This window comes from Serinus canaria, chromosome 9 (genome assembly GCF_022539315.1).
Source record: "Serinus canaria isolate serCan28SL12 chromosome 9, serCan2020, whole genome shotgun sequence".
Lineage (NCBI taxonomy): Eukaryota > Metazoa > Chordata > Aves > Passeriformes > Fringillidae > Serinus > Serinus canaria.
Window position 1 is genome coordinate 1,722,215 of NC_066323.1, and position 140,138 is coordinate 1,862,352.

The window sequence follows — 140,138 nt, forward strand, 5'->3', positions numbered from 1 at the left end:
CTTGGTGTAATCCTGAAACAAAAAATGAGAGCCCTACAAGAGGACCCCTGCCATGGCTTTTCCAGAGGCCAGGACTGGGAGGTCACCACAAAACCAAGGGGACTCAGCTCTTCCCTGGCTGATCTCCTGTCAGGAGGGCAGTGCAGCAGTGCAGGAACAAGGGGAGCAGCACGTGGGGCTCTGGGACAATGGGAGGTCACAGCTGCACCTTGGGGACAGCGCTGGAGCCAGGCTCTGCCCAGGGCTGGGTGAGGAGCTCGTCCTGCTTGGCACCACCTCTCTGCAGGAATTGTTTCTAGAATGCAGAAACAGCCAAATTCTCTTGGACATAACTGGAGCTGCAGCTCTCACCCCACTCTATTTGCAAGTAAGAAACACATCCATTCCATTTATTACAAAACAGCATTTGATCACTGCTGACCAAATGACTTGGCTGGTTTACATCTTGAAAAAAACTGAATCTTCATTTGACTTAAGCCAATTAAACACTGCTCACCTATTTTATTTCCATGGGCTCGACTGCCCCTTTCTCATCATTCAACTTGAATAACCCCAAGTAAAAAAAAAAATAATAATAAAATGCTACAGAGTCCTATCTCAGGTATGAGATATCCCATCAGGTATATCAAGTATCTGCAGGTACAACAGTAGAATTTCATATTGTCAAAGTCCTTTATAAATATTTATGTATAAAAGTTCCTCAGAATCCAGTATTTCCAGATTTAATCTGTCCAATGCAGTATGTTAAGAGTCACCAGGAGTGGATGGTAGAAATCCTTAAAAGGAGTTGAGCTCCTTCAGGGTGATGAAAGTCTCCTTTGACTTCTTGTACTGCCTGGCAAACGTGGTCACCGTCTGGAGAGCTTCTGCCAGCCCCTCTCCCGTGATGGCACAGCAGGGCTGCACGTACCAGTTCCTGTCACTGCAGTACTTCTTCATCTTCAGCTTCCTGGTGATCTCCTCGGCGTTCAGGGCTCCAGGCAAATCCTGCTTGTTGGCCAGCACGACCACCGGGACGTTTTTTATGGATTCATTCTTTAAAAGGAGCTCAAATTCCCTCCTGGACTCCTCCAGGCGCCGCTTGTCAGAGCTGTCCACCACGTACAGCAGCCCGCCGGCGTCTTCCAGGAAATTGCTCCAGAGCTCTCTCATCTTCTTCTGTCCTCCAACATCCCAAAACGTCAGCGTGAAATCCTTCCTTGCTTCCATCATATCCACGTTGAAGCCAATCGTTGGCATTGTTATAAAAGCATCTTTATACCTGAGCTTGTAGAGCAGCGTGGATTTCCCCGCCGAGTCCAGCCCCAGCATCAGGATGTTGGCCCCCTTCCTCGAGGGCTTGGCGTTCTGCAGGCCCATTTATCCCAGGGAGTTCTCAGTTCCAGGGATATTCCCCCTCTTCCCTGGGGCCACTTTGGGTGGCTGCCTGTCCCTCTCCTGAGGTGAGGCACAAGCAGAGAGGGAGAAGAGGCAGCTGTGAGCTGGGAGCAGCCGGAGCTGTGCACAAACACACGCTGCTTTTATCGAGGTGATAAGGAGCCACGAGGCTTCGGGAGGCACGGAGCTCCGTGCCAAGCCTGTGGGTGGGACTGGGATGAGTAACCACGGCCCCACTGGCACAGGCACAAAGGTTACGGGCTGCCAGCTTGTTTGAACAGCCACGTTCCCAGCACCTGCAGCCTGATCCATGGATTCCCTGAGCACAGCCAGGTCCTGGCTCCCAGAGAATCCCCCTGAGCATCCACGGCCATCAGGGGGAAAAATGAGATTGATGCCTTAAGCTTTAGCTTTTATATTCTGGTATTTTATATTCAGATTCTGTGCTGCTTTAGTGTGCAGTTCTGAGCTTCATGTTAAGTGTTGGTGAGCTCTGTGCCCAGAGCAGGGAGACAAAACAATTCCTGCTCCAGCTGGGCACCAAGGACAAATGAGCCAAATCTCAGGCCAGGAGCACAAACCCCGTGGGCTGGAGAGAGAAAAACAAGCAGGGTGGGAGTGCCTGGGCTAAAGCTGGGCTGGGACAATGAACTGCAAGGTGGGAATGGAGCAGAGCTGATCCCAGGGAGAGACCCCGGGAGCGCTGGTGCATTTTGGGGCCATTTTGGGTCATCTTGGGGGCAGCCCTGGCTGGGCTCTGGTGCTGCCCAAGGTGGGTCCATGGAGGAGATCCTTGGAATCAATCCCTGCTTTATTCTGGGACTCTGCCCAGCCCCTGCTCCAGGGCAGCCTGCACAAGGCATCTAGATATGAACATACGCAGTGAGGAGGGGAGATTTAAGATTTAAGATTTGTCCATACTTAGCAAGGAACAAAATGAGCTGGAGCTGATTTACCTGTGCATCTCATCTCCCACAAACTGATCTTAGGTGGTCTCAAATGCGAGTTCCAGCCCATGGACTCAATGAAACCCCAAGAGAACTCCACTAAAACTGGGCTCTGCTCTAAGCAGCTGCCTCAGTGACTCCTCCTGCCAGGGCTGTAAGCTCAGGGAGTTTGTTTGCGTTGTTGGTGAATGAGTTTAACTGCACCCCACAAGTTAGAGCCTAAACCCAGAGCTTGTGGTCTGGTCATCCCTGAGATCCTGCAGCCTCGCATTAAAAATTCCTGTTACCTTCATTTCATCTACTCCATGCTTGCCCAGTGAAGATTTCCTTCAGGAAAATGTCAAGAAGCGAGGAAATAACCAAGTCTTGATCATTTTTTTGGCCACCACTCCAAGTAGCAGAAAAAGCAAGAGGAGATAGACAATGTAGTCAGCCATTAATGAGTTCCTATTGACTGTTCATTTTCCTGATAGTGGATGCACGTTGGGCTGCTCTGACACATCCTGAGTGCTGCAGGAGTTGCCCTTACACCCAGGAAACCATTCCTCTTTGCTTCAGAAAGTCCAGAATCAGCAAAAAGGTGTAAAGGTCTTGTAACAAGCTGCTGACTGATAGAGCAATCATTTCGATAATTACCACATTGCTTGCGTAAAATCCACCTCAGCCCTGACAGACAAGTTATAATCTGGTTTCTCTTGAGGCTAAAAGGGTTAGACCAGGAGTAATTGGGGGCAATGAGAGATGACAGTGACACACTCCCTGCTGCACGTTTTTCATAGTTAATAGCACAGCTGGATTATGTGGAGGGGTTTTCAGGAGCAGGTCAGGATGTATCAAACCAGGGAGGAAAGTGTTTGCATTTCTTTACAAATGGATGGACACGAATGAATTGAAAGATGGGGAGGCAGCAAACTGCAGAACACAGGGTTACCATGTCAAATGGACCAGAATTCCCTGATGAGATTCCCATGAAGTATGGATATCTTGAGCAAGGCAGGGATGGATGGTCTGTCCCCAGCTGTGATTTGAAGATCACTCACAGTTCTCTGCTCTGTGCGCTCCACCTGCACTGGGTGTTGATGACAACTGCTGTTATTTCCTCCATCAGCCGTCACTTCAAAGCAGGGATCCAGCACAGCCTGACTTTTTACGAGGTGATTCGTGTGGGGCTCTGCAGGTTTCCCTCCGTGCCAGAGCCCGGAGCCAGAGCCGCTCCCAGGAGGGATTCCCCGCGGTCAGAGCGCAGTTCAGAGCCCTCCTGCCGCCGGTCTGACCGGAGCGGACGGAACCTGCTCCGCCTTTGCTGTGCCCAAGGCTGGGCTGGCCCTGCCCGGCTGCGGCCAGCTCCTCTGTGCCCAGCTTGCCTTCCAGTCCCCCTGCAGAACCAGAGCCAGAAACGCGGGGCAGCTGACTGAGCCCTGACTAATCTGAGCTCCAGCTCTGCCCTGTAACCCTTTCGTAAACCGAACAGCTGAAGGTGAACCCAGCCTGTCCCGGCAGGCTATCCCAGCGCTCCACGAGGTGACGAGGCGCGATGGATGCACTAATTCGGCAGCGGATCCTCACTGGGGGCACTTCCAGCGGCCGGGCCACGAAGGGAGGCAGCTCCGCTGTGTCTGCCCGGCCTTGGCGGCTGCCGGGGAAGGCGGAGGAGCGGGCATCGCTCGGGGAGGCGGAAGAGGAGGCGGCTCCTTCCCGCTGCGGCCGCCGTGCCCGGCCCGGAGCGCCCCGAGCGGGACACGGTAACGGGGATGGGATGGGGAATGGGATGGGATGGGATGGGATGGGGAATGGGATGGGATGGGGATGGAGAGCGGGGACGAGGCCCTCGGGCAGCCCAGGGTGGAGTGGGATGCGTGCGGGGGAAGCGCGCAGAGCGAGCGAGCGCCGAGCGGCGCGGCGCTGCCGGCCGGGATGAAAAAACCCAGCAAAGGGCTGGAACGGGTGTCTGGGCTCGGCAGAGGGCGGCACAGCCCCGCTGCCATCCCCTCTGCCCGGCACGCACCTCCCCGCGCTCCGCAAGGTGACTGGGACGCGGAGCAGCGCTGGACTGGGCAGCAACGAGCGACAGAGAGGCGCTGGTAAAGCTCTTTTAAAGGTTTTTTTATCTTTAAAAATAAAAATCGTGAAGGTTTGGTACATTAGAGCATCGCAGCACGGGGTCTTGCGAAATTGCTTCTAGTTTCGATTGGTTTTAAGTTGAAGAACGTAGAATCGGTGGCTGGTTTGGGCTGGAAGGACTTCAATCATTCTCTCGTTCACCTCCTGCCCTGTGCAGGGACACCTCCCATTGTCCCGCCTGCGTCCAAGCCAGCCTTAAAGCCAGCTTTAAATAATATATTTTCCAATTATTTCTGCTGGTAGCTTTAAAAAGGATTTATTTTCCTATATACACCTATTATTATGGTATTTTAAAACCATCCTATTGGACTATTGGTTATTATAATTAGTAACCTTTAATGAATGTGAGAATTGCCCACCTTTTTCCTGCCCAAGCACGTCCACATTGCACAATCCCCTACCTGGGTGGAGATGGAGCTAAATCCCCGTGGAGCGTTCTGAGCCTTGTGTTGCATCACGTTTTTTTCAAAAGTCACCGGTTTTATCTTTTGGCACAATCTCAGCTTGGAAGAAAATGAGAGTAATGCCCTGGAAGGAGCTGTGGAGGGGAAAAAGTGCCAGCACAAAGTCTGGAAGTGGAGGAGGAGCTGGAAGGGCAGGACCTGCACCGTGACTGAGCAGAAGTGCTCAGACCTTGCTGACTCAACTCCCTCACTTTGCTACGAGCACTTGAAATAGGAGAAGGTGGGGATTTATTTCCCTGTGTGGCTGAGGTTTCCTGAAGGACCTGAATTGATGTTTACTCTCCCAGATTTTTCCTTATGTAGCAGATCAGGATTTGCCTCCAATTTTGTTGTTCAGAGTGTCACAAAACCAGGCTTTTCTTCCTATAAAAATCAAACTATTTATAATATTTTTTCTATGATGCAGCCAAGAACTGATCAAACGGATCAGTTTTCACTGATAAGCTTTAAAGTTTATCATCAAAATAAATGTTACTGATCTAAAATCAAATAATAAGCACTGATACATAACCTAGGTTATTTTCTTCCAGTATGTATTCTCCTACTGTCCACTGAAAGGTTGATGCATAAAAAAGAAGATTCCTATCAGTTAATTACTGATTTGGAGAGGAATCAGTCTGAAGTTCTTCTATTTAAATGCTTTATTTAAAATTGCTTTAATCCTTTTTAAGGCCGTTGTTAGTGGAATGTTCTCCAAATGCTTCCTTTAAAGGATGATTAGTTTAAATCAGATCCTACACAGAAACACGAGGCAGGTGGGCTCTGGAAAATCAAATTCCCCTGGACTCCACAGTGCTGTTCTGGGGGTTGGATTTATTTGTCAAATCTAAAACATTTATGAGGCCTGCGGTGATATTTTTGAAGATAAAGAGTAATTAATTGTGCTGTGAAATCAAACCTTCCATCATCCTGACTGTGTCTTTGTGTGTGCTCGTGCAGGATAAATATTATCACTGCAAACATCAGAAACCGTTTGGAATTCCCACAGTTGGGCACTGGAGTTATTTTGGCTTAAAGATGTCTAAAATAGATGATAGAGCACGTGTAGTTTTAAGGAAATAAAACTACATGAGGGTGCAGGCCTGGGGGTTTGGTTTTAAACTGAATTTCGTGAAGATTTATCCATTGGAATCTCTAATCCTGACATTGGAGCAGCAGCTTCAGCACGGATTCCACAGGGGTTTGGAAGGACCTGCTGTGGATTTGCGTGCCTCAAATCCAAAAATTATCTGGCTAATGGTAAAAACAGTCATGATTTTGGTCAAAACCAGCTTTAGTACTTCTCTTGATTTAAGGAAGTTGAATTTTACCTTCCCCCTCCCCCTCAGAACCCGAAACTGCTCAGGCCTTGAATGAAAGTGAAGCACTTGCTCATAGTTCTGCTTTCTTGCCCACGTGCTGCAGATCAGTCAGGTTTCCTGTCTCGAACAGAAAAACCAAAATTCTGAGGCTCTGAGCATCCATTTCCTGAGTGTTTGTTGGGTTTTGCACACGGTGTTGTGTCCTTGAGCTGGAGTCGGGTCAGAGGCAGCGGTGGTGCTGAGATCCCTGGATCCTGGCTGGAGATCAGGTCTGTGCAGGGGGAATCTGCAGGGTGGAAACCACGAGCTTTCAGTGCAAGCCCTGCTCAGCAAACCCTCCTGGGCAGGGGCTCCGTGCCCTGCTCTACAAACCCTCCTGGGCAGGGGCTCTGTGCCCTGCTCAGCAAACCCTGCTGGGCAGGGGCTCTGTGCCCTGCTCTGCAAACCCTCCTGGGCAGGGGCTCCATGCCCTGCTCAGCAAACCCTCCTGGGCAGGGGCTCTGTGCCCTGCTCAGCAAACCCTGCTGGGCAGGAGCTCCATGCCCTGCTCTGCAAACCCTCCTGGGCAGGAGCTCCGTGCCCTGCTCTACAAACCCTCCTGGGCAGGGGCTCTGTGCCCTTCTCTGCAAACCCTCCTGGGCAGGAGCTCCGTGCCCTGCTCTACAAACCCTCCTGGGCAGGGGCTCTGTGCCCTGCTCTGCAAACCCTCCTGGGCAGGGGCTCCGTGCCCTGCTCAGCAAACCCTGCTGGGCAGGGGCTCCGTGTCCTGCTCTGCAAACCCTCCTGGGCAGGGGCTCCGTGCCCTGCTCTGCAAACCCTGCTGGGCAGGAGCTCCGTGCCCTGCTCATCAAACCCTGCTGGGCAGGAGCTCTGTGCCCTGCTCTGCAAACCCTCCTGGGCAGGGGCTCCATGCCCTGCTCTGCAAACCCTCCTGGGCAGGAGCTCCTTGCCCTGCTCAGCAAACCCTCCTGGGCAGGGGCTCCGTGCCCTGCTCTGCAAACCCTGCTGGGCAGGAGCTCCATGCCCTGCTCTGCAAACCCTGCTGGGCAGGAGCTCTGTGCCCTGCTCTGCAAACCCTCCTGGGCAGGAGCTCCTTGCCCTGCTCAGCAAACCCTCCTGGGCAGGGGCTCCGTGCCCTGCTCTGCAAACCCTGCTGGGCAGGAGCTCCGTGCCCTGCTCATCAAACCCTGCTGGGCAGGAGCTCCATGCCCTGCTCAGCAAACCCTGCTGGGCAGGGGCTCCATGCCCTGCTCTGGAAACCCTCCTGGGCAGGAGCTCCGTGCCCTGCTCAGCAAACCCTGCTGGGCAGGGGCTCCGTGCCCTGCTCTGCAAACCCTGCTGGGCAGGAGCTCCGTGCCCTGCTCTGCAAACCCTGCTGGGCAGGGGCTCCGTGCCCTGCTCTGCAAACCCTGCTGGGCAGGGGCTCCGTGCCCTGCTCTGCAAACCCTGCTGGGCAGGGGCTCTGTGCCCTGCTCTGCAAACCCTCCTGAGCAGGAGCTCCGTGCCCTGCTCTGCAAACCCTCCTGAGCAGGAGCTCCGTGCCCTGCTCAGCAAACCCTGCTGGGCAGGGGCTCCGTGCCCTGCTCTGCAAACCCCGCTGGGCAGGGGCTCCGTGTCCTGCTGCCATCCCTGGGATCAGGGCCCTGACAGCTGGATCAGGAATGCTTGCATTGGCTGGTACCACAGCACAATGCCAGCTGGCACTTCAGCTAGCACAAGGAGAAGGGAATATTTGACTAACAGCACTCTGAATGCCACTTTCCCCTTTCTTCTTCAGCAAGGGAGATGCTCCAGGGCTTACGGGACAGATCTGAGTGGCACCAGCAGATCCCGACCATGATCCCAGTCCCGATCAGCACCTTGTGCATGAGACCTTTGAAATGGATTTTCCTGTTGCTGCTGGTGTTTTCCCTGATCACCATGTGGTACATAACCTTCTCCTCCAGGGCTGGCCTGGACACCATGAACCCTCTGTACTTCTACGAGTACGAGCCCGTGTACCGGCAGCCGCGCCCGTTCACGCTGCGCGAGCGCCACACGTGCGCCGACCTCCGCCCCTTCCTGGTCATCCTGGTGGCTTCCAGCCCCAGGGACGTGAAAGCCAGGCAAGCCATCAGGATCACGTGGGGCTCCCGGGACTCCTGGTGGGGCCAGCACATCCTGACGCTGTTCCTGCTGGGGCAGGACACGCAGAGGGAGGACAGGGCGGCGGCGCTGGCGGTGGAGGACGAGAGCATCCTCTACGGGGACATCATCCGCCAGGACTTTGTGGACACTTATGACAACCTCACCCTGAAGACCATCATGGCCTTCCAGTGGTTCTCCGAGTTCTGTTCCAGCGCCAGGTTCCTCATGAAGACCGACACCGATGTCTTCATCAACGTGCCCAACCTGGTGAGGCTCCTGCTGCAGCTGAACTCCTCGGAGAACGTTTTCACCGGGTACCCCCTCATCGACAACTTCGCCTACAGAGGCTTCGACAGGAAAAGGTTCATCTCCTACCAGGAATATCCCTTCAAGCTCTATCCTCCCTACTGCAGCGGCCTGGGATACATCCTGGATGGAAAACTGGCCCTGAGGACGTACGAGCTGATGGGCCACGTCAAACCTCTGAAATTTGAGGATGTTTATGTGGGAATTTGCTTAAATATACTCAAAGTCAACATCACTCTTCCACGAGATGCAGAACAATTCTTTCTCTATAAAATCAACTTTGATATCTGTAAGTACAGACGTTTGATTGCAGTTCATGGCCTTACATCAAGTGAGCTGATCCAGTTTTGGCAGGATTTGTCATCCAACACTTCAAAAACTTGCCTTTGATTGTGGATTTCTTTAGAAACTTCAGTTTGCTGTAAGAGTGACCACAGAGTGCTCCAGAGATGACTCTGACTGCTGGGGCAGCGTTCCTCTAGGGCATTCCAGTGCTTTTCAGCAAAACCAGGGATTCACAAAGCCTTTTCCAGGTGTGTATCCCACACCCAGAGGGTGCCTTGGAATGCTCTGTCCCATCTGCCTCTGCTGCCTTTCCATGTGCTCTGAGCAGCCCTGGGATTTCCCCCTGAATCTTCTGGAATTCCATCAAGGAAATGCCATCAAGGGAAGTTGTTCCTGCCAAGAGAGCAGATTGGAGGATGCTTCCTGAATTCCTGCCTGGATTGGTTTTATTGCTTTATTGCCACTCTCCTTTATTTGTTCTCTGCCCAGCACGGAATTAAACCCAACCCACCCCAACCTGTTTTCTGTGTAAGCCTCCTGAGACTGTTACACCTTGTTATTTAAATGTGTCACCTCACAACACTCCCAGGAGCGTTCCCAGCCTGGGGATCCCGAGGGATCTGCAGGAGCTGGTGAGAAATGCTGGAAATGTGATGCACTTTGTGTGTGCACATGAAATGGAATGACTTGGGTGTCTCTGCTGGTGTCCCCAGACCAGGGAGATGGAGTGGAGCTCACGATCAATTTGGACATTCCAGAACCACCAGGATCATCAATCCCCCCACCCCTCTGTGTGTGTGTGTGTGTGTGTGTGTGAAATGCAACCCAGGAACCCTGTAGGGAAGATGAAAAACCACTTTTGTTGTGATTTATGCCTATTTCTAAATGAGTTTTTTGGTTCCAGTTTGAAAATGCAAAAATGGAAGAAATCCCCCCATTGCTACTCTAAAGAAGACCTCCCTGTGTGTAAAGACCATTTTTTAATCACTTTATTCATATCAGCAAGGCCCAGTTTTCAGTAGTTTACACTTCTAATGGACAACGATACAGAATTTGCAATTGCATGAACAGAATTAACCTGGACACATCCACTACACGGGGGAGGGACTGCGGAGACGTCCTGGCCACGCTCCAGGGCCTCCCCTGGGGCTGGCACCACCCCACGGCCCTGGCAGAGCTCGGGGCTGTGCCCACAGCCCTGGCAGAGCTTGGAGCTGCAGGCTCAGGGGTCACCAGTGCCCCCAGCAGCCAGGGGACACTGCTGCCTTTGGCTCTGCTCCACAGCCTGGCGCTGGGCTGGGATGGCAGGATGGGCTTGTGGTTTTATAGGGATGAAAAAGTCTTGGGCACAACACTCTCCAGACAAGGATTTCGGTGTTCTGATGGAGAAAAGGTTAAAGCTTTTAAAAAATAAAGGCTATTTAATTTTCTTTTTTTTTTTTTTTTTTTTTTTTTTAGGGGAAATACAGTATTGCATAACTGAGGGAATGATGCTCTTGTATTCCTAGATCCAGGTGAAATTCCAGAATTCCAGCTGTGCTGTGGGTTTAGGAGCTGGGATTTGATTGTTCTCTGAGCAGGTACTGGGAGAACTGCCTTGTTCTGGGATTGTTTGCACATCTCAAACCCCAAACCCCTCCATCCTCCAAGGCTGCCATGTGAAAAGCTTAGGAATAAATTATTTACCACAAGAACACTGATACTACAGCACAGCTTGTATTGCTTTCTCCAAAATAAAAATGTAATGATGACTCTGCTGCCTTCAGAAAACGGGTGAAGCAGAGAGTGCTCCTGGTGAGGGAGGAATGAGAGTCCTGGGGAGGTGAAGATGGCCAGGAATTCTCCTGTCACCTGCAGGAATTTGGGGTTTTTGTGCCCCAAATGCTGACGCTGCTCACAGGTTCCAAGGCTTGGGTTTATACACAGTGATCTCTTTGTGCCACCTGAAGTTAATTGTCATTTACAGCGCCAGCAGCATTGGACAAACATCCATCCTGCTCCTGGTTTTCCTAAAAAAAACCTCATTTCCAAGTCTGGCTTGTATTTGATTCTGACTTTATTATTGCTTAAAAGGCTGTAAAATTCCTAACTGAGCTCCTGTTTCTGCTCAAAGCCATTTTAGGGAAGTTTTTAGTGTGAGCAGCCCGGCAAAAGGTGAAAAACCTCAAAAGCATGAAATAATCTGGGCATTGAAGTAGGGAAGGGCCAGATTTTATTGCATCTGCTTAGAATATTGTACTAAAAACAATTTTAAGTTGCCTCAGGAAAATCCAAATTTATCCACTGGCTCCCCTAAGCCTTGTCCAGTCAGCACTGGAAAAACAAAAGCAACAAAACTTCAGCTCCTGACGAATTGTCTGTACAGATCTTTTTCTCTGGGAGTTTCAGAAAGGCCATTTATGAAATTATTGGGCACCAGGGCTGCAGCTCTGGGCTCTGCAGGGGCCAAATTCCAGCAGAACATCCTCCCTGGAATTTTGTTCAGAGGCCTACGATCCTGCTTTGGGGGTGAAAGGCTGGTGAGGTGTTTTTTCTGGGATAGAACCACTGACTGAAAGCTTCTCTGTGTAAAACAAGTATCAGCTACATTAGCAACAAATCCAAATCATTTAAAGCAGGGCTGTCCTCTATCCTGAGACACAAAATTCCCTTTTTGTTTGTTTTTTTTTTTTGAGGCTGTGGCATTGGTGTTTCTGCAGCCAGGCTGATGCAGTGCTTTAATGGTGACTCCTGGATTCCAAAATCTTCACAATATCTTTAATTTCCCCTCTGGAAATGGTTTAACCCTGCAACAGCAGCAGCAGTGGGAGCTGAAATCCTTTATCCCAGGGGCTGCTGTGGGGCTTGTGGGAATGTCTCAGGCCAGCAGAAGGAGCCACGGTGCCACCAAGCTGGGGACAGGCTGGGACATTCCAGCCCGGCCAGGAATTCCAGGAAGGATCCGAGGGATGGGTAAACTCCAGAGCAATCTGTGCTGCAGGCTGAGGGAACCAGCAGAGCATCCCAGGGGAGGGAGAAGGGACACCCCTGGGGACAGCCCAGTTTGGGAACTGCCCAGTTCCAGAGTGCTGGGATGTCCCTGGAACAGCCCAATTCCCCAGCACTGGGAGCTGGAATGTCCCTGGGAACAGCCCAATTCCTGAGCTCTGGGACATCCCTGGGAACAACTCAAATTCCCAGCACTGGAACATCCCTGGGAGCAGCCCAATTCCCAGCACTGGGAGCTGGGGAACAGTCCCAGGACATCCCTGGGACCAGATGAATTTGGGAACAGCCCAGTTCCTGAGCACTGGGAGCTGGGACATCCCTGGGGACAGCCCAGTTTAGGAAGAACCCAGTTCCCAAGCACTGGGATGTCCCTGGGGACAGCCCAAATCCCCAGCACTGGGAGCTGGGCTATCCCTGCAACAGCCCAGTTTGGGAACAGCCCCATTTGGGAGCAGCCCCATTTGGGAGCAGCCCCATTTGGGAGCAGCCCCATTTGGGAACAGCCCAGTTTGGGAGCAGCCCCATTTGGGAGCAGCCCAATTCCCAGCACTGGCTCAGCCTCCTGGCTCAAGGTCCCTTTGTCACCTCAGGCCATCTGAAGATGCTCTTTGCAGCCCTCCCTGTGCCCTGAGGCTCCAGCTGTCCCCAAGGGGATGGAGCCACCAAAGCTGTGCCCAGGCAGCTGCCAGGCTTTGGGAGGAGAGCAGCAGGAAGGCAGGAGATTCCTGGCCACAGCACCTTCCCAGATGGAGGATGGAGTGTTAAGGCAGCAGGAGAGCCCTGCCCTGGTCAGGCTGCATTTGCAATGGGTCCAAGGAGTTCATCCTGCCAGCTCCCAGCTGGGTCACCACAGAGTTTGGCACAAATCAGCACCACTGGGAAGCTGGAAATGCTCCCATTTGGAGGGAAAGCTTCCAAATCTCCCAGCTGGGAGCACAGGTAGGCACTGCACGTGGGTGTGGGAGACCACACAAAGCCTCTCACCTCCACTGATCCTTCCTCTTCCAACCTGAAGCAGCTGAAGCTCCTTTTTCAAAGCAAGCAGAGCAAAAACCCCCGGGCTGAGCAGAGATGGTTGGCATGGATGGCTCTGGCCAGGACTCTGCCAGGGACGGGGGAGGAAGCTGAAGGTGCTGAGCCAGCTCCTGCTGCAGCTGCAGCCACCTGGGAGGCTGGCACAGGGCTGGCTGGGAGCTGCCTGAGGGACAGGGAATGATCCTGGAAGGATCCAGGCAAACCTGCAAAGCACTCCTGCCCTGCTGTGTTGGCCTGAATCCCGAGGAGTGGCTCCCTCCTGGCTGCCACCCCTGCCAGCTCCTGCTCCTGGCAGTCCAGGGCTGTGCTCAGAGCTCATGGATCCCTCAGGAATGCTCCCTGCAGCCAGGGATCCCACCCCAGCTGGATCTGTGCTGTTTTCCTGGGCATGGCCAGCATTCCAGCTCCTGCAGTGCCTGGGATGGGTCAGTGGGGATCTCTCTGCTCACACACATCCCTCTCCTTCAGAGCTGCTGGCTGCAATTCCTCCTTCCCCAGGGCAGCTGTGCCCTCCACAGGGAAGGCACAAAAGGGGACAGGGAAGGGGACAGGGAAGGCAAACTCCACTCACTGAGCTCTGCCTGGAGCTGCTGCCCCACTGCCCTGTGCCATCCCAGGCCAGACCCAGCATTCCCATGGAATCATCACCACCCAGGGCTCTGCCCTCACTGCCCGGGCACACTGCAACCGCTGCAGCAATTATTGCAATTCCTGCTCAGCTGCACCAGGGATGGAAAGGGCAGGGAGCTCCCATCCCCTGGGAGAGGAGCAGGGCAGGCTGCTGCCTGCTGGACACTTCTCAGGGGCTCTCCCCGGGGTTCAGCATCAGCACAGGGCTCCAGAAACATCTTGGAAATACCACCAGAGCCAATCAAGGGCTGAGAGGATCCCTGAACAAATTAAAGGAGGGAAGTTTGTTGGGGGAGAGGTGACCTAGGGACAAAACCAGACAAAGATGGGGATTCCTTCTCGAGCAGAAGTTTGTGCTCTTTGATTTTTGCCTTGAGGGACTCCGACCCCCTGAGCACCTCCCCAGCACAGCTCAGCCCCACCCCAGACCGCTGCAGGTGAGCTGGGGGGCCAGCAGCTGGGAAATGAGGAATACTGGCCTTTCCCAAGGAACAGGCAGGGCCAGGGAATCCATCACATCCCTGACCCAGCTCCACACCCAAACACAGGCAGCCTCCATCACCCTGAAGATTTGAGCAGATTGTCCAGGACCACGTTCTGGGGAGATCCCAAGGACTTCTGTAAGGCAGGATAAGGATCAAGGAGCCATCCAAAATCCTGCCTGCCCTGTCCCCCTGCCATGACACAGCTGGCACCAGAGGTGCAGCAAACCCAAATTGTCCTCGTTCCAACTTACAGCAGTCACAGATCCCAAAATACAATTAAATACTGAAAGTTAGATCTAAAGATACTTTTAAAATCTAGATTTAACACAACCTTTCATCTCTACAGTGCATTGATGCTGCCTGGCATTTGCATGTCATCCCAAAAGCCCGTTCAGAGGGGTCTGCCCTGGGATTAACACCACAAATCCATCTGCAGTGGTACAAGGAAGTCTTCCACAGGCTTGGCTTCCAGCTAGGTAGCTCTGAGGAACGCCCTGCTTGGCTGAGGTTCCCGACAGTCACCAGTGAAATCCAATTTCTCTCATATCCCTTTCCAAGTCCATGCCACAGAAGTAAGGTCGGGGTGATTCTCGGCGAGGGACGGACACTCTGCTGACACAGCTGAGCTCTGCTCCCATCCAGGAGGTTCAGAGCTCCCAGGGCTTTGCTGAAGTTCACCATCAGTTGGTTTGGATACACTATGGCCTAGAAGAGCTGTCCTAGAGCAATGCACAGCCTGAATAAACGTGGTAATTCAGGAGCTCTACCTACTCACATGCTTGGCAGGGTTTGTTTCGGGGGGAGGCTGAACAAAGCGAGAGCCAGCAGCGGAGCAGGCTGAGCGTTGGCTCCTCTTCCTCCTTCACATCACAAACCCTTCTCCCACCCACCCCTGGCACTGCAGGGTGCAGAGACGAGGAACAGGAGAGCAGCTCCTGAGCAGGGACACCCAGGAGGGAGAAGCAGCAGCACTGCCCTGCCCCTGCCGTGCCCCTGAGCCACCGGGGGAGGAATCAACCCAAAACCCCACACGGGATTCCTAAAGAAAAGTGAGAAGTGGGAGGTTCCAGTCGGTTCTAGGGTGCAGCGAGGGCACAGGGCAGGGACAGGGGACAAACTGGATTCTTGTGGTGGCTCAGCACGGATTTATTTGTTGTATTGCTCCTTTTGCCAAGCCACGAGCAGAGCCCAGAGAGATCCGCGGCCGCGGGAGAGCCCGCACGGCGTTCCTGGAGCTTCCTACCACGGACAAACTGTTCTGAGTCCTGAGCGGGCCCGGGGGCTCCTCACTGCTGCTCCTCTGCTTTGCTGCTATTCCTGAACTTCACCACCATGACCGTGATGTTGTCGGGGCAGCCTCTGTAGAAGGACTGCAGCACGATGCTCTTGGCGCCGAAGTGCGGCTCGTCCAGGCGCTCCTTGATGAACCGCACGGCCTCCTCGTTGCTGAAGGCGTCCCACAGCCCGTCCGAGGCCAGGATCATGAACTCTGGCTGCAGTTTGTCCAGGTCAAAGCTCAGGATGTCGGGGTCGGGGATCACCACGTTCAGGTTCTTCAGGGGGTAATCGCCCAGCGAGCGCGACATGGCCAGGATGCCCTGCACGCGCCACGAGCCGTTGAAGCTGATGAACCCACCTGGGGGGAGACACAGCGCTGAGAGCAGCTCTCTGGAACATCCAAACAAGGAGCTCTTTGGAATATCCAGCTCTCTGGAACATCCAGGCTGCTCTCTGGAACATCCAAACAAGGAGCTCTTTGGAATATCCAGCTCTCTGGAACATCCAGGCTGCTCTCTGGAATATCCAAACAAGGAGCTCTCTGGAACATCCAGGCTGCTCTTTCTCTAGAACACCCAAGGAGCTCTCTGGAACATCCAAACTGCTCTCTGGAATATCCAAACAAGGAGCTCTTTGGAATATCCAGCTCTCTGGAACATCCAAACTGCTCTCTGGAACATCCAAAGAGCTCTCTGGAATATCCAGCTCTCTGGAACATCCAAACTGCTCTCTGGAATATCCAAACAAGGAGCTCTTTGGAATATCCAGCTCTTTGGAACACCCAAGCTGCTCTCTGGAATGCCCAAGGAGCTCTCTGGAACATCCAGGCTGCTCTTTCTCTGGAACATCCAAGGAGCTCTTTGGAATGTCCAGGCAGCTCTTTGCAACACCCAAGGAGCTCTCTGGAACATCCAGGCTGCTCTCTGGAATATCCAAACAAGGAGCTCTTTGGAATATCCAGCTCTCTGGAACATCCAGGCTGTTCTTTCTTTGGAACATCCAAGGAGCTCTCTGGAACACCCAAGGAGCTCTCTGGAACATCCAGGCTGCTCTTTCTTTGGAACATCCAAGGAGTTCTTTGGAATGTCCAGGCAGCTCTTTGCAACATCCAAGGAGCTCTCTGGAACACCCAAGGAGCTCTCTGGTTCCTGCCAGACCCCCCAAAGGTTCATGCTCAGGGGTTACAGAGCTCAGAATGTGGGAGGTGAAGCCTCAGCTTTTAGCATTTATATTTTTCACATTCTGTGCTGCTTTATTGTGCAGATCTGAGCTTCATGTTAAGTGTTGGTGAGCTCTGTGCCCAGAGCAGGGAGACAAAACAATTCCTGCTCCAGCTGGGCACCAAGGACAAATGAGCCAAATCTCAGCCCAGGAGCACAAACCCCGTGGGCTGGAGAGAGAAAAACAAGCAGGGTGGGAGTGCCTGGGCTAAAGCTGGGCTGGGACAATGAACTGCAATTTGATCTGCTGCCACCTCTGCCCTGGGACATCCCAGTGGAATTCTGGGTGGAGAATAGGAGATCTGATCTGCTGGTGCCTCAGCTGGGCGCTTCCCACCCTCTCCCAGGGGGAATGTCACTTTTAGTGACACGTAACAGCTGAACCTTCCAACAACTCACCAGCTCTCTTAATCCTCTTCCTCTCCTTCAGCTGGTAGGGCTTGTGGTCGTGGGACAGGGGGATGGCATTGCCATCCTTGTCACAGAGCACGCCCCGGGAGTCGCCCACGTTGGCCACGGTCAGCTCCTTGTCGGACAGGAGGGCGATCAGACACGTGGTGCCTGCAGAACACCGGGGGGAGGCAGAGAGCCACAGGGGCTGCTTTCAGATGGCAGGAAAATCCTGGTTCTGTCATGGAATGGGCATTCCTGAGCAGCAGGAAAGGGCTGCTCCTGTCACGGAATGCCAGGAGGGTTGAGCTGGGAAGGACTTCCAAGAGTGGGGAGTCCCAGCTGGGACCCCCCGAGCACTGAGCCCACCCTAAAGTGGGAGGAGTATTTCCCATTTCCCATTTCCCATTTCCCATTTCCCATTTCCCATCTCCTTTCTAGTTCTGAGCACTGAGCCCACCTTAAAGTGGGAGGAATATTTCCCATTATTTCCCATTTCCCATTTCCCATTTCCCACTTCCCATCTCCTTTCCAGTTCCCATCTTCCCCTTCCTGCCCCCTCACCCAAAACCAGCAAACATCAGCTAAAAAAAACCCATTCTGGGGCTGGTTCCTGGCTCTGGATGCAATCCCTAAATATCAATATCTCCAGGGCTGTTTGACAGCAGGGAAAAATGAATTCCATCTCTTTTTTTGTGTGCAGTAATGAAACTCAATTTTTTTCAGGACTTCTGGGGAAGAAGGGCCATCCATTAAAGAAAAAAAAACCATTTCCCACAGGACAAATCCACCTCCAGAAGCTCCCAGCAGGCTGGAATTCCCTGGAACATTGGGATTAAATGCTAAAATGCCTTTAAACAGCCCAGATTTGCCACAGATCAGGCACTGACCACCTCCCTCGGATGTTTAGGGATGCTGTAAATCAAAGGAATGGGATTAAGAGCCAGCAAAGCTTTGTTGGGAGCAAATATTCTTGCACAAAATTACCTCAGCCTCAGCTAGTCAAGAATGCCACTTTCTAAACTAAAGGATTTACAGATTAGGAGAGGATTTGTCCCCATCTGTCACTTTTGGCCTCCTTTCACTTTTTAAAGCTTCCTTCCTCAAACCTCACCAAAAAAATCTTGCCAGCACTTGGCTATTCCCAGACAAACTCATTTTATGTGTAGCTCTGATGGATCGATTTCCTGAAGGGAAAGATTCCCAAAAAGAGAGAAAGATCCACACTGGGATGTGGAGCCCATCAAGGCTGCCTTAATTAACACAGGATGCTGCCAGCAAGGCCAAATTAACACCCAAAATTGTGCCAAACCCAGAGCATTTCAGCTCTCTCCTGGCAAATGGACAGAGCTGAACTCGACCCGCTCTGGGAAACATCCCTGGGGAGAAAGGATTTGCCTGGGGGTGCCCAGTGCTCCTTCCAAGGGGGATGGGAAGGGCTGGGAAAGCTGTGGAAGTGCTTCCCTGTCCCCACAGTCAGTGTGGGAGCCCCCCAACACCTCCTCTGGCAGCTCCCCTGGCTGGAATTCCACCTGCTCATCATTTTTGGGGAGATGAAAGCCTGGCAGGGCTCTGGGATGGCTCTGGGTGCTCCCTCCCTGCCACACAAAATTCCATCTCCTCCCCTTCCACCTCCATCACTTCGACCTGGCCAATTTGGAAGGATTGTTTCCTTCCCTCTTCATGCCCCAGCAGCAGCTCGAGCTCCTCACTCAGTTGATTCAGCTGGGAAAAAAAAAAAAGGCAAAAAAGGGGAAATTGTCACCAGCAAGGGCTGGAGCAGCCAGGATCCCCAGCAGCTGCTGCAATTCCATTTCAGTGCCCATTTTCTGTGCCCTGCTCAGTGTCAGCTCTGGTTCCAAGGGCAGGCAGAGCCATTTCTGCCCCTCTCACAAACGAGGGGCACAGTGGGAGGGTGAGGGGCTCCTCTGCTGAGTCTCCATCTCTGCTGGAGCTGGAGTTTTACAGCTGGGCTGCTGGGAGTTTCCTGAATCAGTTATTACAGAGCTTCTCATTTCCTCCTGATTTTTGCTGGGTGAGATAAATCCCCAAATATTTGTTTCAAGCGGTTTTCATCTTTGTTTTTGCCACACAAACACTGAGATTTCCATAAAGGAAAAAGCTTTCTTTTTCCTTCTGACATGAATCAGAAATTTTCCCTGCATTTTCTCCTGCCTAACAAACTCCCTTAAATGAAAATAAGTGGAGAGGAGCTGGAGAGACCAAACTGAAAGGGGGAAAAAAAATTACAATATTTTGGGAAATTCTGTGTGCGAAAAGATCAACAGAGGTGACAGAAAGCAACAAAATTTGAAGCCTGTTTTTTATGTATCATTAAAAGCAAGCCATGGGCATGAAAGAAATATTCTGCACCCTCATCTGACCTCGGGTGGCCTTTGAGGAGCCAAGCTCCTGGTGTGAGGTGTGCTCTGCAAAAGGGTTTAAAGGCTGAAAGGCATTTCTGACTGCTTGGAAAGAACATGCTAGAAAAAGTATCAGATCTGCAATCTGGGAGCTCCCTGCTCAAACAGCCCCAAAACTGCCTGGGTTTGGCTGCCCAGCCTGGGGAAAGGGTTAAAATCAGCTTTGGGAAAGGCCAAAAATTGGGAATTTGGGGAGGGGAAAAGAGCAAAATGCAGGAGATCAGTGAGCAGGGAGGTGGCAGAGGTGTCCCCTCAGCTCCTGGGGGTGCCAGCACCCAGGGGGACATTCCCAGCCAGCCTGGGACAGGAAAAACAAACAGTGCTCAAAAAGGAGGAGAAGAGCTGAGAAAAATGGGGGGAAAAGCTGAACCTGCACAAGGGGTTGGGGGAAGGGATGAACAGGAACAATTTCTGGGGCAGGAAAAGGAGAATTGGAATCGTTTCAGGAGGGACAAACGTCACAAAAACGAGGACAAAAGTTCAGGGGGTTTGGGGAAGGACTGAAAATGAGCAATTTTTGCACAGAAAAATGGGAATTCTGAGGAGGCACTTGAGGAGGAACAAACATTTTACAAAAAAAACAAGGGAAAGGCTGAAAGACTGAAAATGAACAATTTTTTGGGGCAGAAAAATGAGAATTCTGAGGAAGCACTTGAGGAGGGACAAACATTTCACGAAAACAAGGACAAAAATTCAACCTGCACAAGGTGTTTGGGGAAACGAGCCATTTTTGGGGCAGAAAAATGAGAATTCTGAGGAAGCACTTGAGGAGGGACAAACATTTCACGAAAACAAGGACAGAGGTTAAAGGGGTTTGGGGAAGGACTGAAAACGAGCCATTTTTGGGGCAGAAAAATGAGAACTGTAAGGAACCACTTCAAGAGGAGCACACATTTCATAAAAACAAGGAGAAAAGTTGAAGGGGTTTGGGGAAAGGAGTGATTTTTGGGGCAGAAAAATGAGAATCATGAGGAGCCACTTGAGGAAGAACAAACATTTCACAAAACAAGGACAGAGGTTAAGGGGGTTTGGGGAAGGACTGAAAACGAGCCATTTTGGGGGCAGAAAAATAAGAATTCTAAGGAACCACTTGAGAAGGAACAAACATTTCCCAAAACTAAGGAGAGAAGCTGAAGGGGTTTGGGGAAAGGAGTGATTTTTGGGGCAGAAGGATGAGAATTGTGAGGAAGCACTTGAGGAGGAACAAACATTTCACAAAACAAGGACAGAAGTTGAAGGGGCTTGGAGAAGGACTGAAAACGAGCCATTTTTGGGGCAGAAAAATGAGAATCATGAGGAGCCACTTGAGGAGGAACAAACATTTCCCAAAACCAAGGAGAGAAGCTGAAGGGGTTTGGGGAAAAGAGTGATTTTTGGGGCAGAAAAATGAGAATTGTGAGGAAGCACTTGAGGAAGAACAAACATTTCTCAAAACCAAGGAGAGAAGCTGAAGGGGTTTGGGGAAAAGAGTGATTTTTGGGGCAGAAAAATGAGAATTATAAGGAACCACTTGAGGAGGAACAAACATTTCTCAAAACCAAGGAGAGAAGTTGAAGGGGTTTGGGGAAAGGAGTGATTTTTGGGGCAGAAGGATGCGAATTGTGAGCAGCAGCCATACCTGCCTCATCGTAGGAGACGGTGAGCTTCTCCAGCATCTCCCTGTCGATGGAGAGGATCTGCTGCTCCAGGATGCTCTGGTAGGACAGCACGCTGTTCTCCTTGTCCCGCTCGTAGTCCTGCAGGTGCTGCTTCAGCACCTCGGGCAGCCGCGCCTTCGCGTACTCCGCCGCCGACTGCGCAGCAATTAACAGCGCCGTTAATTGGCAGCTGCAATTAACAGCTCCCTCCTGGCACCAGGGAGCCCCCACGGCTCTGCCATGGCCCAGGGCAGGGGGCAGCCACTGCACAGCTCAGGGATTCCAGTGGAATTTGATAGCGGGAAAGGGGAATCCAATCAATTGTGTTTATTCTGAATTTTTTATTCTGGATTTCTAAGCACCAACTGGCAAAGTGGAATCCAATCAATTGTGTTTATTCTGAATTTTTTATTCTAAATTTCTAAGCACCAACTGGCAAAGTGGAATCCAATCAATTGTGTTTATTCTGAATTTTTTATTCTGGATTTCTAAGCGCCAACTGGCAAAGTGGAATCCAACTCAATGCCTTTGTTCTGAATTTTTTATTCTGAAGCTGAAAGCACAAAGCGGCAGAGTGGAATCACATTTAATGTGTTCATTGTGAATTTTTATTCTAAATTTTTATTCTGAATTTTTAAGCACCAATCGGGAAAGTGGAATCAAATTCAATGTGTTTATTCTGATTTTTTATTCTAAATTTTTAGTCTAAATTTTTAAACACCAATTGGGAAAGTGGAATCAAATTTAATGTGGAATCAAATTTAATGCGATTATTCTGAATTTAAAGGACGAAGTGGCAGAGTGGAATCACATTTAATGTGTTCATTGTGAATTTTTATTCTAAATTTTTATTCTGAATTTTTAAGCGCCAATTGGCAAAGTGGAATCCAATTTAATGCCTTTGTTCTGAATTTTTTTATTCTAAATTTTTAAGCACCAATTGGCCAAGCGGAATCAAATTCAATGTGTTTTAGATTTTAAATCAGCAAGAGGCAAAGCGGAATCAAATTTAATGTGTTTATTCTAAATTTTTATTCTAAATTTTAAAGCACAAATTGGTAAAGCAAAATCGAATTCAATGTGTTTATTCTAAATTTTTATTCTAAATTTGTATTCTGAATTTTTAAGCACCAGTTGGCAAAGTGGAATCAAAATTAAACGTGTCCGTTCTGAATTTTGATCCTAAATTTGTATTGTAAATGTCAAAGCAGCAGTGGCAGAGCAGAACCAAATTTAATGTGTTTAATTTTACATTTAAAGCAGAGAGAGGAGTCCCTCCCCCTGCCCTGGGCGCACCCCCCGCCCCAGAGAAATCCCTTTAGTGCCCGGCAGAGGGAGCCACACCGGGGGCACGGCTGGGCTGGGCTGGAGTAAAGCCGGTGTAACCTCGGAGTAACCTCAGAGTGACCCCCAGAGTAACCTCGGAGTAACCTCAGAGTGACCTCAGAGTAACCTCGGAGTAACCTCAGAGTGACCCCCGAGTAACCCCCAGAGTGACCTCGGAGTAACCTCAGAGTGACCTCAGAGTAACCTCGGAGTAACCTCAGAGTGACCCCCGAGTGAACCTCAGAGTGACCTCGGAGTAACCTCGGAGTGATCCCCAGAGTAACCTCAGAGTGACCTTGGAGTAACCCCCAGAGTAACCTCGGAGTAACCTCAGAGTGACCTCGGAATAACCTCGGAGTAACCTCGGAGTAACCTCAGAGTAACCTCGGAGTGACCCCCAGAGTAACCTCGGAGTGACCTCAGAGTAACCCCCAGAGTAACCTCGGAGTGACCTCAGAGTAACCCCCAGAAGTAGTAACCTCGAGTGACCTCAGAGTAACCTCGGAGTGACCCCCAGAGTAACCTTGGAGTGACCTCAGAGTAACCCCCAGAGTAACCTTGGAGTGACCTCAGAGTAACCCCTGATTAACCTCAGAGCAACCTCGGAATAACCTTGGAGTAACCCCCTGAGTAACCTCGGAGTAACCCCAGAGTAACCCCTGCGAGCCCCCGGGAGCAGCCGCAGGGTCCCAGCCCAGGCTGCTCCTGATCCCACCCCTCTGGATCCCCCCCTGGCACAGGGAATGGGAATTCCCTTCTGCTGGCACTGCTTTAATTTGGGATTTTTTTCCCTTTCCCTCTCTCCCACGGCAGCAAGGGCTCCGTGCTACAGATTTTTGGAGAAAAAAAAAAGAGAAAATAAAAATAAATAAATAATTTAAAAAATAAAATAAATGGTAATAAAGTTGTTTTATTCCTGTATTACAGCTGTTTTATTTTTAAGCCGTTTCTGGCAACGGAAGCACCCAAACAAACTGTGATAAATGCCTCTGGAAGGGGCAGAGCCTTGGGAATGCTGCTGATCCCGGGGCTGGGGCTGAGCAGTGACCAAAGCCCCCCTGCCCCGCTCCAGGCTCCTCCTGGGGTCACATTTCCCTTTCCAAAGCCAAGCAGGGATCCAAGTGCACTCCCAGGACAGCCCTGGGCTCCAGCTCCAGGCTGATCCCGAGAGGCACCAGGGATTCCCCCTGGAAAACCAAAGCAGCTGCCCACACCAGCACGGGGCATTCAATTAATTATTAATTAATTAATAATCAACATTACATCTGAAGAGCTGTTCTTCCCCCAGGAAGGCCAGAAGGTGCGTTGTACATGGATTATTTTACCTCAAACTCAGGAATTTGTGTTTCATTTTCCTAAATTCTACTTTTCCTAATTTTCCTTAATTTTCCCTCTATTTTCCTTTAGACCACCCTGTGCAATATTAGAATCGTGCTTGGATTTATTAAATATTTGGAATCATGCTTGGATTTATTAAATAGTTAGAATCATGCTTGGATTTATTAAATATTTAGAATTGTGCTTGAATTTATGAAATATTTGGAATTGTGCTTGAATTTATGAAATATTTGGAATCGTGCTTGGATTTATGAAATATTTGGAATCATGCTTGGTTTATGAAATATTTGGAATTGTGCTTGGATTTATTAAATATTTAGAATTGTGCTTGGATTATGAATATTGAATGGCGAATTAATATTTGGAATTGTGCTTGAATTTATGAAATATTTGGAATCGTGCTTGGATTTATGAAATATTTGGAATTGTGCTTGGATTTATGAAATATTTGGAATTGTGCTTGGATTTATTAAATATTTAGAATTGTGCTTGGATTTATGAAATATTTGGAATTGTGCTTGAATTTATGAAATATTTGGAATTGTTCTTGGATTTATGAAATATTTGGAATCGTGCTTGGATTTATGAAATATTTGGAATTGTGCTTGGATTTATGAATTCCAAGTTATTTGCAGGTGCCCCCCCCAGCAAATGAGTGCGATTCCTCTGGATTTATCCATTATTTATCAATAATTCCAGCAAAGATTGGAGAAGTCACAGGACAAGTTTCCAAGCCAACAATTTCTGTTCATCCTGAACGGGCACAGACTGAAATGCAGGAAATCCCACTGAAACTTCAATAAAAACTTTCTTTTTTCTGCTCAAACAGGGTGCCCCGAGAGGCTGCGGAGTCACCAAATTTCCCACATTTGACATGGAAATATCAAACCCCACCCTGAATATTTGCTCTGACAACCACACACACACCCCCCCAAAAAATAAAAATATCAGGAATAACGAGAGCAAAGGAATTATTCCTGCAGCACAAAGAAAAGCATCAGCATCTAAATTGCCCCTGCATGTTAATTAGAGAGTCAATCATTGCCTCTTCTGGGAGAAAAATGAGGATTAGTGGGGAGATGGAAGTGGGAATGAGGCCCTGAGCAGCCTGGGAGCTGGAGCTGCTCTGAGGGGATGGGTCCCCAAAAATGGGAGATGCTCAGGCACAGAAAATCTGACCCACAGCCTCCAGGAGAGGACATCAGTGCCTGACAATATCTGAATTTACCAAAGGGCACCGTGGGGTTAATGGCACAAAGCAAAACAGGTGGGATTGAAGTGCTAAGGAAAATTTAAAAAATAGGGATGTCAGGATTTCACCTGATTTTGATGCTAATTGGGTGAACTATTAGCAGAGATGAGAAATGAAGTTCTGAACATGAAATGAAGGTCTGTTAAAAAAAATAAAAAGGTTTTAAAATGCCTGAAAAGACTTGGCCATTACCAGGTAACAGTGCAGAAAAACCCAGGCCCCAAATTACAATTTATTTCCTAAATTTTGCATTTGAAGGCCAGCCAGGAGCATTTCACCCAAGCAGGATTACCTGAAACATTTTTTTATGTCCCTGTAATCCAATCTAAGCAAAAGGGAACATTTTTTATATTGCCATTAACAGGCAGAAGGCAGAGGAAGAGCAATAACCCCAAAAATAATGGTCAGAGTGCCATAAACCCCCTGGATTTACAGAGGGGCTGAACTGCTCATTTTCCAAGCCTCTTTTGATCCAGCAAAATGCTGCATTTTGGATTTCACTGAGCTCATCAAGTTCCACACCGAAGGTAAAAAATAAAAAAAAAAATTAAAAAAATAGAAAAGGAGGTTTGCAAAATGACTCAACCTGAAATGACATTTGCAGCTCTGCACCCCTGCATCAGCACAGCCCCTGAACTGAAAGCTTCCATTAGGAATTAAAATGCCTTTTAACTACTCCAGGGGATTTCCACAGGTGCCTCTGTGCAGAAACTCTTCCAGAGAGCAGAGGGTTTTTAGAGTGAAAAACCAGTTTTACCAGAAGCCTTTCATTCTGCTCCTGGAGTTGAGGGAAAAAAATGTATTTATAGCCTATTAGACTCAATTAAAGAGCAAGAAGCATTCATCTTTCTGTGCCATTGTTCTCTCCCTCCCAGCACTCAGGGAATATTTTATTTTAGCCTAAATTCTCCCTCCTGATTTAGAGACTTCCCTTTGTGCCGAGCAGAAACCAAGAACTGGGAAGATTCAGTCTGGGTGGGTTACACAGGAGACCAAAAAATAAATGAAAAAAAAATCAGTTTTCAGCAGCTGAGAAGGTCAGCAGTGCTGTCACAAAGCTGTGTCCCCCTCCTCCTGGGAGCCCCTGGGAGTGGAATTCTGCTGAGATTCCATCCAAGCTCAGCAGGAGCACACACACAGAACTGCCAAGCACCAGCAGAGTGTCAGGGTATAAAATATTGTCATTTTGCCTTCCCCAAAAAGGCAGCAGTGCCCTGAGGAAGCAGGAGAGCTCCTGGAGCAGGAGGTGTTGTCCCTTTAAGGCTTTTCCTGCACCAGATAAATCCAGGGCTGGGAACAACCCTTAGGCTTTGGTTAAGTCTGACCTTCAAAAGCTCTCGATTAAGAAATCAAAGCTCTGGTTTTGTTCCAGCCAGAGCTGGGAGGAGAAGGAGATGAGCTGAGACCAAACCTTCTGGGGTGAGGAAGAGGAGCTGGGGAACCTCAGGGCTCATCCCAGCAGCTCTTCCAGAGGGAGCTGGGAATGGAGACAGCCCTGGGGCTGGGCCCTGTCCCTTCCACGCCCTGCACACAAAGGGTTAACAGGGAAAAGCGCAATCCCCTTTTCCTTCGGGAATTAAAACTCCAGGGGAACCAGTGCAGACCCACTGAGCTCTGCCCCAGTGTAATGATGGTGATTTTCTGAGCTCCTGCCCTCCCCTGGCTTTGAAAAACCCACTGTGCTGACCCCGGGAACAGCCAGGAAAGCTGAACCAGGAGCAAGGAACCCAGCAAGGTCTGGGATGGAAAAATGACAAATCCCTGTTCTCCCTGTGCCCAGCAGGGCCAGGGTGGCACTGCAGGGACACAGGTGTGATCCATGGAATCCCAAAACTCTTGGACAAGCCACATTGCTGGTCCCTGTAAAACTAATCCAGAATAAAGCAAAGTTCTGGGTGCTCTCCTGGAACAGCAGGCTGCCAGGAAAAGAGATTTTTGGGATCATGTGGGTGATAAGGAGCTGAAACACGGGACTGTGGCACAACTTGGAGCTTAAGAAGGCTCCTGGAATGCTGAGGTGGGTAAACAGAGGGGGAATAATGATGGATGGGGAAGGGCACTGGGGAATTGTCCATGGAAAACCCTGCCTGTGATACCTGAACCTGAAAATCCAGAGAGTCTCTGAGGGTTTATGAAAACAATTTAAAAAAGGGGGAAAAATTATTTTAAAAGGTGGTTTTTTTGTTTGTTTTTTTTTTTGTTTTTGTTTTTTTTTTTTTCTCCCCAGAGAAGGAAACTTTGCCTCTGCTGAGCTGAGAGAGGTGAGGATGTGAAGGCTCTGAGGGAAGAGGGGCCTTGGCTGCGGTGCCACAGCTCCTTTTCCTAAAAACAGGAGGAATCAGAGAAATTTCAAGGACATCAGTGACCAAGGGAAAAAAGGATGGATCTCAGGATCCCACCTTGCCACAGAGAGACTGCCCTGGAATTCAGCTGCAGCTTCTCCTCCCGAGCTGGAGGACCCAGAGACTCCCATTAAATCACCCAGCTCCTTCAGGAGGAGCAGAGAAACCTTCCAGAGAGGACAGAAGTGATGTCACAGAGTAATTACATAAAGCACTTCATTAAATGGCAGAGCCTCAAAGACAGGGACTTCATTAAATAGAAGAGCAGCCAATTCCACTCCAGAAATAGTTCCCAAAGCCTGTTCCTTTTCTGGAGGCATTTCACAACACAAACTCTGAGAGCTGCACCCCTGGGAGCAGGAGGGATGTAAATCAGGCCCAGTCAGGACAAACACCAGGGCCTGGATGTTCTTCCTTCCTCCCTCTACAAATGTACACGTGAAAGGATAAAAAATGGATTTTTGGGATCAGAACACCTCTGGTTATTGAGCCCAAAGGCAGGTGGGGAGCAGGGAATGGTCTGGAGGTGGTTTTGTTTTGTTCATGTTCCTCAAGTTCAGGAGCAGTTCATTCCAAAAGATGGGAAACAAGGAGGGAGGAGGCAGAGGTAGGAAAAAAGGAGGGAGACAGATACAGATGGGAGGGAGAGCAGTGAGTGTGATGCCTTGTGCAGGCTGGGCAGAGTCCCAGAATAAAGCAGGGATTGATTCCAAGGATCTCCTCCATGGACCCACCTTGGGCAGCACCAGAGCCCAGCCAGGGCTGCCCCCAAGATGACCCAAAATGGCCCCAAAATGCACCAGCGCTCCCGGGGTCTCTCCCTGGGATCAGCTCTGCTCCATTCCCACCTTGCAGTTCATTGTCCCAGCCCAGCTTTAGCCCAGGCACTCCCACCCTGCTTGTTTTTCTCTCTCCAGCCCACGGGGTTTGTGCTCCTGGGCTGGGATTTGGCTCATTTGTCCTTGGTGCCCAGCTGGAGCAGGAATTGTTTTGTCTCCCTGCTCTGGGCACAGAGCTCACCATCCCATAATATGGAGCTCAGACCCACACACTAAAGCAGCACAGAATGTGAGAAATATAAAAGCCAAAACCTGAGGCATCAAGTGAAAATGAAGTCAGAAAAAGGAAAGATGAAACCAGTTGTGCTCAAAGAACACCTGGAGGTGGCACTCGGTGCTCTGGGCTGGTGACAAGGTGGGGATCAGGCCCAGACTGGACTTGATGGTCTTGGAAATCTTTTCCAACCTCAGTGATTCAGTGCCAGGGAAATCTTTCCAGAAGATTGGAAATCTTTTCCTGTAGATGCCTGTATAAGTGGCCATTGAAAGGAAATTTTCCTGAAACACAGTTTAATTAAATAAGATGGTAAATGTTCATTGTGTTTCCCCAGCTGGTTAGGGCTGTTAATTGCACTTGTTATCCAGGCAGAAGGTCAGGGAGGCTCCCAGCTCTTTTCATCTCTGAATGGATGGAGAATGGGGAGCTGAGCAGGGAATTGTCCAGCTGAGGGGGAAGGGGGGAATAAACAGCGCCTGCCACCAGCTGGGACCTCCAGCACTGACACTCTGGGTGACATCAGAGTGCTGTAGCTGTAGCTTAGCAGATTTTATAGCTTTGAAAATGTATTTTTTATCTCTTCATTCCTGGCCAGGCTGCAGTGCAGCCAGGCAGGGCCATTCCAAGGGACAGCCGTGACCAGGGCTCCTCTCACGGGGACAGCACCAGCCCCTCTCCCAAGGGAGGCTGATTAAATGTCCAAGCTGTTTCTTTCCCTTCACTTGGCAATTTCCTCCTGTTTTTAAGAGCAGCCCCAGCAGGGATTAAAGGTCCATGATAGCACACTATAAAAAACTTCAAAGCAGCAACTGGAAGTGATTCTGCTCCTGCATTAGAAGCTCCTTGAAAAAGCTCCTGCTCTGAAGAGATAACAGCACAGCTTTGATTTTAAGGCTTTTGTATTGCTTGGAGTGTTTGTATATTAAAGTGACACAGCCTGGAATTTTCAGATTTCATGGCAAGCCTTGAGACAACAAAAAGCAAATACCTTTTATCGGGAGTGTGCTCACGCAGCACGGCTTAATATTTTGGCAATGTTCCCAAAAATATTCAACCTTTCACTTCTGGGAGTTTAAACAGAAATTTAAGCAAACCTGAGCCAAAGTTTCAGAAGAAAAACAAATTTGAAATGCAGAGAAAACCCAAGATATCCCAGGGGCTGGTTGGGCTTTTGTGCCGTGGCGGTGAGCAAGTCCTGAGCCAGGTCTCTGGCAGCCTCTGAGAAATAAACACCAAGTTTGTTTCTCAGCAAAACAGCTGCTGGCAAATCAATGTTTTGCTGTCACTCAGGCATTGATTTATCATCTCCCAAAATCATTCCTATTTCTCCCCAAAGTCTCTGGGCTCTTTGGTGCTGCTCCCTCACTCCATCCCTCAGGATGGGGGAACTCTCTGGGGATTCTTCCCTTGCTGCCCATCATTCCACCTGGATCATTTCCACAGCAATAATCCCCCTCCACCAGGTTTCCCATCATTTTCCAGAGGGTTTTCCCCTGTGTGTTGCTGTCACTCAGGCATTGATTTATCATCTCCCCAAATCATTCACATTTCTCCCCAAAGTCCCCGGGCTCTTTGGTGCTGCTCTCTGTCCTTCACACGCTGCTGCTCCCTCACCTCATCCCTCAGGATGGGGGAACTCTGTGCTCACTATTCCACCTGGATCATCTCCACAAAATTCATCCCACTCCACCAGATCTTCCATCATTTTCCCAGACAGTTTTCCCATATTATTTCCTTGGACAGTTGTCCAAGGCAAGGATCATGGCTGAGCCCCACTCCCAGCTGATGAATTCCCACTCTGGAATCTCCTGGACTCCAAGCCCGGCCAGGCAGCTCTGGGAACACCTCCAGAGGAAGCAGTGGGAGCATCACTCTGAGCCTGCTCTCCTCTCACCCCCTTATCCCCCAGCACTGCAGGATTACTCCTGGAATGATGTACCCAAGGTGTTATCTCTGCCTGAGCTCTGTTTACCTGCCCTGATCACTAAACCATGTCTAAGCCTCCCAGCACATCACCTCCAGGTGCAGCTGCTTTTAAATCCACCTCCACAACCCCTTCCCTCCAGGCACGGCCTGATCCCAGCTGCTGGCATAAATAAATGGAAATAAGAAATCCAGATTTATTCCCAGCAACGCTTGGAGCAAGTAAACCCTGAAGGGATGAACTGTGGTGAAACCAGAGAAGAGCAGAATGGGGGGGGGGAAATAAAATCTCAACAGCTTGAAGTGTCTCGACAGAACAGGACAAAAAATGTGAGAGGATAATTTTGGGCAGGAAAAGGTGGAATTCAACTTTCCACCCCAAAAAAAGTGGGTTTGTTTCCTGACGACCGACGGCGGGACACAAACAGGGAATGGGAAAACAACATCTGAAAGAATCGTTGAGGTTCAGAGAAATGCTGCCAACACTGAGCAAAAAAAGGGTCAAAACAGGATTTGGGAATCTTGTGGGTGGGATAGAAACTCATCTAAATTGAGACAAATAAAATACCAGCAGGAAATGCTGAGGGGGGGGGAAAAACCTGGAGTGTAGAAGAGTGAGAAACTTATTTTGGAGCCAACCTGATGGTACAGGCAAATAATGGCATTTCTGAGGGAGAGCTGGGGGAAGGAAAGGGACACAAGGGAAGCTGAGCACCAAGGAGCTTCTTAAAGGAAATGGGAATTTTGGGAGGTTAAAGGGAAGGCAAAGGAAAGGGAATTTTGGGAGAGCAAGGAAAGGGAATTTTGGGAGATTTAAGGAAAGTTAAAGGAAAGGGAATTCTGGGAGAGCAAGGAAGGGGAATTTCGGGAGATTAAAAAGGGAAATTAAAGGAAAGGGAATTTTGGGAGATTAAAGGGAAGTTTAAGGAAAAGGAATTTTGGGAGATTTAAGCAAAGTTAAAGGAAAGGGAATTTTGGTAGACAAAGGAAAGGGAATTTTGGGAGAGCAAGGAAAGGGAATTTTGGGAGACGCCTTTAAGGATGAGATTTGCAAAGAGGCCAAAAGAAATTTGAGGTGCTAAACATGAAAAGCTCCCAAGGTCCTTCTGCAGAGTCCAAACCCTTACATCAGCCTCCAGCTCCATAAAAAGCACTCTGATTTTCCCAAGGAGAAGGAATATCATGGCTCAAGATGTTCCTGCTGCTGCTCCAGCATCTGGGAGGTTTCTGCTGGGCAGTCCTGGGTGCCTGACAGGAATGAAATCCCTGCACAAACCCCTGGTTTTGGGGAGAAGCCTCCTGCCTTGGGATGAGGGCTGACAGGAGCACTGGGCTGGGCTCAGGAAGGGCTGGGAGTCCCAGGTGCCTTTTCCAGCTGCAGGAAAAGCCTGGAGCTGATCCCTGCCCAGGGGTTTGTGCCAGCTCAGCAGCTCTAAACCAGGTTATTTTGCCTTGCTTGGCTTTGGGATTGAATCTTGGCTATTTTAATTCCAGCCTCTTCTCACCCCAGTGAGAGTGAGCCTCACCTTAGGCAGCTGCTGACTCTCCTGCACCAACCCAAAAATATCCCAGGAGGAAAACCTGGGAGCAAATGATAAATTCCACTGGGAACTGGGGATAAATCCCACTGGGAATTTGGGATAAATCCCACTGGGAATTGGGGATAAATCCCACGGGGATATTGGGATAAATCCCACTGGGAATTGGGGATAAATCCCACTGGGAATTGGGGATAAATCCCACAGAGATATTGGGATAAATCCCACTGGGAACTGGGGATAAATCCCACAGGGATATTGGGATAAATCCCACTGGGAACTGGGGATAAATCCCACAGGGATATTGGGATAAATCCCACGGGGATATTGGGATAAATCCCACTGGGAATTGGAGATAAATCCCACAGAGATATTGGGATAAATCCCACTGGGAATTTGGGATAAATCCCACTGGGAATTTGGGATAAATCCCACTGGGAATTTGGGATAAATCCCACTGGGAACTGGGGATAAATCCCACAGGGATATTGGGATGAATCCCACTGGGAATTTGGGATAAATCCCACAGAGATATTGGGATAAATACCACTGGGATATTGGGATAAATCCCACAGAGATATTGGGATAAATCCCACTGGGAATTGGGGATAAATCCCACAGAGATATTGGGATGAATCCCACTGGGAATTTGGTATCCCAGAGGATAAATCCCACTGGGATTTGGGATAAATCCCCGGGATCTTGGGATAATCCCCTGGGAATTGGGGATAAATCCCACAGAGATATTGGGATAAATCCCACTGGGAATTTGGGATAAATCCCACTGGGAATTTGGGATTAATCCCACTGGGAATTGGAGACAAATCCCATAGGGAATTCAGGATAAAGCCCATGGAGAATTGGGAATAAATCCCACTGGGAATTGGGGATAAATGTGCTGCTCTGGGAGGTGCAAATCCTGCTTCAAAGGAAACATTTCATTTCATTTCCCACCTAAGAGGCTCCCCCGGAACAGAACACAGGAGCAAAAAGCCCAGGGAAATGGAAGCAGGGCCATTTCTGAACTCCTCATCCCAGTTTTGGAGCCCAAAATCTCCTTTCCCCCACACGTGGCTAAAGTATTTTCCCAAAGTGGATTTTAGTGAAGTGGGAAATCAAATTTGCAAGAGCAAGGACTGCAGGGAATCATGATAAAATGCTTGATGCTTCCTGACACTTCAGGTAATATTCTAACCTGGTTTTCTAAAGCTCTGCAATGAGCTCTGCTGCCTGGAAATCAGGTGGAAATCAGAGGGTGAATGAATCCAAACACAAAATTATGCAATGAATGTTTTCCCTGGATACAGTTAGGGCATATTGTACTTTTAAAGACCTGCAGATTCAACCACCTGAAAAACGAAATATTTAAGCCCAGCAATGAAATCAAGAAATGAAAATGGAGTTTCTCTGGGTTTCATGGATAAAAAGCTGTTTCACAAGAGAGGTTTCCTCACTCCCATCCGTGCACAGATTTTCTGGAGAGCTGCTGGGGAAACATCCTGGAGTTCTTTTCCATGAGCTTATTTTGGTCCCTGCTCCCTTTCACATGCACACGAGGAGCTACAGGCTATTTTCTGGTACCAGAATGATCTTTATCCTGCTATTTTTACTTCTCATTGCTGTGCTTTTGCCCTTGGCCTCTCTGCACAGCTTTCCCACTCCCATTCCTCCCCCAGGCCCTGTTATTTCCATCCTTTCTTACAGAATCTCCTGTTATTCTCCTTAAAAGTCCTTAAAAACTTTGAATTTAAGGCCTCAACCTTCCAGCAGAGCCCAAACGCTGCTACCCAACCTCTGGTTCTCACTGTGCTATTTTTGCACCCTGAATTTTGAATACTAAAGTGCATTTTGTAGATTTTGGGGCTGAGTATTATTGGGCTTGATGATCTTAAAGGTCTTTTCCAACCTAAAGGATTCTGTGGTTCTTTAATATATTAAATAAACTGAGAATAAATGAAACAGTGAAGCTCAGCTGGGCCTAAAAACCAAACTCTGAGTATTTAGGGAGTATGACTGAGGTGGAAAAAAACTCCTTAAAATCTTTTTAAATTGTACTTTATATGCACCAGGAGGATGTGCTTGGGAGAAAATGCCTTTTCCTGCTGATTCCTGTGGTTTTCTCTTTGGCCTTTCTCAGTGCTTACAGGAATTATTTAAAATAAAATACATAACTACAGGGTCAAGCAAAAAAGCTGTTAAAATGTTTTCACAGGTAGGTGGCCAAGAAATAATCAGATTTTCTCTTAGAAACCGAGCTAGGAACCCACTCAAACAACAACTCTTGGTGATTTAACGCCGTGGTTTTTTACAGTGAAATCACTTTTGAGAAAAATCTGTTTTTCTCTTACCAAATATTGCCCAAATGACCTGCAGCTCCTTCCTTCCTGCAAGGAGCAGCAGGCACTCAGCCTTGAAAGGCATCAAATAAATGAAATCACTTCCATGGAATTTGTCTGAGTGTGCACACAGAACAGGCCACGAGCTGGAAATCCCACTGGGAACTCAGGAGAAATCCCACTGGGAATTGGGGACTGATCCCACAGAGATATTGGGATAAATCCCACTGAGATATTGGGATAAAGCCCACTGGGAACTGGGGATTGATCCCACAGAGAATTGGGGATAAATCCCACTGGGATATTGGGATAAAGCCCACTGGGAACTGGGGATTGATCCCACAGAGATATTGGGATAAATCCCACAGAGATATTGGGATAAAGCCCACTAGGAACTGGGGATTGATCCTACAGAGATATTGGGATAAATCCCACTGGGATATTGGGATAAATCCCACGGGGATATTGGGATAAATCCCACTGGGAATTGGGGATAAATCCCACTGGGATATTGGGATAAATCCCACTGGAAATTGGTGATAAATCCTGCAGGGAATTGGGGATAAATCCCACTGGGAACTGGGGATTGATCCTACAGACATATTGGGATGACTCTCACTTGGAATTGGGGATAAATCCCACTGGGATATTGGGATGAATCCCACTGGGAACTGGGGATAAATCCCACTGGGAATTGGTAATAAATCCCATTAGGAATTGGAATAAATCCCATTAGGAATTGGGGATAAATCCCACAGGGAACTGAGGATAATCCTTCCAGGAATTTGGAATAAATCCCACAGGGATACTGGGAAAAATCCCACAGGGAACTGGGGATAAATCCCATTGGGAATTGAGGATCAATCCCACAGGGAATTCAGGATAATTCCACTTTTTGCCTACAAACAGACACCCGGTGTGGAGTTTCTAATCAAACTCCAAAGGGTGGCACCAGAAAGAAGGGAAGCAAGAGCTTCCCCTCAACACTTCCATCCCTTTTTCTGGAACCTTCCTGCGTTTTTGGGTGGTGAACAACGGCAGCAATCCCAGGGGGAAAACCAGGGGATGCAAATCCTGAAGTGTTTGCTTTGTGGGGCATTGGGAGAGGGAAGAAGAGAGGCTTTTCCCCAGTTTCCACCACTGGAATATATAAAATATATATTAAGAATATTTATTAAAATAAATATTTATTAAAATATTTTATATTTTTAAAAAATGTATTTAAATATATAATATTTAATATATAAATGCATAATAAATATATGATGCATTATATAATCTATTAAACCCATTATTGTGTATATATATATTTTATATATTCTATATTAACTATTCTAAATTATATAATATGTATGTAATGTACGTAATAGATTTTATTTATATTGTAAATATAAATTTTATTTATATTTATATATATAAAAATATAAATATATTTATTTGTATTTATATATATTTATATATATAAAAATATAAATTTATTTATTTATATATATTTATATTTATATATATTTATAAATTTTATTTATATTGTAAATATAAATTAAAGAAACAGAAATCGATCAGATGTGCTGACAGCAGGAAATGTGACCAGCTGAAATCTGCATTAATTCCCAGCACAATTCACTCCAGTGGGAGCTTTGTGTCACCAATGATTCCTCTGCAAGAAACCAACGAAAATACTAAAAAATCCTTTAGCCAAGGAATGGCCAAGCAGGAAAAAAAATTCCAAGTATTCCCATTTCCAGGCCTAAATCTCTGCAAGGCACAATCTCCGAGCAAAGCCCTCTATTTTGTACCTCAGGCATAAATAAAATACAGTTTGTGCTGCTGCCAGTGCCTTTTCTGGCTGGGGTAATGCTCAGAGCATCATTTTGGGTTTAAAAGAGAAGGTTTTGGCCTGCCTGAAGTCTGGGTGGCACCACTGGACGAGGCAGGGTGAAACTCAGAGTTTTATTGCTGGCTGGCCTCGTTCTGCAGGATTAAAGAGCTCCATCAGGTCACAGAGAGACAAACCAAGGGCAGGGAGCACTGGAATTGGTTTGCATGGAGGTTTCCTGGGAAAAAATGGAGTGGCCATGATTCAAAAATTCCTTGGGAGTGAAGGAAAATGGGAGGAAGCTCCAGAGCAATGGTGTGAACAGAACAGGGTATCTGACAGATTCCTAAACTTCAATAAATAGAGGGGAAAAAAAATCTCATTTTCCTGTACAGATCATGATGTGCTATGGATGTAATTTATGTAGATAATTTAAATATAATTTCTAAATAAAGTTCTTGGAGCATCCCACTCCTGGTGGTATCCCATGCCAGGGATCAGTGTCATCAGGATGGGCAGCATCATTTAATTAATTTTTCACCACTGCCTGCACATAGATCTAGAACTGAAGGAAAGCCAGAGCTCATAAATCAAATTAAAATCCACTGTACTGAAACCAATGAGAGAGAAAATGCTTTATAAATAGATAACAGACCTTGAAGTTCACAGACCTCTTAGCAAGGAAACAACACAAAACATTAATGATTCCAACATCCCAGCCAGGGCTTTGTTTGCAGGTTTATTCTGGGAGAAGTTTGGCCAAGGTCCCTCTTTGATGTGTCCCTCTCAGGATTGCATTTTTGGAGTGGTGTCCCAGACGAGTGGACAGGATGTTTGTGAATTCTGCACTGGAAAATGGAATTCTTGTGTCCTGGTGTGCAAAACAGGCTTTGCCTGGAAGCTGCCAGGATAAAAACTGGGATAACCTTCAGGCCATGGAAATTTCTGGTCCAGATCCCAGCCTGGGGCAGATTTTCACATCTCACTCCCACCAACACCCAGAGACAGGGAGGGCACCTTGGGCAGCAGAGCTGGACACATCAAACACAGGAATGTTGGCAGAAAATTGGAAGAACGAGTGGGAAATGATTAAAAAAACCAAGAACTGTTCAACTGCAGGTGGTCTGGGAGAAGAGAGATGGAAAAAAGGGAATGTGACCTGATAAAACACCAAGGGAAGCACCATGGCCACTTGATGTCCTTGGCCATGCAGTTTTCCCACACAAATCTGATTTAACACCAATTTTCCTGCTCAGGGACAGCCCTGCTCCTTCCCACCCCATTCCCACGGCACTGACACTGCACCCAAAAAAAGGATTGCCCTGGGATGGGTGAAATTCCCTGTTAATCATCCCTCAGGGCCACCTCTGCTGCTCCTCACCCACCAGCAGACCACAAAGGGTTTTCCAGCTTTGTCTCTTTGCCCCTCAATCCCAATATCCCCTCGTGCTCCAGGCAGACTTGCCAGCTTTTAGGAACAGCCCTCCTAATTCTGTGTTTAGCCAGCTTTTAGGAAGAGCTTTTGGGAACAGCCCTCCTAATTCTGTATGTAGCCAGCTTTTAGGAAGAGCTTTTGGGAACAGCCCTCCTAATTCTGTATTTAGCCAGCATTTAGGAAGAGCTTTTGGGAACAGCCCTCCTAATTCTGTATTTAGCCAGCTTTTAGGAAGAGCTTTTGGGAAGAGCCCTCCTAATTCTGTATTTAGCCAGCTTTTAGGAAGAGCCCCCCTAATTCTGTATTTAGCCAGCTTTTAGGAACAGCTTTTGGGAAGAGCCCTCCTAATTCTGTGTTTAGCCAGCTTTTAGGAAGAGCTTTTAGGAAGAGCCCCCCTAATTCTGTGTTTAGCCAGCTTTTAGGAAGAGCTTTTGGGAACAGCCCTCCTAATTCTGTATTTAGCCAGCAGCAAGTGTGTGCCATGGAAGCTTTTCCTTTCCATCATCACCTCTTGGTGTGGTGCTGTCCAGGAACATTTCCAAAGGGAGCTGGAATTTGGGATTGCTCCAAGGTGCTGCCATGAGTCAATCCCAAACTCCAGAGCTTTGCTGTGGGTTTTAACAAACTGTGCTGTGCCTTCATTGCAATCCATGTTCCACAGCACGGGGGGGAAAATAAAATTTAGTGAATGGATTGACAAAATTCCTTTCTTCTCCTTTTGGTGCAGCCCCAAGGGTTTGGGAGGGAATGTGCAGAAGCAGAACAGGGAATTTGCCCAAAGCACCTGACTGAGGAGAGGGCAGCCCAGTCCTGTGGGACTGAGGGAATGTTCTTTACTGAGGGGAAAGAGCAAACCACAGAATTCCTTCATGGAGTTCAGTGGGAACACAGGAGAGGGGGGGAGAGTCAGCCAGCTGATCTGCTCAGAGTGCAGATTCCTGCATGGAACATCCCTCTGGATGAATGCTTTATTTCTCTTATTTCAAGGAGAAATGAGAGAAGGAGAGACCAGCCTGGTCTCTGCTTCATGAAGACCAAGAACTGCAAAATCCACACGTAAAACAAAACTCCTGTAGGCCACAGTGACACCAAAACTGTCGAGTTTCTCCTAAACAAAGAACCTGAGATGAGAGATCTCCAGCAGTGGAGATAAATCTGTGCAGAGAGATCCTTCAGGAGGAGAGCAGCAGGTGACAAGGAAGTTCTGTCCCCAGCTGGCAGCATCAGGGGGGTGACATTGGTACCCTTGAAATAAGTGCTGACAGCTGGAAACAAAGCCCTGCACTTGGCAAAAAAAGAGATGAGGGGGAAAAAAACCTGATAAAAGCCTGGGGAGTGATGGATGAGCACCAGAAGAGAAGCATCTGGGGCAGGGAGAGCACTGCCAGGAGCTCAGAGCAGGAGGAGTGGGAACAGCCTGGCCCAGCAGGGCAGGGACAGCTCAGGAACAGCAGGAAAGGAAAACTGGGCTGGGCACAGAACCTCCCAGCCAGGGGGAAAAGGAGGATGGAAACCAGTGGTTTGCCCCAAAACCACTGGTTTGGCTCCTGGAGGTCAGCTGGAAGCCAGGAGAGCAGAATCATGGAGTCACAGAGTGCAGTGGGGGGAAAGGACCTCAAATCCCACCCCATTCCAGGGGCAGGGACCCTGCTGCTGTCCCTGCTGCTGTCCCAGCCCTGTCCAAGGGACACTGGAGGTGACCTTAAATCCCATTCCAGGGGCAGGGACCCTGCTGCTGTCCCTGCTGCTGTCCCAGCCCTGTCCAGGCTGGCCTGGGACACTTCCAGGGCTGGGCATCCCCAGCTGCTCTGTGCCAGGGCCTCACAGGGAGGGATTTTTTCCTCATCCAAACCTTTCCTTTTCCAGTTTAAAACCATTTCCCTGTCAGATGTGGGGTCTCCCTCACACCAGGGCCCGGGAGCCCTCCCAGAGTTTAAAGGGGTGGAAGATGAGCAGGAAATGATCCAAAAACACTCCAGGAAAAGACCAGGATGGCTCAAATCCATCAGAGAATCCTTAAATTTGGGGAAGATCTTTAAGGTCACCACCACCACGGTCACCAGGTCCTCAAGTGCCACATCCCCACCCTTCTGGAACCTTCCACCATTAAAGCTCTTTATTGCCAGGCTCTCCATTCCCTCTCAGCTCCCTGCTGAGGATTGCTCCTCATTCCAGGGCAGCAGCTCCAGCTCCTGCCTGGTGATCAATCTGACACCATTTTAGCTAATTCAGGTTAAGAGAAAGGAATTGCCCTCCCAGTAACTCTTAACTCACACCCCCTGCAGTGTGTGGGGACAAGGCACACCATTATTAATAATTATTATTAATAATAAAGGCTAAATAGAAAATAAAGAGGATAAAGAAACTCCTTTAAAAGGAAATGAATGAGAGGAAGTAACAACCTGCACACTTCTGAATTGTTATTCCCCTCATGAGCAGCTTTTCACAGCTTATTCAAATTCACATATTGTCCCTGCAGTGGATGCAGCATTAGAAAAATAATTACAGAAGATGACAAATGAAGTAAATTGTATCCAAACTGTGGTTATAAACCAAAAAAAGCTGTCTGCTCTGCGTTGGGTGTTTTGAGCTATTCTCAAGCAAGTTCAGAGGTTAATTCAATAAATATAATGGTGTTTGCCAGCTTCAGAACCTGGGCAACATCACCCTTCAACACCCCACAGCTCCAGAGAGCAAAGGGAAAATCCTGCAAAGGGAAAATCCTGCTCCAAGCCCTTCTGGGAGAGACTGCAGCAGTTAAAATTTAATGAGCAGGCGGCAGAAAATGGGTAAATTTGTGCTTAAACCAAAGAGCTGCTTCATTCTGAGCTCCTGGGCTCTGCTTGGGAGGTGGAAACCTTGAGGAGGAGGAGGAGGAGTCTGGGGCTAAGGAGGCTCCAGGGGCTGGTGGGGGTGGTGATGGTGGTGATGATGGTTCTGGTGATGATGGTGGTGATGGTGGTGGTGATGATGGTTCTGGTGATGATGGTGGTGCTGTTTGCAGGGGTCCCAGGACGAGGGAAGAGATGAGAATCTTGACTCCATGAAGGCTGATTTATTATTTTATGATACATGTTATGTTATGTGTTAGTATGCATTAGATTGCATTAATGTATATTGCATTATATATTCTATTATATTATATTATTAAGTATATATATTATATTATATTATCTTATATTATATTATTATATATGATTATATAGTATATTAGTAGGTATATTATGAGTTGATATGAGTATGATGTATATGTATGTTAGTATGTTAGTTATAGTATGTTAGTAGGATGTTATGATGCATATCATATCATAGCATATCATATCATATATCATATCATATCATTATATAATTATATTAGATTATATTATATTATATTATATTATATTATATTATTTATTATATTATATTATATTATTATATTATATTGATATATTAAAACTATACTAAAAGAAGAGAAGAAAGGATTTCATGAGAAGGCTGGCAAGGAATAGAAAGGAATGAGTGATAATAAAATCTTGTGAGTGACCAAAAAGTCTGAGACAGCCGGGCTGGGATTGGCCATTAATTAAAACCAACCAAATGAGAGCAATCAAAGCTGCACCTGCTGCATCCCACAGCAGCAGAGAATCATTGCTCACATTTCCTTCCTGGGGCCTCTCAGCTTCTCAGGAGGAAAGATCCTGAGGAAAGGATTTTACATAAAACATGTCTGTGCCAGGTGATGATGATGATGATGATGCCAGCTCTGGCCCATCCCAGGAATGCAGAGTGGGATCAGCCATCCCCCCCTCTGTGCCTGCAGCAGGCAGCCCCACAAGCAGCTGGATTGGGGATTTCCTCTCCACTCCCCCAAGGATGGGTGATGACAAAAGGGAAGCAGCAGCAGTGGGACTGGTGCTGACATGGGGCCAGTTTGGCTGTATGGAGCAGAGGAACTGGGATGGAATCCCTGGAATTAAGGAGAGCCAACACAAAGAGCTTGGCTGGATTCATTTGGGACTGCAGGCAGAGCCTGGTGCTGCTGCTGGCTCTCCTGGTACAGCTGGAGGCTGAATCCCAGGGAAAGCAGGGACAGAAACTGTGATTTGGGAATGGGGGGTGAGAGATTCCCTCCCAGCTCTTCCCACCCCTGTCCTCAGGAGCTTCCCCCCAGCACGGAGCCAAGATGAAATCAGCACTGTGCATTTTAACTCAATCAGCTGGAAGGATTTTCTTCCTTCTGTTAATGCAAAATCAGCATCTTTAAAGAGAAAAAACCCTACAACTGACATCTAATAGTGTGAACAGCACAGAACGAGTGTGGGGGAAGTGTGGGACACACACTGCACAGAGCAGGAACTTAACTCCACTGCTAAACCCAGGGGATTGCAGCCCTAAGAATGTTAACTCTGCTTTTCTAATTCTTCAAACATTTACAGCACCAATCAAAGGGCATTTTCCTACTCTCACCGTAACTGTGAGCACCCTCACCTCTGCAGTGGCAGAGTTTACTGAGCACACAACATGCAAGGCTGAAAAATCATTAATCAGGGGGGTTTTATTCCTGACAGAAGTGCCCAGATTGCTGCTGACATGAGACCCACACGTCAGGGTTTTCTCCCTGAATTTATAATGGCACAAACAATTCAGAAATGGATGCCAGAACCCAAATGAAAACCCCAGCAGAGAACTAAGGGTGCTGTAACAGGGTTAAGGTTTGAATTTCAGAGATAATTTTTGAATGCAAAGCCATGAACCAATCCAGAATTGAGCATTCTGGAATAGATGAGCACCACTCCTAAATGTTAATAATAAATGAATAAGCTAGAAAGCCCTGCATTTCCTGGATCAAGGAAGACAAGAACAACCTGCACCTTTTTCTACTGGACCCTGCTGCTTCTCCAGGGCTGCCTTGCAATGTTTCAAAATCAGAGCTGAGATTTTTCCCTCTCTAAAATCCCTCTGGGCACGGAGGAAGAGAAGAGCAGGAGGAGAGGGCTGGGTTGGCTCCAGGCATGGATCCAGGAGCCCCTCTTGTCACCCCTCCTGCTCGTGGCCCTTCCCTCTGCACCCTGAGATTGCTGCTGCCCCAGGGGTGACACCACCAGCCCAGGTGAAGCTGCTGCTTTGGGGTTTTCCTGCCAAAAATGTGGGATTTCTGCTGCTCTCCATGCACAAGCACCCAGAGCAGCACTAGGGGACACGGTGGCTTCAGGAGTGACCAGTTAAAATGTTTCTGACAGGGAGCTGAAGATCCCTGACCACATTAATGCCATCAAAAACCTCATTAAAGCAGGAATATTGCAGGAATTACCTCCCTGTGAACAACACAAGCTCTAACAAACCCATTCTCTGTCTCTCTGTGTTATAACCCACATATAAATAATAAATCCAGCCTCTCTAGTGCCAGGCAAGCACTACACAAACACCTTCTTGCTTTACACACACTGCAACAAAACTCCTCTCCCCAAAGCTGCCTTCTCTCTGAACTCCAGAGCAAAGCAAAACTGCTCAAAGATAAATGATGTGCAGCCCTTGCCAGGAAGGCTGGGAGGGAAATGCAGGGAAGTTCTCCCTCCTCCTGCCTGCTTTCTTGTTTCTGACACAGCAGTGGAGAGAAAAAGGAGAGGATTTGGTTTGGGAGTAGGAGCTGGGGAGGATTTTGGGGACTTGACTGGCCCTGGAAGTGGCACAGAGAAGCCAGGGTTTGTCATCCCAGGACAACATTTATTCCTAATGCTGCCAGCATCACCTGGACAAGAACAATTTGCAGCATTTTGCCCATTTTTTGGGGGTGATGCAGGAGCTGGCAGGATTTATGTCTGTGATGGGACCCAGAGGAACAGTGAGCCCTGATGGGCTTTCATCTACACAAGTTATACATTTAGCTTTTATTTTTATAAAATAAAATAAATTCTATTTGTAGCTTTTTTTTTTTGTTTTTTTTTTTTTTTTTTTGTTTAGGTTTTCAAAACCAAAAGAATGGACTTAAACACAGGTGCTGGGTACAGAAGTGACAAACCCTGTGTGCACAGAATCAGCTGCCTGGTAAATCTGCAGAAACAGGATCTGTGTTCATCAATTCTTTATCAGGGCAAGCCTGGCACCGAGGTTGATGCTGTTGCTGATCAAAATATGCACAGAAATTCCATCAGCTTCAGAATCCTGGTGCTTGGCTTTACTGTGCTGAGCTGGTCCACCACAGCAAATAATCACTGAGGGAAAGTGCAACAGTAAATGGCAATAAAAGGCAAACTGTTCACAGCCAGGCTTTGCAGCACCCTGAGCAGCTTCCACCACTCCAAACTGAAGGGGAAACTCCAGAGGCAGCCCCAAGGTGAGCTGCTGGCAGCCTCACCCTCTGCCAGGAGACTGAGAACACTTGGGAGCCCACTCAGCCTCCCAGAGCAAACAATTCCTGCACGGAATGGAATTCCCCTCACCTGGGGAATTGATGGGATGGACCTCAACCAATCCTGGACTTGTGCAGGGCAGGAAAAATGTGTGCACACACCTGGGGGCCACTCCCTGAACGGCCCCAATGCCAAGAGCTGGGGCCAAGGTGAATTCCAACAATTGCAGCTGGGGATGGTGTGGCTGGACAGTGCTCAGGAGGAAAGGGACCTGGGGGTGCTGGCTGACAGTCGGCTGAACATGAGCCAGCAGTGTGCCCAGGTGGCCAAGAGGGCCAATGGCATCCTGGCCAGTATCAGGAATGGTGTGGCCAGCAGGAGCAGGGAGATCATTCTTCCCCTGTACTCAGCACTGGTGAGGCCACACCTGGAGTGCTGTGTCCAGTTCTGGCCCCTCAGTTTAGGAGGGACATTGAGATGCTTGAGCGTGTCCAAAGGAGAGCAAGGAGGCTGGTGAGGGGCTGGGAACACAAACTGTGTGAGGAGCGACTGAGAGAGCTGGGATCGTTCAGCCTGGAGAAAAGGAGACTCAGAGGTGACCTTATCACTCTCTTCACCTTCCTGAAGGGTGGCTGTGCTGAGCTGGGGTCGGGCTCTTTCTCCGGGCAGGAACAGAGAGAACAAGAGGACACAGTCTCAAGCTGCGCCAAGGGAGATACAGGCTGGAATTAAGGAGGAAGTTTTCCACAGAAAGAGTGATCAAATACTGGAATCATCTGCCCAGGGAGGTGGTGGAGTCACCATCCCTGGATGTGTTCAAAAAAAGACTGGATGTGGCACTTGGTGCCATGACCTAGTTGAGCTGTTAGAACATGGGTTGGACTCGATGATCTTAAAGGTCCCTTCCAACCTGGAAATTCTGTGATTCTGTGAATGACCCTTCTCCCAAAGCCCTGAACTCCAGGCTCTGTCCTGCAGGGTGTGCACCCTGAGAAGCCAACACAGCTCTGCCCTGCTGATGTATATTTTATATATCTATCTAGATGTAAAATATAGTTTTCTTTCATATATAAAATAGGAATATATTTCTGTTATTGCAGGAAATTCATCCTGCAGGGTCAGTGAGCACCTTCATGTGCTCTCCTGTGTCCCCTCCAGCCCAGTGGAGCAGCACCAAAGCATTTCCCTTTCTGCCTCCTCAGCTCCTCCAAGAGAAATATTAATGGCCAAGCACGGAGGGAACACTCCAGTGACTCCTCTGCAGCTATTTCAGACTAAATAACCCTTTAAAGTGGTTTTTTTTTTCCCCACTTTAAAGTTTTTTTTCCCATATTTTCTGGGCTTTGCTTGTGTTTCTCCTCAGTGCCATTTAAAGGCTTGCACAGAAGTGGGTTTGGGCTTGGTGCAGGGCTGCCACGTGTGGGGAGAGCAGCTCTGAGGCAGGAAAATGCAGTTTCTCCCTGAAACTTTTCTTCCTGAAAACTGCAAAATGTCAGTTTTTAATTCTTTGCTGCTAAGAAAAGCCCCCTCAGAGGGGTGAATTTGCAAGGTGGATTTCATCTCTGAGTGCTCACCCTGCAGCCACCCCAGGCTCGGAGAAAAGGATGCTCAGAGCCCCAAAAATCTTGGACAGCAGCCACTTATCCAGTGTGAAAACCCAGAGAAAACACAAATAACTCACCCAACTCTGTTCAAAATCTCCCTGCAAACAGGACATTTCTGCTTCTCCCAGGGATAAAGGCAGGGGGAAACTGTCTGTGCACGGGCAGGGAGCTGGGGCTTCACTTAAGGTTGTCTTTCTTTCCTCTAATGAGCAGAAAAATTAATTAAGGAGGCCAAAGCCTCTTCCAATAATGCACAAACCACCCCTCAAGGCCCAGGGTTTGCTCCCTGCCTCCCTCTGAGAGCTCGGGGTGTTTTAACAGGGAATTTTGTATTTTAACACGGAATTTTGTATTTTAACAGAGAATTTTAACAGGGAATTTTGTATTTTAACAGGCTATTTTAACAGGGAATTTCCTATTTTAACAGGGTGTTTTAACAGGGTATTTTCTATTTTAACAGGGAATTTTGTATTTTAACAGGGAATTTTAACAGGGAATTTTCTATTTTACACAGAATTTTAACAGGGAATTTTCTATTTAACAGGGTATTTTCTATTTTAACAGGGAATTTTAACAGGGAATTTTCTATTTTAACACAGATTTTAACAGGGAATTTTCTATTTTAACAGGGAATTGTTAACAGGGACTTTTCTATTTTAACAGGGTATTTTCTATTTTAACAGGGTATTTTATATTTTAAACAGGGAATTTTCTATTTTAACAGGGAATTTTAACAGGGTATTTTCTATTTTAACAGGGAATTTTCTATTTTAACAGGGAATTTTAACAGGGAATTTTCTATTTTACCAGGGTATTTTAACACGGAATTTTAACAGGGTATTTTCTATTTTAACACAGAATTTTTACAGGATATTTTCTATTTTAACAGGGAATTTTAACAGGGAATTTTCTATTTTAACACAGAATTTTAACAGGGTATTTTCTATTTTAAGAGGGAATTTTAACAGGGAATTTTCTATTTTAACAGGGAATTTTCTATTTTAATAGGGAATTTTATATTTTAACAGGGAATTTTAACAGGGTATTTTCTATTTTAACAGGGATTTCAGTATTTTCTATTTTAACAGGGAATTTTGTATTTTAACAGGGATCTTTCTATTTTAACAGGGAATTTTGTATTTTAACAGGGAATTTTAACTCTGTGCTCCCCAGCACGAAAGAGAGTCCAAATCCCCAAGTAAATATAAAATGAATAATCTGGAGTCTGCACATTCTAAAAATAGCTCTGGTGCACATTCTGCTATGAATAATTCCTTGGTCTGGGGAAGCTGAAGAGCTTTTCAAAGCTGAGACCACGGAGGCTGCACTTGGCCAGAGACAGAGGGAGCTGGGGAATTTCTGCCCAAAAAAAGCCAGGCCTGCATGGTTTCTCCTGGATGGTTTTGCTGGCAGATAATTTGGTTTTCAGGGTAATTTTCTCCCATTGATAGAACACTTGACACATCTGTGCTCCAGGGGATCCCAAGGGGGTGTGTTCCACTCAAAACTCACAGGGATATTCCCACCTGCCAAGGCAGATCCCAAATCCAGGGAGAGAGGGAAAACCCTGGACCCAGGAGGGATTGGGGGGGTTGAGCTGAGCAGGAGGAGCTGCCAAGAGCAGAGTTTGTGCCCCAAACTCCCAAAAACCAGCAGGGATAAACACATTTCAATAAACTCCCATCCAACCAGCCAGGAAAATACAAATTCCAGAGGCAGACCTTATTCCTTTGCAGTTCTATAAACACTAAAGAATTGTTTTGGGTCATGATAGACAAAATATCTTTGAAAAATAGAGGTTAGAAATAAGAATCATATGATTAATGATATAATAAAGCCTGGGCACCTATTTGATTCAGCAAGTTAATTCAACAAGGAGTTTTCCTTGCATTTGGAGCACGGCAGTTTCTGAGGGTGAGGCTGGAGGGAAGGGTTCAAAATGTGCCAGGCAGTGCCAGCACCACTGATTTCATCTTCCTTTGGGGAAAAAAAAGCCTTTTTAAACTGAAACTCTGCTGAATTTCTCACCTGATAAACTCAACTCTCAGAAAAGTCAGGGTTTAAAAGTCAGGTTTAAATCCCAGCTAATTGCCCAAAGGTTCCTTCCTTGGGAAGCCAAGCAAGAAGAAGAGGAAAGTCCCAGAATTGTGGCTTTTAGAGCAGGACTTTCTGGCTCTAGGAACTCTCCTAAACCAGTGCAAACTGCCCTGCAGGGCTGTGTCACCCCCCAGGACCCAGGCACAGCCACCTGACCTGGGGACAGCTCCCTGCCACACCTGAGCTGCCAAAAAATCCCCCACAGGAGAGCCCAGGGAATGCTTGGCTGGAGGGATGGCCAAAAAATGAACCAAATTCAGGATTTTACTGCAGAGATCCAAGTGCCAACTCTCCAGCACTGCTGAGCCTTCAGGAACTCGGTGAGCATTAATAAATCAGATTATTCAGATTAAAGAGAGGGGAATGTTTCTATCCCAGATGCACAAAAAGGACTTTTAACACTCTGCTGTTTGCCACAGCCCTTCCACAGGAACAGGCTCCAAAAGCCATTTTCTCCTCACTTCTTCTTTCCTGCTGAAAGCCACAATTATTCCACCAGCCCCACATGCTCTGCCCTGGCAATTTGTAAATGAAAAGCTGAGTGGCCGTTCATTAAGGCTGGCTAATTAAAAGTGCTGTGTTTGTAGGAAAACTGCAGGTTTGGCTCCCTGAGCATCCCTGGAACAGGCTCAGGGCTGCAACTTTGGCTGCTTCTGGAAGTTACTCACAGCAGCTCTTGTCAAACAACTTTTCAGCCCTTTAAAAAAAAAAAAATTAAATTCCTCAACAGCCCTTAAAAAAAACAAAACAAACCCAAAGAGTAAAACAACAAAAAAACAAATAAATAAAACATAAAAAAAAAAACCCCAAACAAAACAAACCACACAAACTTAAAGCTGCCTACCAAAAACTGTGCTTGAATTTTGCATTCAGTGAGAAGTGTGACCTGAAATAAAGAAATAAATAAATGTATTTCTCTCCATTTCAGACCCAGAATTAAAGCAGTGAATTGAGACAGTGCTGGATAAATCAGGGGAAAGAAGGAAACCCAGGATGCCAAGCTGGGTTTGGGATCCTTCAGGTGAAAATGGACTGGAAGTTTTTAAAGCTTTTATCAGCTTTAAAACTCTTTAAAGTTTCCCAGGTTTTCAAACTCTCAGCTGCCCGGTTTTTGGGTGAGAAAAGGCTGAATTGAGCAGCGACAGGAGGTGCTGAGCAGAGGCTGGCAGGGGAGGCTCCCAGGAATGTCTGGGCTGAAGGCAAACACAAACCAGCCCGGGGAGAAGGCAGGAGGGGCTGGGCTCTGTTTGCTCACCTGGGCAGCTCCTGCAGCCTCCTGCCCTGCCAGGAACCAGGTTAAACTCCAGCAGCTCCAGCAGGGTGAAATTCTAACCCTCTCCATCAGTGGCAGGCAGGTGATGATGAGAGGCAGCTCTTTAGGCAGAGCTTTGAGCCTGGTTTAAGATTTACTCCTCACTTTCCAACCTTCCTGCTTTACACAGGGGTTTTTACACATTTACAGGACATGATTTATTTTTTAAGCTGTTGGTGATCCTCCTGGGAATGCAAGGCTCAGAGCTTTTAGGACAAGGATTTTTCCAGAATGATTTTTTTTTTTTTTTTTTTTTTTCCCAATTATTTCCATATTCTCCTGCAGAGTTTACCAAAAAGCAAAGCCATGGAGGGAGAAGGGTTGATGTCAACCACTTGTAAAATTACAAAAAGGACAAAAAAACTTTTGATAATACATAAAATGGGATTAATCTCATTATTCTAATTATTGAATATTAATGTTAGCTGGGAGTATTTCTGCCCAGCCAGTAAATTCCTTCAGTAGGAATGTGGAAATACAAACAGAACAATTCAGCAGGGATGGGGGTGGCAGCAGGAATTGTGGATTTTCCTTCATCAGCAGGGTAGAGCAGAGCCTGATCCCAGCTCCCCAATTCCATGGATCCCCTTGGCAGCACCCAGGGGTGCTCACCAGCCAAGGAAAGGGAAAAGAAGGGGAGAAAAGGGGAGGAAATTCGATTTGATGTTTGACTTTTCCAGGAGCAGACATCAATGGGATGGCTGCTTTCACATGAGGGCAGCTGTAAATTCAGCAGTCTGGCTGAGGTGGTGCCAAACAGGTCAGGAAGCACAAAAATCCCATTTGGAATTGCAAACATTTTACACTGAAAAATGCAAATAAATGGGATGGTGGGAATGTGGGAAGTAAAAGCCACAAGGCCAAGAGAACAAATTGGATAAAAAAGTCCCCATTGCAGGGCACAAGTAGTTATTGAGTTAAAAATACAAATAATTGAATTGTCATTTCTTAACCAGACAGTTTAGCCTTAAAAACCTTCTAGAGAGAGAGATACAGGTCATTTTTAGTTTGGTAAAGTCCTGTAAGCCTCACCATTTGTGAGATTAGGATAGAAATGAAAAATAATAAACATCGAGAAATCTCACACATTTAATCCCAACCTTAACCAAAAACAAAAACCAAAAAACAACAACAACAATAAAAAAAACCCCAACCAAACAAACAAATTAAAAAAAACCAAAAAACCAAAAAACAAAAACAATAACAAACCCCCAAAAAACCCCAAAAACAGAAACAAAAAAAAAAAAACCAATTAAAAAACAACCCCCAAAAACCAATTAAAAAACAACCCCCAAATGCCCAGGGGTGTAATGAGAGCAGCACAGGACAGAGTCCCCCTGCCAACAAGGGCCACCAAGATGAATTCCCTGCTGTCCTCCCCCACCCCTGGGCCAGAGCAGTTTTAGGGCAGGTGTGTGCGAGCCCAGCCCATTCCTGAGTGCTCTCAGTGCCACAAAAGCTCTTCTGTCAGCACTGGGGGTGCCAGAGAAAAGGCTTTGCCAGAACAATTCCCTTCTCTGAGCACACCAGGGCAGGCAGAAAGGCAGATTTGGGGGTTTTTTTTCAGTGTTTTGTTGTCCTGCACACACAGCTCATTGTTCTTTGCTTCCCCTCCCCTCCCAAGGGCTGGGGAGGTGCCTGGGGCTGTGCTCAGCCATGGAATTGTCTGGAATTCCATCAGAGGAGCAGGGATCCCCACAGCTGAGGAGATCTCTGGTGGGAGAACACCCAGAGCCACAGCAGGACAATCCTCACTCTCCTCCCCCGGCAGGAACAGATCACAGATGTGCAGGGAATTCTACAAACAGCCACAAAAAAAAGGGATTTATTCATGCAGAAATACACAGGAAAAAATGTAACCACACTTTGTACCTCGTCCTTCACCTCTGCTCCACCCTTGTGGGACCAAGTGCTGAGCCAGGAAATCTGTCCAGGGACACAAGAGCAGCTTTTCCAGCAGAGGAATAAATCAGGGCTCCAAAGGCACAGGGGGCAGGGCTGGGTGGGATATTGGGAATTGGGAATCCTTCCCTGGCAGGGTGGGGATGGGATGGGATGGGATGGAATCCCAGAGCAGCTCTGGCTGCCCCTGGATCCCTGGCAGTGCCCAAGGCCAGGCTGGACAGGGCTGGAGCACCTGGGACAGGGGAAGGTGTCCCTGCCATGGCTGGGGTGGGATTTAATTAAACAGTTATTAAAACTTCCCTTCTTAATAAAACAGTTTGTTCTCTGCTGTGGAGAAAAAACTTTCCCCTCCAAATTCTGCTGTGTGAGCATCACCTCTGGTTTCAAATCAAATGCCAGATTTTATTTTAATCAACCTCCAAAGAGTTTTGTTGGTGGGGCAGATGAGGCAGACAAACCAACCCTCCTGCCCTCTGCCACCTCTGGCAGGATGAGCAGCACATTCCTCTGAAAGATGGGCAGGAAAGACAACAAGTGATGTCACTTCTGTCACTTGTTCTTCATTGATTTGGAGTGAGTTTGGGGCATGTGAAGCTTTTCTTGCCCCTGGGTGAGTCCTGGCACTGGGACAAAACCACAGATCTGGGTCTGACCCAACCAGGGTTGCCCTGGGAGCCTGATCCAGGAATTCCTCCTGTGGGGTGAGCCCTGCAGGGAATCTCAGCTCACAGCACAGCAAAAAGCACTGGAAAAGCCCTTGGCAAACTTGGGTCCTCCTCAGGACCTGAACTCTTTTGAACTCCCTCTCACACACATGAATAAAGCACAAATTATGATCTCCTCCACGGAAGTTATTTACAAATAGAATCATCTTAATTGTATTGTCTTTGAAACAATGGATATTTAAAAAGGATTTAATTATTTCCTTAATTATGTAGTTACTTGAGTCATTTAGCTATTATGGAATTATTTTAATAATTATGATAATATTTCCCTTCTGTTGCATTCTGCCTGATTTTAGCCATAATTTTCATCAGAGCAATCAGGAGCCTTTAATACCATGATATATAATATATAATATATAATATATATAGTATATTATATAGATTTAAAAATATATAAAATATCTATTTTTTCCTCCTTTTTTCCCTTTCCTTTTTCCATAATTTTTTTACACTCTACTTCAGCAAACTGCACTGTCCACACAGAGCTGGGGAGGAGCTCCAGGGGCTCTCTCTGCTGGTTTCCCCTGACAGAGCAGCCCACAAACCCCCCCAGAGCACAGAATTTTTGGTCTGGAGAGGCAGCACCAGCCCACCTGCACAAACCAACCTCATTTCCAGCCTGCCCTGCTGGGTTTTTATCAGGACAGCACCCAGGGGAACTGTGGAATTAGGAATGCCATCCCCCTTTTTTTGTTTTTAGCACAGAGGGGGAAGCAAAATCCACGGAGAATTAACTGAGGGAGAGAGAGGAAAGTTCAGCTGAAGTGTTTGGAGTGGCCAGAGGAAGCAGGAGGAGGAGCAGGGCAGGACTGGGCTGAATCCTGCCCTGGAGGGTTCTGGGGAGCTGGGTGTGGCTGCAGAGGAATTCAGGGCAGGTAAATGAAACGTCAGCCTCGTGGAACCTCTGGAATCCTGCTGGAAACACAGCGAGGTTACAGGAGCTGCTCTGGGTGAGCTTGGGGAGAAAAGAGCCCCTGGCAGTACAGCCAAAGCAGGAGGCTGGAGATAGATGGGGCAGGATTCCTGGGACAGCTGGAGATGGGGCAGGATTCCTGGGACACCTGGAGATGGGGCAGCATTCCTGGGACACCTGGAGATGGGGCAGGATTCCTGGGACACCTGGAGATGGGGCAGGATTCCTGGGGACAGCTGGAGATGGGGCAGGATTCCTGGGACAGCTGGAGATGGGGCAGGATTCCTGGGACACCTGGAGATGGGGCAGGATTCCTGGGGACAGCTGGAGATGGGACAGGATTCCTGGGACAGCTGGAGATGGGCAGCATTCCTGGGACACCTGGAGATGGGGCAGGATTCCTGGGACAGCTGGAGATGGGGCAGGATTCCTGGGGACACCTGGAGATGGGACAGGATTCCTGGGACACCTGGAGATGGGGCAGGATTCCTGGGACAGCTGGACCAGAAGAATTCCTGGGGACACCTGGAATAGCAGAATTCCTGGTGGCACCTGGACCAGCAGAATTCCTGGGGACACCTGGAACAGAATTCCTGGGGACACCTGGAACAGAATTCCTGGTGACACCTGGAACAGCAGAATTCCTGGTGACACCTGGAATAGCAGAATTCCTGGTGACACCTGGAACAGAATTCCTGGTGACACCTGGAACAGAATTCCTGGTGGCACCTGGAACAGAATTCCTGGTGACACCTGGAAGAGCAGAATTCCTGGTGGCACCTGGAATATCCTGAGCTGGGCTCACCCTCTGCACTCAGGGATTTTCCACCTCTCCTGCACTGAGATGCTTTTCCACCATTTTCCTTCTTTTTAAAGCAACTCCAACCCATTCCCCCTAAAGATCCCCCACAACCCACGCTGAAGTTTTTCTATTCCAAACTTCAGTTTTAACTCCAGAATTCAGACAAATAAACTTGTTTTTTTTCTTTTCCTGCTCTCCAACACTCCTGCTGCAGCTTTTCTCCACAGCAGGGACAGCAAGGACCATCTCCTGCAGAGCATTTATTCCTCTGCACAGAACCCTGCCTCGGGAGGAATCCCTCTTTAATTTCATGCATATTTCAGAATACCAAGTGGGTTTTATGCACCACAAGGAATATTTTCTCCCTGGTGAGGCAGCCCAAGGGAAGGTTATCTGTGACCATCCCTGGGATGTGCTGTCACCCACTCAGGACACTGGGGGTGCTCCCAGAATTTGGGAATTTTCTCCCTATTGCCATCAGAGGACGAGGGCTCCACAAAACCACGAAGGTTTTTTATGTAGGAGGAAGCAAAAAGGAGATGGGGAATAACATCCCATTAATTCTGCCAGGAAAAGCAAGGAGAAGAGCTCATCCCAAAGAGATCCTGCTGCAGACACCTCCTGGGAGAGCAATTCTGCTGTTTTATTTGCACTGCACTGCTGAGGGCTGCAGGAAACTGCAAATCCTGTCAAAATGTTATCAGATCACACAGGGGTTCTTTCACTTGGCTTTCATTTCTATATCTATATTAAAAAAAGATTCATTTGCAGGCACTCTTGCCCTGGTAGGAAATTCCTCCATTTTGCATCACCCAAAAAGGGTTTCCATGGGTCTTGGAAGGAGATGTTTGTTTGCAGCACAGCTGCTCAGCTGATTAAAGAAAAACTGAATTCGAAATTCAAAATCCAAAATTCAAAATTCAAAATCCAAAATTCACAATTCAAAATTCAAAATTCAAAATTAAATAAAAAGTTTCATCTGCATGACTTCTACAGAGTGCTTCAGAAACATAAAATAATAATAATAATAATAATAATAATAATAATAATAATAATAATAATAATAATAATAATAATAATAATAAGTAATAGTAATAATAAAACAATGAACTAAACCAGTATGAATTTTAAGTTCAGAAACTTAAAATAGTAATAACAAGATGGTTTTGGTACAGTAAGTAAGAATCAAATTGAGACTCAGCCTGCAGTTCTTAGAGGTTAGCAGCCTTTACACTTCAGCAGAATTTTCTGTTCTACCTTTCTTCAATGTGGAAATTATTGCAGGTTTTTCAAAAATTCACTTTTCAAAAAGGAAATGTGCACTGCAATCAATATTTGCCACAGGATGGTCACCACCTCAAAACAACCCTAGCATTACATGAAATGTTCTTTATTTCCCTGTTATTTATTGGGACTGAGGAAGATCAAATATTCAGAGTATGACAGTGAAATGAGCATGAAATGAGCATAAAGTGAATATAAAATGAGTATAAAATGAATATGATCACATCCACGTTTTAAAAATTAAACTGCATTATTTCTCTGAAGAGAATTCATCTCTTGAGACAGGATTAATTCCAGATGGGGGCTAATAAATCCAACAGTAAGAAATAATTCTGAATGGAATTTACCAGTCTGGGTTTGAAGCACGAACAGGGGAGTTTGCAAAGCACTGGCCAATAGATAAATAAATAAATAAATAAATAAATAAATCCCAAAATGGTTTGAAAGGCTGGTGTTTACAGCAGCTACTGAAAATATGGCTCAGGGAGGGGAGTTCTGGGATCCCCACCCCATTCTGGAGGCAGGACCAGCACACATGGCCAAAGCTCAGCCTCTCCCTGTCAATCCCGTTCTGCACCTGGAACAATCCAAAATACCAATCCAAAATACCAAAATACCAATCCAAAATACCAAAATACCAATCCAAAATACCAAACCCTCAGCCCCTCCTGACTGACAGACCTGAACACCAGCACTGCCCACAGATTCCTCATCTCCTGCTTGGGACTTCAGCTATTTTGGCTCTGATAAATTCAAACTGCTGCAGGTGATAAATTCAAAATGCAACTTTTCAGTGGGACCTCTTTAGCTGGGGAAATATCGCAGTATTTCCTTGGAGGATTTTTAGTTTTTGCCACAGAAATCTCTGCTTTTTCTCCCACAGGGCACCAGGCTTTGTTTAGTTTTGTTTAGCTGGATTTCCCCTGTATTTTCCCCGTGTTTTTGTTTTGCTGGACTGACACCCAGGAGTTCAGCAGGCTCTGGACAGGTCCCAGGGCGTTCCCTGACATCAGGAATTGTTGTCATTCCACTCGAGCTCTGTCAGCCCAGCAAGGGCTGCAAACACCAGCTGGGAGAAGCAGGAGAGGACAGGCAGCAGTGCTGGACATCCCAAAAACAAATCAGGGATGAAGTGGATGCAGCTGCAGGCTCAGCCTCTCTTTGCCCCTTCTCAGCTCTGCTCACATCCTGGTTCCTCTCGGGGTTTTTTGGGTCTCCAGGTTCTGTTTCCACCTCCTCCAGATCAATGCCCTGCAAGGAGAGCAGCACCAGGATCACATCCAGGCAGCCATGCATTATTCAGCCCAGATAAAGCTCCACTTTTTTCCCTGGATGGGAAAATTTGAAAAATTGATGAATTTCAATTTTAGGGCAAAGTTTCAAGCAACCTTTCCAAAAAGGGAGGAGGAAGTTACTCCAAGGAGCTCTCCCAGCTCCTGCTGCCTTGGCACAGCCAGGATGGGAGGATCAGCATCCCTTACAGTCAGTTTAACAATAAATAAATAAATTAAAAATCACCAATCCTCCAACAGCTTGGGTTAGGCAGGATCCTAAAGATCACCTCATTCCACTGAGATTAACTGCTCAGGACATTTCTGGAACAATCCAGAGGTAAGAACTGGTTTAATTTCAAGGATGACCCCTCTCAGCTGTTCCTAAACCTCTGCTAAATGTATTTTCAGGGTAGAAATCCAAGAAAAGGAGCATTTTGGAGCCTGAGCTGCTGCTGCTCACATCCACACCGTGAGCCACAAATGCTTCTCCCCACACTCCATTCATGAAATTCCAATGCAGGAATTTCTGTGCAAATTCCTGCATTGCTGACTGTGATGAAATCCAGAGATGGTGCCTTGCAAACCTCCCTGCTCCTGCTTCAAATCCATCCAAATCCAGATTGTTTAATTCCATTTAGAACTCGGTGTTTTGAGACATCAGGGTTTAAAAAGCTGCATGTAAAATAAGAAAACCTGATCCCCACAGAATGAGAAATTAGGACTGAAATCTCTCACACAGAGCAGAATTTAACCCAGATATTCTGATCTTTACCAAAATTCAGTGAATAAATGAATTGATAAGGGAAAGGGGAGAGGAAAAAGGGGAGGGAGGGAGGGGAGGGAGGGGAGGGGTAGGGGAGGGGAGGGGAGGGAGTGGGAGGGGAGTTGGGAGGGGAGTTGGGAAGGGAGGGAAGGGAAGGGAAGGGAAGGGGAAGGGAAGGGAAGGTGAAGGGAAGGGAAGGGAAGGACAGGAAGGAAAGGAAAGGAAGGACAAGGAAAGGCAGGAACGGAAAGGCACGGACCACCAGGAAAGGCAAAGGAAAGGACCGGCAAAGGAAGACGGAAAGGAACACGGAACGGGAACGGGACACGCCGGACAAGGCCCGAAAGGGAAAGGGCAAAGGGAAAGGGAACGGCAAAGGGAAAGGGAAAGGGAAAGGAAAAGTACACAAACTCCAGCTTGGGCAGCTCAAAAGCCTGGAGTGCTTTGATACATCCCAAGAGATTCCCTAAATTTACCTGGAGTATTTTTCTACCCATCCCATGCAGTGCTGCAGCCTGACCCTTGTGATACAACACAAAAAAGGAAAGAAGTTGCTTAAAAAAAAAAACCCCAAAAAGTTGTTTAAAAGTAAAACTATTAACAAAACCTCATTTCTGAAAGCCTGAGAGTAGACTCTGTCATTCTAAAGACAATGTTTGCTCACTCAGGGGGCTCCCAGGGATATGGATGCTGATCCCCTGGGTGGGTGCAGGAGGGCAGGGCTCAGTGAGAGCTGCACATTCTCAGCTGCACCTCGCTGCTCCCAGGACAGGCTGTGCCACCTGCAGAGACAGCAGAGCCCAGAGAGCTTTGCTGGAGTGTTTTGATGCATTCCCCTCCCCTGAACGCTTTCCTGGCAGGCTCTTGAACCCTGACATTTCAATAATGCCATCCCTGGCTGCAACAGCTTAATGAGAGCAGGAAAAAAGGCACCTCTGATGTGTTTTCAAACTGATTATTGGGAACTGAGCTCCTCTGGCAGCCCAGGGCTGAGTGGGAGCTCATTCCTGCCACTAATTACTTCTCCCTAGAAAATATTTACATATTTGCTGCTTTTGACCATTCATTATCTCTCTCTTTTTTCTTTTTTCCCCCCCCAACATGTCACCAATTCTTGCTGTACAAAAATAATCCTGCAGGTTCTTTCCTGTGGTGTGGAGCTGTCTGAGCTTGGGGCAATAACAAAAATCCTCTTCAGCTTCCTTCATTTGATTTCCTCTCCTCACGTGGCTGTGCAGAGGGAGGATAAAACACAGGCAACCTCAGCCACCGTGTAATTAATTTAATTTCTCTTTATTGCTCCCAACTCGTCCCTGGTCACCTTGCAAGGCCCCTCCCTGCTAAGAGCAGCTTTTGGCAGTACACAACTTTAATTCAAGGCAGATCAGGAGGCTTTAAATCCTTTATTGAGGTAACTTTGAAAGTGAAAACCAAAAAACCACTGAACTTGATCTTCTGGGGCGCTTTCAGCAGGAGAATAAACCCTGTCATGTTCCCTAATTTAACTTCTTTCTCCTCATTTCAATCAGAGCACTCTGGCCATGCCCACATCCCCACTCTCTGAGGAGTTGGGCTCTTGGATCAAAAGCTTCCAGGAGAGTTTTAGTTTTTCCAGGGCATGTTTTTAAGTCTCAAGAGCAGAAAATGAGAGAGAAGAAAGCGAGCAGCCCCAGGAGCCCACCCTGCAGCACCTGCAGCCCTCCAGGCAAAGGCAGCACTTTCATCTCTTGCACATTCTCCTTTGTGCTGCTCCAGAGAGGCCAAATTATTCCAAATGCTCAAATCCTGCCTGCAGGGAAGGCTCCTGTGGCCAGGAGAGGAACAGCAGGGCCTGCCCAGGAACAGGGGAGCACAGGGGGATGCAGCCAGAGGGAAGGGCTCAGCTCCTGGGGTCACTGCACTTTGGGGTCACTTCATTTTGGGGTCAATTCATTTTGGGGTGAATTCACTTTGGGGGTGAATTCACTTTGGGGTGAATTCAGTTTGGTATTAATTCAGTTTGGGGTGACTTCACTTTGGGGTTAATTCACTCCTGGGGTCAATTCACTTTGGGGTTAATTCACTTTGGGGTGAATTCACTCCTGGGGTTAATTCACTTTGGGGTGAATTGAGTTTAGGGTTAATTCACTCCTGGGATTAATTCTTTCACTCCTGGGATTAATTCATTCACTCCTGGGTCTCCTGAAACCACCACACCTCCAGAAAGGAGAAGACTTTTCTTGTTTCACTGTTGTTTTCCAAACTTTCCCTCAAAGCTCCCTTTGGGCTGCTGACACCTTCGGTTATTTCTGGATAAATGAAGAAACCAGGCTCTTTTTGTGCTGTCTCAAAATGCCATAAATTCCCTAAACAAGAGGAAGGCAGGGATGAGAAAGCCCCACTTCCCCACCCCTGCCTGGCTTTTGGATCACTTTTTGAACTGCTTCAAACCAAAATTCACCTAGAACATGCCAACAGCTCAGGGTTTGGCCAGGTTCAAACCAGGATTTCTGATTTTGGCGTGAAAACCCCCCAGGTCCACGATCTGGAGTGAGAATTGGTGCTGCCCTGTCTTAGGTGCCATTAATTTCTTAATAATCCCATTAAAGCAAGAGCCTGGGGGCTGCAGAGCCCAGCAGGAAGGTGCTGGTGTCACATTAAATAACAGAAGGCACACAGGGGAATCCAACAACAACCAAAAAAAGGAGCAGATGCCTCTGGGAGAAAAGAAGAGAGAGACCACAACTTTCTATTTTCAGTTGTGTTCCTGGCCTGGGTGAGAGCAGCCGAGAGACACAAGCAGAAATGTGAGCCTGTAAAATGAGCTGCAAACACCTGTTCACAGAGGTGAACCAGGCTTTTGTCACCCACTTTTGAGAGACTCTGAATCAGAGGCCCAGCGAGGTCAATTAAAGCCACTGAGACAGAAAAAAACCCCAGTTTTCAATTTTTAAAAAAGCCTCAATTGAACGGTGTTTGCCACTGGGATTGTGTTTAGCTCTCCTAAATTCAGGTGCTGGGAAACTCAGCAACAAAACATTCCAGTAAAAATATCTCTTTTCTAGAGTAGGTTTGAGGTTCCAGCCTCTCCTGTTACCCACCCACACCATCCTCCCTCCCAGCCAGCTTCTTCCTGAATAACATGGACAGCACTGGGCCAAAAAAGCTTTTAAAAACTGCACTTGGGACAACTCCTCCCAACCTGCAGCTGGAAACTCTTCCCTGGCCTCTCCTGCTGGGCCTCCTGGGGCTCTGCAGTTCAGCTCTCAGGGCAGAGTTTGCAGGGACACTTCAGAGCACACAGAATACCTTAAAAATCTAATTAAAATGGTAATTAACACCAAGAGGTTCAAATGGCTTGGGATATTGAAAATCATCACAGCTGGAAGAGTGAATGTTTGCATGGACACTTCAGAGCTCACAGACTGCAGCTCAGGCAGCTCAGAACCCTGCAGTGCTCCAGTACATCCCAAGAGATTCCCCAAATTTATTTGGGATATTTTTCTACTCATCACATGCAGTGCTGCAGCCTGGCCCTTGTGATACAACACAAAAGGGCAAATAAGTTGATTTTTTTTAAAGAAAAGTTGCTTAAAAGTAAAACCTGAGAATACACTCTATCACCTTAAAAAAATCTAATTAAAATGTTTACTAACTCCAAGAGGTTCAAATGGCTTGGGATATTGAAAATCATCACAGCTGGAAGAGTGAATGTTTGCATGGACACTTCAGAGCACACAGACTCCAGCTCAGGCAGCTCAGAACCCTGCAGTGCTCCAGTACATCCCAAGAGATTCCCTAAATTCATTTGGGATATTTTTCTACCCATCACATGCAGTGCTGCAGCCTGGCCCTTGTGATACAACACAAAAAGGCAAAGAAATTGCTTTTTTTTAAAGAAAAGTCGTTTAAAAGTAAAACTATTAACAAAAATTCATTTCTGAAAGCTTGAGAATACACTCTGTCACCTTAAAAAAAATCTAATTAAAATGTTTACTAACTCCAAGAGGTTGACATGGCCTGGGATACTGGAATTCATCACAGCTAGAAGAATGAATGTTAGGTTACCTATTTTTTTTTTTTTTTGTTTAAAAATAAAACTATGGACGAAATTTATTTCTCCAAGCCTGAGAATATAGACTATCACCCTAAAATGGCAATTAATTAGAATTATAGATGTGAACAGCACGTGTTTGCCTCTGAAGGTTAAAGAAAAAGTTATTGAAGTGGGAACCAGCTCCTACCAGGACTTTCTCCTCAAAGCAGGAAAAGAATGTGTGTTTGTTATAAAGAACTGATTATTTTGCCATCATTCTCTGTGAAGATGTGGTTACCCTGAGCAGAATTATCTCCAGTTCTTGTCCATGATTCCAGTTATAGTCTGAGGAGAAGGTTCCTGATCTCACCACAGTATTTGGCTTCTTATTTAGCTTTTACTTACAGTAATGATATCCACAAAAAGAGAAAAAAAAAGGAAAAAAAGCCCAAGCTCACTCACACAACTAAACACTGGTAGTAAATACCCTTCTGCCTCAATGCAAAATAAAAATAATGTGAATTTATCAGGGTACGTAACAGCTAAAAAAGAATTCGGGTTGATGATTTAAATGTTTGTCAGTTTAAACCATCACAGAAGTGCTTATTTAAAGCACTGATTGAAATAATTCCATCCCGGAGGCAGGAGATTGCTCCTGCCCTCAGAGTTAAAAATAATATCCCCATTAACCTCAGCAACACTTCCCTAATTGCCAGGGATTACAAATCTTCCCTGCACACTCATCCCCTGAGATTCCCCCATTGCTTCACTCCCAGCCACTCCTGAGCCTCTGAAAAAGCCAAACCCAGGGATGGGTTTAGATACAGCACCAAGAATTCCCGAGGGTGTGTCCCCCCAAAATCTCTGCAGGTGGAGCAGCTCCATGTCAGTGTTTGTGGGGGCTCTCCTCTGCTGGCTGATGCCAACTGGCACCAGCACGGAGCAGCAGCTGCTCCCACACTCTGTCCCCTCTGTCCTGAGCAGCAGCTCAGGCTGGAATTTGTGCCAGCAAGGCAGAAACAAAGAGGGCAAAGTTTAGTGCCCAGAACCCCCGGGGTAACAGCACTGGAAGGGCTTCTTGGAGAGCCACAAAGGAGAGCTGCCAAAACATGGGGCTGGCTGCTTCCCCAGCCTGCACTCAGGGAAACCAGGATCATCCTGCCCCGGGAATCAACACCCTGCACCTAATAAAACCAGGATCATCCTGCCCCAGGAATCAACATCCTGCACTCAGGGAAACCAGGATCATCCTGGCACAGGAATGAAAATCCTGCACCTAATAAAACCAGGATCATCCTGGCACAGGAATCAACATCCTGCACCTAATAAAACCAGGATCATCCTGGCACAGGAATGAAAATCCTGCACCAAATAAAACCAGGATCATACTGGCACAGGAATGAACATCCTGCACCAAATAAAACCAGGATCATCCTGGCACAGGAATCAACATCCTGCACCAAATAAAACCAGGATCATCCTGGCACAGGAATGAAAATCCTGCACCAAATAAAACCAGGATCATCCTGGCACAGAAGTCAAAATCCTGCACTCAGGAAAACCAGGATCATCCTGCCCCAGGAATCACCTCACACACTAATCCAGCACCAAATAAAACCAGGAATATCCTGACCATGGGAATCACCTAAAACAAATCCAGCTCCAAATAAAACCAGGATCATCCTGAACCAGGAATCACCTCACACACTAATCCAGCACCAAATAAAACCAGGATTCATCCTGACAGAGGAATCACCTAAACCAAATCCAGCACCAAATAAAACCAGAATTATCCTGACCATGGGAATTACCTAAACCAAATCCAGCACAAGATAAAACCAGGATCATCCTGGCACAGGAATCACCTCACACAAATCCAGCACCAAATAAAACCAGGATCATCCTGCCAGAGGAATCACCTCTCACACTAATCCAGCCCCTCAGGTGTTGGATGGATTCCAGCAGTTTGGCATCTCCCCCCAAGGTGCACATCCCTGAGTTAACTCCACTCTGTGGAACTGGGATTGTCTCCTTCCCAGGGCTGCTGCTTCTCTCCTCCTTGGGAGCTGGACACTGGTTTTTCCTACTTCTCCTGCTCTAATTCCCCTTTTCTTCCATGCCAACAAAGAGCCAAACTTCAGGTGTGATTTCCCTTTGTTCACCAACCTTCAGCCAGGATTCCCCTTTCCTTCCACACCACTAAAGGGCCAAACTTCAGCTGTGGTTCCCCTTTTCTCCCACAATGAACTGCCAAACTTCAGATAATTAGGAACAAATATCCAATGAAAAATTAGGGTTTTTTATGGGATTATCCAGACTGCTGCCCAACTTCCCTGCTTCCCAGCAGAAATAAAACCACAGGAACCACATCACATATATCCCACGTTAAAAAAACCCCAGCACAAAAAGCACCTTCTACATCCTACCCAATGTCTTAGACATCTCCAAAACCACTTGAGCAATAAAAAAAATGCTACAAAATCAGAAAAAACCAATTCACTCTGCAAAGCACGAAAGCAGATGAAAGCTCAGGGGTATAAACATCAAGAACACTAAAGAGACAAGCATGTTCCTTCTCCCCTTCCTCCTACTCCCACACTTCATTCCTGAAAGCACACAGCTTTGGACAGAGATTTTATTTCATGCCAACCACAATCAGATATTTCAATACCTCAGTGTTTGTCTGGAGGGAGCACACATTCCAGGGAAAATGCAGTGCATGCACAGATTACCTGAAATAAATCATATTCCCATTTAAAATCAGGTTTAAAGAAGTGGCACAGCACAGAGCTGTATTATGGACCACGCACTTTTCCCTCTGAAGAAATGTTTCACACCCTCCAGCAGTTTTTTTTTTTGGGAGGAGAATGAAAAAGTAAAGAGATTTATTACATTAAAAAGCATATTGATTGAAAGCAGCACTGTATGACAGCTTCAGCTATTATAACAGAACTTAATAAAATCAAATGTTTACCCCTGAAGGGGATTCAGAGGAAAAAAAAATAAAAAAGGCTTTATCAACACTTCTGACAATGAGCAAATCTGCAAGGGATAACATTTTGGTGCTGAAAGTAAAATGCAAATAAGAGCTCATTTCTCCAGGGGAGCTTTGAGGTTTGCCCACACGAGGAGCCGGGGCTGATTGCAGTGTGAAAACACCTCCTGTGATTGTGTGGCTGGAGATGTCAGCTGCTCCCACAGCTGGGGAGCAGGCAGGGTCACAGATGATGAGAGCAGGAGATGTTCCAGCATCACAGGCAGTTTGTAGGAGCAGCAGGACAGTCCTTTGTGCTGCCACGCTGCTCTCAGGGCTTGGTGATGGGCTCAACCCAAAGAACGACACTCCTTCCTCCCTGCCCTTGTCCCCTCTGCTCATCCCTCCTTCCCTTTGTCCCCTCTGCTCATCCCTCCATCCCTTTGTCCCCTCTGCTCATCCTCCTTCCCTTTGTCCCCTCTGCTCATCCTCCATCCCTTTGTCCCCTCTGCTCATCCCTCCATCCCTTTGTCCCCTCTGCTCATCCCTCTTCCCTTTGTCCCCTCTGCTCATCCCTCTTCCCTTGTCCACTCTGCTCATCCCTCCTTCCCTTTGTCCACTCTGCTCATCCCTCCTTCCCTTTGTCCCCTCTGCTCATCCCTCCTTCCCTTTGTCCCCTCTGCTCATCCCTCCATCCCTTTGTCCCCTCTGCTCATCCTCCTTCCCTTTGTCCCCTCTGCTCATCCTCCATCCCTTTGTCCCCTCTGCTCATCCCTCCTTCCCTTTGTCCCCTCTGCTCATCCCTCCTTCCCTTTGTCCCCTCTGCTCATCCTCCTTCCCTTTGTCCCCTCTGCTCATCCTTCCTTCCCTTTGTCCCTCTGCTCATCCCTCCTTCCCTTTGTCCCCTCTGCTCATCCCTCCATCCCTCTGTCCACTCTGCTCATCCCTCCATCCCTTTGTCCCCTCTGCTCATCCCTCCATCCCTCTGTCCACTCTGCTCATCCCTCCATCCCTTTGTCCCCTCTGCTCATCCTCCTTCCCTTTGTCCCCTCTGCTCATCCTCTTCCCTATGTCCCCTCTGCTCATCCCTCCATCCCTTTGTCCACTCTGCTCATCCCTCCTTCCCTTTGTCCCCTCTGCTCATCCCTCCATCCCTTTGTCCCCTCTGCTCATCCCTCTTCCCTTTGTCCCCTCTGCTCATCCCTCCATCCCTTTGTCCACTCTGCTCATCCCTCCATCCCTATGTCCCTCTGCTCATCCTCCTTCCCTTTGTCCCCTCTGCTCATCCTCCTTCCCTTTGTCCCCTCTACTCATCCTCCATCCCTTGTCCCCTCTGCTCATCCTTCCTTCCCTTTGTCCCCTCTGCTCATCCTCCTTCCCTTTGTCCCCTCTGCTCATCCTTCCCTCCCCTTGACCCCTTTGCTCATCCCTTCTTCCTTCCCCTTGTCCACTTTGCTCATCTCTCCCTCCCTTCTGTCCACTCTGCTCATCCTTCCTTCCCCCTGCCCCCTTTTCTCCCCTCTTTCCCCTTCTCCCCTTTTCTCCCCTCTCCTTCCCCCTGTTCCCTTTTCTCACCCCTTCCCCCTTCTCCCTCTTTCCCCCTGTCCACTCTGCTCCTCTCCCAAGATCCCAGCTCACTGTATCCACCACCAGCTGCTTTTCTGGGGTGGCTTTCCCACAGGAGCAGAAGGAAAGGTGGATTTCTCCTCCATCCACATTATTTGATGGCAAACCACTCCAGAGCTGAGAGCCTGCTCTTAACAACAGCTTTCTGTTATTTCTGGTTTTTAGTGGGACCAAAATATTTCCCTTGATGCTTCCTGGATCAGGCCTGATCTGGTCCAAGCTGTATTTGCCATATAAACACTGATTTCACGGCATAAATGAGCAGTTATTTCAACCAAAATTCACCATTCCCACCAGTCTTACTTACCCTGAGGATTTGTCACTACTCTGGCACCTGCAAACCTTTCTTCTCTCCTAAACTGCAATGAAATTTGCATTTTTTCAAAGCTATGTTGCTTTCAAATGAAACCACTTCTGGCACGAGCTTTAAACTGCTTTAATAAAACCACCAGTGTTTAACATTGAAGTGTTAAACACCAGCTGAAAAACAGGAGTAAAAGCAGATAAAACAGCCCAAAAAAGGAAAAAAAAATCTGCAGCTTGTTACAACTCCTGATTTTACACACAAATGACAACAGCATGGACATTTTTGCCAGGATGAAAACTTCTTTTTGGGATTGCCTCACCTGCAGCCTTTGCTGTTTCCTGAGCTTCTGGGGGAAGTGAAACTCTACAGCTCATAAAGAAATGGGGTCATTAAAAGCTGGTGAGCATCTCCTGCCTGGGGGAACTCCTGGGCTGGGGCTGAGCCAGAGGAACTGGTCTGGCCAGCTGGGCTGGGATCTGGTGAACCTGAGCTCCAGGAGGAGCAGCCAGAGGGAACCTGGAGTTCCAAACTCTGTTTTAAAGCACGTCCCAGGAAGGGGTGGAATGGGCACGGCATCCCCTGAGGGTTTGTGGCATGAGGGACAGAATGTGGCCCCAGGACCAGCAGGGATGAGGAATGGGGCTGAGGAGTCTGTGTGGGGCACAGAGCAGGGCTGCAGTAGGGCCCAAAGGGGGCTGACTTCACTTAAACTTGGAGAATTTACCAAATATTGTAGTGAAAAATTGGAGCAAGAGGCGTGTGACTTTCTGTGCCTAATTAGAGCAGCTGCTGCCCTTAAATTAGGTCTGGGAAGTCTCCCTGCAAGGGCAGAGACTGGAAGCAGGAGGAGCACAGGAGCATTTTGTTCCTTTTTTCCCAGGGTTTCTGTGCTGTGCTCTGAGGGAAGGGCAAGACCTGAACCTTGAGACCTGAGAAAAATGAGTGCCTGGTACCTCTGCATTGCCTTTCCTGCACTGGTTTGGGGTGGAAGGGACCCTAAATCCCACCTTATCCCATGGGCAGGGACACCTCCCACTAGACCAGGATGCTCCAAACCCTTGGGACACTTCCAGGGCTGGATCCCAAAACCTGGCTGATCTCAGAGCACAGCCAGGCTCATCTCTGAGCAGATCAATATGCCCAAAGGCTGCTGGGGCTGAGGAAAGCTGGACTCTTCACTTCAGAGCAGGCAATACCTGCGTGCTGAGGAAGACACAAAACCCCAGAGGAAGAGGGGCAGGGCTGAAAAGTCCTGAGAAAATGAAGAAAAAAATTGAGAAGTGCCAAAAGCAGCGCATGGGAATCCTGCCATGAGCATGGGACGTGGCCACAGTGCCAAAACTGCTGCAGGAAACTGCAGCCACCAGCAGAAACCAGCCAGCAGCAAAACACAGCAACCACGAGCCAGGAGATTGTTTCAGAAGTGAAACTGCCAGAAGCCAAATCACAGCTTTAAGGCACAATTTACACCGTAAATATTTGGGTTTCCAGCAAAAAGGGAGGGAGGAGAAATCCCACTGTGCTCCAAAAGAGCTGCTGGAAACACCACACTGGAGGCAGAGCAATCTGCTGGTTTAATTAACCCACATGACAGAGGACGTGAAATTTTTGTTTCTCTCACACTGTTAAACACAAAAGTATCCAAACTCCTGAGCTAGGGAACAGAAATGATTCAAATCCCACTGCTCCAAGATTGTTTCCTCCCCATGCACAGCAATTCCCAACAGGAACACGTCCTGTGGAGGAGTCTTGAGTTCCTCAAGTTCATGGGGGAAAACTTCAATGACTTTCATAATCTGAAAGCATCTCATAATCAAAATGGATTTCATTAAAGCAGTGGCAATCTGCTGGCAGCCTGAGAGCCCAGACAGGGAAACACCCATTAAAACAAAGCTGGCAAAACACATTAAAAATTAATGGACTTCTTGATTTCTATCAAAATTGAAAAAAGGCTCAATCCTACACCCAATGATACAGCCCTGAATGTCAGCAATTAAAGTTCCTCCTTCCAATTACAGCTTTTTACAGCATTTTAATCAATTTTTGTACAGCAAATGAGCGTAGAGTTTAACCCTGGATCAAATCAGCGTGGTGCTGTAGGGTGAAAAATCACAATCCTGGAGCATGAGATGCAAGAATAAAACTTAGATAAAGTGAATAACATGACAGGAATGTTCCTGTAGATCATTTCTGACTTGTGTTTTAGGCCACTGGAGGGGAATTCATAAGCAGATTTGGGACTTGCCTATCAACATGACCTCACCTATGTAAATATTTATTCAAACATCTGGGCACATTGCAGTGGATTCTAGATTAGAAACCCAAGGAAATTACTATAAAAGGAAAACCATGCTGGCAGTTTTCTGTTTAAAAACTGCAAACCCTCCAAGACTGCTCCTTACAACTGGGCTGTAACATCCAGAGAAACTCCAAAGCCTGTGTTTGATTTATTCCTACCTTTTATAAAATCCCAGGCCATCAATCCTGAATGGCCTTGACTCAAAAGCCTGAGAGGTAAATTTTCACTGCTGAGATTGCTTAAGTAGTTCAGCATCACAGGGATGGGGCTGGAATGAGAATTAGCAGATTAAAAAAAACCACCAAAAAAATGAACTAAAATGGTGAAATTGGCAGCTTTCTCTGCTTTCAGCACAGCACAAACACCTTCTGCTGTCAGGATCAGAGAGCTGGAATGCACAGCAGGTTTATTCCAACACAGCTGGCACCATGCCCTCTCCTCCAGGCCTCACCTCAGCCTCACACCAGGCTCCTCAGGACTCTCCACCATTATCTTCTGCCCTTTCCCTTTTTTTTCCTTTTTTTCTTTTTGTGTCTTTCTCAGTTAATCAGTAACCAGAGACTCCTGCCAGCACTTGGTGCTGCTGATATCAAGGTCCTGAGCCCCACGGAGCCACTTCCACACCGTTCTCTCCTTCCCCATTCCAGCCTTTCCCTGCACTGGGAATAAAAATTAAAAATAAAAAGGTGTATTTTCCATCTTCAAACACTGGCTAAGCAGCTCCAGAGCCCAATTATTCCAGGCAGAGAAAAGCTCTTACCCACAGCTACACATCACGAGGGACAAGTCTTGCCATGTCCCCGTTCAGGAGGTGGAGGGAAATAAAAAGAGACATTTTTTTATGAGACAGTTACTGAGCTGTAATTTCCCACATCCGTTTACAACTGCAAACAAGCCCAGGCAGAGGAAGGTACTATCTATTACCATAATTATTTTTAAAACCTTCACCCCACAGGGTTAGGAAAAACCCATGATTTACAGCAGAGCCATAACTATAAAACTGCAGATGGGAGCTGAGCTATTTTGCCCTTGTCTAATGCTGAGATCTCATTAAAGTGCGTGCTTAAACCTTAAATATTTGAGAGTAAATGGTAGTTAAAATAGGGAAATCACTCTCATTAAGCAGCCAGCCTTTCCTCTGCTCAGCTTTCCAGCTCATCATTTGTTATTTGGTCATTTGTGCAGTTTGACACTGCTTCATCCTCCAGCCTGGACAGCCCCAAAATTCCTAAATAAAGGGAAAAAAAAGCACTCAAGCCATTTTAAACCTTAAAAAGAAGCTGATGAGAGAACAGAAATGTTTTTCTTTTGTGAGTTCAATCACCTTGAAGGATGATCCTTTGGCCAAAGTCATTCAGTGAGACAACAGGCAGCAACTTTTCTTTATTCTTTCTAAATCTAGGAGGACGAAAGGAAGATCTAGAAAGGTCTTATTTGACCTCCACCTGCTCTGCACTATTATTATTATTACTATTTGTTATTATTATTATTGCTGTTGTTGTTTTGTTGTTGTTATTGTTATTTTTATTATCATCCATCATCATTGTCATCATCATCATCATCATCATTACCATTATATCTCCAAGACACTAACCTTTAATAAAAAAAGTTTCTCCAAGAAACGAACCTTTAATAAAAGCTTGCACTACACACCCCACATCCAATTTTCTCTCTGAAATGTTCTTGCCTTTCAGCAGTTACTGCAGCAAACCAGAGCATTAATAATGATTTTTGCTTACTCCCTTCTCAAGCCACCCACAAAATCCAAAGCCATGTCTGCCAACCTATCCAGGCTAAAACTGGAAGCTGGAAGAGGAAATGACATAAGAGAAAAGTGGAATTTATGCAAAATGTTGGTGATATGAAAGCTCAGAAATCTTCATAAATTAGCAGTGCACAGTAATTGAAGCTGCTTGAATCATGCTCCTCCATCCTTCCACTTCAATGGGATATGGCAGGAAGTAATTGATGGAGACAGGCTCCCTTGCATATAGCTGGAAATAATTCATCTGGCATCTCATTCCTGGTATTGGCTGTTGGGAAAAACAAATTTCTCCCCATACAGAACAGTTTGTTTCACGAGTAACCCCAGGGATCAGCTGTTCTTTATTCCTGAAATATACATAAAGAAATTTAATGGGAGCCCATATGGAAAATTTAACCTTCACAAAGGCTTCACCAAGCGCGTAGATGAAGTGTTTCACAGAGCATTTGATGTTTCTAAAAAATGAAAATAAATGAAGACATACAAACCCCCCATTGAAACAGAGACTTAGAATGTAGTATTATGTACTATGGATTAAATATGAGCATAAATTTTTATTTCTTCTCTCTCGTTTTCTACTCAAAATTACAAAACCTGCTTAGAATAAAACCCGTTCCTCATTATTTCTTTTTTTTTCCTGTATGCACAGCGCACAGCTCATGTTCTTCTGAACAGTTTTACCTAAAATGTAAAACTCAAAACTAATTAGGTCCTCAACTTATTTTTGTAGGAGGAAAGGCCATGAAGAACACTTCGGATTCCATTATGAATAACAGATGCGAGACGGGTACATTTATAAACCACTAAATTTAGAAAGATCTGGGGAGAGTTCTGCTGAACCTTTCAAAAATGAAAAACCTGCCTGTACTTTGCCACTGAATCCATCCGAGCAAGTTCTGAGGAAGCAGAATACAAAAGGCCAACGAGTTTTCCACGGATCCAGCATTGCCGCGTGCCATGGATGGAATTGCAAGATGCCCAACAAAGCAGGCAACATCCAGGGGCACGTTAGCTAAATGCCAACATTCCCTGCGTTAGCTGGGGGTCATTCAATACCCTCAGCTTGCCAACTCGTGCAGGGCAAGCTACAAAATTAATGAAAGAAATCAGATCCCCTTCTCAGGCCGGGTCCCAGCTCGGAGCGCTCGGTTGGAAAGCAGCGCTCGGGCCCTGCCCCGATTGTTGGGGCCGCTCGGGTCCCGCAAGGAAGCTCAGCTCGCACTAAGGGACAGGAGAGCCAGATGGCCCCAGGGAACTGCTCGGGGCTCTTGTTCCTCCGAAAAAGCTGGGAAGGAACACACGGACAGTGCCACCCGTGCTCCTCCGTGCCCAGGGAACTGGCCCGAGAACGCCAGGAGGAGCTGGCACCGCTGTGCCCACCTGAAATCACACAGAATACCCCAAAACAGGGCTCGGTGTTTTTTATGAAGCCAATCCTCAATACCCAAAGAGTTGGCGTTAATTTAAAGGGGGCCAAAGAGCCGACACTGCGAGGACAGCCCAGGTCCCTTGCCGAGGCTGGCAGCGGCTCCCGATGCCGAGCCCAGGGCCTGGATTTTCCAGGAGCCCTTCCAGGTTTAGCAGGGCAGCAGCTGCCACCCCTGTGCCCCGTGAGTGCCTGGGCACTGCCAGAGCTTTTCCAGGAAGGATTTGGACTCTTGGATCCGGGGGAGCAGCTGGAGGAACACCCTCCCTGACAGCAAATTCCCACCATTTCTCCCATCCCCCCGGCGGGTTCCCTCACGCCCGGCCGGAGCTGCTGTGCCACACAAGGACGAACTCCTCGTCCTTGCCCACAGTTACGAAACGCGTGCCTTGTGCCACACCAAAAGCTGCGTGGCAGCACCACATCCTAAAGGCAGAGGAAGAAGCTGCAGTTCCAACATTTATCATCCGCAAACCACGGAATATCCCGATCTGGCGTGCCCGGCAGAGCGGCGAGGTCGCCCAGCAGCGAGCGCCACGATGCCGGCTTGGCTGCCTTCCCTGCAGGGCAGGCACAGCGCGCTTTAATGCCATGAACTCCCAAACACAATGCCCAAACACCGCGCTCGGCTCCCTGCTCAGGGAATTACCCACAGCACATTTCCCACACACACGCTTTAGCATCCTCCAGCAGCGCTCCTGTTTCACCTCTGCCGATGAGCCCGGCTCTGTCCGGGGGAGAAGCCAGCCCGCTGCCAAAATCACATCACACCACACTTGGCTGTAACAAAAGATGACTCCGGGGAGTTTGTGCTCATCATCGTTATTCCAAGCACGTCAGAGCCACCTCCAGCAGCCTTTCCTTCAATTAAACCTCTACTACTGCAAAGGGCAAAGGGGGTACGGACACATTTGCGCCGTGCTGAGCGCGGAAGGGGTAAGGAGGGATAAAGGGAAGGGAGGATTACACAGCCCTTTTTTCGAGACATCCACCGCCCTCCAAAAAACAAGGAAATCCCCTCCCCACAATGTACAAGACAGCCACACAAACCTGGTGGGTGAGAACACATCCACGCCTTGCCTTGGACCATCCTCCCTCCCGCACCCCCCCCTTTTTTTTTTTTTTTTTTTTTTTTTTTGGTGTTGTTGAATTATTGGTTTTTTCCAGCTGAGCACTTGCCTCTCCTCCGTGCCCATCAAATATCCCGAAGATGGAGGGGTGAGTCTTGTTCACCAGGTCGGTGATTACTTCGAACCTGTCCTCCATGTGATCCCTGCGGCCTTGGATGGAGTAGACAGCCACGTTGTGGCTCTTGAACTCCCAGGTCTTGGAGAACTCAGCGTCCAGCACGTCTAAACCCCCGAGCCTGTCATTCTGCATGATCTCGGCCACCTTGCCCTTCACCATCTTCACCGCATCCCTGCTGGACTTAACAATGGTTTTCACCTCATCCGTGTGGAAGAAATAACTCCACAGGGCCAGGCTGATGCACAGCAAGAACAGGGTCTCCGGTCTGAGCAAGAAGTAACGCATGATCCGACCCAGCAGAGACAGCAAAGTCATTGTATCCTCTATCATTTATTATCGCGACCGTGTCTCCCCACAGCATGCAGCGGGGCGGCTCCGAGCCCGGGGCCGCTCGCTCAGTGCATGCTCGGCCGGCCGGGCAGCGCCGAGCCCCGCGCTCCGTTCTGCTCCGCTCCTCTCCGCTCCTCTCCGCTCGCTGCGGCTCCGCTCCCGCTGCTCCCGGCGGCCGCGCCCCGGCCCCGCGGCGCCCCGTCCGTGCCGCGGGGGCGCGGGCCCGCCGATGGATGCGCCGAGCGCTGCGCCGCCGGATGCCTCCTGAACGCCGCTGCGCGCCGCGGCTCGGTCGGGAGGTGGCTGCCGGGGCCGCCCGCGGTACCTGCGTCCCGTGTCCCCCGCGCCCGCCGCCGGCCCGCCCTCCTTCCACCCGGGCGGAGCGTCCCGGCCGCCGCCCCCGCCGCGCCGCTAAACTACAAATCCCGGCAGCCCCCGCGGGAGCGCGCCGGTGCGGGTGGAGTGTGGGGCATGCTGGGAGTTGTAGGCTGGGAGCGGCTGGGGAAAGAGCCGGGAAAATGGAAAAAATTATGTAATCCAAGTGATTTGAATCGAAATCAAAATTTTTTACAATTAAAAAATTCAAAATTATTTAATCAAAGTGATTTTAATAAAAATAAATTTATTTAAAATAAATTTTAAAAAATTAAAATTATTTAAAAGCGTAATTAAACATTATTTAATCAAAGTTATTTAATCAAAGTGTTCTTAGAGCAGCCTGGGATAGCGGGAAGTGTCCCTGCCCATGGGATGAGATGCCCTTAAAGTCCCTTCCAACACAAACCATCCTGGGGTTCTTCTAAAGGATGAAATTGACCCTGGCGTGTTCCCCAGTTCCCTTCACAAGCTCGCAGTCAAAACGGAAACAGAGCAGGATTTTGTCAATTATTAAACTTAGAGTAGAGTTTGCCAGGGTAGCATTTTGTTGGGAAAAACCCCAAAGCATCTCTCTTCTTTCTCTGCCCCCTTTGTGTAAATTGCCATTTTGCTGCGCTGACAGCACTGAAAACCAGAGCTGTGTGCGTGTGAGCAGAATAACAGATGACATAAATATTTATATTTAAATAGAAACAATTCAAGGCCGTGCCTGAGCTGTTTGCTGCCAGCTGTGGGGCACAAAACACAAAATCCATCAAGCAGCCTCAGAGAGCCAGCTCGAGAATCCAACGCCACAAACACAAAGTGAATGATCCATCCCCAAACCCCCAAACTGAAATTCTGACTGGAAAAGTGTAAATTTCAGCCGGGAGCATCCCAGGTTTTCCAGCAGCTCCCACTCCCTCTGGGCTGTTGTTGCTGTGCTGTAAATTCTTTGTTTTGCCACTTGTTCCAAAGCTCAGCTGAAATAAATGACAGAGCCCCCAGCCTGCTCCACCCAAAATTCTAATTTCAGCCTTTCTGTGTCCCATTCTCACAGAAACAGCAAAATTAAGGACAAATATTAATTACAACCCTGATGCTGCTTTAAATGTGAGAGTGCAAACCCCTCTGTTAGCATTTTATCCAAAATTTTACATTTCAGGCCTGGAAAAACCTCTCCCCTTTCTCTGCCCCTCTGTCACCACGTGCTTGAGCTGAGCCACAGATTTTTGTTTTACCCAAAATGCCAAAATCTGAGCTGGGGAATGAGGATGCAGCTCCTGTAGCTAATGAGGCTGAGTAATTAACTGAAAGTACTTGATGAATGCTCCAGGAAAACCGAGGCTGTGTCCTGAGCAGAGGTAAATAAGAAGCCCCAAGGAAATTACATTTTTGATCCTACAGAAATGTGCAGCTGATAAAAAGCTGTGTAGCCAAAGATTCTAATGATATTATTGATATGAATGATATTTACTGAGCTTTTAAATTTCTATTAGTTTTATATTAGGGAAAGATAAAATAAATGTGAAATAAGGAGGGTGCTGCTCACTGCCACCAACCAATTCATTATTTGTCATTGCACTGAAATATAAATGTGTCATTGTCTATTAGCTACAGACTGTGTAGCTAATAATTCTAATAATATCATTAATATCACTATCTCTATGATGGCTTTGTAAATTATATTAATTTTATACTTAGGGAGAGATAAAATAAATGCAAAATAAGGAGGATGCTGCTCTCTCCCACCAATTAATTTGTTATTTATTTGTCATTTTACTGAAACATAAATGTGTCACAGTCTATTAGCTACAGACTATGTAGCTAATAATTCTAATAATATCATTAATATCACTATTGTGGCTTTTAAATTTCTATTAGTTTTATGTTAGGGGAAGATAAAATAAATGAAAAATAGGAAGAATGCTGCTCTTTCCTACCAACCAATTCACAATTTATTTGTCACTTTGCTGCAATATAAATGTGTCACTGTCTATTAGCTACAAGCTAATAATATTGTTAATATATTATATTAACAATATTATTAATATATAATTGTTAATATATATTCTATAATATTATTATATCACCATCTCTATTATGGCTTTTAAATTCTATTAATTTTATACTTAAGGAGAGATAAAATAAATGTAAAATAAGGAGGATGCTGCTTTCTCTCACCAATCAATTCATTATTTATTTGCCATTTTACTGCAATATCAATGGGACTCCTGTGAAGTTGTGTTTCCCTGTTGGCAGTTTGGAATTGTGGAGGGAAATGAGGAGGTCCCAGAACCCACAAATTTTTAAAATATAGTAATATATATATATAAAGCAAAATAGAAGTTTTAAAGCAGTGGCTCGTTCTTAACTTTCTTTTACTTAAGTTTAAATAGTATTTTATAATTAGTTGGAAAAGTCTGCATTGCAGACTTCAAATAATTAATTATTAAGTTAAAAGTAGAAATAATTTGTGCCATTTCTTAATGAGAGTTTAACCTTAGCAGACCTAAGTTATTGCTCAAACACTGCAGAACTCCCAGCCCATAAAACTGCCAGAGAGATGAGATAATAAACATCCAAACACAAATTACATCTCAAACGCTTCAGTCCCAACCCTAACACAAACCAAACAAGGAGATAAAAATGCAATAATTACTGAGCCAGCCCAGTGGCTGGAGCCGAAGAATTCCCAATTTCAGGGCTCGTTCTGCTGCCCTGCAGCTCTTCCCAGGGCAGGAGCAGAACCCCAGCAGCACCCAGAGGTTCCTTTAAAAACCAGCAATAAACCCTCGGCAATGCTCGGGGAAACGGCTGCTGTTCAATTTTACCTTTTGGTCACTTGTGAGGGGAATGAGGAGAGATTTCTGAGCCAGGTTTGTGAACGAAGTGGAGAAGGATCCGCTTGGAAAGCTGGGAAAGCATTCCTTGCTCAACAGCTCCTCCTCCTGCTGGCCCCAAGTGTGAGAGCATCGGGACATCAATTGTTCTCCTGTTTTGGCTGCAGAACCAAATCATCTCCTCCTGCACACGGCAGTTCTTTGTCTGCTCAGCGCTCCAGCACACCGGAGTTGTGGGTTATAAACAGAATAAACCTGGGAATTATCTTCCCAATTTCCCCGAGCAGCATTCGGCTTTTCTAGGCAATTTTTGTGGTACCCAGAATGAAAATAGAGAGCGAGATAACGGAGAAACTCTCACTGTTTGCTAGTCTGAACAACACCAACATGTTTATCTTTGTCACTTCTTGCTTGTGTTCAGTAAAACATTCCTGCCCCTCAAACTCCCCCCCAGCCCAGAGAACTCCAGGACACACCAGGAGTATGGAAATGGGAGCTCAGCAGTCTGGAATGGCTCTGCAAACTGGCAGAGATCTCACAAACCTTCCTCAGGTCTGGGCATCAATTGATAAGAAGCAGCAGCAAAGCAATCTTCATTTTCTTCTTCATTAATTTTTACTCTGTTTAGCAGCTGTTTGGTGGCTGTGGTGCAGACTGTTTAATTTGCATTAAGCAAAGGGCTGCAAAACTGATTTATGCATTTGAATGCCTCACCTTCTCACTCTGAGGCACTTTTGGATGCAGAACATGACAGGCTTAAATTCAGGATTAAATCCTTAGGCCGGGCTTGTCCCTAAGCTGAGGTGAGAGGGGAGCTGAGGTTACAGGTGCCTTTTTTGGTGACTTCTCTGAGACTAAAATTAGCTGTGCCCTCAGCTGGCTGCAGAGTGTAAAATCCAGATTTCACTCAGTGCCTTGGCTATTCCAGAGCTTCATTCCAGCCCTGACGCCTTCCCCTGACCAAATTCTTGATAAAACCCATCAAGTGAAGCCTTTTGAGGCATGATTGAGATCAGTCAGCTCTGGGTTAGTTTAGATTTCCTCGGGCGAGGCAGAAGAATGAGCACCAGAGCCCAGCCAGGGCTGCCCCCAAGATGACCCAAAATGGCCCCAAAATGCACCAGCGCTCCCGGGGTCTCTCCCTGGGATCAGCTCTGCTCCATTCCCACCTTGCAGTTCATTGTCCCAGCCCAGCTTTAGCCCAGGCACTCCCACCCTGCTTGTTTTTCTCTCTCCAGCCCACGGGGTTTGTGCTCCTGGGCTGGGATTTGGCTCATTTGTCCTTGGTGCCCAGCTGGAGCAGGAATTGTTTTGTCTCCCTGCTCTGGGCACAGAGCTCACCATCCCATAATACGGAGCTCAGACCCACACACTAAAGCAGCACAGAATTTGAAACATAGAAAAACTAAAACCTGAGGCATCAGCAGCATGGCTTCTCCTGGGCAATATGTTGGCTGAGATGGGAATTTTGCTTTGCCCAAAATAGCTGCCTGGGCTGGAGCCTTCAGCTGTCAGCAGCGTCTCTCCTCCTCCCCACGTGGTGAGATCTCCATCCACAGCACCATCTGCTTCCTCAGGATGCAGATTTGCTGCATTGGAGCTGGGATTGAATGGGGGGAATTGTCTGACTGCCGTTTAATTTTGTGACTTTGCTTGAATTTCCACTTCCCACATCACTCCTCGGTCTCCTGAGGCACCAGAAGCTGCCACCAGATGTGGGAATGAGCTTCAAACATCTCTGGGCTTCCCCGCTGCTGCTTCCAGCTCCTTTCTGCACGTGGAAAAAGCTGGTGGGAGCAAGATGATCCTAAATCCACTTTTCCTCCCTGCCAGCCTCAGTGCTCTCAGCATTCCCAGCTCCCAGAACATTCCCAGTTCCTCTTTGGGAAGGGGGGAGTGACTGGCAGCTCCTTCAGCTGCTGGAAAAGGGGCAGAAACAGGAGGAGCAGTGGAAGGGCTGGGATGGAATTCCATGGATCCCTCTGCTGTTTATCTGCTGGATGAAGGGATTTATTTATAGCTCGTGACTTCTCCAAAAACATTGTTCTGTGCTGACCTTCCTGCTCCAATTGGAAGTCAGGAGAGCAGCTCTGCCAAGAAAATGAAACTTTAAAATACAGAGGGAAATCTTGTTGTGTTGTGAGTCCACTGTTAATGCTGTGCCTCGTGATTTTTTTTTTGCTTTATTATCAGTTCTGGTCGCTGTGGAGAGCTGGGATTCTCCAGAAAATCCAGGAAACCTGGGATGTGGAGAGAAAATCACCTCAGGTTCGCTTAATAAGGGAGGTGAGGACATGCAAGGAGCAACCTGATCATCTGCTGACAGCAGCAGCTCCTGATCCCGGGGCTCTGGCTCCCAGCAGCCCATTCCCAATCCATGAGTAATGCCCCACAAATAAGGAGCAGGGATTTGCACTTTTCCTGGCTGGCAGAATCAGTCATTGCTTCCTAAAAAGTGTTTTAACAAAGCCTGGGTGTGGCACTGAGTGCCAGGGTTTGGTTGAGGTGTTGGGGCTGGGTTGGACTCGATGATCGTGGAGGTCTCTTCCAACCCAGTGATCCTGGGAATTCTGGGAATTCTGTGAAAAAGGCCACAGAAAGCCACCTCTCACTGTGCCAGGCTGCTCCAAGCCCCATCCAGCCTGGCCTTGGGCACTGCCAGGCATCCAGGGACAGCCCCAGCCTCTCTGGCAATTCCAGAGCCTCCCCACCCTCACAGGGAAGGATTTTTTCCAACTTCTGAGCGTAAGAAATGTGCCAGAGGACAGGCAGCTCACCTGGGCAGAAACACCTTCATGAGAGAATTCCTGCTGGGCTTGGGAAGCCAAGCTGGGAGCGCTGGGCACAGGGAGCAGCTCCTCCTTTCTGCTCCTGGCTGCCATGGGAAAAGCCAAGGAGCCAAGGAAGGATTTCCCAGCTTGGCTGAGCACTGAGGAGCAGCACTCAGTGTGGAACAAACACGAGCTGCTGTGGACTGGCAACGGAACAGGAGCTGGATCAGGCTCTTCTGTCAGCCAAAATTTGGGCTCTGCTGGTTCTGTTCCCAAGCAGGAGCAACAGGAATTAATCCCTGACTTGGTGGATGTGAGGACAGGAGAGCACAACACAGCACAGAGTGTGGGATCTGGGGGCTGCCTGCAGATTCACCCATCTCTCCTCCCTTGTTTTTCTTTGTCTGGAGCTGAAAATTCTTAGAGGTCCGGACTCACAGAAGCCTTTGGAAGTGGAGAGAGGTGGATCTGCAGCCTGAGAAGGGAGACCCCACTCCTTCAGTGCCTTTGGAAGTGGAGAGAGGTGGATCTGCAGCCTGAGAAGGGAGACCCCACTCCTTCAGTGCCTTTCCAAGTGTTCCCTTCAGCAAGAGTTGCTTCAGTCACACGTGGAACAGCAGAACCACGGGGGAAAAATCCCAAATGTTGGAAATTAAAGAGAAATGAGTACAAGAGAAGAGAAATGAATGCATAAGAGAAATAAGAGAAATGAAGACTATAAGAGAAATGAATACAACCCCTAATGCACCAATATCCTGTTCCTCTAGTAGTTATTACCTATTATTTGTAAGAATTTAGGGTCTTTTTCTTTATCTTCCCCAGTTTCTCCCTCTTGGGAAGCATCTGCAGCGCTGGGGTGGAGGGAGAAGATGAAATGCAGGAGCTGCAGCTGCAGCAGAGGCAGTAAATGTTGCCTTGTGTGACCTCCAGCTCTGAGTCACCACCAAGAGCTCCCTCCCAACCAGTCTGGAGTCAGGAGTGGGGAAGATGGGAGGAAATTCAAGTGTCCTTGTGCAGGGAATTTGATGGCAGCTCAGAAAGGCCTCTGACCCCAATCAAAGGGGTCCTTAACTGTCTGAGGAGTCTCACAGGCACAAATATCGAGGCAGAAGGGACAATAAATAAAAAAAAAGTCAGACAGAACCTCTCTGCAGGAGCAAGAAAGCCTCATCTTAAATGAAAATAGATTTTAAACGTTGGCTAAGTTATATTGGGGTGGAATAATGCAGGTTTGAAAAAGCTGCCACTTCTCAAGCTGCTCCATTTCTTCCTTAAGGTTCACTTGTTCCTCTCTGGTTCCAGGAGACATTTAATGGAGTGCTGGGCTGAAAATGGCTTTTCCCAAAGAGCCAGGTTCTGCTGAGCAATCTGAAATTGAAAGGGTTTTCACTGGGACCCTGCTCTGGAAATATTTCAGCACAGAAATAGCCCCAGTGCCCTTCAGCCTGTGTCCCTCCTCCCCACAATTCTGGATTCCTGGGAATGTGGGGGATCACTGGGGCTGCTTGGGGGGGATGTGGGATTTGTACAGCCCAGTGCATTAATAAAAAATGGGGAAATCCAATGTAATCATTCTTTCCACACTCCTTTCAATCCTAGCTCTTCTCTCAGAGTGTATTTTGACAGCAATTTGCTCCATTATTTAATCCCATTCATAGCTGTGTGTTTAAAGGATAAATAGTGTCATCTCCCCCTCCAGCTCTCTTTGGGTGTGTTTGACTCCACCAAAGCTGTAAAAGAACGTGGTGTGAAGGTGTCCATCCCTTGGGTTTTTCCTCAGTGCCAGAATTCCAGAGGCTGCAATCCTTCCTCTGCCTTCCCACTGCTCCCACATAGCTCCTTAACCCCACTCTGCCTCCTGGCAGCCTCGGGATTTAGCTTTAAAATAGGCCTGGGATTATTCTTTAATTTAGATCTTTACCATCTCACACATTTAATCCCACCCTGGCAAAAAAAGAATTTAAGACTTGTCACCTGGGAGAGTTCCACTGGAGAGGAAATAAAACAAAGAAATAAATTCTGGCAGCTGCAGATCCCTGTCCTGAGCTGAAGTTATCCATCCCTTGATCACTAGGGCTGCACTTTCCAGGAAATCTCCACCCCTCTCTGGTGATTTAATGAGTCTGGGAGATCAGATTTACATTCAGAGGAGTGGCAACACCTCACTTTTTTTTTTTTCCCAGGAGTGAAAATGTCCTCGTTTCAGATGGGGTGAGGAGATGGGATGAGAGCCTTTCATGATTCTGAAAGGAATTGCTCTTTTAGGCCAGCCTGTTATTAATCATAAAGATGGATATGTACAAAAGAAGATATTTTTACATCTGCACTAAAATTCTGAAAATTCCACAGTGACAAATGGCTCTTAATAAGAGGAGGATATAAAGGGGAGAAAGAAAAGAGGAATGTTAAAAACGATCCCTGGGGCAGCTCTGAGGGGGCCGAGGCAGAACAAAGATTAAAACTGCAAAATTCCAGTTCTAATCCATTAATTTACCAAATAACTGCATCATATTTAACAAAGCATCCACTTTTTTTAGGTGTGTGGAGAGAAACAACTCCCCTCTGGGAGTGCTTGATTCCACTGCAAAGAAATCTGCACCACAGAAACCTCTGCTTTGCAAAGTGGGAAAGAGTTTCCAGAAGACAGCAATAAAACCTGGGAAACTTCACACCAAGCAGGATTTGATGGGAATAAATTACTGACCAGGAAAAATTCCCCCACAGAAGAAATACCCACGATTACCCTGGAAAGAAATTCCTGTTTCTTTCTCTGGACCACAGTCCCACAGCAAAACTAGGACATGTGTAAAAGAAATATCTAAATAAAGAGGATTCATATGCAGGGAAAGGTCTGAACCTCTGTCAAAATAATGGGAATAAAGCAGCAGCAGCACTGATGGTGTTGGCAGGGCAGAAATGCAGATTTGCTTTCTGTGAGAAAATACATCAAGATTAAGAAAATTCTACAAGAAAAATCAAGGATTTCTTAATCAAGATCAAGAAAAATGTGCCTCAAAATCTCTTTCTCAATGAATCAATTTTGTCAGCCAGAAGTAAAAGAGAAGGTGGATCCACTTTTCTGAGAGGTGTTGCCACCAAGTCTGGCCAGAGCTGACTGGAAGAAGCTGAAGGTTCCAGATTTGTGGGGCCAGGAGAGCAAGAAATAGAAAATAATTTGGCAAAAGATGAATTTCTGTGTGTTTTAGCCTCCCCCATGGGCTGATTCCTCAGGGGAAGAGAAACTCCTGGCAACCTCCCCATTATCATCCATCCCCTACTCCCCATTTTCCTTCTACAGCTCCGTGGGATTTTCTTCTTCCTCACAGTTATGGAGCACCAGGGATCCAAACAGAATTTGAAAAGTGGGGAGACACAGGAAAATTTACTTTAAATAGGTTTAAGAATAGTTTCCCTCTGATGACAGGGAGAAACACTCTTTGGAGGCAGGTTTGAGATAAATACAGCCTGGTGTGGCCACTTTGGGGTCTGAAAAAATCACTGAGCTGATTCAAAAATCACTGAATATTTTCCTAAAAAGCCCAAATTTCAATTCCCTGCCTTTCCTCCTAAACCCAGCTCCCTGGACCTCACCCTGTGCTGATTTATCTCCCAGAGGCATCTCCTGCACAGCCCAGGGGGATCCTCAGCTCCTGCCCGTGGTTGTTGGCACAGCTGGGAGAGGGAAGGGAGCACACCCCGTTATTATTTTATATTTATGTTATCACTAATTATTAACTCCAAAATGTCCCTTTGATGATTCCCTGCTGGAATGTTCCTTGGCACATTCCAGGCCCTGTGCAGCATTCCCTGTGGTCCCAGCATGAGCTGGAGGGAGGTTTGTGCTGCAGGGATTTCAAATTCCAACCTGCTCTCTCCAGAGCACTTCCAGTCTCTGCTGCAGCTGGGCTGGGTTTGGGAGCAGCTTTGGGGTTCCCTCAGTGCTGGGGATGGAATCAGGGAGCTGAATCCCTGGAGAAGGGATGGAGCATTCCTGGGGATGGAATCAGGCAGCTGAATCCTCCTGGAGAAGGGATGGAGCATTCCTGGGGATGGAATCAGGCAGCTGAATCCTCCTGGAGAAGGGATGGAGCATTCCTGGGGATGGAATCAGGCAGCTGAATCCTCCTGGAGAAGGGATGGAGCATTCCTGGGGATGGAATCAGGCAGCTGAATCCTCCTGGAGAAGGGATGGAGCATTCCTGGGGATGGAATCAGGCAGACTGGAGATCCTGATCTCCTGGAGATACGGGGATGGCAGCATTTCTGGGATGAATCGGCAGCTGATCCCTGGAGGGAGCATTCTGGGAGGATCAGGCAGCTGAATCCTCCTGGAGAAGGGATGGAGCATTCCTGGGGATGGGATCCTCCTGGAGAAGGGATGGAGCATTCCTGGGGATGGAATCAGGCAGCTGAATCCTCCTGGAGAAGGGATGGAGCATTCCTGGGGATGGGATCCTCCTGGAGAAGGGATGAACATTTCTGGAGTGTGTTTATTCCCACTGTTCACAATTTCCAAGCAGAATGAGGAGAGGAGAGGGAACAAGAGGCAATGGCAGGGAGAGGGAATGTGAGATCCCTGAGCACTGGAAAATCCCTGATCCCCATCCTGGGCTGTCACTTTTAGCAGGGTGTTCTGAAGGAATTTTCTGCAGATTAATGACAGGAAGAAGAATCTTTGAGTATTCCAGTTCATTATTTGAATAATCTGGTTGGGAATCACAAAACAGAATCCCAGACTGGTTTGGGTTGAAGGGACCTTAAAGCTCATCCCGTTCCATCCCCTGCCAGGGGCAGGGACACCTCCCACTATCCCAGGCTGTTCCAACCTGGCCTTGAACACTCCCAAATGCACTTTATTCTCTTTAAAATCCTGATAATAAAATCTTCCACAGCGTTTGACAGACCTGTGCTTGTGAAGACTACAAAAATTTCCTCTACAGGAGTAAAACTGTTATAAAAATGCTGCTAGTTCTCTACTAGAAGCAAATAAAATTTATTTCTCACTTCTTCAGTCAGTTCTTGTACAATGTGTGCCGAAGATCTGCAAGGGTGATATCACTCCTGATTTTAAAAAAGGAGAAAAATATTTACTTTACTCCTGATTTAAAGTAAAAATACAGAATAATCCTAGAAATTAGAGAATAGCATGGTCAGAACTTGAAGAATTCCCAGTCTCAAGAATTCCCAGTTTAATCAGCTCTCAATCCCATCTCTGCCAGTCCCTCATGGCTTTGTGCCATTCTGGATTTCAGCCTGTTTTAGGCAGCTTTTCCTTCCCAGGTGATTTGTTTTGCCCCTGGAAGCACAGCAGGTGTCAGGTGAGGGATGCTCCAGCCTGGGCAGCACGGGGGATGAACTGAGGGGGATAAAGATTGGTGCCAGCTCAGAGCCCAGCTGAGCAGGTGTTGCCTTTTCTCCAAGCTGGAAATGAAACTTGAGATAATTTTAGAAAGGAGGTAATAGGAAAGGGGATCTTTATTTAAAAGCCTTCGGGGCAGTTCTGGGTTTCAGAGCTGCCCTAATTCCCTGGCCAGCTTTTATGGGACACTCATTTGTGACACTGTCACTGTCACCCTCGAGCTGAAATAGGCTGTGCCCCATCCTCTGGGCCAATTCCTTGCATATTCCATGCACATTCCTGTGCTCCTGCAGATCCCAGCTCCGTGCTCTCCCTTGGTTAATGACCTGCCTTGGTGCAGAGCTGAGGAAGCTCCTGGACAGGTCTGGCAGGTGTGGGGAGCTGTGGGAAATGGGGTGACTCTGGCAGGCAGCAATGTCCTAATTAAACTCTGGGATTTGCATCCCAAACAGCAGCAAGTCAGCGCCAGCAGTGCAGCCCAGATAGACTCCTGATCCAGCCCCAGAAATTCCTTATCCAGTTTCTGTGGGGTGTCCTTGTCTGAGGCTGCAATGCAGGATGGAACCAGAGGTGTGCATCCAGCTGTTTAATCCAGGTGGAGCAGTGCCCTTTATCCCTTCCATGGCCCATCCCTCATAACTCTGGGGGCACATCCTCTGGTATGGGGCTAACAGGGACATCCTCTGGTAGGGGCTAACAGGGACATCCTCTGGAAATGGGGCTAACAGGGACATCCTCTGGTATGGGGTGAACAGGGACATCCTCTGGAAATGGGGCTAACAGGGACATCCTCTGGATATGGGGCTAACAGGGACATCCTCTGGAAATGGGGCTAACAGGGACATCCTCTGGTATGGGGCTAACAGGGACATCCTCTGGAAATGGGGCAGCTGGGGCAGTTCTCTCTGCTCTTGGGGCAGTTTTCTTTCTCTCTCCCACAGCCAACCCTCCCTCCAGGAGATCTCTGCTGTCCATGGGCCATTCATTATTAATTATCTGCTGTCCATGGCCAGGGAGTGTCCCTGCAGGGCTGATCAAATCCCACCATCCCATGGGAGATGCTCTGCCCAGGGGAGGAGCCAAGCATTCCTCCCTGGATCCAATCTGAGGTGCTGGGAACAGCCCAGCAGCCTTTGCCCCCTGCATTCCCAGAGGAGCAGCTTTCTGCTGCCCTGCATTCCCAGAGGGAGAGCAGGCCCAGCTCCAGCAGCCCTGGAGCTGCAGAGGAAAACTCCCCCCTTGTGCACTTCACCCCTCTGATGCCTTGTGCAGGCTGCCCTGGAGCAGGGGCTGGGCAGAGTCCCAGAACAAAGCAGGGGTTGATTCCAAGGATCTCCTCCATGGACCCACCTTGGGCAGCACCAGAGCCCAGCCAGGGCTGCCCCCAAGATGACCCAAAATGGCCCCAAAATGCACCAGCGCTCCCGGGGTCTCTCCCTGGGATCAGCTCTGCTCCATTCCCACCTTGCAGTTCATTGTCCCAGCCCAGCTTTAGCCCAGGCACTCCCACCCTGCTTGTTTTTCTCTCTCCAGCCCACGGGGTTTGTGCTCCTGGGCTGGGATTTGGCTCATTTGTCCTTGGTGCCCAGCTGGAGCAGGAATTGTTTTGTCTCCCTGCTCTGGGCACAGAGCTCACCATCCCATAATACGGAGCTCAGACCCACACACTAAAGCAGCACAGAACCTGAAACATGGAAAAGCCAAACCTGAGGCATCGCTTCCACCCCAACCATCCCAGGATTCTGTGAGAAGCACAGTCAGATGCTGCTGGCTTAGCTAGAGTAGCAGGGCCTAAACCATATTTTATTTTTCCTTTTCTAATATCTCCACCTGCCTGCAGCATCCTGCCCCAGCCCTCCAGACTCCACAGAAATCCACGGCTGGGAAAGCCTGGTTGGAAGCAGGAACTCCTGAGGGAGAAGGGCTGGACTTGGAGAATTTGGCTGAAAGGTTGAAAATGGAGCATTTTGGCTGCTGCTGCCTGGGGCAGTCCTTCCCCATTGCTGCATTTTCTAGGGGAAAGGGCCAGTTCTTAAACAAAAACTTGATTTCGTTGGGAAAGACGAGGGGGAAAAGCAGAAGGTGGAGGGAGCAGGGCAGGGTTGGCTGGCAGCTGAGCTGGGGCTGTGCTTGGGACGGGAGGGAGGGAAGGTGAGGCTCAGACATGGCTTGTGGCACATCATCCCCATGATTCATGTTTGGAAACGATCTGGCTGCAGGCAGATAGTTTAGAACACCATCCATTATGCAGATTCCTGCCTCGTTTACCTGCCCAATTAGATCATTAAAATGCCTCCAGCTCTTGTGGCCTGCTCTCATTTCACAGCTTTCCTGAGGAAAACTCACCCTCTTTTCCTTACAGAAGCCTCATCCCCAAATCCCCTCCACGCCGGGGTTTCTGGATGAGGTTTGGGAGAAGCAGAGATTTGGAGCTGTTTGAGAATGATTCCCATCAGAGGTTGCAAAAGCAGGTGGTGCCTTCACTGCAGACCTTCCTGTGCCACATTTTTGTGGCTGCTTCACCCCGTAATTCTGAGCAGACGTGGAATTGGCCCTTGGAGGAGCTGAAAGCCCCACGGGGGCCGAGGTGTTTTGGGAGGTTGGAGATCAGGGAAGGCATGAACTGTAAATATTTTTTTGCCTGGTGTGCTCCTCCCTGCAGAGTCCTGGAGCTTGGGCTCGGTCCAAGAGCCAGGTGCCGTGTCCTGAGCGTGGTGCAGGCAGAGCATAAATTATTGCACAAACCAGAGAGCTGCTGTGGCCAGGGGAGATTTCAGCAGGCGAGGAGGAGGGCGGGGAGCAGAGGACACGCTCTGTAATTGAGGAGCAGACTGCTGGGCTCTGCCTCTCCATCTGCTCCCTGCGAGGCTCCAGAGCATCCCAGCTGTGTGGGGCACAGGTGAGTTCTGCTTCTTGCATCCCCAGCTTTGGCTCAGAGCGATGCATTTGGTGGGAAGAGGCTCAGGTGTCCCCTGGTTTAGTAAAAACCGTGTGGAAGGGCAGAAATGGGCTGGGTAATGAGGATATTGCCACAAGTAATTGTTGATATTTCGAACTGCAAAGGCTTTTGTTTCACTCACCTGGCAGGAGGAAAAGAGGTGGGGGAGAAATGGAAGGAAAATGTCTCTAAAACCTCTGGGAAGTGGATTTTTTAGGGTAAAATCCCACTCTGATTGGATCTCTGGAGTTACTTGTATCTTCTTTCTGAGGGATAAATTTCCTTCCACAGATTTTGACGCCACCAGGAGTTCTTTACTTCCCAATTAAAAAATGGGAAATCAGAGTTTTTGGTTTGTTTCCTCTTATTCACCAAAGGACAGGAAGTGTCAATAACTGAAGTAGCCCTGTTTTCCCTTTTCCTCTCCAGTTCTGTGTCCTGCTGGTGCCATAATGCAACACTCAGTAACCACTAGCATTGATTCCTTTCTTCTTAAAAAGAAATCTGTGTTTATTGTTATTTTACATCATTATGTATTATATACAATATAATATATTATATTATACATTACAGATTATTATTATTATTATTATTATTATTATTATTATTATTATTATTATTATTATTATTATTATTATTATTATTATTATTATTATTACTAGTAATGGTAGTAGTAGTTATAGTATATCAGTATTATTAGTATTATTATTCCATTCTGGCAACAGATCAGTTCACTCCCTGCTGCAGAAAAAGCTGGAGAACCTGGGTGTAGTTTCCTTTTCTTGGAATTCTGTTTGTGTGGAGCTCTCCATGCTCTCAGTTTGCACCTGGAGCTTCCAGCAGTGACTGGAGCACGAGACATAAAATGAAATCTGCAGTGGTAGGAATCAGCCTCGTGGCAAATTCTGTGTAGAAATCCACAGGTGAGGAGGAGGAGGAGGAGGAGGAAGGAGAGAGGGTTTAAAGGGAGTTTTAATTAAGCTGCTCCAACAGAGCCTTGAGTAACCCAGTGCAAGGTGAAATTCTGGCAGAGCTTGGCCTGGGGAATGGAATTGCCACAGCTCATGGATGAAATGAGCTCTCAGGGAGCCTCCTTGGTGAGGCTGATGCTGTGTGAGGTTCCATTTCCATGATCCCCCACCCTCAGGAGCAATGTCAGGTTCCCCTGTCCAGGTTCCCATTTCCATGATCCCCCACCCTTCAGGAGCAATGTCAGGTTCCCATTTCCAGCTTCCCATTTCCATGATCCCCCACCCTTCAGGAGCAATGTCAGGTTCCCATTTCCACGTTCCCATTTCCATGATCCCCCACCCTTCAGGAGCAATGTCAGGTTCCCCTGTCCAGGTTCCCATTTCCATGATCCCCCACCCTTCAGGAGCAATGTCAGGTTCCCATTTCCATGATCCCCCACCCTCAGGAGCAATGTCAGGTTCCCCTGTCCAGGTTCCCATTTCCATGATCCCCCACCCTTCAGGAGCAATGTCAGTTCCCATTTCCATGATCCCCCCCCTTTCACCCCACAGGAGCGCTGGGATCGGGGATGGATGTGAAGAGCACCCCGAGTTACCTGTACTGGCTCTTCTGCCAGTTTGAGCTGATCACCTGCAGTTACCTGATGGAGCCCTGGGAGAAGGTGCTCTTCTACTCCTTCAACCTGGCCATGCTGGGGCTGCTGCTCTACACCACCTACCTGTGCCTGGCCTGCCACGCCAGCTCGGCCTTCCAGCTCCTCTGCAGCTTCCTGGGAAACCCACGGGAAAATGCTCTTTCTGTGGTGAAGTAAAACCTCAGCCTGCCTCTGGCATCAAGTGTTTCCTTATCCCATTTTTGTCCAGGAGCAGCAAACTCTGCTTTATTCTCTCCTCGTGTTTTGCTCTGACAGGAAATTCTTTTTGCTCCAATCGATCTCTGGTTTTGCTATTTGATTCTTCAAAAGTTTCAGTTTTAATGACCCACTGGAATTACAGAGCTGGGACTGGGACAGGAACAACCCCCATGAAGAATTTGTTATTCCAGGGGGAAGGAACAACCCCCCTGAGTTTCTGATATCCCAGGGGAAAGGAACAATCCCACCAAAGATTTTGTTATTCCAGGGAGAAGGAACAACCCCAGCAAAGATTTTGTTATTCCAGGGAGAAGGAACAACCCCCCTGAAGTTCCTGTTATTCCTGGGGAAAGGAACAACCCCACCAAAGATTTTGTTATTCCAGGGGGAAGGAACAAGCCCCCTGAATTTCTGTTATCCCAGGAGAAAGGAACAGCCCTCATGAAGAATTTGTTATCCCAGGGACAGGAACAACCCCCCTGAAGATTTTGTCATCCCAGGGAAAGCTGCTTGGATATGGGAAGTTTTCATCTGGAGAAATGACACAGTGTGAATTTGTTCTTGCCTGCCAGAAGAGATGTGCACACAAAAATCCTGGACCAGCGGGAGCTGCTTCCCTGAGCTTGCTGTGTTTTTATGGAATGATTTCAGGACTTATTCAGTCTCCTTGATTGTTTTACACAATGAATTACTTGGCTGGCTTGTTGTCATGATGCAAACAATGCCACTGATTCATTAAAAATGTGAGGATGTGCTGCTGTGAAAATTTCTGATGAAAATCGCAGATTCTTGGGCTTTACAAAAACATAACTTTTGGTTTGCTTTAGAAGATGAGTAAATCACGTGCATCATGTAGAGAATATAACACTGCAGATTCACTTGTGGCAGGGTTTCAGTTGAAAATAAACCCCTTAAAATTTAAAAAATACAATGTCTCCCTTTTTCCTGACCCTTTACTCCCTCCTTTTCACCTTTCACACTCTCCCTGTGGAGCAGTTCCTGAACCCCAAACTCCTGAGCTGCAAAGAACCTGCTGGATTTGGCTGGGACTGCTTTTGTTCCAAATCCCAACACTTTTTAGCCTTCAAACCATCAGATTCCTGAGTGCCAGCTCCCTGCAGTGGGCAGGAGCTGCACTGGGATGAGCTTGGCAATGAGAATCGGGGTTTGGAATCCTCAGGGGATGAAGGGAGCAGAGCAGGACACACAGGGTGACACAAATCCACATTTTCCACCCACGCTGAGGTGAGTTTTGGGATTTTTCCCAAGCTCCTGGGATGTCCTCTCCTTCCAGAGGATGGGTTGTAGCTGTAGGTGGCAATCCAGGGAATTAGGGAATGGGGCTTGGTCACAGGAGGCGACAAAACAAAGTGAAGACATTAATTATGTCATTTGTCACCTCAGCTGCTTTCCCAGTTTATAATTATGGGGAAATAAGGCAGGAGATGAAAATAATTTCTCTGGGAAAATGAGGACAGCTGTGCTCAAACTCCCAGGTCTTTTAACAATGCCCAAATATCTCTAAGTTTGTAAAAAAAAAATCTATTCAATACTTTCAAATTTGGATCCAAGAGGATGTTTTGTTCAAGTAATGGTTGAAGGAGTAATTAGTGTAGATTTGCTTTCATGCTTAGTCTGCATATTATGTTTACTGATATTTATCAGTATAATTTGTATTTACTGATGTTTAGGAACAAGAGGGAGCACACAATATTTTCATTATATCAGTCATTAGATTATTTATGGAGACAGTGAATTTTCCCCAGCCCCAGTCCCTAATGCAGAGAAATACAGGCAGTAATTTGCATTGCAGGTGCAAAATCTGTATTTCTCAAGACTGTGAAAATAAATATTGCTCAAGCAGTGCCTGGGAGTGAGCCCAGGGCAGGAGCAGGTCACCCTCAGTCCCAGCAGGACTCCACAAGGCCATCCTGAGCATTTCTGGGCACTCAGGAATCCCAGAGCAGGCTGGAGGAGCAGGAACTTCGCCCTGCTTGTGTCACTGCTGCCCTTCCCACGTGGGCTTTGGGGCTGCCTCTTCTGCCATACCTGGGGTAGGATTGGGATGGGATTGGGTGTAGGATTATAGATCCCAGCTGGGCTGGGGGAACGGGACAGAGCCAGGAAAGCACCAAAATCCTGCAGAGGAAACAAGGGGCCAAGTGGCAGCTGGAGCTCCTCAGAGTTCCTGATTCGTTTTCCTCATCCCCCCCTTTTCCCTGCCTGTCCCAAGCCTCCAGGATTTCAAATGTTTCATCCCATTTCAGTTCCCAGCACTGCCTGGGCAGGTTCCTGCTGGAAGCACTGGGAGCCTGCGGGGTCTGGATTTGTCAGGTCAGGCTGAGCTGGGATCAGGATCAGGCACAGCTGGAGCTGGGCCAGGGAGGTGCAGGGGGGAGAGCAGGGAAAGCTTCTTCCCCCAGAGGGTGCTGGGCACTGCCCAGGCTCCCCAGGGAATGGCCCAAGGCTGCTGGAGCTCCAGGAGGGTTTGGACACCACTCCAGGGATGCCCAGGCTGGGATGGCTGGGGTGGAACAGGCTCTTTCCACATTTCTCCAGATTTTTCCAACCAGCTCCACAGGCTGCTCTGAGTGGCCACAGCGCTGAGTTTTTCCCACCTGATGCTCAATGTTCCAAACCTAAAGGAATGAATGGATGCGTGGCTGGAGCAGGAAGTGTTCCAAGAGGAATGGGAAATGGAACATTCCCTGCACACCCTTCCCTGAGCACGCCAAGGTCAGCTGTGTCTGTCTGGGGGAAGTTTCTGTCCTGGCAGAAAGGAATGCAAGGTCACATCCAGCACCTTTCAGATCCCTGCCACGTGAAAAGGAAATATTCAAATTGCACAACTTAACCCACACTGGTTCAGCAAGAGTGGAAACTAAAGAACAAAATAAGAGCCAGCTGCTAAAATCCAACTGCTCGTGCTGCTCACCAGGAAACCTTTGATGTTTCCAGCCAGAGCATCCTGCTGCATTCCCAGCATCCTCCTTAGGAGTGATTTCATTGTAGCACTTTCACACCTTATCTCCCATTAATCTTTCATTTTATCGATCCAAAGAGTTTACACTTCCCAAAGGCACTAGAGATGGTTGTGTCCATGTGGAATTTTGGCCCCTCTGCTGCTGATCACTTCAGGAGTTTTCAGAAGCTTTCTAAGAGAATTCCTTACTCCTGGTTACTGTCACTGTTTTGCACTCCAGCAGCTGCACTTGGCTTTATTTCCAGCCACGTGTAATTGCAGTTCTTATCTCTGCTCTTCATTACCTGACCTGAAAATCCTGCTTGGAGAATGAACCTGTCAGCACTTCCTGGCCTCTGCATCCCACAGGACATTTCCATCTTGCAGGGATTGCTCAGAGCAGGGGGGAGTTTCCAGCAGCTCTGTTTGCTTTTCCAGAGCTGACCTGAAATTCCTCTGTCCTGCCTGGCTGAAAGTTTCTGCTTCACTTCCCAGCTCAGCTGAAACTGCTTCATGCAACAGTTGAGTTCCAGTCTCCCCGAGAGAGGAAACTCCTCTTTCCTCTGCTGCTGACATTTCCAGTACAGAGCAGAGATATTATATGAAACAGGATTTACTTTGCTATTTTTCCAGGTCTTTTTTCCAGGGATCAAGGTGTGAAGCACCATCCTCAGAGCACAAACTCCCAGCAGGGTGTGCAAACAGCACCAAATATTTCACAGCTTCAGCAGTTTCCTTCCATCTCACAGATCTCACAGGTCAGAGATGAGTTTAAAATCGGCTTTCAAGGCTGTTCAGTCCCTGCTGGGAATCTGTGTCATCCAAAGTGCTTTCATTTTAGGAAGCTGAATATTTAAATTGCACAAAACCCCTTTGGTTTCTTGCTTTACCATCAGGCTTTGGTTTTGTCACGGAACTGCAACTCTGACAAGTTTAAAACTTCATTTTCTCTTTCTGACTTGGCTTAACCAGGTTCCCATCTTGGATTGAGGAGGCCATACATATTCTGACAGCACCAAGATTCTTTGTTCCGTGAATATGTCCTGGAATGAGCTCCAGGAATCATTCCCAAATGCCTCTGGATCTCCCATTCCCACCACTCCTTCGAGGAGCAGCTGAAACAAACGGCCCTGAGTTGGGATCAGTCAGCACAAGGAGCAGTTTGCTGACATTAAATCCTCCCACACCAAATTCACAGCAATTTTTGTCTCATTCTCCTTCAGCTTGGTGCTATTCTGAATTCAAACATCAAGAACTGCACGGGCATCAAGAGTTTTTCCTGAGTTTTCAGCCCCCTTTTCCTGGAGCAGGGAGCAGCTCCCGGGGCCGTGCAGGAACAGTGACACCAGGTGGGCTCTCACGTTCAGCACAGGCACATCCTCATTTTCCATGGATACCGGGAAGAGTTGGGATTGGATCCATCTCTGTCAGTCCCAGGGTGGAAACAGAGCCAGACTCTTCCCACTGCCATTCCAGTGGAATGATTCCAAATCCCCAAAAATCCAACAGAAGGAATCTGTACCCTTGTCTAACCTTTCATGGAAAACCCCCTGACACAATATTCCTCTGGAATTCCCTATTTTAAGCCACTTCCAGGAGCAGGAGACTGAAATAACACTGATTTTTGTGGAAGTCCCCACCAGATCAGTGGCTCAACTCCTCAGCTTGCAAGCTCCCAAAATTGGCCCAGGAGCTGTCCCTGGAGTGCAGCCAAGCCCGAGGTTAGAAATGTTTTCCCATCAACATTTCACCTCAGCAGTTTCCATCTGGGAAAATCTGGGACCCCTGGAGTTACATCAGGCCATCCACTAACAGATTTTTAAAGCAGTTAAAGGTGAAATCATCACCTTAAGCTTTTCATCATCAACACACAGCACTTTTATCTAGGGAAAAATAAACCAAAAATGAGTGTTTGCACACCCCAATCCCTTTTTTCTGATCATTTCCCCCTCAGTTATCCAGCTTTTGTGCTGTAAGCTCTGACTTATACAACACTTTTTTTTTCCCACCATTTTCTCTGAGCAAAACGTAATTCCAAGGTTCTGCACAGCTTCTCCCACGACTTCCAACTCAAAATCCATCAACATCTGGCTGGAAATGCATCACTGAGCAGGTCTGGCTTAAAACCCTGAAGGATTTCTGTTGTATAAAAGGAGCTTTTTGTGGCTTAAGTCAGAGATTTTCAGGAAGAGCTGCAGGGCAGGAGGCAGCTTTGATCCATGACAATGAATACTTTGCTAACTCTGGTGGCAGTGAAAATATTGGCAAATATTTAATTTGTTGGACACTCCCTAAACCCCTCTGAGCTCCCAGAGGGGCACTGGACACCTGGGAACCTACAAGGAGACCCAACTTTGGCTGTGGGGAGCTGCTCCAGCCAAAGACATCCCACAAACCCAGGCAATGCTTGGATTCAAGGCTTCAGCAGCACAAGATCTGCTGGAAGATCCAGGAAAGCTTCTCCAGGCTGGCAGCAGAGCAAGGAAGGGGGGAAAGGAAGAGGGAAATCTCCAGGGATAAACAGCACAGCAATATCCAACATTCCTGGGAGAGTCCAGCAAGGAAAACAGGCAGGAGGAAAAGGATTGATGAAAACAGCAGAGTTTAAACCCAGATTTTATTACCCCCCATCACCTGCCACCAACAGGGAGTTCATTATTCTGTTCTCCTTGGAATTGCAGAGTGCCACTGGATTTGAAAATGAACTAAAAAAATGATGAATCAAAGTATCTCGAGAGGTTTTTAATCCTTTAGAGCTGGTTTATTAATTAATTGCTGTGCATGTTGCTTTTAATCCACTGACCCAGGCATGGGCTACAGTTCAATACTCATCACACTCCACAGGATTTTCCAATCTTTCTGACCAAGGGCTTTGCAGGGAAGTTTTCTTTGTGTAAAGGAGCAGAAATTAGGCTTGAGCTTCCCCAAATATGGACATAGGGAATAATCTACCAGTATCATAAAAGGCTTCAAACCATTGTGTCAAAAAATGGGGAAAACCTTCCCCATGGGAGAAATTAAAGCTGTAACAGTAGGTAGGGACTCTACCTAAAATCCAGGAAACTGGAATAAAATCTTTCCCTCTGGACATCCTTCCTTATTTTCTCCACTGCAGAAATTACATGGAAAGATCCCTCAGGGATGGGAGGAACATGTGGAATTTATATTGCAATGCTTCCACCAGAAATTGAACTTTAATTGCTGATTCTCTGGAATATCATCCATAAAATATGAATTCCAGGCCATTATTTGGGGTGCAGTGGGGGTTTTGTCCCTTTTCCTGGCCTTGTGATGGGTAATTGTGGTCTGGGGAGTTTTTGCTCCCCAGGAAATATTTATTGGATGTAAGGCACTGTCCTTACTCTGTCAGCATCTCTGCTCCCTCCCCTCCAGTGGCGTCCTGGGAAATGTGGAGATCTTCCAGCATCTCAGCCAGGCTGATCCGTGGAGCTCCATCATCATCTGTGTCACTCTCCACTGGAATATCTGCATCTAAAAACACACAGAAACCCCCCCAAAAAAACAGCTAAGCAGAGAAAACAAAGCTCAAACCACCAGAGCAACCCCAAGGGAAAATGGGGGGAAAAAAATCAAATCAAAAACACCAAAACAAGCAACACCCCACAAAACCAAAAATTCCTCTCAAAAATTCAACAGTCCCCTCATGGAAATAAATTGAATTCTGTATCAAATCCTTCACCCAGCAGAGATTTTGGGTGCAGGAGGAAAGTTCTCTTTCACTGAAAGGCAAGGAAACAAAACCCATCAGGTGCAACACATCTGTGTTTACAGCATTTCTCCAGGCAGGAAGAGTTTGGAGAATGGAAATAGAGAATTCCAGTCAAATTGTTTTGCCTCAAACATGATTTAAACATGATTTAATTACACCCAGTGAAGGAGCTAGAAAGGCCTTACTTCTGTAAATGTTGACATTTTTCCTTATGGTCTCATCCTCCTCCAGATCTTCCAGGAAGTCCTGGTATTGTCTGTAAAAGATGTGGGATGTGTTTACTCCCTGCTCCTTTGGATTGATGGGAATTCATGCAACAAAGTCAAATCACAGAAACAAACCCCAGCAGGGCTGAGAGCATCCCCAGCTCACCGCTCTTTCACCCTCACCTATTAATTCCCAACTCATTTATCTCTAACTTTCTCCTTGTTTCCTCTCAGCTGGAGGGCATTTAGGAGCTGCTTTGGCACTGAACAAGGAGAGCAGATACTGAACCTTTCATCATCTGTGTCTGAGGCTTCCCTGTCCCTCTCCAGCTCCTTCAGCTTCCAGTTCCTGCGGCGCTGCCGCCTGGAGCGGTCGTAGCTCTTCTTGATCAGCACCTGCAGGGAAAAGCAGCTCCTTTGTCCACTTCCCAAAATCCCAAATCAGCACCCAATCCACATCTGGGCATCTAGAGCCAGCTGGACTGGCACTCAGCAGTGTTATGTTGGATTTACAGGGAGTTGGTTGGTTCAAATGTCTCCAAACACTTGGGAAATGGTCCTGAAGGGACAGGCACACACTGGAGTTACCATTCAGCACCCAGGGATTGGTAATTGGAATAAAAACAACAATTAATGTATTAGCTAACCATGGCAATTGGAAAAAAAACCCAACAATAAATGTATAATTTAACCATCAGTCAAATATTTAAGGAAATACTCCTTGAAAATCAGATGCTGCTCAAATGTCACTGTTCATGTCCTCTCTTCCTTCAGGCACTGCTCACTACCAAATCACACTCCCTCCTGGCTTGGGTAATGGAGGAACTTTGCACAGAGAAAGGGATTTTCTTACCACGTCAGGAATGTGCTGGGGGTTCATCTTGTTGGCAAACTCATCATTTAGGTTGCAGTTGGCCAAGTCGAAGCTAAAAGAGAAACAGGGGTTTTATTCTGCTTTATAAAAAGCCAACCTCAGTGCACCATGTTTGTGCTAAAGGGCAGCTCAGTGCAAGGAGCAGCTCCTAAGGAACAGAAATATTTCCAGAGGAAGGGAAACAAATAAAAATCCACATTCATGTGCAGCTCTCCTAAGTCTGAGCAGCTGCAGTTCCCAAATCCTGCTCTGTTGGCACTTCCCAACCTCTGGAGTCCCAACTGCAGCATCCACTGAGGTTCTGCTGGGCTCACAACATTCATGTTTAAACCTTTCTAAGCATCACCTAATTTGCCTCATCTTACAAAAAACTGGCATTTGTATCACTATGTATGATATTCATTAGCAAACAAATAACTAATTGGGGTTTTAAAAATCCTTCCCATTTGTTTGTGGCTAAGTTGTGGTTCCAAGCTGCACTCTGAAGGCAATCAGCTCTCTTATTTCTAACAATTTTTACATGAAAACTCCTTCTAGAAAAGAGATTTCCTGGACTAGGACCAGGATGAGTCCAGCCCTTCTGTTGCTTTCATTTAGAAATCAGAACAGTTCAACACTTTCTTGACAGCACATGAATTCAGTCATTAAATAATCATTCAGTAAAAGTTTCAGAAAAGAAGAACAGACCCCAAGACCAGGTCTCCAGGGTTCAGGATGTGCCCCAGGTGAGTGCAGCAGAAATATTGGTGATCTGTGTCCAGCTCCGAGGTTTTCCTGACCCAGGCTTCAGCCAGAGTGTGCTGTGGGAATGGAAAATCAAACATTCCTTAACCAAACCCAGCTGAACCCAAACACCTGCACTGATTTAAACTCCACTGGTCATTAAACTTGTGTTTCTGCATCACACATCCAATGCAGCCCTTGCTCCTCCTCATTTCTCATTGCATAAAAGGAAATGGACATGGCAACTCCCAGGAATTCCCAAAGGCTGTTTCTATGAATAAACACATATTAGCTTTTAACTGAGAAGATCCATTAACTCTGATTAAAAAGAAATGCTTCAACAAAACCAATTCAGTCATTAAAGCTGCAAAGTTAATATTTCAATACCCAGTAACAAGCAGAGTTTCAACTCTGCAAGCAGAATTCCTGGCAGTGGAATTCACCTCCTGCCCGTGCCATTTCCAAACCTAATGGTCCCAAGGAAAGCTTCTGCCAGTGGCAAGATCCAGAAGAGCCCAGTCTGACTGTGCCAGGCAGACCCAGATCATGAATTCAGCTGAGCAGAAGGCCCAAAACATGAATTAAAGAGAGATATTCTCACCTTGTTGGACCGAGCCCCTGCCCCAGCACCTTTTCTCTTCTCATGGACCCTGTTGATGTCCATGATGATGAACTCCTCCAGCTGCTTGGGGTGGAACAGGCTGTTGAAGGGGTGGCGCCAGTAGGTGCTCCCATCGATTTCAGCAACTGCAACATGATCAGGGAGAGAATTCCTTGTGAAAAAAGAACCATTAACCACATTAAGGCACCTGCCAGACACGTTTTGTTCATCTCTGTAATTATTTAGGACATGACCCACACTGCTGCAGGAGCAGCTGATCCGTGACAGACTTTACTCAAAGGAATTATTCCTGGATCCATCCTTTCAGAGGGATTCTGCTGCCCAAGCTCACCAGCACAGACCCAGCAAAGCACAGAATTTCTGGTACTGAAGTGGCTGAAAAGTTAATCCAGATGCCATGTGATTGTAGGGGAATAAAGCTGACACAGGCAAATGCTCAGAACACCCAGGAGCTCAAAGTGAGCCTGCACATTCTGCCCAGGATCCCATGGGAATCAAACCTGGAGAGCTCTCAGCTCACTACCAAATTTCTACTGTACAGACAAATTTAACAACAGTAAGATCCAAAGATCCAGGATTTTGTGGGAACAAACCCACAGTAATTGTGCCAGCAGAACAATCAGGGCTGGGGCAAACCCCACACTCACTCTGCAGAGTCCTGGGGTCGATGAGGTGGATGGTGCTGGTCACTCTGATGCACACACAGATCTGGCTCATGTTCCCCAGACTCTGGGCCAGCTTGGGTGACAGACACACAACGTTGTCCTGCAAACCAACACAATCAACTGACATTCCCATTCCCTCCATTTTCAACCAATTCTTCTAAAATAAAATTTTAAACTCTGTGTTTTTATTTTTCTAGCCCCAGTAACTTCTGCACTTCCTGTGTGGATCCCTCCCTACCCCCCAAACCCTCCAACCTCCAAATCCCAACTCTGTCCACAACACCCTGAGGTGTTAAAGGAAGCTACCTTGCATATGGGAACAATTTCCACAGAGAAAGTGCTTTTGTAGTTGTAGACATTGCTGCGAATGTCGTGGGAGATCAAACGCTGGGATGATTTGGATCTGCAAAACACAAAAATAAAGTTTTCAGGAAACAGAGACGTCACCTGGAACAGGAGATCCTTGGAACAAAGTGTCTGTGTCACAAATAGAAATACTGAGGAAACAGAGGTTAATTTTACCATGGCTAGGTGGAAAACATGGGACTTTTGTAGAAGGGATTTTGTCTGTTTTGATTAAAATACAGATTCCTTACACTTGCACTTACAAAATTCTTTTAAAATGAAGGATTTAAGATAGGTCCCCAAAGTTCTGGGTGCTCAAGGCAATGGACAGGGGAGCTGTACCTGGATGGAACTGTAGACTGAAGGAACTCCACCATCTTCTGGGCATTTTGCTTGGAAGAGTAATAGAAATCCAGGCCATCTGAAAAGCAAGGAAACAAATCTTTTTTTAATCTAGTTTATCAAATATAATGCATAAGCTTTTCTCTACACAGCTCCCAGCACACCCACATGAAAACATCCATCACAAATCCAGGTCATTCTGCCTCCAGAGCCACTCACCGTGGATTTCTTTGATCCTTAGTGTGTTTTGATGGAGCCTGTGCTTCAAAATCAGCTGCTCCAAATAGTAAAAAGTCTTCTTGTGCACAGTCTAAAGCCAAACAAACACAGAAGCACCAAGGTTATTTAAGGAGCATTAAGTACAAAGCAGGATCTCTGAAGAATAAACATTTATATGAAGAGATCACTTAGAGAAAGAACATTCAAGTAAACAAAAAGATTTCAGAGTGCTCTACTTCTACCAAATTATTTAAAGCTTCCATTTCTCATTTTTGGGTAAGTGGTTGCTAGAGAGATCTATTTGCTTTAAAGAAGAGTTAAATATTTGTCCCACTGCTCCCAAAGTGCCTTAAAATACAGGAGGGTATTTAGTTACCCACACAAGATCCTCCTGCCAGCATCATTTCAAAGAACGTTAACACTGGACAGCAGAAAGTTTTTCTAAACTGAGTTAGAAAAAATCCAACGACCTTGAACACAAACCATATCCCTGTGGCCAAGTATGAGTACATTTCTGTCTGAGAAACCCAGAAAACCACCCAATTCTTTGCCTGATTGTTCTGCCAGGACCAAATAAAAATTCAGTTTGCCTCTACCTTCTGCCTGACTTGCACCACAGCTTTCCAGAAATCCTTGGCTTCAATCCTGTGACAGTCTTCACACATCTGAGACTGAACAACGTACTCCACCACAAACACCTGCTGCAGAACTGCCCCATTGATCACCTGCAAAACCAAAGTGCTCAAGGTTTAAGCTCTGCTTGGGTCACACATAACTGCAGTATTTCCCCATCTTTACTGGGACAGACAATAACTTTCTCCATTCTGATAATTGGCACTTTAGCGACAAAATTTAGGCAGGATGAAATCTAATAATAAGGAAAATTATAATTAAAAAATCCTGTTGTTTGTCATGAAAACTTTTTAAAAGCCACAAGGAGAAGGTTGTGCTCCAGTTACCTCTTTCTGAACAGTCAACTTGAGCTTGATCCTCTTGGAATGTGGTTCTGTCCAAATGAATCCTGCATCGATCAGCCGGACCTGCCCGTGGGGAAGGACAAGAGCTCAGTAAAACCAAGCCTAACTTCACAAACACAAACAGCCTGTAGTGAAGAAGTGAATAATCTTAGTTAAAAATATATATATTAATATCCCAAATCCAATGAATAGTGCTTAGCTAGAACATGGAGGATGACTGACATAAAATCAAGATGCTCAATCTCAGGTCCTTCCCTCTAATAATATTCTGAACCTAAGGGATGCTTTATTCAACTGAAACATGTGAATTTGAATTAATCTATATACAGACCTCTGCAAACCTTTTTCATAGCATCACAAACCAGTGAGAACAAATATTGCATAAATAATTTCTGAAATGTGCAAAAAACCCTGAAATTGAGGTACATTAAAACCACACGTGTCCCTCGGTTCTTTCTGCTCAGCTCCCACCTCTGCAGTGACAATTGTGACCAGGCTGTGAAATCCCAGCAGGATCAGTTCTCACCTTGCTCAGGGAAGCTTTGATTTTCTTCAGACACAGAGCCAGCAGCTCTCTCGATTCCAGGGCACACTGGATCCAGGTTCCTGGAGGCTGCAGGTACCTGGGATGCAGGGAGCATTTTACAGCACGTGAAAGCTGCTTGAGCACCTTAAATCACTCCAAGGACAAGCAGCTACTTCCAAAGCTTTCAGTTTAGTAACACCAATGCAGCTGCAACTTTTAGGATCATAGAAAATCATGGCAAAGTGGCTAAGGTGACTGCGCTCATTTCCCCAGCACTGCCAAAGCCACCAATAAACCACAACTCCAAATGCCACATCCACAGGGCTTTTAGGATGGGGATATCACCAATGCCCTGGGCAGCTGTGTCAGGCTGCCCATCCCTTTCCATGAAGGATTTTTCCCAATATCCAAACTAACCCTTCCCTGGCTGTAAGGGAGTTGTGCGGAGCCAAAGATTCCCCCTGAGCCTCTTTTTCTCCAGGCTGAGCCCCCCCAGCTCCTCCTCACCAAACCTGCGCCCTTTTGCCTCCCTAAACCCCGAGACTGATGCATTCTAAGTGCCTTCCAAGGGCATTTAGCCGCCATCCCCAGCGGTTTCGCGGCTCCTCACCTCTCGCACTGCTTGCAGAAGTGCACCGTAGCCTGCTTGGGGATGCCCTCGGTGATGTCCACCTGGGCCCGCAGGCAGCCCACGCACATGTTGGCCGGGTTGGGCGGGATGGGGACTCCACACTCGCAGCACAGGCTGGGACACAAGGACAGAGAGAAGCACGGTTAGTCACGGTCACGGTCACAGGCAGCGCGAACCCCGCTCCCCCCGCCACCGCTCACATGTGTCCCTGCGCCGGGGCCGCGGCCGCCGGCAGGTACTCCATGGCTGCGGAACACGCGGCGCTTTCCGGCCGGCAGAGGAAGGGGAGGAGACGGCGGGGCGAGCCCAGCCCGGCCCGGGGAGGGTGGAGCGAGGGGGACACGGAGAGGCAGGCGGGATCCGTGAGGGAACGGGGAAAGGGCCGTGTGGGGTCATGGAGAGGCAGGCGGGAGCCGTGACGGGACGGGGAAAGGGCCGGGAGAGAGCCATGGAGAGGCAGGCGGGAGCCGTGAGGGGACGGGGAAAGGGCCAGGAGGGAGACATGGAGAGGCAGGCGGGAGCCGTGAGGGGACGGGGAAAGGGCCAGGAGGGAGACATGGAGAGGCAGGCGGAGACCGTGAGGGGACGGGGAAAGGGCCGTGAGGGGTCATGGAGAGGCAGGCGGGGACCGTGAGGGGGCCATGGGGGAGCCCTGAGGGAGCGCGGAAAGGGCCGTGAGGGGCCATGGAGAGGCGGGGGAAGCGGTGAGGGAGCCGTGAGGGGACCATGGCGGAACTGTGAGGGAACGTGGAAAGGGCTGTTAGGGGGCCGTGGAGAGGCGGGAGGGAGCTCTGAGAGAACCGTGAGGGGACCGTGATGGAGGCGGCACGGAGAAGCGGGAGAGAACCGTGAGGGAGCCATGGAGGAGCCCTGAGGGAGCCATGGAGCGGGCGGGAACCGTGAGGGACGTACGCTGTTACAATTCATTTATTAGGAATTAAATTATATTTTCATTAACCAGAAGCAGCCTGTAGTGTCCGTGCGGTTTATATTCCGTTTATGATGTACCATAAGCACCCTATGGAAAGGAGGAACCGCTGTGGCAGGGGGTTAGAATTAAATGACCTTTAAGGTCGTTTCCAACCCAGAGCATTCTGTCATTTGATGATTCTGTGACACCGAGGTTTGTTTGTGGATCAGCATTTGTTTCCTGCAGGTTGTGCTGAAGAAAAATAAAGCTGAATTGCATCAACACGTTGTGTGGGATTTATTTAATGTGGTAACATCGTGATGGAAATGAAGAGTTCTTTCACTCAAGGACTGAAAATCACAGCTTGTCGAGCTGTCTGCCGTGTTTTTAATTCCTTAGCACATTTTTCTTTGGTGTGCTGCTTGTGTTCACACAGTTTCTCACTTCTGCTCCTTTGAAATTAAGTTTCTTTGCAGACCTCTCTGGAGACTCTCTATGGGCCATATTATTAAAGCAATGAAAGGAAACAGCACAATAAAAAAACCAAATGATTCCCTGCTCTGAAGTTTTGTTTTCGAACCTCTGCTGCACAGGGGGTGTAACATAGTTTTTATTTTGAAGCCCTGATGAATCACTCGATCTTTGATTTAGGAAATAAAACACTTCCAGGCTGGCATTGGGAGAGGGGTAGGACAAAGCCTGTCCTTTATGGAAGCCACATCTTTGGAGTCACTGGGAGGAGAACTGGATCCTGATAATGCTGGAAAAGTTTCAGTTGCAGATTTATTTTCTTGACTTAATTTTGGTGCTAATACACCAAATCCCACCTCAGGTCAAGGCACAGCCTCAGTGAATATCAAAACTTTGTAGTTCTTTGTAGTCATCAAGGTACTTTGTGTTGCCTCTGCAAGCTCTGGTTGTCCCCTGGCTTCCATGGAAAGTTGTGTTTTAAACTGTGTTACAGCCACTTCTGAAGGATTTTATATTTTTGCACAAAATGAAGTAAAAAGCAAAGCAGGCTGAATCTCACCCCTAGTGAAAGCCATATCAGTTTGTACTGATTTCTTACGTGTTTTTCAGTGAGTATTAAATGTTATATTGATTTTATATGGGGGCTTTCTGCCTCTACTGCCATATTCTTTCACAGTATTTAAAGAGTCTGTGCAGTAGGCAAGGACAGTGAGCACACCATTTAAATATATGTTAAAAGTTTATAAACATTTAAAACCAGGTTTCAATACAGATTTATTCTCAGACTTTTTTTGCAGGTGGCTGGGCCTTGAAGAGAGTCCTTGTAGGTGTTTTTGGAAAAGCTCAAGTGCCAAGGCCAGAAAACCCAGGAGACTTTGTGCCAGCGACAGCAGCTCCCAGCAGCTTCATTTTCAGTAGGAATGTCCAAAAGAATGGTAAATTCATGGGGAATATCCCTGTGATTAATTGAACAGACACCTGAGGTCACTATTCCCTCACATTCTCTGGATCCAGGAAAGGAGGTGCCCGAGGAGCTCTTGGACCTCTCCTGCTCTGAGCTTCCCAAAGAGGGATTCTTCTGGGCTGCTCTTTTTATTACCTGTGCTCATTTCAGTATAAAACTCCAGGAATTTAAGAACTGAACCAAAAAGCGTTTTACACTTTTTTCCTATTCGTTCCCATATAAATTGGGGATTCAGAGCAGTGGAACTGCTCTGAACTGTGGGATTTCAGTAACAGCATCCAGATGGAAGCAATAGCTGTAAAACACCTTTCTGATCTTTACTGATGCCCACTTTAGTTTTGAGGAGGATCCTGGAGACACCCAGTCTGTATTTCTTTACAAATCTATTCTAGAATTCTTTACAAATGTATTTCTCGCAAGCGTTCCCACATTCCCAAGAATTTTGCTCCTCTTCCTATTGCAGGAAGCCACGATTTAGAGGAATGGAGCAGTTTCCATTCTGACAACAGAAGAATTGTCAGGATTCAGAGAGGCGAATGAAAGGCAGGGCTTTTTACAGGAGCTGTTTCAGCCGCCACAGACATTCTTGGGCAGGAACAGATTGGGCCTGGCCTGTGTGTGGGGTGGCAGGTCCCAGGTTTATTCCAAGCCAGGATCCAGCTCCCAGTTTCTAATCAGACATCTCCAAGCAGTCTATTCCTTTGGAAAGCCGGGCTCTCCTTGCTTTTCATGGGTTGCAGCTGGGAAGTTGCAAAGTGATGATTTCAGCAAGGGCTGCTTCTTGAGCGTGTCCTGTGGTCTGAACAGGGGAATAACATTCCCTGATTCCCCTGGGGCTCGGCACTTCCAGGGCTGCTCACCGCCTTTACCTGCACTACATTTACTGGGATAATGCTCCACTTATTTTCCAGTTCTTGCCTTTTTCTTCAGTTCTTGTGAGGAACCCAATTAGCAAACCAATTTACAGTGTGAGCCACGAGCATTATCACTGCTGAACTTCAAGGCAGGAACAAAAGGAGCCAGAAGAGCTCCTTTAAAATAGCTTTGTGACAGGGATGGGGATATTGTGACATTCCACTCCCAGCTGATGGCGGTGAAACTGTGTTGCATCACCAGCTTTAATGAGCGTTGTCGCAGCACAAATACCCGTGGGTTGACTTTCTTCTCATGTGTGTATGAAACTTCCACGTCAAACTCCTTGGATGCAGTTCAGGGATACCTCTGGAAGTGCTGCCCTGTGTCAGAGAGGGGGATGACTCCCAGCCCTGCTGAGGCAGCTGGGAAGAGCTGGATGCTCAGAGGCAGAGCTGCTGGCTTTGTGCAGTCCGGGGAACAAACAGCACCCTCTGCTTCCTAAATCCCTGGAACCTTTCAAAAACTCCTGTTGTGCCTGTCAGGGGCTTACAAGCAGCGGGATTTTTTTTTTTTTGTAGCCTTTATAAACCAAAATAACCCAAACTGTATTGAGCTGCTCAAACAATGAGACATCCCAGATTAATGAAAGTAGATTTAGATTAGATATGAGGGAGAAATTATTCCCTGTCAGGCCCTGGCACAGGGTGCCCAGAGCAGCTGTGGCTGCCCCTGGATCCCTGGGAGTGTCCAAACCCAGGTTGGGTATTGGGGCTTGGAGCAGCCTGGGACAGTGGAAGGGATGGGATTTCATTTCCCTTCCCACTCAAACCATTCTGGGATTCTGTGATTCTGTGGAACTGTGATAACTCAAACATCGTGGCTTATCCTTCCTTGATAACCACAGGCAGCCACGGCCAAGGTTTCACTTTAAGGCAGAGCATGGACAGGAGCCAGGAGGTGTTGCTTTAGTGTGTTTATTACCAGGCTGCACTAAGCATGAACTCAGACTAAGAAATGTTTTAAAAAGGTAAATATTTGCTCATCAGAACACGAGAGGGATCTGAGGATGATTGTACAGGAGCTGTTTGCTTTCCACTTGCCTTTGGTGATCTTCCGTGTGCCAGCTAAAACATCTCATCCCATGAAAGGAATCCTGGTGAGAGGTGGGGTGAGCTGAGAGCTGCTGGGAAAGGACAAGTGTGGGCATCAGGAGAGGTTCAAGTTGGATATCAGGAAGAAGTCCTTCACTGGAGGAGTGGTTAAGCACTGGAATGGACTGCCCAGGGTCGTGGTGGAGTCACATCCCTGGAAGTGTTCAAACAGCACTTTGGGATATGGTTGAGTGGGTTAAAGGTTGGTCTTGATGATCTTGGAGATCTTTTCCACCTCAATGATTCTGTAATTTTGTGATCAGGAAAATGAGTGTATTTTTCACTCTGAGTTCTCTGATGAGAGAGCATGAGAAGAGCGATACGCAGGTGAAAATATTTCATGCATTATTCCTGCTCAGAAGCTGCACGTAAAAATTACAGAGAGAGCTGACATTTCCAGATTCCCTTCTGTGACTTTCCTTGCCTCACTCTGTCTGGCTGGAGACAAAACCAGGGAAAATGCCAAAAATACAGTTCAGTGGATGAAGATTGCTTAAACAGTCAGGGAAGGAACACATGGAAAAAGGAGGAGTGGGAGTAGGACAGGGTTTCATCAGAGCACTGGGACATTTTAGCATTAAGCATCTTCCCAGTAGCAACCTAAGATGTGCTGAAATCAATGAAATTTGCTAAATGAAATGACAATTAACTCCTTCTTCTTAACTATTCATCATTTCTTTTTGCTTGCTCCAGTCCTCTCTGATGACATTTGCTAGTTACAATTATCCAGCCAGATAAACTCCCGGGGGGAGATGTCGCAATTGTCGTGGGATGGATCCTTCCCCACCGCTCCCACCTGCTGGCACAGGCACGACACGGAGTGCTGACACATCCCTGGGAAAAGGTGTTGGTGCAGGTGCTGCTCAGCCAGAACATTGCAAAACCAGGGCTCGCTGCGTGGCCAAGGCAGTGGAAACTTCCCCAGCTGATCCCTGCTGCAGCTCATTATTTATTTAGGAGTATCTGCATTTGTATGAAAGATGATCCCAGCGATGCTCGTTTGGCAACCGAGGATTTCTTGGGGGAAAGAGGTCTTGGAGCCAGGGTGCTGCAAGGGGCTGTTTCAGTGCCCAAGTCCTGGCATGGGTGGAGGGGATTGGAGAGGAATGGTTTGGGTTGGAAGGGACCATCCAGTGCCACCCCTGCCATGGGGACACCTTCCACTGCCCCAGGTTGATCCAAGCCCTGTCCAGCCTGGCCCTGGACACTTCCAGGGATGGATGAGCCACCCTTTCTCTGGGCACCCTGTGCCAGGGCCTGCCCACCCTCCCAGGGAAGGATTTCTCCCCAAAATCTGATTCTGATGCTGAACTGGTTGTGGGGCTCTGAGGTATTTTGGTGCCACTAAAATACATCTGTGATAAGGAAGAGCTTTTGGATATTAAATTTAGTCAAAATTTGGATCCCAATTACCTCACATTATTGGATAGCACATGAGGCACCTGTAGGCAGCTGTGGAAGGTTTGGGCACTGGAAGCACTTGGAATTTTTTGATGTGTCTCCACACCAAGCCTGAGGCAGCACAGACTGCTGGGTGTAGGTACCCACACCTCAGTACCAGACTGATTCCACTTGATTTCACCTTTAATTCTCACATGGGGAGAATAATGGAAAGGGAAATCAAAAATGTGTGGAGAAAACTTCTTGGGATGTATTATTTACCTGGAGGGAAATACCAGGCGTGTCCCAAAGTTCCCCCGAGCAAGGCACCGTCGTGTCCAGAGCTGGATGTGCTGAATTAGTTTGCAGCATCTTTTTTTGAGCTGTTCCTTCATAAATCACTCAATCTCTGTGCATTTGGCAGATAATTACTGCCTCAGCGAGGCTTCTCTCTTGTGCAATTTGTGGCTGTGGGAAATGCAAGGAGCTGCTGGAAGCCCTTTCCTCTGCCAGCCCCATGGGTGAGGCTGTTGCTCCCCATCTTTAATTAGGGTGCTGCAATCCCATCCCAGCCCTTTCCATGCCAGGTGCTTTATCCTGAGCCTGGCTTCACTTGTTTTGTGTCAAATTCCCTATAATGAACATTTTACCTGCATTTTCTCCCCCTGTTCTTTTTTTTTTAAAAGTACCTAAAGCTCCTAAAACTTCACAGAGTGTAACTCATCCTTGAGTACGTCCTTGAAATAAAGAGATATTTCTGATTTACTCCATGATTACAAAGCAAAGATAGGAGCTGCCAGGGAAAATAATGGGAACAGCACACTGGCTGCCAATGGATCTATTCCTGATCCTGCCACAATTTACCTTCATTTCCTCCCTCTTTGCTCAGCCATTGTAAGAAAAGCAGAATCTGGTTTTTTGGTTTTTTTAATACGGATTTGCCAGGTTTACCCTATTTTCTGTCATGTGGATATTTCCCCTCTCCTCTTTGTCCTGTTTCCTGACTTTTTCCTCTTGCCTGATTATATTCCAGCACTGAGATTCTTATTTTGAGGCAGAGGGTGCCTGGTTTTAATTTTACTTTTAAACCCAGACTAATGTCTGTTGGTAATTGAGGAAGGCTCTAACTTACATCAGGCCACATAAAACCATTTCCATTGCCTGTTTTGACCTTGGACCTCCTTATTCCAGTAAAAAGGAGGCCTTGGCTGCCCTGAAAGCCCAGGATCAGCAGAGTTTATCAGCTCTTCCCCGTCCTGATGGAGCAACAGCAGCAATGAGGGTGGAGCAGGCGGGGATGATGACAAGTGGGAATTCTCGGAGTTGACTCTGACCTCCACCCGTGAATCAGAGCCTTCCAGCCAGGGAGTTCCCATGGACGTGTCCTGGAGATATTCTCAGGATTTGGGCTCCTCAAATTCAGACAAAAGATTGCTCATTGGAAGGAACATGAAGGACCAAGTTGCTGGAGCAAGGGGCTGTGTTTGGTGCAGGCTGGGGTTTCCTTGCTGGTGTGAGGACAGAGTCAAGGGGAGCCCATTTCCTTTTATCTGTTCCGATGGAGCCGTGGGACAAGCTCAGATCCAGCCTTTGGAGCACCTCAGGAGGCATCAGACCTCCATTGCCCCCTCACAGACCCTGAATTCTCAATTTCCTGGGATTATTTTCCCTGAACATTCCGTTAGTTTCGGCTCCTTGATTCCCTTGACTGTGACAAGTTTGCAGCAGGGCTGCTTTGAGTGGTTTGATGGAGATCTGAAATCTGCACTTTGAGTCCGGCTTTGCTCCTGACCTCCCAGTTTTTCAGTTTGTGGAAAGATTTCAGGATATTCAGCTGTTTTTGGTGTTTGAGGGAAAAATAACTGAGATGATTTGGGTAGGGGTTAGAGGACAGGGCTGCTTTTGCTGCGTGAATATTGACCATTGTGTGTGATTAAGAGAAAGTTAATCATTCCACGTTCTGTGATATTTCATTTGCAAATCTGCCTGTTCTGCTTTAATTTCAGTGCTCAGCCTGGCACGTGGCCACTTGTCCATGTCTGTGCCCTGGGGTGCAGCAATTCATCTGGGACAATTGTCCCAGTTCTGGCTCTCTCTGGTGCTGCACGACTGTAATTTGCTGTTTGTGTGGTTCTGCTGACTCTCCTACCCCTGCTGGGCTTCTTTTACCGTGGCTTAAGTAGTTGTGTGAATTTTTTTCCAAACTTCCAAATAATCAGGGAATTAAATTTAGGACTGGAGCACCCGAGGTAAGAATTTTAGATGATGGCTGAATCAAAATGATGAGAAAACCTTAGGGAAAAAAAAGATCAAAAAAAGAGAAACAGCAACAAAAAACTAACTAAAAAAAACCCAAAAATAAAAAACCAAAATAAACCAGCTTGTTTAAGAGTTCAAAATTCCATAAGCACAGGAATTTTCCCTGGAATTCTGAGTGAACTGGACACTCAGACATGCAGGGGCTCTGGTGGTGATCCTGATCCCTGTGTTCCCTGGGGAGCAGCACGAAGGAAAAGGTCCTTGGGAAGGTGTTTTTGATAGTTTTGGGTAAAAGCTGCCCCCAGGGCCTTGGGAGGAAGGTTCTGGAGGTTCATGGTCTGGTGTGTTGTGGCCCTCAGTAATGGATGTGGGAGGTGATCCATGAAATTGGCCAGGAAACCTTTATGGCAGGATAAATGAGAATTCTGATGAGATGAAATTAAGAAAATGAGTTTTAAACAAGAGGTGTATGGTGCTGGCCAGCTGAGCCCCAACATTTCTCATTCCCTAAATTAATGGGGCATTTGTTCTTTCAGGGTCACTGCAGCTGGAGTTGGATCATCCCCTGTTCTGCTTTTGTTCCCTTTTCCACTGCTGGATTATTGGTTCTCTTTGCTCCTTTTATTTGGATTATTTTTGGTGTGAACACTTCCAGCTGCTGTGCTGTAATTAGCCCAGTGAAGCAATTAACTACAATTAACATGGAGCTATAACGAAGCAGGAGAAAGGAGACATTTATAAAGAGCCTGACATCACAACCCTCACAAGAGAGCTGCCACCCACATACTGGTGTTACTGGGAGCTCCAGAATTCCACCCTCCCACCTTTGTGTGCAGCTGGGATCCCACAGAAACCTCTTCCCATTGTCCAGGACTTTTTTCCCCCATGGAAAAGGATTTTAGAGCTGGAAGAGTTTCCTAAGCTGTGGTGAGGTCTGAAGCTGTCAAAAGTGTTATCTCACCTCCTCTCTCTTTCAGCTGGGGGAAAAAAATGCTTCTGTTCCCTGCTGGGTGCCAGAAATCCTTTGAAGTCTCCTGCTGGAACCCAGGGATTTGGAATATTACGTAGGGAGGGTTATTCCAGCTTTTCTGGATGCAAGGAGAAGTGCAAAAGGCTGGGGAAATCTCAAAGGGTTTTTAGCAGAGATTGTTTCCAGCAGCTTCTTTCCTTTCTGGTAAATACCTCTTGCCTAAACCCTTTAAAATTTAGTAGTGAAGGTGAAATTTCACAGAAAAACTGAGTTTTTATTTGGTTATACCTGCAGGGCCCTCCCAAAAAGCACCTGCTGCTCTTTGCCTGCCACTCCCTGCACCTCCCAAAGCCAAACCCAGGGAACAGGCTCCAGAAGGAAGGAAGGAAGGTGCTTTGCATGGATCACACCGTGGGAGGGCAATGGAAATGCTGACCAAAGTCCTCTCGGGGTGCTGTTTGCCAAATGAAATGTTTAAAGAGCAATATTCCAGCGGGTGTGTGCTCCTGCAGATAGGAGCTCCAGCCTTTGCATTCCTGCACAAAAACTTTTCCTTGTGCTCCGAAAGCTGAGTTTGATGGCATGGGGGAGAAATCCACTTTTGAAGGAATGAAAGATCAGTGGGAACAGGGCTGATGAGGAGGAGCCCTGGCACTCACACCATCACATGTTCTAGACGAGCAGAATCTTTGGAGATGGAATTGGAACCCACTTGGAGACAGAATTTATACCACTTGCTAAGTAAATATTCTCCCTTTTCACCTCCAGCATTGGGGTTATAACTTTTAGTCTGTTTTACAGACACTTTCAAGAGGAATTGTCACAGGTTTTGCCATTTTCCGTCTCCTCGAGGTGTGATTCCAGCTTGGCACCTCGTGTTTGCAGGTTCCCAACTGTGATAAACTGCCAGGACAGCTCCTTTGGAGCCCAGAGCTCTCAGCTGAGCCCTCAGCACACTCAGGTATTGGATAATGCCTTAATTTGAAGCAGGTCAGAAGGGATTTTCCCTCCAGAAACAGGAGAGCTCTTGGGCTGGAGTTCATCCCAGATCCATTTAAAGGATTCTCCAACCTCTCCCCAAAACATTCACCACAAAATAATCCCTCTGCCACAGTGCCAGCCTGGCCCACACACATCCAGAATATTCATGAATGAGTGGAAAACACAGAAGAGCTGAGTCATGCAGCCAGAGGTCATTTGTGAAGAATAAAACTTTATTTTTTTTTTGGCTGAAAAAACTGCATACACATGTTCAGATCTGGGCAACCTTCACCACATGTCTTCGTTTCCAAACCAGTCTGTGCTCTGAAGCATGCAGGAGCTCACTGCAGCTTGAGAGAGGAGTTAAAGAGGGTTTTCTTTTTAATCTGTGCAAACATCATTTGAAAGCTATTTACATTTTGCACCTCTCACTTCGACTAACAGGAGCATCAGCTGCTAGAGACGTGCAGAGTGCAGCTGTAATTTATGATTTGGCACCCACGTTTGGTTTGTGTAGAGGGAAAACCAAACAAGCCTCCCATTGTTCCAAAACCTCCCCACAGGCAATGGTAATAAATCTCATTTCTTCTTTGTAAAGGAGATCTCTTTAAGCCTTTCCTGCAGGTATTAAAATATGATTTCCACTCTGGATCCTCTGCCCCTGGTGCTGATTTGCACTTTGCTACCTTGGAGAGTGGGAGCAGCACGAAAAGATTTTGATTTTCATCAGAGAAGGCAGGAGGGCACTGAGACAGAGCAGGGCTGCTTCTCCCTGTCATCCTCACGCAGTTGCAAGATGAGGTGGGGAATTTTTTTCAAAAAAAAATATATTTTAGACCATCTGAAGTCAGACACAGGAACTTAGAGGTGAAAAAAGCTGGCTTTGAGTTCATTCTCCTATTGCTTTCTCTTCCAAGTTCCTCTCCCATCCATGGAAGCCTGGAAGTCACCAACCAGCCCGACATGAGCACTCCAATCCTGCTGGATATTCTCATTTTTTATCTCCTCTAACCTGACCCCTGCACTGTGTTGGTGGAACTTTGGGTGTCAGGAGCCACCAAAACAGCCTCTGACATAGCAGTTGGATGCAGCTCATTCCAAAGAAATGAAAAACTTTACAGATTAAAAGAATATTTAATGGAAATTACAAATCTAGGGAAGATTTTCCTCCTGGGTAATGCCTTTCTGCTTTCATTGTTCCCACCTCCACTTGGGAAAGAGAGTGGCTGAGCAAGAATTAAATAGGAGATAGGGTTTGCTTCCACTGTTCATTGCTGAATGTGCATTTTGGCATTTGAAACAATCTTTAGGTGCAGGCTAAAAGCATCTATTTAGAGAGAACAGAATGGCAAGAAAGTGTCCAAGGCTTTACAGAGGGCTTCTGTTATTTTGGGGTTGAAGGACATTCCAAGCAGATCCATCCACAGGGAATTCAGCAGATTCCCTGCTGGAAAACCTCCCAGTGTCCCTTTGTTTTCCTACACTTGTGCTGCCTGAAATGCCAGAGCAGAGAGGCTTGGACACATCGGATCCCTGCAGTCTGGTGTTCCCAGGGAGTTTGGGGCAGCAGAACTTTGCTGTCCCTCAGAGCAGCAGATCCTAAAGCAGCACAGGGAAAGAGCATGGCCGAGCCAGGATGAACTGGGAGATGGTTTTGCTGCTGCAGGCGGGAGCTGGGTGGATCCTGTGCCATCCCAAGAGCCGTGTGCCATTCCCAGAGCGTTCATGGAAGAGGGGCCGTGCCCGGCGCCTCGCTCCGCTCTCCAGCCACGGAGATGAAGCAAGCAGGGCTTTCCCTAGAGCCAAACCTCAGCGGGGACCATTGGTGACCCATCTCACAGAGCTGCTGGGCCCTGCTGGGTCCGGCTCAGTTCAGCACGGCGCCCTCGGGCTGGGGCCCGAAGATCTGGGAGAAGAACTGCAGGGCCAGGCGGACGTGGATGGGCACGAAGACGTAGGCGGTGTACACCACCATGGCCAGCACGGTCACCGTGATGGTGTGGAACATGGACTGCTCCCAGGGCTCCAGCACGTAGCTGCACGTCACCAGCTGGTACTGGTAGTACAGCCAGTACAGGTAGTCCTTCACCCTCTTCATGTCCATCTTCAGCTCCAGGGTGGCTGGAGAGCGCCTGGAATGACAGGGAAATTGGGATTACACAGGGGGTATCCTGTGGAAACGCTACACAAACTCGTTCTCTGAGGTGTTGGTGCCACCAGCTCTCCTGGACCAAAGGGGATGGATGGGCTCTGATCTGCTACTCAGCTATTGGAGCTGCATCAGCTGGGCATTCCCACTTCCCAGAAAAGCTGATCCATCCCTGGAAGTGTCCAAGGCTGTCACCAACATGTTCTATGAAAAATCCATTCCTTAGGATTGTTCCCCCTGAGTTGCTGAGAGGCCTCAGGAAGGAAATGTGACCAATGATTCTCTGCTGCTGTGGGATGCAGCAGGTGGGGCTGGGCTTGGTCTCTGTGGTTGTTTCTCATCCATGGCCAATCCCAGCCCAGCTGTCCAGACTGTCTGGGGCACAGACAAACCTTTGTCATTCATTCCTTTGCTATTCTTAACTAACCTTCTGATGGAATCCTTTCTTCTGTTCTTTTAGTAAAGTTTTAATATAATCTATATCATAAAATAAGAAACCAAACCTTCTGAACATGGAGTCAACTTTCTCATCTCTTCCCTCACCCTGGGACCCCTGCAAACAATGCATGACAAGGCTGGAGCAAGCTGGGATAGTGGGAGGTGTCCCTGCCCATGGCAGGTGTGGGACTGGATGATTGAACTCCCTTCCAACCCAAACCTCCCTGTGACTCTATCACTTCCCACATTCCAAGTGGGTTTTCCTATCCTACTCCTCATGGAAATCAGGGAAATCGGCATTTAAAAAGAAAGGCTTTGGGCCAGCTTCCAGAAATGTTCCATAAATTCCACAAATGTTCCATAAATTCCAGAAATGTTCCATAAATTCCAGAAATGTTCCATAAGTTCCATGCATGCCCGGAATAAAGATAAAATTAAAACAACTGCCCTGTAAAACCTCTTCTGCTTACTTTTGATAGTCATTTTTATTGCTCTGCAATGGCTGGGAATAAAGAAAAGCCAAGTTCTGAAAGAGAGGGGAGAAAAAAGTGATCTCTGATTGCAGAAGGACTTTTTTTTTGCAGCTCATTCCAAAGAAATGAAAAACTTTACAGATTAAAAGAATATTTAATGGAAATTACAAATCTAGGGAAGATTTTCTTCCTGGGTAATGCCTTTCTGCTTTCATTGTTCCCAGCTCCACTTGGGAAAAAGAGTGGCTGAGCAAGAATTAAATAGGAGATAGGGTTTGCTTCCACTGTTCATGGCTGAATGTGCATTTTGGCATTTGAAACAATCTTTAGGTGCAGGCTAAAAGCATCTATTTAGAGAGAACAGAATGGCAAGAAAGTGTCCAAGGCTTTACAGAGGGCTTCTGTTATTTTGGGGTTGAAGGACATTCCAAGCAGATCCGTCCACAGGGAATTCAGCAGATTCCCTGCTGGAAAACCTCCCAGTGTCCCTTTTTTTCCTACACTTGTGCTGCCTGAAATGCCAGAGCAGAGAGGCTTGGACACCTCACATCCCTGCAGTCTGGTGTTCCCAGGGAGTTTGGGGCAGCAGAACTTTGCTGTCCCTCAGAGCAGCAGATCCTAAAGCAGCACTGGGAAATTTGTGCCTGGGATTAAAATAAGGATGGGCCACTGATATAGGTCAAAACCATTCCAATATTCAGTGTTTTCCTGCTCTGTTCTGGGGGGATGTGGGATTTACCAAAGGGGAGTTTTCCCCACTCATTCTCCCAAAGCATTTCCTTCACTTCCATCTTCCCATATTTCCTAGACCAAGAAAGTTCCTACAACACTTTTGAGGACAGATCAACATTTTAAATGTAGCAGTGGCTGTCTCTGGGACCAGCTTTTCATGCAGGGGCTCAGGCTGGGGAGAAAGGCACTGCTGCTCTCTGGCCAGGCATGAATGGAAGCTGATTCCTTTCAGATCATTTATTGGAAGGCAGAACTCCAGAGAGAGAGAGAGGCCTTGAAGCCTTGGAAATATTGCAGAGCCTTCAATGGAAGTGGCCCAGCTGGCAAAGTGGGACTGCCTGGGAGCCAGAAGTGTCTCTGTGCAGACCCTCTGCAAAAAGAGCAGAGCTGTCCACTGAGGGGGGGAAGCCCTTTCCTGAACAGTGAGGGGGAGCAGGAGAAGGAGAAGGAGGAGGAAGAGGAGGAGAAGGAGAAGGAGAAGGAGAAGGAGAAGGAGAAGGAGAAGGAGAAGGAGAAGGAGAAGGAGAAGGAGAAGGAGAAGGAGAAGGAGAAGGAGAAGGAGAAGGAGAAGGAGAAGGAGAAGGAGAAGGAGAAGGAGAAGGAGAAGGAGCAGGAGAAGGAGAAGGAGAAGGAGAAGGAGAAGGAGAAGGAGAAGGAGAAGCGAAGGAGAAGGAGAAGGAGAAGAGAAGGAGAAGGAGAAGGAGAAGGAGAAGGAGAAGGAGAAGGAGAAGGAGAAGGAGAAGGAGAAGGAGAAGGAGAGCCCCCTGACACTCCCAGGATTATGGGGTTTACACTGGGCTTAGGGCTGTGCTGGTTAAACTCATCCCTTCCGTGGGTAAATCCCTGCTGATCCCGACCCCTGCCTGGAGAAGCTGCAAGGCTGGAGCATTGCTGGGGGTGTCTGAGTGCCCAGAGCTGCTCCCAGCCCTGTGCATCTCCATCCAGGACAGCCACAGGCAGGAAAAACATCCCCCAGGCTGATTTTACTGATGTTCCAGGCTGCAGGCTCCCCATCAACACTTGGAGGGCCACATGAATAAAGGATGAGGCAGTTAAAATGATGAGCAGCCCTTTGGATTTAACCAAAGCCCTTGGCACCTTTTTTCCAGCCTGGGGATTGCATTTCCCTGCAGCCCCAGCAGCACAGCCTGGCTTTCTCTGCACTCCCAGGCAGTAATTCCATCCCCAGGCACTCTGGAATTCCAGGAGGAACACGAGCTGCCTTTGTGCTCTGTGGTCTCCTAATGAATGCTGGAGGTTGGGATAAGTAAAAGGCAGAAGCAAATGACAGTCTGTGCCCTCACCACTGAGACACTCCTGCATTTCCTGCAGCCTGAGAGCAGGGAGCTGTGCAGGGATAACACAACTCCAGCTGCATAATTTACAAAGGAAAACACAGGAGGGGAAGGTGAAAGAAGCCATTTGGGAGCAGCTGCTGAGGCAATGGGAGAGCAGGCTCCCCCGTGGCACTGTCACACAGATCCCGTGGGGAAGGGACAATTTGCATCCCTCTGGGCCCCTTATGAGGAACAAGGAGCAGCCCAAACCCCCACACCTCCAGAGCTCTGGGGCAGCTTCACCACCCAAATTAATTGTAGCAGCAATCAAAGGGAATAGCAGATTACTAGCAAACTTCAGAGGCTAAAAATCTGTATTTTAAACAGGATTCATCCTAGAGAGGCTTCACTTCCATGTCTGTGCTTTATCCTGTTCCAGCTGGCACTCCCACTTGAAAGGGCCCTGAGTTATTCTCTCATCAGTTCCCACTATTCCAGAGCAGGAGATGATTTGTTCTTATTCAACATTCATTTGTCTACAAATCTGGATGGAAACATTCAGAGGTGCTGGGGAAATGCCTTCCTGTTTAGAGGCCATGGGACTGTCACAGCCAGCTAGGAGGGAAATGAAGAGAATTCAGCTCCTGTTAAGCAATATTCAGATTATTTTCAGCACTTGCACCTCCGAGAGAAAAAAAAATGCAAGAAGAGAAACCTGTAAAGCAGCTTTTAGTGTTTTAAGTGGCTGCCTGATTTTCTTGCTTGTTGACACATGTCTGTGATTAGGGCAGCTGAAAAGATAAATCATCATCCAAATATCAAGGTTTCATTTCAGAGCATGCCTAATCTCCCAAATTTCTTTATTAATGACTTTATTTTCCAGAGTCAGTGCTAGCTGGGAGTTAGAAGATGCCAGTGGTAGGTCCTTTAATATGTAATTTCTGCTTTGAGCAGCTGGGATTTGGGGAGTTTTGGTCACATTTTCAATCTGCAGCTCTGACCCGTGGCCGGACAGCTCCTGCTGGGAAATTCCTGTGGGAAGAAACATTCTTGCAGGGGAACTGGGAGAGACTGGTTTCCAAAGAATGCTTAAAAAACACCTGATGCCCTCAGCAGGAGGGGTTGGTCAAGTCACACATCCAGGGAAAAAGGGTTTCCAGCAGGTATTCAGGAAAAGTTCCTCTGGACCGGGCAAAAACAAAGCCTTGGAGCTGGAAATGGCCTCATGATCATTCAGCTGGTGACCTCTGCTGCTTTAAATGGAAAGCAGGGATGAGAGGAGAAATAAAAGCAGCAAACAATCAATCCATCCCCAAAATACAAATATTTAATTGGCTAAAAGCGACTGTGGATAGCCCAGCAGCCAGAGTGGATGGGGTTTGCAGCACCCTGAGGGAATCCTCTCCTGCTGGAGGTTAAATAAAATCCTTCCACGAGTCCCTGGGGGGGTCCCAGTCCCACCAGCCCTGAGCACCCTCCTGTAGGCAGGTGCTGCCAGGCTGAATTCAGACTTGTCTGATCTGGAAATGATTTTGGATATTGGAGGCTAAATGGGCAGTCAGCTCCTTGGGGCTGGAATAGAAATCCTCTCTGCAAGTCAGTGATGTGGAGCTGCTCCTGTAACTTCACTGTGTCCCATGGGTTTGTCCTGCTGAATATCCTGATTCATCCAAGGCTTCAGTTTTGTCCCTCTTAATGCTGACACCATCCTGGGATGAGCCCAGTGATTTTATGCATCCCCATTCCCATTCCCAGGCATTCCCATTCATGTTTTATTCACTGAGCACCAAGCACGGTGCACAAGGGATGAAATGATCAGTGGTTGGGAAGACACTGAGATGAGGCAGCAGATTCCAGGGAATTCCACATCCCAGAGTTTCCTAGGAACATCACCTCAGCCTGCTCCAGGGAATCCAGATCCCAGAATTTCCTGGGAACATCACCTCAGCCTGTTCTGGGAAATCCAGATCCCAGAATTTGATGGGAATGCCACCTCAGCCTGTTCCAAGAAATCCAAATCCCAGAATTTCCTGGGACACCACCTCAGCCTGTTCTGGGAATCCAGATCCCAGAATTTCCTGGGACACCACCTCAGCCCGTTCATCTGTTGCATCCCCGCGGCTCCAATCCCGCACGGAGCGTGTCCATGGAGCAGCAGCTCATCCTGGAGATCTGCCTTCCCCTCCTGGCAAGCAGAGCCCTCAGGTTCCTGCAGCACTCCCACATGGATCTGTCAACTCAACCTCCAGGTTGTTCTCCCAGGGAGGAAATCCCAGGAATGAGAAGAGCAGCAACAACCCCAGCACAGCTCCCACAGCGGACAAGAATGCACCTCCAAAACCACCTTGACCTTGAATAAAGAATCCTCCCTGGAATTCTGGAGTGCACAGCAGAGCCTGTGGGGTTTGCTGGAAAATCTTCCAGGAGTGGGAGGGGTAGGGCTGAAGGACAAGGCTACACCTCAAACAGCACCTTGTCTGGCAGATTTGGATAAATACCCACCCTGGAATCCTGGAGTGCACGGCAGAGTGAAGCAATCCCGGTTTCTCTCCCTCAGCACCCTTGGCCGTCCATTGCAGAGCTCCAGGGAATGTAAATCCCTTCCATGTGCCCTGTGCCACACCAGGATGAGGGGCTGAGCTGGGGAGGTGCTGGTGCTGCTCATGACTCAGCCATTCTGCTCCTGGGTGAGCACGGCTCGGCTGAGCCCGTGGGCTTTGTTGGAAATCAAATCTTCCAGGAGTGGAAGGGGTAAGGCAGGAAGAGCAGAGGTCTTTTCAGCCCTGTTTCTGCCTTCCTTTGCTCAGGAGAGTGAATTCCAGCATCTTCCTAATCTTGAACCACAACTTCCTTCCTGCTGGCCTCAGTGGCAGCACACAGGTGCTGTTTTGGTTTGTTCAAATGTTACACAGTGCACACCAAGCCCGGGAGCTTTCCCTGCCCAGGAAAACTTCCTGCTACCCTGGGAACCTCAAACCCCTCCTCGAGTGGCGGTGCCACACCTGCACAAAGTCTGAGCCGACTTCCTCCTCTCCACCTGAACCCTGATCTGTGTGTGCTCCTCCTGCCGCAGTTCTGGGCTCCCAAACTGGGGTTTGGGGCTGGAATTCAGCTCCATCTCTGCCTGGAGCAGAGGATTCTGGAGCAGAGGATTCCTGTCAGCCTTGCCAGCTGCATGGGATAACAGGCAGAGAACTGCTGAATTTTCTCCTTCAGCCGAGTAGAGTACACAGATGGAGTTGATGGTGACCTAAACCATGTGGAAAAGTCCTTTCAAATGAGATCCATGAATTTTTGACCCTCAGGGAAGCAGAGGCTGCCCTGCAGCACCCACGGGGATCTCCTCTGGAGAGAGGTGTCTGTACCAGCCCAGCAGTCGAAGGCAGCTGAAGCTGGGACTGATTTCATGCCTTACCTGCCCCCTGACAGCTGCAGGCTGCTCCCAGCAAAGGCACAGCTCTGGATAACTCAGCTGCCCCTGACTGTGCAGCCTGGCTGATTTATCAGTGCCCAATCCCCTCCTTACTCAGGCACAGGGAAAGGAGAGGATGCAGCTTCTCTGTACCAACAACATTCCTGGAACAGCTCTGTCCCATTTTCTTCCAAGGCTAAATTAATTTTTCAACAATTTTCCTGTTCTTGCCTCCCCTGAAGTTTCCTCAGTGGTTTCCTTACATAACCAGCTGCTCCTTGCAGTGTAGGTACAGATCCCTTCCTTTCCAGCTTTCCTGGGCTGGGAATGCTTTGGGCTCTGGGTCCTCCCGCTGTGCCAGGATTGGTACCTTGGGGCAGAACAGGTGAGCAGCTCTGGCAGAGGAGATGGGAAAATGGCAAATTGAATCCCAAGGGAAGGGAAACCTTCCCCTCTGTTTTGAGTGTAAGTATAATTTAGGAACAGGGTTTCAAACAGAACTATTCCCAACCAAAACCTCAAATGTGGGACTAGAGACCAGCACCAGGTTCAATTTGCAAACATTTAAAAATTGAGAGTTCCTTAAGAACTGTTCCAGGAATATCTCAGAGAGGGTTTGCATTTGCTCCTGGTGACAAACCTCAGTTCCTTGTGAGATCTGGGGCATCATCTACATCCTTTGAAGGCTTCCAAGTTCAGGAGGTTGTGTAAACACATCAATCTACCAACAAAATAACTGAGATGTCTGGGCTCCAAAACAACATTTACTTTCAATTGTAGCCCTTATTTTATTCAGACTCCTTTGCTTTGCTCTGAGTCATTTCTGAGGCAGCTGAAAGTAACAGCTTGGGTTGTGTGCAACGTGAGGAGGTGAATATTGTCACAGCTATGACAGGTATTGGTGGAAAATGGGACCAGACTCTTGTGCAAGTGCATCTCCCTGAGAGCTCATCAAAGGAAGCAGAATTGCACCACTCCAGTCCAGAGGGGAACAGCAAAAATGGAGTGAGATGCTTGCAATAGATAAGAAATAAAAAGGAAATGCACTTTTTTCACAGATTTAACCCCATCTATGCAGTGAGGAACAGCTTCCTCTGCAGGCACTTCCTCGCTGTGAGCAAACAGTTTTGGACACACAAAGCTGTTGATACCCTCCATAAAACAAATGAAAAGCTCCATAAAATGTGGCTTGGCAGGACCCAGAGCAGAGCCCTGTCTGCCTCCCAGCCAGGTGGAGCTCCGTGTCCTGGTGCTGTGGGTGCTTTCTGGGCACAGAGGGGTGGCACAAGCATTGCCATGGGCCCAGGCTGCTCCCCAGGCAGCGTTTCAGCATCTCCCATTCCAGTTGGAATCTGGGAATAACATCCATGCTCCATGCACAGCTTCCCTGCTTCTCCCCACCAAACCTGCACCAGAAATCACTCCAAGCACTCCTGGAATTGCAGTTATTTGTACCATACTCGTGATATTCATCAGAGAAAGAAAACCCAGCATCCCAATTCCCAAAGCATTAAAATCCACATTAAAATCCCCCAAAGTGCCTTGTGCTGACTAAGCAGAGCCTAAGCATTTATTGCAGGGATTCTCCTCCATATTATCCAGGGTTTATCCAACAGGGAAGGCAGGACTTGCACCTGCTTCCCACTGAAGGCAACTCTAAGAAAAGCAGAGAGGAAAAATCTGCCAGCGATGAGCATTCCCAGCGCAGCGGTGCGAGCAGCGCAGCCTTCTCCATCCCCCCCGGCCAGCGCGACCTTCCCACTCCCGGCTGTTTGACTCGTCCTTAGGGAATCCCTAAGGCAAACCATCTTCCTGCCACCTGGAAATAAACCCCCGGCTGCAGGGCTGCAGCAACAAGTCCCGGAATCACGGCACGGTCTGGCTCGGAAGGGACCTTGGAGCCCACTCCGAGCCCGGAGCCCTCGTCGGAGGCTGCAGGTGCGGCAGGAACGCCGGCAGCTCCCGGGAGGGAAGCACAGCGCAGCAACCCCCGGGCTCCTGCGGCTGCCAGCCCCGCTCCCGGGCCTTCCCCCCGCTCCTTACCGAGCCGCCGGGGACTCGCCGTGGCCGCGGCCGCGCTCGCCAAGGTCACCGGCCCCGGCTGGGGGATGCTCCGGGACGCGCCTCCGCCGCGGTGCCCTTGGAAGGGCTGAGCTGAGTGGGGAATGAGCGCCGGCACCGGGAGCAGCGGGCTGCGGGAACACCGGGCTGCGGGAACACCGGGCTGCGGGAACACCGGGCTGCAGAACACCGGGATGCGGGAACACCGAGATGCTGGAACACCGGGATGCGGGAACACCGGGATGCGGGAACACCGGGATGCGGGAACACCGGGCTGCAGCGCACCGCGGCCCCGCGCCTCCCTCACCTCCGCTCCGCGCACCGCAGCTCCCCAGCCCGGCGCTGCCCACGCTTAAATCCCCACCTTTCCCCCTCCCTCTCTCCCTTCCTCCCTCCCTCCTCCTCCTCCTCCCCTCCTCCCCGCTCCTCACCTCCCGCCCGCTCTCTCGGTGGCCGCGGCCCCGGGCCGGTCCCTCCGCCCCGCCCGCTGCCGCAGCCGCTGCGCTCAGGTTTGCGGCGCCGGGGAGCGGGGGAGGAGGAGCGGCGGAGCCGGGCTCGGGGAAACCCGTGGGATGGAGCCGGCTGGCACCTCCGGGACGCCAGCTGTTTCCCTGGAGCGCCGTGTTTCCCTGGCTTTTCCCGGCGCTGGCGTCATGCGCTCGGCGGCCGCGCTGCGGGATGCGCCAGAGCTGCCCCGCACGGAGCGGCTTCTTATCGCAGCCCTCTGTCGCGACAGACACCCTTCATATCGCAGTCCTCCATTGTGACAGAGGCCCCTGCAGCGCGGTTATCCTGCCAAGGGTGCCGGCAGGTGCCTGCGAGCATCCCGGCTCCAAGGGGATGAGAGGAAGGAGCCGGAGCTGCAGCGCGGTGTTCCAGCGGGAAGAAAGGGGGCTCGGGATGATTCCACACTGATCAGGTACCCGCAGGTGTCAGGTGAGCGGTCTGCGGAAAGGAGAGACAGGGATGGACAGGTATTCACAAAACTTAACCTGAAATGCCGTGGAGCACAGCACGACCCTGCCATCAGGAGGTTCAGCTTGTTCTGTCCCGGAGATAAAAAAAGCTTAATGTAGTGTCTTGCTCGCTCCCAGACATCTACTTCAGCACATAACTTTGCAGTTTAAGTGAGGAATAAAAGTGTCAGAAATGCTTTTCTCCCGATTTTCCCCTGGAGCAGCCGGATTCCAGACACGATCTCCCTCGCCAAACAAAGTGTCGCTGCTCTGGCACCCACCGGTGCCTCCCGACCTCAGAAGAATGCAAACCTTTCCAGGGCCAGATGTAACAGCTGGGGTTAAAGCTGTTCTTTTCCTGTTTGAACACATTTTTAACGGTGCTTTAAATCTGCTCTTTCCACGGCGAACACCTTTAAGAGGCGCTTGCTCAAACAGAGCTGCGCAGGTGACAAAGGGGCCATCAGGATGTGACGCTTTCATTCCCGACCCAACAGTGCCTCTTTCTGCCGCTGCTATTTTTATGGATGTTGACTATGGAACTGATGCTTGCTTAGCCTTTGATATGAAAATATTCACGTGCAAAGGCTTTGTTCAAAATTTGTAGATGGTTGTGTCCCTGCCTAGCCCGGAGAAAGCTCTGCCTGTCCCGGAGCTCTGTGCTGTGTCTGGGCACCACTCGGGGTGCTGAAATCCCTGAGTGGGCAGAGCTTGAAATGGCCAGAGTGGTTCTGCCGGCCATGGGTGGGTGGGTGTCACCCAACTCCCAGAAAAATCCTGGCAAAAGCATTTTGGGTTATCAGGGCACTTGCTCTGATGCCTTGTGCAGGCTGCCCTGGAGCAGGGGCTGGGCAGAGTCCCAGAATAAAGCAGGGATTGATTCCAAGGATCTCCTCCATGGACCCACCTTGGGAAGCACCAGAGCCCAGCCAGGGCTGCCCCCAAGATGACCCAAAATGGCCCCAAAATGCACCAGCGCTCCCGGGGTCTCTCCCTGGGATCAGCTCTGCTCCATTCCCACCTTGCAGTTCATTGTCCCAGCCCAGCTTTAGCCCAGGCACTCCCACCCTGCTTGTTTTTCTCTCTCCAGCCCACGGGGTTTGTGCTCCTGGGCTGAGATTGGGCTCATTTGTCCTTGGTGCCCAGCTGGAGCAGGAATTGTTTTGTCTCCCTGCTCTGGGCACAGAGCTCACCATCCCATAATATGGAGCTCAGACCCACACACTAAAGCAGCACAGAACCTGAAACATGGAAAAGCCAAACCTGAGGCATCAGCTCCACACAACAGTTTAATTTATTCCAGGGGCTGAACTTTTCAGAGAGGAATGTACAAAAAGCTGTCCCCCGGTCTCCTCAGCTCCCTGATTAGCTGCTGCTGCCTTGCTTCTGATGGGCACAGAATCCCTGAAGCTTGGAATCATTCAGGTTGAAAAAGATCTCCAAGATCATTGAGTCCAGGTGTTCCCAAAGCCACCACTAAACCCTGTCCCCAAATGTCACACCCTACAGCTTTTAAATCCCTCCAGCAATGGGGACTCTAACAATCCTTGGAGATTCCCAAGACCCCAAAACCAGGGGACTTGGGCAGCTGTGCCAGGGCTGGACAGCCCTTTCCTGGAAGGAATTGTTCTCCAAATCCTAACTGATCCTCCCCTGGCACAACCTGAGGCTGGAGCACAGCCCGACCCCCTGGCTGTCCCCTCCTGTCAGGAGCTGTGCAGAGCCACAAGGCCTCCCCTGATCCCCCTTTTCTCCAGGCCGAGCCCCTTCCCAGCTCCCTCAGCCCCTCCTGGTTCTCCATTCCCTTCCCAGCTCCCTCAGCCCCTCCTGGTTCTCCATTCCCTTCCCAGCCCCCTCAGCCCCTCCTGGTTCTCCATTCCCTTCCCAGCTCCCTCAGCCCCTCCTGGTTCTCCATTCCCTTCCCAGCCCCTCAGCCTCTCCTGGTTCTCCATTCCCTTCCCAGCTCCCTCAGCCCCTCCTGGTTCTCCATTCCCTTTGCCCCAGGTGAGCTCAGCCCTGGCTGCAGAGAAGTTTCTGTGCTGTTCAAATGCCTCCGTTTGCCTTTGGCCCACTCTGGCTTATCAAACAGAGAAGGATTTGCCTCACAATAAATTTCAGATTTGCTGATAATCGAGTTTTGTTTGCCTTGAGACAGGACAGGGCTGAGGGGCCCTGCCAGGCCCTGCTGGTGTTTCCAGAGGGAAGAAGCTCCCGAGGCAGAGCTGACTGAACTCAGGATGAGCAGCTCTGTTCTGAGAAGTAGGACAGGGTTTAATCCAGAGGAGGCTTGGTTTGGGTTATCAGACCCTGCTGCTGAGAGGCTCTGCTTCCTCCTGGGCTTCCTGCTCCTGCTGCTTCCTCCCCTGACTCAGGAGGAGCCTCTGGCTTGTCCCTTGCAAGGAATGAAAAGCAAATTAACTGAGCAGGAGCAAAAAGTGAACAAACAAAAAACAACAAAAAAAAAGGGAAATGAAGAATTAACTTTTGAGTTAATTTTCTATTAGAGCAGGGTTTGAAAAGGAGAAACTTCATATGGGTAAATCAATTTATTTATAAGCCTAACCCTTGCATTTACCAGCTGCAGGCTGACCCTTCTGCACCGAGCAAAGGAGCCCCAAATCCTCCCAGTGCTTTAAAATCAGGCCTATAAAATGAAAGGTGAACACAACCACATTTAATTGCCAACTTCCTCAGGGTTACCATCCTCCTGCTCCAGACCTGCTTGAGCCTCAGCCTTCCCTAGGAGCCCTGTGCTTGTCATGGTAAAAATCAGAGCAAATTACCTGTGTGAAGTAGATAAAAATACAGGAGTTTGTTTCCTTGTCCCCCCAGGGGCTGCTGCTCTGGGAGATCTGCTCTGGCCCCTGGGGATTTGTGTTCATTATTGCTGGGGACTCCAGCTGGCTTTGGCTCCTGCAGGAGATGTCCAGCTCAGCCCCTGGAGACAGGAATGAAATCCCTGCCCTGCCAGAGAGCCAACAAGGCATTTGTAGAGTCTGGGAGTATTTCCTGAGCCTTTGGGCTGTCCCAGCCCTGCAGGAACAGTTCACAGCAGGCCAGGCTCTTCCCAGCCTGCACCACCAGAGGATTGCCCAGAAAATCCCATTCCACAGAATCCCAGAATTCCAGAATGGGTTGGGACCTTAAAATCATCCCATCCCAGCCCTGCCATGGCAGGGACACCTTCCACTGTCCCAGGTGCTCCAAGCCCTGTCCAAGCTGGCCTTGAGCACTTCCAGGGATCCAGGGGAAGCCACAGTGCTCTGGGTGCCCTCCCCACCTTCACAGGGAGGAATTTCTCCCTAAAATCTGATCTAAACCTCCACCTCAGCAGACTTGAGGATGTTCCTGCGAACCCAACAAAGCAACAGCCTGAACCCCTCATTTTCCAGCAGTGAGAGATCTGCAGGTGCCTGCTCAGGTTTTGTCTGGCTGGTGAGGACGTCCTGATTAATGGAAAGGAAACTTCCAGGGTCAGCAAGGAAATCTGGCAGAGTTTGCAGAACACTCTGGGCTGAGGTGATGCTCTGGCTGGACCTGAGATTATCGAGTTGCTAATTGTGTTCCCAACTAATTTGGAGCGTGGTGATCCTGCCCACAGCCACCCTCTGTGACAAATTAGAGAACAACCCTTTTATCTAATGACAGGGCAGGCTGGACAAAGCCATCAGCCCTGTGGGGTGTGGGGACAGCCCTTTGGGGGTGATCCCCCAGCCCTGTGGGGTGTGGGGACAGCCCTTTGGGGGTGATCCCCACCCTGTGGGGTGTGGGGACAGCCCTTTGGGGGTGATCACCCAGCCCTGTGGGGTCTGGGGACAGCCCTTTGGGGGTGATCCTCCACCCTGTGGGGTGTGGGGACAGCCCTTTGGGGGTGATCCCCCAGCCCTGTGGGGTGTGGGGACAGCCCTTTGGGGGTGATCCTCCACCCTGTGGGGTGTGGGGACAGCCCTTTGGGGGTGATCACCCAGCCCTGTGGGGTGTGGGGACAGCCCTTTGGGGGTGATCCTCCACCCTGTGGGGTGTGGGGACAGCCCTTTGGGGGTGATCCCCCAGCCCTGTGGGGTGTGGGGACAGCCCTTTGGGGGTGATCCCCCACCCTGTGGGGTGTGGGGACAGCCCTTTGGGGGTGATCACCCAGCCCTGGGGGGTCTGGGGACAGCCCTTTGGGGGTGATCCTCTCTCCACGTGCTCCAGGTGCCACCACAGCTCCTCTTTTGGGGCTTGGTGGCACTGTGGGACACTGGTGGCAGCAGGGACCGGGTCTGGCCCTCCCTTGTGCTGTGACTGCCTTGGGACTCTGGTGCCAAATGAGTTCTGTGCTTCCTTCTGAGAAATTCTGTCTTGTGGGGATCTGTTTTTGTGGAATTGGGATTATTTACCCGCAGCCTTGTCCTCCTCAGTGTCAATAAATCAATATCGATATCAATTAATGTTCTGGGTTAATTGGCCAGCTGGGGGAGGGGCTGGGTGGAATTCTGGGACCAGGAACAAGTAATTAGGAGGTAAAGGAATAATCAGAGCAAGGGCTGGGCAGGATCTTCAGTCCTGGCTGAGTCACATTCTCTCATCTCTGCTTCCTGCTGTGCCCCGTGGCCAACACTGAATTGCTCCAGCCAGGCTGGATGAGCAAAGTGTGTGATCTGCTGGGATAGCTGGGATAACTGGGAAAACTGGGATTTGTTCTTGTCCTGCAGATCCCAGTGTGTCCATACTGCCACCCTCACTGGGGCAGCAGGTGGGGATCCCCAGCCCACCCCAGGGAATGCCTGGCTTGCTCCCATCACTGCTTCCCAAGCGTTCCAGAGGAAAATCCAGCTGCCTTGGGAGGTTCAGGTTTCCCTCTGGAGAAGGCAGCTGAGTTTGGGATGCTCTGGGAGGAATCACCACTAAGCACATCCCACCCTGTGGCTGGAGAAGATTTTCACCTGGAGAAGGCCCAGCTTTGAGATCAACCCTACTCATTCTAAAATCAGTTATCCATTGGAAATTCCCTTAAAATGAGGAATTCCTCCCATATCTGGGTTTTATTTTTTTGTTGGTTTTCCCCTATATAGGCCACTGCTCCCAATGCAAACAGGTTTGAGCGGTGCAGGTCTCTCAGAAACTTCATTTTTGTGTTCAAAAAATTCCATTTTGGGAAGTTATCCCGGGAAAATGTTTGGTTTGGAGCTTTGTGCTTGTCCTGGGTGCATCAGGATGGCTCAGGGTGAGTGGGGTCGGGGATTCTTAGGGCTGGGATGTTGGACAGGGTGGGACTGTCGGGATCTCCTGTCCAGGAACTGGACTGGATGATGCTGTGGGGCCATTCCAACCGGGATATTCCCTGATTTTTGTGCTTCGGCTGCAAACCCGTCCCTGGCCGGGCTGTTGGGAGCTCCTGGAGCTCCCTCTTGTGCCGAGCCTCACCTGGAGCAGCAATTCCTGCGTTCCCTAAAACCTCCTGGCTTTTCCTTCTCCATCCCACTCCTGCCCTCCCATCCCTGTTCCTCCCCAGCTCCACCTGCCAGCCTGGAGCCCCTTTTGAAAAGCAGTTGTCCCTAATTCCAGCACCAGGTGACATCTGGCACAGCTGTCACCTCCTTGGAACGGGAGCAATCCTTCCCACCTCAGCACTTTGTGCTCCTGCTCCCTTTCCAAGGGAAAAATGAGAGCTGGAAATGAAAAATGAGAGCTGGAAATGAAAAATGAGAGATGGAAATGAAGTCACTCTGCTCCTGCCCTAATCCTGGTGGGATTCCTGGTGGGATGCTCCTGCAGCTGGACTTTAATGATCTGCTCCAACTCAGGATACAATCTGAGTCAGGAGATCTAAAAAATACAATATATTTTACAATTATTTATAATTTACTACTGTTTTACATCCCCTTGTTTATTTTTTGGAGATATTTTGCTGCCTCTGCTGCTTCTGGGTGAGTTGCAGAGGAGGTGGAGAGTTTTAGGCATCTCTTCCAAAGAAATCAATGGGAATTTTCCCTCTGATTTTAGTGCAGATCCCAAGCCCTTGCAGCGAATTTGTAGATCAGAAAGAAATAAAATTCTCCCTCTCCTTTGCTTTTTAATTCCCCACATACCATGAGCTCCCTGAATTCTTGGAGTCCAGCACACAGAGACAGTTTCACTCCCAGATTTTTGCTTCCTGCTGTGATTTGAAGCTGCTGCAGCTCTCTGCCCTGGGCTGGAACCCTGGATTTTATTACACAGCCCAGATCAGCCAGAGCCAAGGAGAATTTGGGTGAAAGGAAACCAGAGCTTCCCATTTCCTTCTTTCCAAGGAGTGTTGCAACACCTGCCAAGGTGGAACCACCTGCAAAGGGACTCAGTGCCACAGGATCCTCTCCTGAATTAAATCTCCAAATCTCATAAAATGCTGATTGATGATTTTCCAGGATTCAGTGATGATTCCAGAGGGCTGGGGGAGGGAATGACAGCCCTGCCCCAAAGGAACCTCCAGCCTGGAATTTCAGCCCCCCCCCTCATTTCCAGCCACTCATTTTCCCTGAAATCTGGCACTGGCCACAAGGAGGGCAACGATCCCAAAAAGGGCTCTTGAGGAGGGTTTTGTTCCCCAAACACACAAGGAAAAGAACATTTCCTGGGAATAAAAGGTCCTCACAAAGGGACCCCCCGGTGAAAAGGGGACCCGGGGAATTTTATCCCTTTCCCCTTTGGCTGTCTCCAGTTTCCAGAGGAGACAATGGATGCTTCTCTCAGCCCAGACCTCCCCACAAAGGAAATCCCGGGGCAGGGTTTGGGATAACCCCTGGGGGAATATGTTTTACATCCCAAAAGGCTCTAAAACCCCAGCCAGGGTGTGGGAGTTGAGCCCAGAATAATTCCCGAGCTGTAATTCTGGTGGCTCCCATAAATACCGGCGTGGTTCTGCTGCTCTGAGTCTGCACCTCGGGGCTCTCACAGGGATGGACCCCAGGAGCTTCTCACATCACTCCCCAAATGGAGTTTTATTTTTTTTTTGGGAAATAGAAGCTTTTGGATCTCCTAGGCAGTAAATTTAAAGGGCAGTAAATCCCCATTTAGGTGCAAGTGCAGATTTAGGGGGTTTGGACCAAGATTTGGAGCAGGGGCTGTGGGATGCTCTGGCACAGACTGCTGCAGGTTTTCCCCATCTCATCTTCCCCCTGATATCTGAATTTTAGAGACTGGATTTACAGGGAGATCACTTTATTCCTCTGAATCCAAAGGAAATCCCTATGGAGGGGAATATTTTCTCTAGTACGTATTTTCTATTTTTCTTTGTATTTTCTCTAGCCAAGCATTTAAAATCCTACACAAACCATTGCTCTTTTTCTATGTAAATGAAATAATTTTTACCCCATGCAGCATTTAAAGTTCTCACCACAAATGAATCCCCTCTGCTCCCAAATTTAAGCTGAGAACAGAACAACCATGAAGGCAAAACCCAAAGATTATTTTCTCCTTCATTTTCAGGTTTTATTTCTCCCAAGCATTTAATTCACAATTTGATGATTTGGGGGGGAAAAAAAGCAGATTACCACCCAAATTTGCTCTTAGTAAAGGGAATTCAACATTTGTTGCTCTGATGAACCCACAGAGCTTTTTTATTTTTCTTTTACCCCTTTCCCCACTCCCAGCTCAGGGAGGGGATGGTGATGCCAAAAATCTGCATTTTAGAAACAGAGGGAAACCTGGACCTGGCAGAAATAAATGGGCAAATTCCTTCTCCTTTGGGTCCTCAAATGCCAAAACTCTCCTCAAAACTGTCCAGGCAAATTCCTGCTCAGTCTGGTGGTACCCAGTGAGATGAAGGAGGAGCATCCCTAAAATCCCCAAAAATCTTTGGGGTTGAGCCAAAACACCACAGCAGCATCCCAGGCTTTGAGGGAAGGCTTGGATTTCTGGGATTTCAGTGTCCCCTGCTCCTTGCAGGGACTTTGCCATTCCCAGGGTTGGATTTCTGGGATCTCAGTGTCCCCTCGCTCCTTGCTGCCATTCCCAGGGTTGGATTTCTGGGATTTCAGTGTCCCTGTGCTCCTTGCAGGGACTTTGCCATTCCCAGGGTTGGATTTCTGGGATCTCAGTGTCCCCTGCTCCTTGCTGCCATTCCCAGGGTTGGATTTCTGGGATTTCAGTGTCCCCTGCTCCTTGCAGGGACTTTGCCAACCCCCCTGTCCCCCCTGCAGGCTCTCATTGGCCGCAGCAGCAGCTGGGACCAAATAAAGCTGATTCTCTCCCAAAATAAATTCCCTTTTTGCAGGTGCCATGGAGGGGGGGTCCTCCTGGGAGCAGGAGTGTTTATAAGGTAGGAGAGAGTGGTAGAATTTAAAATATTAGGATTTGTCTGCAGAGAAATTCCTGTCTATAATCAGTGTCTGACTGCATGGGGATTGGGGTTTTCCTTTCCTCACACATCCAAAAATTAGGAATAATGAAATAAAATAGAGAGCAGTCATCTCCCTGATATTTAAAACTGATGGATTGGGGTTAAATTCCTGCTGTGAACTGGAATATCTGGAGTTTTAGGAAGCACACACACAAAAAAAGTGTATTATTACCATCTTACTATGGGAAATATGTTAATAATTAGTAGATATTTAGATCTAATTAAATGCAGATTGATTTATGAATTATATGGCACTGCAGCAAAGTTTAATTCTTTCTATTTTGTGTTCACTGTGAATTATAATTTTAGTGGGGGGATTCCAGTGAATGATTTTATAATCAGTGGTGGTGAATTAATGTAATGAAGAAGTGCAGAATTTCAGTTTTATTTAAGTGCATTTATTTAGAATCCCAGGCTGGTCTGGGTTGGAAGCAAACTTAAAGATCATCTTGTTCCTACCCCCTGACATGTAAAATAAAATCCTAAAATAATTATTTAAGAATAATTAATACAGGAACAGTCCTGCCCCTTAAAATGAAAATCTGTTTAGTGTTTGCTTGCTCTGAGGATTTAATTTTTCAGGCTGGTGAGGTAAAATTTGTTTATTAATGATGTTTTCCCAGTGTTTGACAGCAATCAATCCATCAATCTGGTTGGGTTTGGGGCTTGTGATGTGTGACAGGAAAACTCAGGAATGGTTTGGATTTGAGAGCTGATTTGGGATTTCCCCATAAAGTTATTAAATCCCTAAAATCCCTGGGGGTTTTGTGTGTAAATAATGGATTTATTTACTTACCTCCAGCTGGGACAGGACCCTCCTGTGGGAGGATATTGTTCCAAAGGAGAAATTGGGGTTTTTCCCCTTTTTCCAGGCAGCAGATGATCCTTTATCTGCTTTTTTTTCTCCATTTTTTTCTCCTTTTTCTCCTTTTTTTCCTCCTTTTCCTGTGGCTGCAGCTGCAGGCTCTGGCTGCTCCCTGAGCATCTCCCTCCACACCAACTTCCCAGGAAAACTCTTCATGGTAAGGGAAAAAAAAATCCCAATTTTGGGCAAAAATCTGGCTGTGGAACCCCATTCCCATTAAACCACTCATGGAGAAGGGATAATTTATCCTCAGGGATTGAATGGTCCCAGAGGGAACTGCTGAGTTTTATTTTCTTCTTTGTTAGGGTTGGGATTGAATGTGGGAGATGGTGGGTTTTGCTTGGATTTAGGTGTTTAATTGTTTTTTATTTATATTATAGTTTCACAAATTGTTTTATAGTATTTTTATAGTATAGTTTTATGGTATTTTACTCTAACAAATTAAAAATGGAGTTGTATCTTTGTTTTTATGTATTTTTAAGGATAAACTGTTTAGTTAACAAATGACACAAATTATCTTTATTTTTAATGTAATAACTAACTACTTGTAGCTTGTAATGTGGATTTTTAAATTTAATTTTACAATACTACTTTAATGAAGAAGAAGGTAAAGAAGAAGCACTCTCTTCTGCCTTAAAATTTTTATCTTGTTTTATATATATTATTATATTCTGAAACTTTAAGGGTTTTTTACTATGTGATATTACACACTTTTATTTAAACCACACATTTACAATCTTAGTTTTACCATTTAATTTTGGAGGTTTTTTCCTGCAGCCTCAGGTTAAAAGCAGTGTTCTCTTGGGGGGTCAGTGCTAAATTCTAAAATTCTCAGCAGATTCCAGCAGTGACCAGGGGGGGTTTTATGTGGGGAATCAATTTTCCATTTAATGATTTCGATTTGTTCGAAAAAGGTGAGGGGGAAAATAAAAAATAAAAAATAAAAAATAAAAAATAAAAAATAAAAAATAAAAAATAAAAAATAAAAAATAAAAAATAAAAAATAAAAAATAAAAAATAAAAAATAAAATCCCTCTTTCCTCTGCAATGGAATTGTGAAAGATGGAAAGGTCTGGAGTGGAGCTGGATCTCCTTTTGCCCCCTGGCTGGCAGGGCTGGGGTCTCTCCTGGAGTTTCCCATGCTGTGGAATGCTGGGGCTCCTCGGGAAGGTTGGGTTTCAGCCCCAGCAAGAAAGGGGCTCTGTTCCCTCTGCAGGTACAGCTGGGGACCCTGCTTTAAAAAAGGAACAAAGGTGCTTTTTGTGACAGGTCACCTGAGAGGCAGCACCTGGCAGAGAGGAAAACCCTTCTGTGCCTTTGTCCTTTCTTCCTGGGTCAGCTGAATCAACACTTTAAAGATAAAAAGAGCAGATGTGAAAGGTTGCACTAAAAAAATCCACAAAATCAGGCAGACATGAAAAAAAAACAATTGAAATCAAGATAAAAATTTTGGTACACTCGATACTTTTGATTCCAAACCACCTGAGTTTGGAAAACTTGTTGTTTCATTTTGTTTCCATTTATTCTTTTAGAGAAAAGCTCTTTATTGAGCGTAGTTGTGTTGGACTCTGAAATCATTCTGGAATTCTCTCCATGTCCTTCCAGGACCAAAGCGGGGGTTACAAGAGAGCTGGAGAGAAACCTTTCCCTTAAGGAATGGAGTGATGGGAATGGCCTGGAGTTGGAGAAGGGAAGGGTTGGGTGGGATTTTGGGAAGGAATTCCTCTCTGGGAGGGGTTGGGATGGATTCCCAGAGCAGCTGTGGTTGCCCCTGGATCCCAAGGCCAGGCTGGATGGGGTTTGGAGCACCTGGGACAGTGGGAGGTGTCCCAGGGATGGAACAGGATGGGAATTAAGGTCCCTTCAACCCAACCTGGCCTTGAGCATCTCCTGGCATGGGGCAGCCACAACTCCTCAGGGAAAGCAGAGCCAGGGCCTGACTCCTGGCATTGTCCTGGCTTGGGGGAAGTATAGGAGAAACAGGTGATCCCCCTGGTATTATTATTATTGGTATTATTTGTATTATTATTATTACTATTATCCAGGGAATAATGTGCCTTGACTCCATGATTCAGAATGCTGAACAATTCCTTTATTAAAACTATACTGTATTACACTAATACTATAATATAACCACATTAAAGAGATTACTCTACTCTACTCTACTCTACTCTACTCTACTCTACTCTACTCTACTCCACTCTACTCCACTCTACTCTACTCTACTCTACTCTACTCTACTCTACTCTACTCTACTCTACTCCACTCTACTCTACTCTACTCTACTCTACTCTACTCTACTCTACTCCACTCTACTCTACTCTACTCCACTCTACTCTACTCCACTCTACTCTACTCTACTCCACTCTACTCTACTCCACTCCACTCCACTCCACTCCACTCCACTCCACTCTACTCCACTCCATTCCACTCCACTCCACTCTACTCCACTCTACTCTACTCTACTCTACTCTACTCTACTCCACTCTACTCTACTCCACTCTACTCCACTCCACTCTACTCTACTCTACTCCACTCTACTCCACTCCACTCTACTCTACTCTACTCCACTCTACTCCACTCCAATCCACTCTACTCCACTCCACTCTACTCCACTCCACTCTACTCCACTCCACTCCACTCCACTCCACTCTACTCTACTCCACTCTACTCCACTCCACTCCACTCCACTCTACTCTGCTCTGCTCTACTCTCAGATACTACAAAAGCCCCGTGACAGTCTGAGACAGCCAGGCCACAGCTCTGAGGGACTGCCTACTCACTCCAAACAACTTCCACGCACGTCAGTTGCCCAAATCACTTTGGGCAGACAATCCCCGTAACGCGCTCCACACGTGCGAAAACGGGAGCAGCCAGTAGAGATGAGAATTGTTTTCTCTTCTCTGAGTTTCTCACTGCCTTCCCCAGGAAAAATCCTGGGGAAATTTGTGCCTGCTGCTCTCTGTGAAGGGTGCAGGGGGGAGGATGCAGGGAGGGTTTAGCTGTCTGTCTGTCTGTCCTGTGTCCCACAGCCGCTGCCATGCCGAGCTGCCCGCGGCCCGTCCCGCTGCTGCTGGCGCTGGCCGCCGTCCCCGCGCTGGCGGCGCTGAAGGTGACCCCGGCCGTGCTCCACACCAAGCCCAAACCCTCCCAGGCACCGGCAGCTCCCCCGGCTGTCCCGGGGAGGATCCCGTTCCCAGCAGCGCCGGGCAGAGCCGAGCTCCCCACGCTGTTCCCCCTGGAGAACTCCACGCTGGACTCGGCCGAGTTCTTCTTCAACTGCTGCGACTGCTGCCCGCCCGCGGCGGGGCCTCGGGGCTGGCCGGGCCCCCCGGGACCCCCAGGTGGGCTGAGCCCTCTCTGCTGGGCTGGGAACGCCAAATCCAGCGGCTTTTCCCTCGGGAAGTCATTGGGAGGGTTTGTGCAGCTCGTGGGGGAGATCTCAGCCATCAGCAGCTCTGATGCTGGGTGGTTTTGGCTGCTTTAGGGGCCCGAACAATCCTCAACAACAACAGCCCTGCATTCTTCTCTGTCTCATCACAACAGCCTTGCACTCTCTCCTCTGACTCCTGCAAGCACAGAAAATGTTTAGTGATGCACCGTGTGTAGTCAGATACCCCTAATCAATCTCTCTTTAACCCCATTTTTTAGTCAGATACCCCTAAGCAATCTCTCTTTAACCCCTAAATCTCCTCCCTCAGCTCTTCCCAAGGGGCAGCTCCCATCGCTGCTCCCCGGGACAGGGACACAGCAGGGAATGGCTGGGGCTGTTCCAGGGCAGGTTTGGGGTGGGTGGTTGGATTTTAGGGAAAAACCTTTCCCTTCCCCCCCAGAGGGTGCTGGGCAGTGCCCAGGCTTCCCAGGGAATGAATGGGCACATTCCCAAAGCTGCCAGAGCTGCAGGAGCGTTTGGATAACGCTGCCAGGGCTGCCCCGGGTGGGATTTTGGGGTGTCTGGGCAGGGCCAGGGACAGGACTGGATGATCCTGGTGGGTCCCTTCCAGCTGAGGATATGCCAGGATTCTATAAGTCTATGGAATGTGGGATGTGATCCTGATTTGTGTCAATCCAGAGCAGAAAAGTGAGTGTCAGCCCCATGCTGGAAGTGACAAACCACCAGTGTGAGTTTGGGAATTCCTTTGGGACCATCCCAAATCCCTGCTGGCAGGATTCCTCAATTCTCACGCTCCTCAATGCTCTGTCCCTGCCCTGAGCTTTAGTTCCACATTCACTTCAACCATGGCTTTATGACCCCTAAAACTACCTTCAAGCAGTTTTGCATCTTTTCTGAAGGCTTCTTTTTTTATGATTTTTTATTTTTTGATTTTTTTTTCGCATTGCAAAAGAGGAAATTTAAAAAAAATTGGGTTCAATTTCAAAAATAAATAAATGAGGCACAAGAAGCTGCTGTCTATAAAGGACCTAAATATTTAATAAAATACATTTTGTTTCTTCTTTCTACTGCTAAAATGCACATCCACAGAGCACCTGATTCTGCTCCTGCTCTAATGAATAGTGCATTAGCCTGCAAAAGTTCACTTCAATTGCACTGATGTTGGAGATAGGAACTATTCATCCGAGGAAAGGTGGGAAAATCATGAAATATTCCTCCTTTAATCCAGTGCACTCCAGGGATTTTCACTCCCCATGGTTTGGGAACAGTTGGCTCATGGAAATTGTGGTGGCTGTAAAGGGAGTTTGATCTCTCATCTCTTGATGGAAAAGTCCTGGTGGTGATTGAAGGTGCCAGAATCAGCTCCCAGACAGGGATCTCTGGATTCCCAAGGGGATGGAAAAGGGAAAGATTTCAATCCCTCCTTTCTGCAGAGATTCTGCATCTCTCAGCCAGGTTACCCTTCTATATTTGCAGAATTAATTCTCCTTAAGGAAAGGGACAATTCCAAAGCTCTGGCAGCTCCTCAGATATTAAAGACAGATTAATTTCTGATGTTTTGTGAACCTCTGAGCTCCTGTGGCTCCGAGGCAGCTCAAAGTTGGTTTTAAAAAGTCTTTAACTATGGCCCAGAGTGAAAGGCAAAGCTGGGAGATTTGATGATGTCAAATAAAACAAGCAGCTCTTCCCAAGGTGATGGAATCCCCTCATCTGCACTCCTCAATGCCCCACTGCTCAGGTTCTGATGAAAATGTTATTTAGAAGTTAAACCTTGGAGTTACTGAGATAGTTTTGTTGATTTTACAGGTCCCACGGGGGAGAAGGGAGATGCTGGGCTGCCAGGGCCACCAGGAACCCCTGGCCCCCAAGGGCCAAAAGGCTCTAAAGGAGAAAGAGGTAAACCAGACTAAGGGGAAATATTGCTCTCCTCATGAAATACCACAAAATTATTTTAAAAACCGTATTTTTCGAAGCAAATTTCTGCTAGGGATTGAGCCCTGGAGAGGTTTAGCTGGCATCAGTGCAGGGACAGGAACTCAGGTTTGTTCAGGTGGAATAGGAGCAGCTGCTCATAAAGATCTCACTCAAAAATTCTTGTTCTGAACAGGAGTTCAAAATCCGGGTTCAGATTTCTTTGGGTGAGGGACAGAAGTAGGAAAAAGCCACCATGGAAGCTGTGTGCAGGTGTAAAATCTGCATTTCAATTTCAGTCTCTCAGGCAAAAGAGCTCCAGTTCAGATGCTGAGCAGTCATTATCCATCAGCATTCCTGAGAGGAAACCCTGCCCTTCATCTGGGGCTTGGAGCAGCTTTATCCTGGCAGGATCCTGCTGCTGCCTCCGGGGAATCACCGGGTGCCAGCAGCAGAGTGTGGGGCTGTTCAGTCCCTGCAGCCCCTTGGGCAGTGATTTACTCCTGGGAAAAGCTTTTGGCCGTGCTGGAATGAGGAATGCAGAGCTGTCACCTTCTGCACCTTCCGTGGAACAGCAACAGCTGCCTGGCAGAGGGGCAGAAACCTGGAGTGAGGTGGTGCTGGGGGCTGAGGCATCCAGCTGGGGCTCCTGGAGGTGTTCCCTCAAAACCCACGTTGTTCTCGTCCCTTTTATTAACGAAGTGAGGGACACACGGTCCCGGCAGGGCGTGATGTTCGCCGTGCTGCACGCACCAGCACCAGTTAATTAATTAATTAATTAATCAATGCTGCAACGTCCTAGGAGGAAAAGGGGAGCAAGGGGAGCGAGGAGCGAGTGGAAGCCCCGGTTATCCAGGGAAACCTGGGCTGCAAGGTAGGTCTGGGAAATCCAGGATTGCTCTGGAAAACCCAAGATTGCTCTGACCTTTCCCTCTGCTCTGGGTTTTACAACAGCATGGAAGGACCAACCCCTTTGGATGGTCCGTCCAGCTCCAGAGCGATCCAATTTGATTGGTTTTCACCTTCTTTCTTATTGGTTTCAATCTTCCTTTCCCCCTCTAGGTGAAGCTGGAGCCAAAGGCAATAAGGGCAGCTACGGCTTCCCTGGACTGAAGGGACAAAAGGGAGCTAAAGGGGACACCTGTGACAACGGCACCAAAGGAGACAAAGGGGACAGGGGGGACCCCGGAGAGCCGGGAGCGGGCGGAGAGCAGGGGGACAAGGGAGAAAAGGGGGACACGGGGGAAAAGGGGTACTGTGGGGAGCCGGGGGGCAGAGGGGCCAAGGGCGACAGAGGGGAAGGGGGCACCAAGGGTGAGAAGGGCAGCAAGGGGGACACGGGCACCGAGGGCGCGCGTGGGGCGGCCGGCAGGCAGGGAGAGAAGGGCGAGCAGGGCCACAAGGGCGACAAGGGGGACTCGGGCCCCGCGGGCACGGCTGGCCCCGGCGGGCCCAAGGGCGAGCCCGGTGCCAAGGGCGGCCGCGGCGCCCCGGGCAGGAAAGGCTCCCGCGGGGCCAAGGGCGCCCGGGGGGCCGCGGGCAGTGCCCCACGCTCGGCCTTCAGCGCGGGGCTGTCGCGGCCCTTCCCGCCTCCCAACGTGCCCATCAGGTTCGACCGCGTGTGGTTCGACGAGCGCCACGACTACGACCCCGCCACGGGCAAGTTCAACTGCAGCGTGGCCGGCGCCTACGTCTTCTCCTACCACGTCACCGTGCGCGGCCGCCCCGCGCGCCTCAGCCTGGTGGCCGGCAGCAGGAGGGTGGCCAAGGCCAGGGACACCCTCTACGGCCAGGACATCGACCAGGCCTCCTTCCTGACCATCCTCAAGCTCAGGGTGGGCGACCAAGTGTGGCTGGAGGTCGGCAAGGACTGGAACGGGCTCTACGCCGGCGCGGAGGACGACAGCGTCTTCACGGGGTTCCTGCTGTACCCCGATGGTTTTGAGGTCCTTCTGTGAGTTTATAACCCCGAGGAACGTCTTTTGCCTCTGGGTGCGAGAGGAGAAAAGGGCAGCACCTTGGTTTAGCTGCTGTTTTTGTGAGGTTTTAACAAAAATGTTGCTATTTGCAAGGCACGGATTAGTAGAAGTCGCGCATCCTTCGCCCATTGTCCGAGCACCAACAGGACCAGCGTGGGGAGGGCATTTCCCAGCACAGTTTGTAATTAGAATACTCAAATCATGGAATGAAACTCCTTCCCAGCTCCTGCAGTCCTTGCATGGCCCAGACTCCCTCTAGGAATCAGTTCTGATCTCTCTGATTTTGGTAAAAATGCCAGGGTTTGATTTATAGAGCTCAGCCAGACGGGAACACGAGCAGTAGGCTCCTTGAAATCGCCTGAAAAGATTTAAAGCTCTTTTATCCTTGAATCAGTATTATTTAGTGCTTTAGTCCTGGTCTAAAAGAACATTAGATCAGCGAAAAAAACCCTCCTGAATCTTGTTCTTAAGCAAAAATAAATCTGAAACTTTCAAAAGCAGCTGAGAGGTGAATATTTTATTTTATTGGCTTACTCAGACCACCAGGTTCTGAGCCTCTGAGGCTGTGGGATCATCCTTGGGATCATCCCCTTCTGATGCCTGGGATCAGCCAGGTGGGAACAAGAGCAGTAGGTTCCTTGAAATCCCCTGAGAAGATTTAAAGCTCTTTTATCCTTCAATCAGTATTATTTAGTGCTTTGGTTTTGGTCATGAATTATATAAAAAATCGTGTGAAAGAGCATTCAATCAGTGCAAAAAACCCTTCCTAAATCTTGTTCTTAAACAAAAATAAATCTGAAACTTTCGAAAGCAGCCGAGAGATGAATATTTGACTTCATTGCTCCACTCAGATCCCCAATTTCTGAGCCTCTGACGCTGAGGGCTCATCCTTGGGCTGC

General features: G+C 48.0%; 7 protein-coding genes across 15 annotated transcripts; 3 read left to right on the plus strand and 4 right to left on the minus strand.

Moving 5' to 3' along the window:
* Window positions 1-358: 358 nt before the first annotated feature.
* On the minus strand, window positions 359-1,793 carry ARL14 (ADP ribosylation factor like GTPase 14). Its single transcript, XM_009089405.4, has one exon. It carries the CDS (start codon window positions 1,357-1,359, stop codon window positions 778-780), a length of 582 nt encoding a protein of 193 aa, XP_009087653.1. The 5' UTR covers window positions 1,360-1,793; the 3' UTR covers window positions 359-777.
* A 1,243-nt stretch (window positions 1,794-3,036) lies between these two features.
* On the plus strand, window positions 3,037-10,358 carry B3GALNT1 (beta-1,3-N-acetylgalactosaminyltransferase 1 (globoside blood group)). Of its 8 annotated transcripts, none has more exons than XM_030227102.2 (2): window positions 3,037-4,066; window positions 7,988-10,358. In XM_030227102.2, the coding sequence occupies exons 1-2, from the start codon at window positions 3,859-3,861 to the stop codon at window positions 9,031-9,033; spliced, it is 1,254 nt and encodes a 417-aa protein (XP_030082962.2). In that variant the 5' UTR covers window positions 3,037-3,858; the 3' UTR covers window positions 9,034-10,358. The 8 variants fall into 8 exon arrangements, with proteins under 8 accessions (XP_030082962.2, XP_030082960.2, XP_050834030.1 ...); XM_030227100.2 differs by lacking the exon at window positions 7,988-10,358 and adding an exon at window positions 4,949-7,969 and having other exon boundaries at window positions 3,978-4,066; XM_050978073.1 differs by lacking the exon at window positions 3,037-4,066 and adding an exon at window positions 4,107-6,479.
* Window positions 9,903-72,531, minus strand: PPM1L (protein phosphatase, Mg2+/Mn2+ dependent 1L). The gene is made up of 4 exons (XM_009089407.4): window positions 71,979-72,531; window positions 20,996-21,170; window positions 16,964-17,125; window positions 9,903-15,702 (listed from the first exon to the last, which is right to left on the minus strand). Exons 1-4 carry the CDS (start codon window positions 72,375-72,377, stop codon window positions 15,353-15,355), a joined length of 1,086 nt encoding a protein of 361 aa, XP_009087655.2. The 5' UTR covers window positions 72,378-72,531; the 3' UTR covers window positions 9,903-15,352.
* Window positions 72,532-86,320: 13,789 nt separating this feature from the next.
* On the plus strand, window positions 86,321-89,401 carry LOC127059931 (serine palmitoyltransferase small subunit B-like). Its single transcript, XM_050978172.1, has 2 exons — window positions 86,321-86,606; window positions 88,169-89,401. The coding sequence occupies exon 2, from the start codon at window positions 88,186-88,188 to the stop codon at window positions 88,426-88,428; it is 243 nt and encodes an 80-aa protein (XP_050834129.1). The 5' UTR covers window positions 86,321-86,606; window positions 88,169-88,185; the 3' UTR covers window positions 88,429-89,401.
* A 4,770-nt stretch (window positions 89,402-94,171) lies between these two features.
* On the minus strand, window positions 94,172-101,580 carry NMD3 (NMD3 ribosome export adaptor). Its single transcript, XM_009088996.4, has 15 exons — window positions 101,493-101,580; window positions 101,272-101,406; window positions 100,662-100,758; window positions 100,118-100,198; window positions 99,755-99,883; window positions 99,159-99,249; window positions 98,940-99,018; window positions 98,559-98,655; window positions 98,235-98,352; window positions 97,567-97,712; window positions 96,930-97,042; window positions 96,222-96,294; window positions 95,658-95,764; window positions 95,348-95,418; window positions 94,172-94,924 (listed from the first exon to the last, which is right to left on the minus strand). The coding sequence occupies exons 1-15, from the start codon at window positions 101,534-101,536 to the stop codon at window positions 94,791-94,793; spliced, it is 1,515 nt and encodes a 504-aa protein (XP_009087244.1). The 5' UTR covers window positions 101,537-101,580; the 3' UTR covers window positions 94,172-94,790.
* Window positions 101,581-111,445: 9,865 nt separating this feature from the next.
* SPTSSB (serine palmitoyltransferase small subunit B) lies at window positions 111,446-122,270 on the minus strand. Of its 2 annotated transcripts, none has more exons than XM_030227108.2 (2): window positions 122,207-122,270; window positions 111,446-113,365 (listed from the first exon to the last, which is right to left on the minus strand). In XM_030227108.2, exon 2 carries the CDS (start codon window positions 113,335-113,337, stop codon window positions 113,101-113,103), a length of 237 nt encoding a protein of 78 aa, XP_030082968.1. In that variant the 5' UTR covers window positions 113,338-113,365; window positions 122,207-122,270; the 3' UTR covers window positions 111,446-113,100. The 2 variants fall into 2 exon arrangements, with proteins under 2 accessions (XP_030082968.1, XP_050833953.1); XM_050977996.1 differs by lacking the exon at window positions 122,207-122,270 and adding an exon at window positions 121,758-122,134.
* A 12,725-nt stretch (window positions 122,271-134,995) lies between these two features.
* Window positions 134,996-139,527, plus strand: OTOL1 (otolin 1). The gene is made up of 4 exons (XM_030227180.2): window positions 134,996-135,299; window positions 137,156-137,245; window positions 138,063-138,134; window positions 138,323-139,527. The coding sequence occupies exons 1-4, from the start codon at window positions 134,996-134,998 to the stop codon at window positions 139,216-139,218; spliced, it is 1,362 nt and encodes a 453-aa protein (XP_030083040.2). The 3' UTR covers window positions 139,219-139,527.
* The last annotated feature ends 611 nt before the right edge of the window (window positions 139,528-140,138 follow it).

Coding starts and splice junctions, on each gene's coding strand:
- PPM1L (XM_009089407.4), bottom strand. CDS start 72,377: ATGATAGAGGATACAATGACTTTGCTGTCTCTGCTGGGTCGGATCATG. Junction 17,126..20,995: donor CGTCTCCTACGATGAGGCAG/GTATGGCTGCTG, acceptor GGTGTTCTGCAG/GCACCACGTGTCTGATCGCC. Junction 15,703..16,963: donor GAAGAGGATTAAGAGAGCTG/GTGAGTTGTTGG, acceptor GTCTCCCCCCAG/GTGGGTTCATCAGCTTCAAC.
- SPTSSB (XM_030227108.2), bottom strand. CDS start 113,337: ATGGACATGAAGAGGGTGAAGGACTACCTGTACTGGCTGTACTACCAG.
- B3GALNT1 (XM_030227102.2), top strand. CDS start 3,859: ATGGATGCACTAATTCGGCAGCGGATCCTCACTGGGGGCACTTCCAGC. Junction 4,067..7,987: donor AGCGCCCCGAGCGGGACACG/GTAACGGGGATG, acceptor TTTCTTCTTCAG/CAAGGGAGATGCTCCAGGGC.
- ARL14 (XM_009089405.4), bottom strand. CDS start 1,359: ATGGGCCTGCAGAACGCCAAGCCCTCGAGGAAGGGGGCCAACATCCTG.
- NMD3 (XM_009088996.4), bottom strand. CDS start 101,536: ATGGAGTACCTGCCGGCGGCCGCGGCCCCGGCGCAGGGACACAT. Junction 100,199..100,661: donor TCAAAGCTTCCCTGAGCAAG/GTGAGAACTGAT, acceptor CCCCACGGGCAG/GTCCGGCTGATCGATGCAGG. Junction 99,019..99,158: donor AAGGATCAAAGAAATCCACG/GTGAGTGGCTCT, acceptor CTTGCTTTTCAG/ATGGCCTGGATTTCTATTAC.
- LOC127059931 (XM_050978172.1), top strand. CDS start 88,186: ATGGATGTGAAGAGCACCCCGAGTTACCTGTACTGGCTCTTCTGCCAG.
- OTOL1 (XM_030227180.2), top strand. CDS start 134,996: ATGCCGAGCTGCCCGCGGCCCGTCCCGCTGCTGCTGGCGCTGGCCGCC. Junction 135,300..137,155: donor GGGCCCCCCGGGACCCCCAG/GTGGGCTGAGCC, acceptor TTGATTTTACAG/GTCCCACGGGGGAGAAGGGA. Junction 137,246..138,062: donor AGGCTCTAAAGGAGAAAGAG/GTAAACCAGACT, acceptor GCAACGTCCTAG/GAGGAAAAGGGGAGCAAGGG.